Source organism: Patella vulgata, chromosome 3 (genome assembly GCF_932274485.2).
Source record: "Patella vulgata chromosome 3, xgPatVulg1.2, whole genome shotgun sequence".
In the NCBI taxonomy this organism is placed as follows: Eukaryota; Metazoa; Mollusca; class Gastropoda; family Patellidae; genus Patella; species Patella vulgata.
The window spans coordinates 27,136,720-27,280,898 of record NC_065881.2 but is presented as its reverse complement, the minus strand read 5'-3'; the positions used below and the strand labels follow the sequence as shown (position 1 = coordinate 27,280,898).

The window sequence follows — 144,179 nt, the reverse complement described above, 5'->3', positions numbered from 1 at the left end:
TGAAGGTTTTCAGTTGTATTGTTTTCCCATTCATTTCTCATAGACAGATCGTAAAGAATCAATAATAATGTCGGCACTTGGTTACGTGTAAATGAAAGCGGGAATGAAACGGACATAATAGTAGTCACAGACTGCTTAGACGTAAATCCTTTTTATATAACAATGAATTATGTCTAGTATAACCTAGACTCGAGAACACTCGGTTAACTGTACCGAACGAAGACGTATTTTAAATAAGACAGCAAGACATGCTAAGCGAGTCTACTATATAACACTCGATCAATTGTCTTTGAACGAAAACGTATTTTAAATAGGACAGAAAGACATGTTAAGCGAGTCTAAGCCTACTATAGAAAATCACCGTGTCGATCACCGAATTTCTTGAGACCCTTAAATAAAAATAGATTATTTTTACGAGAATTTTATTAAAAGCGTTCGCGTTAATTCATTTAAAAGGTCGGGGATATTTTAAAAAGAGAACCGTGAGTTAGCCTTCGGTACGAGGAGCGTTGTTTATAAAATTCGGGTGCGTCTAAAAATATGTACCTGGGTTTCACTTTAGGTGCGCTCGCGCACCTTTCGTTTCGAGCTCTGCCACATGATGGAAATGCATACCACTACTGCCAGTGTTTCCTATATGCTGTTCAACACCGAAATCAGCAATCTTTTGGTGACCAGACCCGTTCATATAAATATAACAATAGGTCATACCAAGGTTCATATCAAGGTCCACATCAACGATTTCAGCAACAACAGAGAAAATCAAACCTCATTAAGTCACAATTTCCATAATATAGAGGTCACAGTTCATCAACTAAGAAGCCAATCTATCCTCAAGCCTATTCAAGACAAGGAAGTAAGAATTCCTGCAGATATGGTGGTGAACAGGCTCATACAAGAAGACAATGCCCAGCCAACAACAATCGATGTAAAATATGCCATAAATTTGGTCACTTTGCTAAGGTGTGCCTTTCACAGCAAAACTCTGGTATTAATACAGTAGAAACAGAAGATTTTGGTATGGATAAACTATTTATTGGTTCAGTCGACAACAAACCAGATGAAGAAAATCCTAGTCAGAATGTTCAACACAACAATTCACAAGATAAATGCCTGATAAACTTACCTGTCGCAACTAAACGTACATATAAACGTCATGTAGGTGTACAGTTCCAAGTTGACACAGGCGCTGAGGCTGATATTTTACCCAAGAATATATATGAGAAGCTAATTCCACATAATTACCAGCTTAAACCTCGTACATCTACACTCACAGGTTATGGTGGTTCTAAAATAGTCAACCTAGTCTTATGCATATTGTATCTCAGACATAAAAATGTTCAATACGAGGTTGATTTTAACGTTACATCTAGCGATGGTCCAGCTATTCTAGGACTCAAAACCTGTAGATTGATGAACTTAGTCAAAGTTAATTACTCAGTCAATATTTCACCGAACTCGGTGAAGAAACGTCTAACAAAAGAATCCGTTCTTGAAGATTACAAAGATGTATTCAACGGAATAGGACAATTTCCTGGTGATTCTTATAAAATCAAATTGAGAGAAGACAACATTCCAGTTGTTAACCCTCCAAGATATGTTAGTATTCACTTACAGGGCAGATTCCAGGCAGAACTTCAGCGAATGGAAGACATGAATGTCACCTCCAAAGTTTACAAGACTACAGAATGGGTGAATTGCTTTGTGGTTATAGAGAAACACAATTCTACACACGATTTACGCATCTGTATTATACTCGTACAATAGACGATATAATTCCTAAACTGTCAAATTCAAACTATTTCTCAGTTCTAGATGCTCGTTCGGGTTACTGGATGGTGGAATTAGATGAAGCCAGTTCATATTTAACTACCTTCGTAACACCATTTGGCAGGTTCAAGTTCAACAGACTACCCTTTGGATCGGTTGTTAGTCAGGATATTTTTCAGCGAAATATGGACGAAGTCTTTGGTGATCTAAAAGGTGGTATAGCCGACGATATATTTGTATTCGGTGAAAATGAAGTGGATCATGACAGAAATCTACATAATCTTCTGAAGAGAGCCAGAGAAATGAACATAAGGTTTAATCCAGATCTGGACCCCAGATTGGTTAAAGCCTGACCCTGAGAAAATAGATGGTATATTCAACATGAGGGCACTAAGTTCAAAAGAAGACCTACACTCTTTTCTTGGTATGGTTAACTTCTTCAATTGTTTCAGTCCAATATTGGCTACGATCTCAGCACCTCTCGAGATTTACTCAAAAAGAACTCAGTTTTTCAATGGTATCCTGAACATGAGAAAGCTTTCGGTGATATCAAAACAGAAATAGCTAATTTGTCCACACTTACCTACTACGACCCAAAGAAAGAGAATGTCATACAATGTGATGCAAGCACACGAGGACTGGGTTGTACCCTCCTACAAGATTCTAGACCCATAATAATAATTCATTTATTCGTACGTAAATAAGTACACTTACAAAGATTTAAAGAGGAATATATAAATATACAAATAATATGTACAGTGAACAGTAATCATATAATAACTATTCTGTTCACAGGAAGTTTATAATTTCATTAAGTTTATTTTCATCTTGGTTTTTGTGATACTGGCTATCTCGCATTAATATAAAATCTCTGATACAACCAACTTTTATCTTATCATCATCACTACTCAAATTAGCATCTTGTGTATTAACAATATTTAATAATTCTGATAATTTGATTGTATTAAAATGTACATATTTATTCAGATTATACTTATAGTAAATGTAATTAATATTATTACATACTGTAGACTGACTTCCGTGTAGAGCCTGCAAGGCGCATATACGGGTACATTCATTATTACATTTTATAATACTGCAGATAAATTTAGTAAACATTTTATGAAGTTGTGCTTCAATTGAGATGTCATTACAAATATGATGTAATAAACTATTATGTGCTCGTTGTGATACATTTAACAATCTTCTTATGCTTTTTCTCCAAGCACAATAAAACCTTTCAACTGATTTATGGGAAAAATCCCATAGCTGACATCCCTATATTGACATACAAAAAGTTTTGAACATGTTATATTTTATCCATGTGTATACAAATTTAAAACTTTTAAGAGTGATATTAACCTTAGAATAAAAATTACGTATGCATAATATTTCAATTAACTCATTTTTAGCCTTACTAGCAAGTGTATTACCCAAATGAAGTTCTGATTTGACGATGTCTACGCATCTACCATCAATGTATACATTTGTTACATCAACAGTCTGATTTTGTTTTGCAGGAAAAACAAGACGTTTAGTCTTATCAGGATTGAATTTTACATTATACTTTTCTGAGTAGTCTTTTGCAATATTTAGTAGCTTAACTCGGGGTTACAAAAGTTACAACATCGGCATAAGCTATAGCACGGACATACACGTGCCCGATGGAACAACCAATTTTACTTTTACGGCATCTTACTGGCAATTCATCAAGATAAATAGTAAACAATATTGGAGATAGAACACCCCCTGTTTTACACCATTCGACATATTGAATGTTGTTGTGGTATAATTCCCCCATCTTATTCTAATTTTCTGATTGATATACATGTTCAGCAAAAATCTGGCCGTATAGGGACATAATCCTCTCTGATTTAGTAATATAAAGAGAGCTTAATAAAGTTGATGCGATCGAATGCCTTACTGGCATCAATTAGGCAAACAAGGACATCAGAATGGTTCCGATTGTAATACTGAATTGTCTCATCAATAATAAATGAACAGTGTGTAGTTGAATGAGAACTTTTAAAACCATATTGTAGGTCGGAACTAAGAAACACGTCTTTATGACGATCTAATAATATCCAGTCAAAAAACTTACCAATGATACTGCTTGAGGCGATTCCACGATAATTGTCGGAATCGTTTAAAGACTTTTTTCTGTTTTTGGAATGGACAAGATTACTAGGAGTAAAACCATGGACTAATAAAGACGTTAAAATAAGTGCTAGATGTACTAAATAAGACCCTGGTGCATACTTTAAATGGTCAGACGATTGTCCGAACCCACCATCATTCTTGTTATGTTTTAGGTGATTGATAGCAATATGAACCTCTTCGTACCGAATAACATGATTATTGCAACATTTACCATTCTGACATTTATGTATTACATTGGACTGGATGTCATTCTGCAAATTAACCATGGCATCATCATCAAAGGATACACTGTTAAAAAGTTGTTTATATTTTTTTTTAGCAAACACACAACCTATATTCTCTGGGCTAATATGGCCGTCAACATTATTAGGCAGAGAGTTACAAGAACCATTCAGCTTTTTTATAGATTCCCAGAAATTTTTTGATTTGTTACCGATTTAAGGACATAGTGATATTTGGCTCTAGTTCTACGTCGAATGTTAGCCAATTCGCTGGATTTGGGACGGTTAATGTCCTTCCATAAGTTGTGCCAAAATATGGCAGTGTTTCTGACTTCCTCCACATGTTCATTCCAGCCGGGAATTCTAGAATGGCCACCACGTCTGAATGGTATGCATGAATGACTTGCTTCGATACTAATATTGACCAAATCATTAAAGTATTGTTCTAACTCTTCATTATGACTTGAACAAGTAATATCTTTACAATGTTAAGCATCAGTAGGGATACTAATTTTTGATAATAAAACATCGATATTGTTTTGGTACTCATAAATTTGCTTTTGACTAGCTTCATGCCATTTAAGAGAACGATGATTAGGGCCTAAGTTAGGGTAATCATAATACTCAACAGGAATCCTAAGATCTAAGCTTACAGGGACATGATCAGAGAGATTATCTCCATCATGAATCGACTCACATTTAATAATATATTCAAGAAGATTATTGGAGACTAATACATGGTCTATTACAGACTTTTCAAATTTAATCTTACTTTCATAAGTAAACAATACATTACTTTTTTATACTTCTCTGTGCGTTCTAAACTGTTTATAGAGATAAAACGTTCAAGGTGCGCCGTTTGCACAGAACTAGTCCTTTTAAAATCAGTGTTAAAATCACCGCTAATAATCAAATTATCCACCGAATTTTCATCTATTAATGGACATATCTCTTCCAGTGTCTTATTAAATTCACTTATATTGTATCCGTCACATGGCATATAAACATTACACCGTAAAAGAATTAATGTCACATCATTTCAGAATAACAGCACCTATCCTGTTGGAGTTGTGTGGTACCGACTTTACGTCACATAGTAATGAATTGTTCCATAGAATAGCGACTCCTCCGAATGGGCGGCTGCCTAAAACATTTGTACTGTGCATGCCAGATACCCCATGAACACAGATTCCTGGAATTTCCTTTTCAAAGCGATATAACTGTTCATTAAAGAGCCAGTGCTCTTGGGGAAGAACAAAGATTTGCATAGTTTCTGGATATATTCGAAGCGACCCGCTCCCAGGCCATGAGAGTTGTAACTAGCTAGACGAAGCGTCATTTACTTGTTGATTCTGGTTGTTATCCCGACTTGGGGGCACATACTTTTTAATCCGAACTCCACTTGGCCAGAGAGATTCATCAAACAGTCTACTAAATTCTGACATTTGAACAGACAATTTAAAGGATTTGAACTTCGACATGGGATGTGATACTCATCCTACGGCACTTACAGTAAAGTTGTTATCCTTTAAGAAACTGGAAATCTGAGTGTCTGTTGTACAGCTCTCTACACGATACACAAAATGATGTCTAGTTGGTTCTGATGCTCCTCTAAAGCTATTCGTTGACTTTCCAACAATTATTTTTCTTCGCTTTGTTTCGTCCCTCTTGTGTTGCTTCTTGACATGTGGAGGCAGTTCAAATTCACCTTCACCATTTGTCCTATAGCTGACACCACTGAGCCCAGATGCTACACATTCCTGGTCTATATCTGTAGTAGTTTGGCGAACCATGTTTTTAGTTAAGGCATCCCTGTAATGCCTCGATACACAAGTGTTCTTATTTGTGGACGTTTGATCTTTGAATTTTGTCATATTAATCGTAGGATTTATCACCTTATCTGGGGCTTTTATTTGCGCGACAGGATTATTTAGTTTATCAAGTCTATCTTTAATGGATATATTTTCGCAGATTGTTCGATCCAGAGTTTCTTGAAGATTAAACATTTTTTCTTTCTAGACTATTCAGTCTCTCTGCTATCGATATACCATTCATCTCTTCAGGATAAGCTCTAGGCATATTTCCAAGCTCAAAGGCACCCACTGTAAACTGAGGCATGGTATCTGACTTATCTAATTTGTCGATTGCATTAATGATGCAAAAACATGGGCTTCTCCCTCTGACCTTACATTTGAGTCTTTCCTCTTGGCTTTCTCGCCTATCAGTTGACTGTCACATCTACTCCATAATAATGATTTGCTTTTACAAATGTTCTCCAGTGTATAAAAGCCAAGCACTGCATTTTTGATATTGTTAAATGAACTGTTTTGTAAAGAGAACACGATATAACACAATAAGGCATCACAAAAAGTAACCTGATAACTGCTGACATTATTTGTACAAGGTTGGGAGATTTCAACTTCACCGAGTTCAGAAAAAAAACATTATCGTTACACTGATCACTGTTCTTGCTATCACTGGACATTGTAGGTTTAATAGAGTTAACTTTGTTCAGTTGTCTACTTGGTGATGGTCCAAATCTGTGTTCTTCACAACTCTTGCATAAAAACATATCACCTTGTGACATTGCAACCTCTGACCTGCCTTTTCGCTTGAATGGACATGGCCCTCCTGGTATCCCTTCACACTTCATTGAGAGTTTTCTGCATCAACAACATGCATAAACAGCAGATTTCCAACAACATTTGCTTATCCATGGTAATCCAGGGCTTATTATCCAGTAGTTATTACACAATTAGAGCATGCTTGCAGCTTCAAATACTTAAAAAAATGATAACATTGGCAGAGCAGACACACAACACTGTCAGCTATACACCTTGCTAGAAATATGCCACAAATGCTACAAATCAAGTTCACTTACCGAGACAGAACAGCGATACAGCAATATCGAAAGAGAACTATTATATATGGAAAACCAGTACTTCTTCAGACTGACCACAGGTTCTTGAATCAATATTTCGTAAACAAATAAGCAAGTCCAGTCCACGACTACAGCAACTTCTATTAATTACAACTAAGTATGATGTAAAGGTTGAGTACATACCAGGTAAAACAAACGTCATAGCGGATGCTTTGTCAAGAGTTAATCCAGCCTTCTGTCGGAAGAGGGAGGAGGACTTACAGAAATTCTAATCAACACTATAACTAAACACACCACTGCTTCAAGCTCAATCAAAGCACTAACTTGTCAAGACCCAACTTTAAGAATATTAAAGTTAACCATAATCGATGGATGACCCAATGACAGACATGATTGTCCGAAAGAAATTATAGATTATTGGAATTAAAGAGAAGATCTGTGTGTTGAAGATAATTTAATTTTTAAATGTCATCGTCTTATCATACCTACCTCATTACGCGAAGACACTCTTAAACTTCTACATGAAGGACATCTTGGTATAGAGAAATGCCTTCTGCGTGCACGACAATCTTTATTATGGCCTGGTATAACCTTAGATATCAAGAACATGATATCAACATGTCAAGTATATCAAGCACATCAATATAAACAGTCGAGTGAACCTTTATTACCTCATGCAACACCAGAATATCCATGGCAGAAAATAGGCACAGATATTTTTGATATCAAACAGACCCACTATATAATCTTTGTAGACTATTTCTCAAAGTTTCCTGTCGTAAGATGGTTTGGTAAAACAATGACTACAGAGTGTGTTATAGCCCATACAAAATCAGTGATATCTGAATATGGAATTCCAGAAGTAATAATGTCGGACAATGGACCACAATATGCTAGTGAAATGTTCAAACAATTATGTGCAAAATATGATATTAAAGGGACAATAACACTCTTGCTGTAACTGAATAATATGTCCAAATCTTCATTCTGGTCAACAAATTGTACTATTATACAATATCCCAATTCATTAGTGGTATATGCATGATCTTATCAACGGTATTTAAAAAAAATGGAAAAATTCCGATGGGTGGATGGTGTTCTCACCAATTTCACTATGGGAGACTGGTAAAAGCAGTCTACAAAGCGGAAAAAGGGGGAATCCCATTGTAGCGCATGCGCAAAACGTCAAATACGCCTCGTTCTGTAATGCCTTATGTTTATACATCTAGCTGGCAGTTTTAGACGATATGGAACTTGAACTGCTACGAGTCATGCCAAACCATGAATCCATTTTTTCCCGGTAAGTTTATATTCATTACGATTATTTACTTATGCTCTCATGGCAACGAACTGCGAAGTGAATGATCGGAATTTAGATTGAATGATTGTAATTTGGTAATCAGTAATGGTAGGCCTACTTCGACTAAATTATTATCAGTCACTCGACTCACTGCATGGCTTCACTTGGTTTGGTTACCGGTACCTAATGGATGGATCAAACAGACTGATTATCTTTAAAATTTGATGATTGGGTTCATTCTTAGCTTTGATTAGACCTAAGACCGATATGGCTTCATCCACCTGCATTTTTTAAATTGATAATGAGTAATCATAGAAGCTGATTATTTTAAACTTCTTGAAGTTGCAACATGGTTTCACCCTCAAAATTTATAAATAATATCAAATTAGTTCCTTGAATGACATTTAGAATGAATATCAAATTAAAGGAAACATTCATCAGATTTATTTCTGCACTTTTGAACTTGATAATTATTATGATTGACAGTGTCCTATGTGTGTAATAAATTCATTGGTGCCAATGAAGAAGCAGGTATTTGTGATTCCTGTGGTAAATGGACACCCAAGACAAGTAGAACAGGTCCGAAACATTTCTTTTGTGCAATTAGGCTATTAATTAGGTTTATTGGCTCGAATTTTCTATGAGTTAAGAAAATCCTTGTTTTATTCACTTTGCATTTTGGTTTTACAGGTATTTCGAAAGCTGTCTATTTGAGGTCAGTCAAAACTGGACGTGATCTACCATTTTGGTTTTACAGGTATTTGAGGCCAGTCAAAACTGGGCGTGATCTACCATTCTTGTGTCGGGCATGCCAGGTGGAATCATTTAATTCATTACCAGATGTTGACACCCCCTCCGCCCCCCCCCCCACACACACCGTCTCTACTTTACCAATTATGCTAGAAGCAACTCATGCTGCCCAACCTCCAACATCAACAGCATCATCTACTTAAAGGACAATTAGATCTTAACGGAAGCTGCAATTACATGTAACGTCATCCGAAACCACCCCACCGAGACCAAAAAGAGGAAAAAGACAAAAAGGGAAAACTGAGCCAACAAGGGAGAGGGCCGAAAGACTCAAAAAAGAAAAAAAAATGAGGGACTCAAGGTAAGAAAACTCTTTTTTTAATAGTTGTAAAATATATACACAAAAACAGCAAGCAAGAATATTTAACCAATTTTTAAGATATAAAGAAATATTTTGTAAGCTCACAATGGATTATTATTCACGCACTTTCTTGTAATTATATAACAAATATATATATGATCATTTCTGGTCATAATTATATAAAATATTTACACAGTATATGAGCCCAGAGATAATTATTTACAAATTGCAAACATAATTTTCAAATAATTTCAGAAAATGGTAAGTGGATGGATGTAGGATACTTTTGTTGTCTGTGGCTGAAAAAATGCCTGCAATTTATTTGACATTTCTGAAGAACTAAGAAACCAACAGCCAATCCAACCCCTATATCCAACCTCAACTGCACCAGATTGGTGTTCCTATGACAGATGTGGAGATATGCCAACAGATATTGAGAAGTTATGTTGCAGTACCAGACCAGAGAATTGTATTTCATTACCCTCAGGAAGTGATTTTTTTTTCTGTAATAATATCCTTTGATATATTTCATCCACAAATATTAATGTTATTGGTCTGGGTAGTACCGGCAGCAGGAAGTTCTGCAGCCTTCATTTCAATCACTTCAAATTGGCTGGTTTACTGAAAATAGATTTTAAAAATAGTTAAATATACATTATGCAAGAGCTTAATATGCCTATTGTAGGTCTTTCTTTAGGCCTAAAATGTTATACAAACTATTAATTAGACATTAATTAACGTATCCTGACCATAATCAACTCTCGATGTCAACGCTTACCTGCGATATTTGTTGGATTATGATCCGATTTGCTGCATAACTTTCCTTCTCGATTTAACGATTTAATGGATAATCGAGACTGATTTTTGTCGTACCGACTTAGGTAATGATGACCAAGGATATGCGGAACTTTCGATCGCTTATTTCTCGGTTCATAGTGGATCAATTTGGCTGAAATTTTCAGCAAATTGCCTTTACATTATCTAGTTTTTAACTATTATAGTGAGAACTGCCAGCTCGTTATCTAATCTCGCATAATGTATCTTTAATTTAATGTTTTCAGGAGTTTGAACAGTATTGTTTAGAGCCACAAGTTCTGGATCTTGCTAATGTATATAGAAACGGTGTACTAGCAATTGATATGGACGAAGACATTAATCGAAGGAGAAGACTTGCAGCCTACAGACAATTTGTTATGTGGTGGTACAGGGAATAGAGTAGTAGTACCCTCCTGTCGTGTTCTGAAAATAGGATTATCATTTCAAGACGAAAATGGCATTGGTTTTAATCCAAGACGATTATTATGAAAATACTTACATTAAAATCTGGTTTTCTGTTTCTTGGCTGTCTCTGAAGTTGTTTCTGGCTCGGGTTTTGCAATTGTGTCTGCAATCTTTCGAGGACCATCCTGGTCTAGTGGTCATTTTCGCCCCGTTTTGCCTTTATCATCGAGTCTGGCCCTATAAAGATAGTAAATTCAAGACATCAAAATTGTTCCAGGATGGTTTGGCAATTAATACAAATTCTTGTTTCGTGCCAGACATTTTTAATTTTTACAACACTTTATTTGATTATTAAGTTGTAATTTAACTCATCTATCCAATCAAACTTACTATGGTACTTACTTTTCTTGAGTTATATCGTCTTGAAAGGGGCTAATTCCTACAGCGATTGTAGACATTTCAGGAGGCCTGTTCTTTCTCTTGTCTGTATCAGTACTACAAAAACAAAATTAGTTGTAATAATTCGTACTATCATGTATAAAAGTGACGATATCATTACCAGTATGTTAATGATGAAAGTGTCTGGTAGCTTACCAACAACTTAGGTGTGCTATCTTCCCTTTGATCTGGAAACATGCTAACGTCGTAGCGATATTTAAAAAAGGAAATAAGGATATATGTTCCAACTATCGCCCGATATCATTACTCTCGATAATAAGTAAGATCCTTGAACGTTGTATTTATAAGCATGTCTTTAACTTCCTTCTAGATAACAATACACTTACACAATTTCAAAGTGGTTTTATGAAAGGAGACTCGACTATCTACCAACTTCTAGACTTAAATGATTTTTATTGTAATGCAATCGATAAGGGTTATTACACGAGAACGGTGTTCTGTGACATCAGCAAAGCATTCGATAGAGTTTGGCATGCTGGACTCTGTCTTAAGCTTGATGCTGTCGGGGTCCGAGGCACATTGTACAGTTGGTTTAAAAGTTATATAACTGGTCGATCACAGTGTGTTCTGGACAATGTCGCCTCGGAGTCATCATTCGTCACTTCCGGTGTTCCACAGGGCTCCGTTCTCGGTCCGCTTCTATTTTTAATTTATATTAATGACATCATTGAAAATATTCAATCAAATATCAAATTGTTTGCTGATGACACGTCTCTCTACTTACTGATAAAAGATCCGTCGGAAAGCGCGAAAATAATGAATTCGGATATCGAGAAAATCAACGTTTGGTCCAAAAAAATGGCTGGTTTCCTTCAACCCCACAAAAACAGAATCACTAACAATATCTATCAAACCACACAATAACATACCACCACTTTTTATGGATACTGTTAAAATAAATGATGTGCAAAACCACAAGCACTTGGGTCTTTTCTTCCAACACAAACTTAAATGAGATATCCACATAAATAATATTTGTAATAAAGTATCAAAATTAATCAATTGTTTAAGATCCCTAAAGTACAGGCTAAATAGAAAATCTCTTTGCATAATTTACAATTCTTATATACTACCGCATTTCGACTATGCGGACATTATTTGGGACAATTGCACTGATCACCTAGCGAACCAACTAGAACACCTTCAACTTGACGCATTACGCACTATTTGTGGGGCTGTAAAGGGAACTAGCCACCGTTTATTCTATCTGGAAACTGGTATTATTCCTTTGAATGCAAGAAGAAAAAGACATAATTTACAGACAATATATAAAATTATTAATGGAATGGTTCCAAATTATTTATCCAACCACATTAAATTAAAAACATCTCCATATAATCTTAGAAGTAAACCAGAATTAGATGAAATATTCTGCAAAACATCTCTCTATTACAATTCATTCTTTCCATCAGCTATCCGACTCTGGAACAGCCTAGATCCGTCCATAACAAATGTCTTATCACTCTCAAAATTTAAACAAGAACTCTCTAAACGTGATCCGAAAATACCTCTCTTTTATTATATTGGCAAACGTAAAAATCAAATTATACATACTAAACTAAGACTAGGCTGCAGTAATCTAAATTTTCATAAATTTACAAGACATATTTCAAACACCCCCGAATGTTTATGTGGTAATATAATAGAAGATCCTTATCACTATCTCCTTGTATGTTCCTTGTATTCAGATGCTCGCCACAGAACAATCGACACTTTACCTCATACACAACAAAACACTAAAGTGCTACTATATGGATCGGAAACACTATCATACAACGAAAACGTGTCAGTATTTAACGGGGTCCATAATTTTATTGAACAAACCGAAAGATTTAGATTTTAAAAAATATCTGATTTTAATTATTTCAAACTTATGTTTACATGTAAATATTTTTATTGGGTTATGTGTACATATATATATATAATTTCCTTTTATCTATTCTTTTTTCTTCTTTATTTTCAAAATATTGTAATATTATGTAATTTATTGTAACCGGGAGAGGGGTTTATATAGGCTTTGCCTGTTCCCCAATCCCCTCAGTTTTCTGAATAAATCAATATTATTTTTGGAAAAATATTGTGACAAAAAATAAGGTGTAGTAATAATGGATATAATACAAAGTGAATGAAACAATAATGTTACTGAGACAATAATGTCATTGAATAATTCAAAACAGTGATAAAATTGTTATTGTTATTACTATATAAATAAAATATTAAAAATTCATATATAAGTGAGATGAAACACAACCCTATATAAGTGGAATGAAACGACCCATGTAATTTTGGGATGAAACAGTCCAAGGTGATCTACATGTAACATAATTGTCAAAAAACAATTAATTAGTTGCTGTACAAATATTACCTGCCATGAATGGATGATAGTTCTGAAACATGCAGTGCTCCAGCATTTGAAGGCACACAAATTCCGCTATAGCTGGAAAAATAAATACATTCACCAGTCATTCATCAAAAAATTGTCTGTTAATATTAGTTATTATACCTGTTAATATTAGTTATTATACCTGTTAATATTAGTTATTATACAAGATAGTAAAAGAAAACCTTACAATAATTAAATTTAAATTCAGGTTACGAATAAACCATAGCTCATATGAGATATTCAACCATCTAGATTAAAGTACAGTAGCTAAGTCTCTAACCCAATATCATCCAAAGTCGGACACAAATTATTTGTCAATTTAAATCGACATTGATGTTGTGATTTTACCGGGAAAAGATGGGCTTCTGACATCCAATATTTAAGACAAAATGAACATTTTATATGTTTACCATTTGTAACAAGGGATTCGAATAACAGGGCTAGACATATTCCACAAGTCAGGACGGTGAGCCCATATTCTTGGGTGGAGAGCCTGCGTAATAAATAGATTGCCGTCCCATTGATACTTCTGGGGCAATTCGTGGAACATAACTGATTAGAATTTACAGTAAAAACAGAAATGATTGAATGTAAATTGTAAATCAGTTTATATGTACACATATATTACAATATTATAAACGTTGCGACCCATTTGTGTCAATTTCTAGGTCCCAAATATTAGCGATTTAAACAATGTTAAAGAAATAGAAACAATATTTCACATCTTTTATAAAATGAAATGGAGTTTAACGTCCTACTGTTCTGCTCCGAACTGAGCTAATGAAGACGGGCATACGCCATACGGTGTGCTATGAGGGTAATTTTGCCTGGACAGCGGCACTACGGCCTACTTTTATATCGAATTGCAACAGTAAAGGGATCTTTTACGTGCAGGCCAATGTGTACACGGGACCTCAGTTTTTCGTCCCCTCAAACGACTAGACAGCTGTCCTTATCAGGCCCTCTGTCCTGCATAACTGACAAGGGGGAACCACGTCGTAAATTCAGGATAAACTTTCACGGTAAATGCAAGGATCGAATACCCGACCTCCAGGCTAGCGAGCCAGCGTCTTACCCAAATAGCCACCGTGATCCCCACATGTTTTATAAAGACATTATTTATAAACAGTAATATTTTTCAAAACGAAACGTTTCCCAATGGTAATAATAAGCTGAATATAGATTCTCATGATAATATTTTTTTGCAAATTAGGCCTACCTATCCAATAACAGCTTTGCCATTTCTTGATACGTCTCTATTTTCAGTTTCTCCTTCAATTCGTACCACGGTTAATTAGACTTGTCAATCGAAAGAAAAAAATCACACTGTTCGAACTCGAGGACAATAGTCAATAGATAGACAGAGATCTAGCTCGTTGACACCTCTACGTGTATATACAATTCAGGCTAATTAGACCTAAGACAGACTGTCTAGAATGTTATTAATAAGTTTGAATTAATTGTGTGGTAGTCCAAGTGGTTTAACCTCACTTTCCCCACATTTAATGGTTTTGATTAAAAATTAGGAGGTTACTAGACTGTGAGTGTAGCACTATAGTCTGTTCTAATTAATTAGTATCACTGGTGTAAACCCCTCACTCTAATTATTGTTACTGGTGAACAATTCCCACTATCAGTAGATTGGGCAAATTGGTGAAATCAGTTTAGTAATAAATTTACACCCAGGACACCCATTGAATACCTCAACACTGTTATGAATTTTGTTGGACTGTGAATTGTCATGCTTATCAAACTGTTTATAAATATTTATACTATATTTATTTATTTATTTATTCATTTACTCATTTTAATATATGCAGTTACTATGTATTACTTATTATAATATAACATATATATATATATATATTATATATTTGTACTTATTATATATTTATTATATTATATATGTATTAATTTGTATATTATTAAAATTCTGGAAATGGTATACTATAAGAATCCATATTATATGTATTTTTTTTTACATGTAATCTTTTTCATTAATATTATTTAAATCATTTTGTTGAAGTGTCACAGACTTGTTACAGACTATACTTTAAACCCCCTTTGTTGATTAATTAGTCATGGCCTGGTGGACCCAGACTCTAAATAATAGATGTGGGGAAAGTGAGCTGTCCCCATCCAAGTCATATTAATCCTCATTTGCTTTCACATCCCATTCCCGTTGACATTACGTATTTATTTATTTGCGACAATAAACCGCGCAACACTTGAGGATATCCCCCTTATGACATCATGGAAAGCTATTTTTTGAACAGGAAGTCAATAAAATCTGGAGTTTATTACCTCCCTTGATAGAAATGGCTCTTAGATTATTTGAATCGTCTGACGTTAGACGATTCAACTGGATTTGGACTTAAAAATACTTTCGAACCCTTTGGACAAGTAAAATAGAATTTAATGGATAATTAACACATCAGGTAAGACACTAACACATCTAGTACTTAGAATAAGGCTATTTTTCTATTTTCTGGAGCTGTCAAACCAGCCAGGGTGTTATTGTCCCTTTAAACATCATACTAACTCCAGCCCACCATATGCCCAGAGTAATGGACAAGCCGAGAGGGCTATGGAACAGTAAAACGGTTAATTATTAAGTCAATGGAGAGTAACCAAGATTCTAACCTTGCTTTATTAAACTGCAGAACAACTCCGTTATCGAATGATCTTCCGTCAACAGCAGAACTGTTAATGGGTAGATTGTTTCGTACCCTATTATCTGTTAACCGTGAATTTTTAAAAGTGTCACCTCAAGTTAAATCAACAGATAACTATAAGGCCAGTCTCAATAAGAAGAAAACAACCACGAAACATTATTTTGATCGAAAAGCGACCAAAATGCCTATTCGGAATTAATTATAGGACAATCGGTTAGAATGTTCAACGACAATACTAACATTTGGGAGCCTGCAATTATTGTTGGTATTAATCAAAATCCTAGATCATATCTAGTCAGAAATTTAAAAGATGGTGTTTATCGGAGAAACCGAAAATTCATACGCTATTCTTACACCGACTTCAAGGATGAGAGACATGATATTGATGATATTGTAGATAATGAACACAATGATAATCCGCAAGATATTAATCCTAATCCAACTGATTGTCAACAACCAATTGTGCCTGATATAAATCGACCATATGTTACACGTTCTGGAAGAGCAATCCATGCTCAATCTTTATGTTGGACTAACAAAATAATAATTATGCTTTAGTTATAGTAAATTGTGATAAACCTTTAAAATGTGAACTCTCTGTATTGACTATTTAATGAAGGACAATAATAATAAGTTAAAGTCAAATCAAGTAGATTTAAAAAAAAAATGTTTCCAAATGATTATCATTTTCTTCGAAAAAGGGGAGATGTCGCATGTCGTATATCGGTTGCACGCGATATTATGTCACGTGATTAGTTAGTAGAGTTGCCACTAAACATAGTAACTAAAAAAATACATGCTTTACTGTACATCAATAATGACGGTTATAAAGTTTATTAAATAATTAAACTAGATGTCTACAAAAGAATCCCATCAGTATAGTCACCTATAATTTTAACCATATGGAACTTATTGGATGAACACTTATAATATGAATATAATCTACGGGTCCAGCTATGTGGTTTTTACGCCGAGAGCATCGCTTTTCCACATAAAGCCAGCGGGGTCATTCCATGTCAAGTGGGTCAATTTTCAGAAATTCGGGAAATCGCCCCCCCTGGAATAAGTATTTCTGGAATGGGAAAGAGGATGTATGCTGTTTGAATCACAGTTATCTATCTTTAGGAAAGTCTGCGACAGGTTACTATGTATAATCAGAGCTTATCCATGAACATAATCCTGCTTTAAGTGCAAAGACACTGATTTCCAGCTTCAAGTGTGAATATATAAGTTGATTTTGCATGTTTATAAAATATATTGTACCTTCAATTGTTTGACATTGCGTAGAAAACATGTTGAGCTAAATTTTTCATGAAAGTTCATCTCAAGGTCACATGGTCTGCAAGGTCAAATTCAAAGTCAAAAGTTCTTCACACTTTAAAACACGCCTGGATGTCAAATATAAGTGCAGATTTGGAATCCATGTGGAATTCCCATTCCAGAAATTCTTTTTCCAGCAATTTTGACTTATCGATTACTGGGTTATAGTCATTTCAGTAATGGCTGCCACGTCCATTTTGGACGAAATCCCCCAAATTGGGTGGAGCGTATATCAGGAACCGTTGGTTAGATCAAGCTAAAATTTGGAATATCAGCTTTTTCAGTCCCAATAAGCATATAAACCATATTTCAGCAAAATCGAAGGGGGTACGGTTTAACTCATTGGGTGATAATTGACATGGAATGACCCAAAACACAGATTTTGAACAAATCGAAAACATATTGAGATGGCACAGGACAAGAATGGTTTTAACATATGCTAAGAGACGTTAGTACAGCGAATTTATAAGTGTGTTTTAAGGAACTTTTGATATCCGAGGACTTTTTTATTTTGTGTTTTTAACAATTTTCAAGTGTAAATAATTTAATTAAATCAACCTGTCCATAATATCATATTTATTGTATTGGACGTTAAATCTGTAATAAACAACAACATAACATTCATTATCTTCATTAGTTCTTACTGATATATACTATTCAAAAAAAGTAGGGGATATTTGATTTTTAAGTGTTATTAAAGTCACCTAATGAAACTGACGAAGAAACAAATGACAAAATGAAATGAAGTTCACATTCATCGATTTATTCCAAATGATCGTTAGACTAAGTAAGGCACAGACTGACCATTATAAGGGTAAAATGATACCCGGGGTCAAACAGCAAAGTTACCACAGCATCACAACCAAGTCAGTAACGGGTAAATCCTCCTCTGTTTGCCAAACAAGCATTGATCCGACGTGGCATACTCCTAATGAGACGTCTAAGGTCATTTTGGTCCAGATTGTCCCATTCCTGTTGCAACGCAGCAGCAAGTTCTTGGACATTGGCAGGACGTTGTTGACGTTGACGTAACCTCTGTCCAAGCATGTCCCAGACATGCTCGATGGGGGAGAGGTCGGGACTCAGTGCTGGCCAAGGTAATGTGGTGATGTTCTGTTGTTGGAGGTAACCTGTAACGATCCTGGCCCTGTGACATCTTGCGTTGTCATCCTGGAAGATGAAACGGCGGCCATGACGTCGTGCGAACGGCACAACATGGACTGCCAAGATGTTGTCCCGGTAGTACTGGCCTGTAACACGCCCTGCAACAACATGTAAAGCCGTTCTTCCAGCAACAGTGATGCCTCCCCACACCATAACAGAACCACCCCCAAATCGATCATGTCTGATGACGTTAACGTCTTGGAAGCGCTCGTTTCGACGACGCCACACCCTCCTACGTCTGTCCAAAAAATCAACAGTGAACCTTGACTCATCTGAAAACATCACATTGCTCCAGCGTCGATTATCCCAGTGTTGACGATCCCTACACCAACGACGTCTTGCCTGAATGTGATGATCTCTCAAACAAGGGATCACGCGAGGACGTCGGGCGCGAAGGTGACCCCTATGCAGTCGATTCCGAATCGTCTGGCCACTCACTCTCACACCAGTGTCTGTTTGAAGACGAGCGCTGATCTGATTTGCTGTGATGACACGATTTCTCAAGGCCAAGGTACGGATAAATCGATCCTGGGCTTGAGTTGTCGCCTTTGGTCGACCTGAGCGTGGTCTGTCCTGTAGAGATTGTGTATCACGGTATCTGGACCATAGCCTGCTTATGACAGACTGAGAAACATTCATCGTCCGCGCCACAACCGCCTGTGTTGTGCCGATCTGTAGCATGCCAGGGGCACGTAACCTTTCATTTTGGGTAAGCCGACGCATATCAAAATTTGTTTTCTGGTCACTAAAACAATTAAACTGATGTTTCCACCCTGGAATTCAATGCCACAATGACTGTAACATTCAAAGTCAGAGTCGTGCAAATCTTGGGTTGGACCCCCATGATGATCCCAAGCATCACCTGCATTCCATGCGGTAGCTATTGGTGCGTTTGGGCGTCACATGTAACTAGAAATGTTTCTTCTGTTAGGTTCTATAGTGACTTTTTTCGTAGTCATTTGCATATTTTAGTATTATGCCCCCAAAATCAAATATCCCCTACTTTTTTTGAATAGTATATATCATAAACTCAATTTGAAATCTTAATATTTATTGTGTCTAGTGCCTGCGTGGTTTGTTCTAAGGGTGTGCGGCCCCGACAAGAGGTATTGCAATGCGATGGTTGTGACCGCTGGCAACATCGTATTTGCAATACGGCCATGAGTCGGAAACGTATCGCCAGATAGTTCGCGGAGGGTTGGAGAGTGTGCAGTTTTATTGTCAAGATTGTCCATAGAACTGGCCAATGTCACAATAAAAGTAAAATACTTATTGTAGGGAAGGAAATGAAAAGAGCACGATTTAAAGTATCCAAGCCTTTAACTCAATATCATCCACTGTCTTCGACATTGCTAACACGACTTATTGCCCAATTTAAATCCACATTGACGTTGTTACCTTACCGTGAAAAGATGGGCTTCTGGTATCTAATATTTAAGACCAAATTAACATTTTAAAATTGGCACACGAATCGCGTGCCAGAATGCTTTGAGCGTTATTTGTAATGAAGCGACTCGATGAACGAGGCTAAACATATTCCCACACAGGAGAATACTACAGGTGTAGACTGGAATAACCAGACACCAAAGACTGCCATTCTAATTGCATTCTTCGCGTATTTCGCCGAACACAAGTGATTAGAAATTACAGGAAAAAACAGAAACGATTCAACTTTAATCAGTTTATATACATTCATATTACATTATTATATGCGTTGCGATCCATTTGTGTCCATTTCTAGATGCCTAAGAATACAGATTTAGCTCCTTTAACACAAGATTTCATTTTGAGATTAACATGTATGGCTACACGTGAATGCAAGTGTATGGGAAAGTATTTTAGTCAGGCAGCTTTATTGTCTACTCCCGTTTCAAATTCAAATTGCTATGGGATCTTCTACATGCATCATCAATTTGCACACTGAACGGAAGGACCCCAAACGTTATATGAGTCTAGTGCAAAATAACCTAATAGCAAGTGTATCCAGTGTATAGGGCCTATTTGTGTTCTCTACAGTCTTTACATGGTAACATATTTCTGAACCATATGTGACAAGCTATTAACCTATTAAAATTAATACGGATATTATCAAAGTATTACTTACACTTCTTCTATAATATATTGTATTAATGTTTCTGCTCCAGACACTCTGTACCTTCCCATGGTTGGTAGTGTTTTATGGCATTTACCAATTACCGACGTTTCTTGGCCTGAAAGTTCAGATTAAATCCAGTTAAATTCTCGGTGGAATGATCTGAATAAATACAATATACTGGTAATCACGAGAAAAAGTGATTTGAAGTTTGGATTATTAGTTCTCTGGGAAGATTGGGCATTTATAAATAGCTACTCCATATTTTGATTCTTATAAAGAAAATGCATGAACCATTTTCCCAATTCACCTGGATTAATTGTAGGCATAATTCCGAATTCACATTTCCTTTTAAATCATTTAGGCAGCACTATTTGGCTTTGCAATGTTGGATTATCTTTCTAAAATCTATTGCAATCTGAAAAATGGAACACAATTAGTTGTTATCTACTATCTAGGTCATGTGTTTTTCTCAAAACCTAAGATGGCGTCCATAAAAAAAACATTACTGCAATTCAGGGCTGACTGGAATAACTAATCACACTGAAACACAACTATGCACGTGAGGATATGATAGAATATTGAATTAGCTTACCTCAAATACCTCAAAATATACTGCTTGGTCAGCTTGCTCTCCCGCCATATTAGACACAATTAGTTGTTATCTACTATCTAGGTCATGTGTTCTTCTCAAAACCTAAGATGGCGTCCATAAAAAAAAACATTACTGCAATTCAGGACTGACTGGAATAACTAATCACACTGAAACACAACTATGCACATGAGGATATGATAGAATATTAAATTAGCTTACCTCAAAATATACTGCTTGGTCAGCTTGCTCTCCCGCCATATTAGACACACGTCCTTCGGCAAATTAAAAGTAGCGCATACATGTAGTTTGTTTTAACCGAAACGAAAAATTTGCGTTATAAATACATTATCACAGACAACGCAACACATAGTATGTAAGAAAAACTTTATTTTTGGCATATGTGGCGACGACTGTAACCAAATAACTCAATCAATTTCAAATTCAATTGTATTAAATAATTCAATAAACGTTTACCACCCGAGGGGCTTTGGGCAAACCAAATAAATCAACTGAAAATTTACCACCCGAAATTAGGCTTTGGGCAAATCTTAAATAAATCAACTGAAAGTTTACCACCCGAACTTGGGCTTTGGACAAACCTTAAATCAAATCAAACAGTCATATAGTTAAACTTCAAAAATTTGCCACAACTTATAACATAATTTCAAGTAAAACAGGATCTGGATTGAACATTAATTTATTCTAGCAACAGTATTACAATATTAGAAAATAGAGAGACCCTTCTCTGGTGAGCTACTAAGCTCTACTCTCCTACTGATTTATCTCAAACACCTCAGCTAATTTATACCAAACTTAGATATCTTAAGAAGTTAATTAAAGCATGCATGTACATATATTATTGATATTAACTATATTAAATAAAGAACTACACAATGAATCAGCTGTCATTGGTAGATTATTTCCCTATAATCATATTGATGTTGGTGACCCAGCGGTCAGCAATCGGAAAATTATTGTTTAACTTGAACCCCAGCGGTCAGCAATCGGACAGTTATTGTTTAACTTGAACTCTCTCACCCTGTAACAATCCCTCCCATTGCTAACAATTATATAAAAAGACGTAGTTGAAAAGTTCTTCTGATAAATTGTCATAATGTCGATCCACTTTTAACAAATTATTAGTTCACAATATACACTAATCATCTACGGAATATAAAACAATAAAACACATATAACAGCCACCATAGGATCCACAAACAAAAAAAAAATTATCAGCACAAAAAACCGTTTCATATTCTATCAGGAATATTTATATTTCCTATAACTGGAACAACCATTTTCTTCCATAATATATATAATGTTTATCCATTTTCTTCTTCTTAATTCAAAGTTAAACTGGAACAACCATTTCCTTCCATAATATATATAATGTTTATCCATTTTCTTCTTCTTAATTCAAAGTTAAAGAAGGGTAAATTGATCTTTCCTTTGGTGGCGTAGAGGTAACATCTTCTCCTTTCAGCGTAATTTCGCCTTCGGTCTTCGAAAACACCATCTTGGTCAGAGCAGAATACGTTGCTCCGACATCTTTGTTATTTTCGTATATCTTGGCTATTTTTTTATTTCGTTTTTTAATACATTTTACTAGTAAATAAATACCAGTAATTAATGCAAACATTATTCCGAAACCACTTACAACAAAATTTAAATGAGGCCATGGCTTGTCAACATTTATGTTATGTACACTTCTCAGTTGATGTACCAAATTTTTAATAGGAATATTTTCAATATTTTTAAGTTCAGAGGGAATCTTGGGAATTGAGACGTTATGAAATGCTACTGTTAATGGTTTCAACAATTTAATACTTGAAAGATTGAATTGCATATGTATATTTCGAATAGAATGTTTAATGACATAATTACTTTCCTTCGTATAATATGGTGCTAACGATAAATATTTATTAGATGCAGAGCATGACATATTCAGTTTTATAATATCAATAGGAGGATGTGCAACTATTTTTTTTCCAGAATTCGAAAGTTTGATATAAAAACAAAGGAGAGAAAACCTTAGAACTTCTGTAGTCGATACAGCCCAATAGCCATCTGTTAAATATTCAGCTAATGATAGAATTATTCTAGGTTTAATATTAACATTACAAACTTGTTTTACTACTGTGTGAACCATCGTAAATTTTAAACGGATTTCTTCGATTATGAACAAACTACTTAACTTTGGTTATTATAAACTTAACTGTGTGTTTGTAATGAACTCCCGTTCGATAAAATCCATTGCACAACTAATTATCACAACGATGAGAACAAGTTCTCTCTTGAAAAATTTGAAAATTTACTTGTAATTTCGACAGAGTCGATGTCAACAATGTCTTCGTGACGTATTGGTCGAATCCAATATACCTGTTGCGGGGGTTGGTTAACATTGAAAGATAGTTTGACAGCGCGATCATTTTGATCGTATATGGGTTTGGGCGACGAAAAATATCAATTGAAGGCAATTACATAGGAGTTTTATATGGAAACCATTGATCGCCAGTCTATCAAATTTTCTTCACAATTAAAATATCACTGATTGCACGGATACTCGTAAAAATAAAGTCATGTATAAACTATAAATATCCTATCTTCTTTATGTTATAAATAATTTAACAAGGATCGTGAAGCTTACCTCCGAATTCTCTGAGTGTATTTTTAATTTTATACGCATTCTTTCGATCGAATAATAACCGCTTCAGTAACATATATAATGGTATATAATGCTACTAAGCCCGTATGACCCCGTAAGAAGCGGAACATTAATTCTCGATTCGACAGCTTTGACCGAAGTGTGATAAAGCCCGTAAAACGAATGTATAGTTGTGTTTGTGCGGCATGCGTGTTCAAAAGTAAATAATCCCATCCGAGTCGCTAATCAAATAATTAGAACAAAATATTTCAAAAAGTAAAGCTATAAAATTTGCAGAGATTTTACTAGAATGTAAAAGACGGTAACTAAATACAGGAATGCGGGTAGTTATGTGTGCGAACGCTCAAACTCAATGCCAATTGTCGTAGGTATCCAGACCACTCGGACCAAAGACTACTCTGACTAAGACCAGTCGGACCAAAACAAGACCAGTCGGACCAATTAAATTATATTATAAGGCTAGACAATATGCTATTTATTTATTATTAAATCACAATACAAAGAAGTAAATAATTCTTATACGGAATTCTTATATTTAGAGTTGTTTAGTTCAATTTTGTGTACGGAAAATAAATCAACGATTAGTTTTAAAATTAATTAATAATGGTGCCAAAAAAAATATCAATCTAATTTTTCTTATTTACTCTTGCAATGAGACTCGGTATGTCCAGACTTTTGACAGTTTCTACATATACGGGTATACTGTTCTTGTCTGATAGCCTAATTTTACTTTTTCCACATTCGCGGTATCCCCAGTGGTTTCATTCCGTTCTACCCCACTAACCCCAGGGTTACTATATATGGGGGGGGGGGGGAGACACGTTTTCAAGTTATCCGCCCTTGATGCGTTAATATAAACAGCACATAATAATACGAAGACCGGACGTTTATCTGCCCCTTTTTAAACGTGACTACAAGTGTGGTTCTCGATATTTTGCGATTTGGAATACAATTATCAATTTATTCAAACAACACGTTATTATTAGTTCGAGTAGTCATATTAAAACACACACAATTAGCAATTTATTCAAATAACACTTTATTATTGGTTCGAGTAGTCATATTAAAATAAACACAATTATCAATTTATTAAAATAACACTTTATTATTGGTTCGAGTAATCATATTAAAACAAACGCAATTATCAATTTATTAAAACAACACTTTATTATTGGCCCGAGTCGTCTTTCTGTTGGGTCCGAATAGTCTTTTTGTATGGTCCGAGTAGTCTATTTGTTTGGGCTGAGTGGTCTATCAGTTGGTCCGACTGGTCTTGAACCGAGTGGTCTTTGGTCCGAGTGGTCATGGATTCTTGTCGTAATTGTACTTGAATTTCCTATGCTGTCACCCCTAATACGAAATGATATCTTCCGCAGAGTGACGTAACCATCTTCCATATTGGTATTTTTCTCTGGGAAAAGTTTGTGATATTTCAATTTTTCAAGAGAGAACTTGTTTTCATCGTTGTGATAATTAGTTGTGCAATGGATTTTATCGAACGGGAGTTCATTACAAACACACAGGTAAGTTTATAATAACCAAAGTTAAGTAGTTTGTTCATAATCGAAGAAATCCGTTTAAAATTTACCAAGACTCAGACAGTAATTTAGAATTTTGCATAAACAAAGCTATTATACATAGTTTACTTAAATTTATTGGATATAGAGGACTTTTAATAGGACAACATTTTACAACCTATAACATAATTTCAAGTAAAACAGGATCTGGATTGAACATTAATTTATTCTAGCAACAGTATTACCATACTAGAAAATAGAGAGACCCTTCTCTGGTGAGTTACTAAGCTCTACTCTCCTACTGATTTATCTCAAACACCTCAGCTAATTAACACTAAACTAAGATATCTTAAGAAGTTAATTAAAGCATGCATGTACATATATTATTGATATTAACTATATTAAATAAAGAACTACACAATGAATCAGCTGTCATTGGTAGATTATTTCCCTATAATCATATTGATGTTGGTGACCCAGCGGTCAGCAATCGGACAATTATTGTTTAACTTGAACCCCAGCGGTCAGCAATCGGACAATTATTGTTTAACATGAACTCTCTCACCCTGTAACAATTTTCATATTTCATTCCGAAAAAATAATTCAAATTAAAACTTCTCAAAAATTGTCACAATTACAAATTCCATTCATATAAAATAATTCGTATGAAAATTCGTCCAACCTTCAAATTTCATTGAGATAAGATAAAATTAGTTAGTTTATGACGAACCTCGGTAACAGCTGTTCGTTCATGCACTAATGAAAGTTAATGAAGGCAAATTAAATCAAAATCATTGTCACTAACTAAATTACGCCCATAAATACGCGGTAGGGGTGTTGCTCATAATCCGCCATATGGGAAGATCGAAAAAAGGAGATCTTGACACCACCAACACCGCTTTCCAATCAAATTAATTAACAATCGTGACTCTACATAACAAACTACTAATAACTGGATAAATAGCTGTCCAGATATACTTGAATAGCATGTAAAAATAATATATCATAGCTCAAAGGTGTTAAATGGGTACCATCGCTGCGAAAAAGGTAGTGATTAGAATGGCATATTTTAGGGTAACTTATATACCCCCCTACCCCAAATTTTAAAACAAATTAGAATGGCATATTTTAGGGTAACTTGTCTACCCCCCCCCCCCCAAAGTTTAAAACAAATTTAGCCAACTCCTTATTCACCCTAAACGCGCCCTTTCAACTGCCTTATATTTAAGCTCACCCCTCCATATTAGTCTAGGTAAAATTTGCCACCACACAATAAATGTATCTCGAAGAAGCTGGTTAATTTGCCTTATGGTTTCCATCATTTTAAAACGAAGTTGGAGCGAATTACCTTGAGCTATGTCATTTCAACCACAGTGCATCACAAGATATTCAGAGGTGCATCTTCCAGCGTAAGTAAAAATTGAAGGCGTCGGAGGGCGTGTTTCCAGACCATTCCTCTCTTTCCCTGCCACCATACAAAAGCATGGGTACGATTCAGGTCTAGCTGACTGCCTTGGTAAGAGGACCTAGCTCTAACAAAAAGCTTCCTTTATCAACGACGAGTCAACAATCCAAATTTGAAACCTAACATCTGAAACTTTAGAAAACTTGATTATGACAAGGTAAAGTTAAGGACAAACTTCTAATTATACTATTCAAAAAAAGTAGGGGATATTTGATTTTTAAGTGTTATTAAAGTCACCTAATGAAACTGACGAAGAAACAAATGACAAAATGAAATGAAGTTCACATTCATCGATTTATTCCAAATGATCGTTAGACTAAGTAAAGCACAGACTGACCATTATAAGGGTAAAATGATACCCGGGGTCAAACAGCAAAGTTACCACAGCATCACAACCAAGTCAGTAACGGGTAAATCCTCCTCTGTTTGCCAAACAAGCATTGATCCGACGTGGCATGCTCCTAATGAGACGTCTAAGGTCATTTTGGTCCAGATTGTCCCATTCCTGTTGCAACGCAGCAGCAAGTTCTTGGACATTGGCAGGACGTTGTTGACGTTGACGTAACCTCTGTCCAAGCATGTCCCAGACATGCTCGATGGGGGAGAGGTCGGGACTCAGTGCTGGCCACGGTAATGTGGTGATGTTCTGTTGTTGGAGGTAACCTGTAACGATCCTGGCCCTGTGACATCTTGCGTTGTCATCCTGGAAGATGAAACGGCGGCCATGACGTCGTGCGAACGGCACAACATGGACTGCCAAGATGTTGTCCCGGTAGTACTGGCCTGTAACACGCCCTGCAACAACATGTAAAGCCGTTCTTCCAGCAACAGTGATGCCTCCCCACACCATAACAGAACCACCCCCAAATCGATCATGTCTGATGACGTTAACGTCTTGGAAGCGCTCGTTTCGACGACGCCACACCCTCCTACGTCTGTCCAAAAAATCAACAGTGAACCTTGACTCATCGATTATCCCAGTGTTGACGATCCCTACACCAACGACGTCTTGCCTGAATGTGATGATCTCTCAAACAAGGGATCACGTGAGGACGTCGGGCGCGAAGGTGACCCCTATGCAGTCGATTCCGAATCGTCTGGCCACTCACTCTCACACCAGTGTCTGTTTGAAGACGAGCGCTGATCTGACTTGCTGTGATGACACGATTTCTCAAGGCCAAGGTACGGATAACTCGATCCTGGGCTTGAGTTGTCGCCCTTGGTCGACCTGAGCGTGGTCTGTCCTGTACAGATTGTGTATCACGGTATCTGGACCATAGCCTGCTTATGACAGACTGAGAAACATTCATCGTCCGCGCCACAACCGCCTGTGTTGTGCCGATCTGTAGCATGCCAAGGGCACGTAACCTTTCATTTTGGGTAAGCCGACGCATATCAAAATTTGTTTTCTGGTCACTAAAACAATTAAACTGATGTTTCCACCCTGGAATTCAATGCCACAATGACTGTAACATTCAAAGTCAGAGTCGTGCAAATCTTGGGTTGGACCCCCATGATGATCCCAAGCATCACCTGCATTCCATGCGGTAGCTATTGGTGCGTTTGGGCGTCACATGTAACTGGAAATGTTTCTTCTGTTAGGTTCTATAGTGACTTTTTTCGTAGTCATTTGCATATTTTAGTATTATGCCCCCAAAATCAAATATCCCCTACTTTTTTTGAATAGTATATATAACACATACGATACACATTTAAGTAGCAACACGATAATTACTCAATTCTGATGTAGGTCCTGAATGAACGGGATGCCAACGCCCAAGTTCTTTTATTTGATAATCAGAGAAACAGTAGTAACGCTGTGGTAGCCGCCCCGATCCAAAAAGAATGGGATTTGTAAGATATATTTATGGAAGCCTATAACTACCATTCATAATTTCTATTTTTCGCCTCTTCAGAATGCGAAAGTCTAGGCTTCCAGCACTGTCTGTATACAAATTCAAAGTATTGTCAGACGTCAAGGCTAGCTCACGAAAAAAACTTGTTCCATTAAAGGTTTTTTAAAAAATATCAACTAGTGCCGAAGGTCTTCTTTTAACGCTGATGTTATCCTCACATGATATCTGGGGTTCGTTAAGCCGGTCATTGCGTCATAAAATCGTCAATTAAAAGCCCTGGCAGCCGGTATCGCTAGAGAACAAAAAATTAAAATACCCGCGAGAACTGTAATTCCTTCAGGGTTACCTTTGTCTTATTTAAGATCAACGGTAGGTTTGAACGAATTAATTTCGAGACCTATATAAGTAAGCACTGAGGTTGGTCCAACGTTTTTTTTCATTAGCCAACGGAACATCTAAACCATTGCAAATCCGAACAAAAGTGGATGCAAGAAAGCTCGAATCATCACTCTCTTTCGATCTAACAAAAAAAAAATAGTCTAAATAATGCACGACACTATCCAGTTGAGCCATATGTTTTACCACCCATTCAAGGAAACTTGAAAATTGTTCAAACAATGCGCAAGAATACGAGCAGCAAATATGGAAGGGATTTATCCACGAAATGTAGGCATAATAGTTTGAAACCAAGCAAATTTAAGTCTGATGGATGCACTGGTAAAAGCCTGAATGCAGATTTAATATCCATTTTAGTTAGAAGGGCCCCCCTCCCAAGACTACTTATCATTTCCAGAGCGGTGTCGAAAGAAGTACACTGAACGGAACATTTTGAGACATCCAAGTAGTCATTTTCACCTTCCCCAATGGATATGAGAGTTGGTGTATAAGCCTCCACTTACCGTCTTTTTCGGGGACAAGACCAATAGGAGAGATACGAAGATTTGGTAAAGATCTCTACGTAAACGGACCCGCAATTCTGCCTAAGTAAACCTCTTTCTGAACTTTTCATATGTTTCCCGTTCAAATTCTCTAACTGAAGTTAAATTCTTACAATCTGTTTCGATTCTCGGCCCATTGTAACCTAAATAAAACCCTTAGGAAACAACCTATTACCGTCCTAGGTGTTTGGGTAGTTTTGTAATAAAAATTGTAGAACATCCGTTTTGATAGGTGTTTTGGCGAAGGAATTCACGTCGAATTGATTCCTCTGAATTTGGTCGATTAAACTGGGGTTGGCTGTATCCGCCGATTGCCTGTGAATAAAATCTATATCCCCTTTGAACGAGTCTGTCTGGCCTATAATTAAAGTAATTAGTAGAAGGTTTTATGGTACAATTAACGGCAGAATGGAAACCAGAACATCTCAGACATTTTGACTTCTCCCCATGAAGTGGTTGGGTTTGTAGCCCTTTTTAGCCTATACTGTTCGTCATGCAAGACCTGTAACACGCTGCGAGCCAAGACGAATCAAATGCATATATTTTAATAAGCCCTGAGCAGCTTGTGGATGGGTGGTTAGGTATACAATAATGTAAACAATAAAGGTGTCTGTTCACTGGCCTTTGATGATAGCGCAAGAGGGTTTGGGTTACAGTTTCAAATGACGGTCAGAATAAATAAATACCGGCGATCCCGGATCAGTTTGCTGAGGGCGCCTACTGAGGAGCTGACAAAGATCCACATAATTGCCGTTGATAATTTTCTGAGTATGGGATACGTGTAGCCCTAACTCACTAGAAGCGCTTTCTACTGGTTGAATTGACTCCAAAATATTACCAGAAGGCAGAGAACTTATAACAGGTATTAAAGCTGACTGAGTTGGAGAAATGTTGTCACTGGCGTGACCCTTCTGGACCTGCACTTCTGTAGGCCTACAGTATTAGAACTAGAAGGCGTCTCCATAACGGCTGCCGACGTCGCTGATTTCGATTTGATTGGCCCTGTTGTCTTCTTCCCAGAGATTGTTGATCGTGTCTTCAGCATATTTAAATATCTTTTCTACTTCTGGGCTTTAAAAAATATCACGAGCAGCTGAGAAAGCGACCCACCTCGTTTCAGGTGTCAACTGTCATAACATTTACATTGTTGTAGCCCTGTTCGGGCTTGCCGCGGGGGGGGGGGGACTACTGAGACTGGTGTTCCAAACTGAATGTAGATCTTTGTTTTTCGACTGATCAAGTATTAGAGGTATAGTGTATATCGATTTTGTGATGTGATATTTTGAACTTTACGACACATATTTCTTGATATTATTGATATAAAACTGTCAGTGAGGCGTTACTAAGGATGCGCACAGCCAGTGACCCGCATCTTTCCTCTATCGTTATGTCAACATCAAGTGCACTACTTTTCTTGTTTGGTTTATCACCTGTTAATTTCATAGAATAGTGCAAATTAATGAAGTAATCAGCTCTCCTAGAAGATAATTGTACAAATGTTTGAAAAGGTCTGTTTTGTGTCATTCATCAACGTGAAATCGATCGAGTTTGTTTTAATGGCTCAGATCATCAACAGATTTAAAAGAAGATTGTACTCAGACTCAAGTTTTAAAGAACAGAAACGTATAAACGAGGATCTCGAAGTCCTATTACTAGATCCAGATATGAGTGTAGAGGAGCCCGCCCGACCATCCACAGAAGGTGAGAAAAATTGTGTGGGTCTGTTAATCATGTCAGAAGATAAAACTGGCAAATAGTCTTGCCTGCATAATGCTACCTCAAATGCGACAAGAAATAAGAGACAGTGTGCAACATACAATCAAAACTCTAAACAAGAAAATAGACTATCTTAAATCTGAGCTGAAAGATCGTGATATTATCAAAGATGACATTCTAGATAAGTTAAACGAAAGTGAGCAATAGCGCAGAAGAAAAGCGGCCAGATCTAATGGCATAACCGAAATCAAAACTGAATCAACAGATCAAATAGTTGCTGACTGAGGTGTTTACATGGGCATAGACATGTCAATAAATGATATTAATCCCAGTCACAGGGTGGTAAAATCCCAAAGATTACGATAACATCACTAGACCACGACCAATTATTGCAAGATTAAAGGGGTACTCCGTTAAGAGAGATTTTATGAAGAATCGTAAGAAAATGAAAGACTCCAAGTCGGACCCAAATCTCCCTCCGTGTATGAATAATCATCCAATATACATAAATGATGATCTTACTAAAAAAAACGTGCTCTCCTTGACTCAAAATGCCGAAACCTATATAAAGATAAGAAAATTATTGGGAATTGGTCTATGGATGGAATAATATTTGTAGCATGTCTTTAAAATTCATTTACGTACATAGGAAATCCTAAAACCCGCCACTGTAACAGAAACCAGACGGACCTGTCATTTTAAATTATGCCTTTTCAGTCTTTATGTACACACACAAGAAATGATTATATATTATATATATTGACATAGTGTTTCATTTCCACGAAGAGATCTTATATTTGACTGTTTTATTTATGTCCAAGACATAAAATGATATTTTATTTAGAAGCATACTCAAGCTTAGCAATAGCATGTATAAAAATTACTGACTATATTGATTAAACATATATGTATATTGAATGGATACTGAATAAGATTGGTGAACTAGACTGTTTCTTCAGTAAAGCGTAAGCATAGTCCCCGAAACTTAAATAGAAGCTTACACCATATACCGCGAAACTATTTGGTGTCTCTTATTATTATAATAATTATCATCTAGTATGTGCGTGTACATTTGAAGTATATTTAAATTGAAATAACCAGTCAGATGTACCTTACGATTAGCATATCTTTAAATTCATAGGAAATCCCTCAACCTGTTACTGTAACGAAACCAGACTAAACTGGTATTATAAATCCATGCTTTTTAGAATTTTCAACATAGTATTTCACTGATATGAAAAGATCTTGTGTTTGAATGCATGTCAGAACTTTGCAATTAGTATTGTACTTATGACCATGTCGTCTTGTATACGACCATGACTTAATATCCATACCATACAACAGTGTCAACAAAGTCTAGTTTGCAAACTAGGATGTTCCTACAATAAAAAGACCTTGATGAATATTTTACCTCAAATTCAATGTGATTACATGCGCGGACGCCAGAGAGAGAGAGAGACTACCTTGCATTGTAATATTATAAACTAATGTAGTTTATTACACATGATCGATACGCCAAGCGTAAGGCTATTTCCTTATATTTGAAGAGAAGTCTACTACACCCATTTTATTAATTATTTTTTTTAATCAATTGTATATATGTAAAATATAGGCTTACACTGATTTCATCGATATACAAATCAGACTCGTCATCATTAATATAGTCATTATAAAATACGATGATATTTAAAAGTACTGTTAGAATCTTCACAGTAATACCCTTGCATTTTGATGTAAAAGTATCATGCAAAAGTATATTTGTAATAATACATTCTACAAAATAGCATTTCCCTAAGAGTAGACTTTTGAGAAAGCCCCTCTTCGCTTTAAGCGCCTTGCTTAAATATTTGGGCATAGTCTTCACCCTGTGTGGCACAAACATAAATAAATTAGTTTTGTTGGAACGTGGAACGTGGATAAATGACTCTATTAAAACTAACATATTACGGTTGAGTAATGTTCATGGACCAATTCCTGTTAACAGATCTGGTGGACAAGGTGGCGGAGTAGGCATCTACGTTCGCGAAAATCTATACTACAGACATCGTAGGGATCTTGATGTAAATGGCTTTGAGGCAGTTTAGATAGAAATCCAGTCCCTAAACAAAACCTTTTTTGTGAAGCAGGAATAAGCGACCACTGTCCAATCAAGATTATTGTAAATATATCCAAACCACAGAAAGAAACGTTCACCCGTTCAATTTGGAACTACGAAACACAGAGTTTAAAACATCTGGATGAATATTTTGGGAACACTGATTGGAATTACTACAGTGCAATCAAGTGACGCGGAATTCAGTCCTGTCACAGTTCTGTCAGTCACGACGACGGGGGTGGTGTGAGAAGAATTGTGACGTAATTAAACACGACGAACAGGTTTCGGCCTCATGGTTGGATCAGATATTTATATATCCAGTCGACGCATGCGTTGTAGCCCGAAGTACCCATTTTGGGATTGAGAGAATTCAATTCCGGAACGTTCAATCGAGTACGCCCATTATCAATGAACACGTGATAGCAAAGACAAGACTGCGATCAACTGAAGACGGCGAAGAAGATAAATTAACGACAGACTTGACCTATTCAAAATGCCTACGCATGTTAAATGAAATAAAAATTAATGTAATAAAATTTTGAATGTACAGAAAGGTTTATCATTTTTAAGGGGAATAACATTCTGGTGATTCGAAGTTCTATGTTTGAAGCTACATTATAATAATACTTCCGGTTTTCGAAGTTACAATATTTCCGGTTTTGAGAAAACTGGTATTCCGACACTCTGCGTAATCCGACATATTGTAACCATCCCGAACGATGTCGGATGTGACAGAGTGCACTGTATTTGCAGAAACCAATCCAGCCTACCACTATTGCCACTGTCATCTCTGAAATTATTATTGATGGAATAAAAAGCCATATCCCCTCAAAAATGTTACAATTAAAGTCATGATACCCATGGATGAATGACTATATCCACCGTCTAGTAAGAAAACGTAGTCGTATTCACAGGAAGGCTAAAAAAGATAATACCCCATCTTCATGGTTCGAATTCAGATAATTTCGTAACCACGTTGTGAGTGAAATCAGAAAATGTAAGTTAGAATATTTTAATAATATTGACGATAAGATTAGTTCTAATAAATTAAATGATACGAAATGGTGGAATTTAGTACAATTAAACACAGTTAAATCTGGACATACTAAAAAAGAACTCATCCCCTCTTAAAAATAAAATACGTTTTTTGCTAACCAGAGCCAAATAGAAAACCCTCTAGACGACCCCCTCCCCAAATGTAATACCCCATGACGTATTAATCGAAGATCCGAGTTTTTCCATTGAAGAAGTTAGTAACATTTTATTATCCTTAAATATTAACAAGGCTGCAGGTCCCGATCATGAAATCAATCGTATACTCAAGTCATGTTTTAAAACCTAATCTAAACCCCTAGCTATGCTGTTTAATATATTATTCCAATTCGGTACCTTTCCAGATATTTCAAAGCTTGCCGATGTTGTTCCCGTTTATAAGAAAGGTGATATACACGACGTGTGCAATTATAGACCGATTTTTACTTCTTAGTTGTCTAGGCAAAATTTTTGAAAAATGTCTTCATAAATACTTACATAATTTTTTACTGGAAAATGAAAATATTTCCCCTTTTCAGTCGGGCTTTAAACAAATGATTCTACTATATATCAATTAATTGAAATCAATGATTATCTTGCTAAGGCTATGGATGAAGGACATGAAATTAACGCTGTATTTTGAGACGTAAGTCGCGTGTTTGACCGAGTCTGGCACAAAGGTTTACTAAACAAATTATATGCTGTAGGAATTAGGCACAAATATTTACTCTTAATAGAGCATTATCTCTCAAACAGAAAACAAGTTGTAGTTATTAAAAAACGAAACATCTAAAATAAAAACAGTGGAAGCAGGAGTTCCCCAGGGCTCCGCCCTAGGCCCAACATTGTTTCTCATTTACATTAACGACGTCATCAAGAACATAAACTCCCATATCAGACTGTTTGCGGACGATACGTCCTAGTATGTCATTATTGAGGACCCAGTTTTATGCCAATCCAGTCCTAATGATGACCTTTCTAAGATATTTACCTTGTCAATGGATTAGAAAGTCAATTTTAACCCAAATAAAACAGAAAGCATGACTTTTTCACGGAAAAAAACCTCTCTTCGTTGCATGTGAATTTTAACAATACCGATATAATAGATACAGCTGATACAGACACCTTGGGCTAATATTCAATTCCTCAGGACAGTGGACCGTTCATATTAACTCCATAATTACTAAAGTAGGTAAACTCGTGGATGTTCTTAGAAGTTTCAAATATAAATTGTCAAGGAAATCATTAGATATTATATTCAAATCCTTTATTCTTCCTATATTTGATTACGCTGATGTAATTTATGATAATTATAGTAAAACTGACAGTGAAAATTTGAAAATATCCACCTTGATGCCCTTAGAACTATAACGGGTTTGGTTAAAGGTACATCCCAAAAAATTCTATACACTGACTCGGGGCTCGCTTCTCTGAAACAACGAAGATATAGGCATAGGTTAACCATATTTTACAAACTAGTAAACAAACCGGACCCCAAAACTTATGTCTTCTTGTCCCACCTAAAATATCTGACATTAATCCATATTATCTGCGCGACACCAACTCTCTAAGATCTATCCATTGTTACACGGAAACATATAAATCTTCCTTTGTCCCACTTACAGTTCGTGATTGGAATGAACTACCTGCCAATGTTAAAGATTCTTCTTCACTTAAAGGGCCAATACCGTTAATATTTTTGGGAATAAAACTGCTTAATTTTGTGTTAAAAGCCCTAAAATCCTCTACCTCAAGCCGAGCAACTAACTCAATATATGTGATACGTTTTCAAACAACTTAAACCCGTCAGTCTTCATCTGGAAATGGAGACCGGTGTCCCAACCGGTATTATACGGTGTCTGGATAAAACCAGACTTTTATTTTATAAAAATAATGTGTAGGTGAAATTTACCTTTCGTTATCAAGTACATGAACGTGAAACGATTATCAGGTCACCCAACCAAAATATCTTAAAAGGGTTACGTGTCCGAATAACCAGTTTTGACGTTCATGGCCAAACGACTCAATATTTTGGGCTGAAATTTTGAGACAAGCTAAATACACCCTTCCACTATATTTTTGCGCTTAAATTTCATACACACTCGGACTTTTATTTTTGAGGCTCTGTTCAAATCGGTATAGTCCCTTTAAAGCATTAAACACCATCTTAAAAAAAGGTCCCCTCGTATTTCTACTTTGACAATCACCCAGTAAATGTCGGTCATACCCAACTTAGACATGTTAAAAGCACACTAAATTATCATAAATTTCTCCGAAAACCATCATGTAAGGGTGGCTACTACATGGAAAATACAGAACACCTTTTCATCTTCTGCCCATTGTACAAGGAAGAACGAATTCGTACCATCGATAATCTCCCCTACTATTTCCAGAATACTTTAGAAATTCTTGGCGGAAACCCGAACGTAAATGATTGTGAGAACCAGGCATGTTTTGAAATTGTTCATTCGTATATAAGTACTACAAAACGATTTAAACTAATAAAGTACTGATCAAATTGACTTAACTGCCCCCCCCCCCCATCACCCACGCCCCCGCTCTCGCCCGAGGATGAGAGATGTTGACACACGATGTATATTCTAATGGCACGATAATAATAATAATAATAATGATGGACATTTATAGAGCGCCAACATCCAGCTAGATTAGCTGCTCTGGTGCGCTGTTACAACAACAACGAACAAAAAATTAAAGATCGCATGGGGGAATCGCGAAAGCTTCGTTGAAAAAATGAATTTTTAGTTTCTTTTTGAAAATGTATATGGTGTCTACACTTTTCAGTTTAAGTGGAAGTTCGTTCCATAGTGCCGGAGCAGCCACTTTGAAGCTTCGGAGACCAAGATTACTTCTTACTTTTGGTACAAATAATAGGTTCTGGTTCTCTGAGCGAAGGCTTCTAGTTGGTTGGTATTGTTGTACTGTGTGGATATGTATTCAGGGAATTCAGTAGAGTAAAGGGAACCGTATGTGAAACATAAGCGTTTGAATTTAATGCGATACCCTAAGGGCAACCAGTGCAGTTCTTTGAGTACAGGTGTAATACTTGAGAATGGTTTTGATCTGGAAACAATTCTTGCTGCTTTGTGCTGAATAGGTTTTGCCGGAAGATTGATCAGAAGTGAGTTACAGTAATCTAATTTTGAGGTGATCAGTGCATTTACTAAAAGATTCGTTGTTTCGAGGTTTAGGCATTTTCTGATTTTGCCAATTTGGTAGATATGAAAGTTACAGGATTTTGTTACGGCTGATATATGATCTTGCATAGAAAGAGTGCTGTCAAATGTGACTCCAAGGTTTTTAACAGTTTTACTGGCGGGTATAGCACAGTCTCCAATATTAACACCGTCGTCACCGATTTGATTTAAAATATGTTTTGTACCAAGTTTTATAAGTTCAGTCTTATCGTCATTTACTTCTAACAGGTTTGATTTCATCCAGTGACGAATCTCAGCCACACAGTTTTATAATCTGGCTTTTTCAAATGTTTGAGTAAATGGTTTAAGTGCGATATACAGCTGCGTATCATCAGCGTACAGGTGGAAGTCAAGTCCATGATTTGAAATAATGTCGCTTAAAGGAGAAGTATATGTAGGGAACAATAACGGTCCAAGAACGGACTCTTGTGGTACTCCATATTTTAGGATAGTGGCTTTTGATTGAATTCCGTTGACAGATATAGTTTGTGTTCTTGAGGTCAGGTAAGATCTGAACCAGCACAGCGCAGTGCCTGAGATTCCGAAACGGGACCGGAGTTGCTCTAGTAGGATTTCATGATCGACCGTGTCAAATGCTGCGCTCAAGTCAAGTAAGAGAAGATATACACTGTTTTTATTGTCGATATGACATAAGACGTCATTGTATAGTCGAAGCAAAGCTGTTTCTGTACTATGGTATGACTTGTAGGCAGATTGGAATTTGTTGTCGATGCTTTGACACTTGATGTGGGCTTTCAGTCTAAATGAAACTATCTTCTCAATAAGTTTAGATAAAAATGATAAGTTGAAATGGGTCTATAGTGTTTCAGAATGACGGTAATGACACAATATTATACATCTACATATTTTCACGCAATGTATTATAATTTCCAGGCAATTTAGACATGCCATGTTTTATTTTATTTTGTTTTATTATTTTGGAGACGGATTAGTATAAGCTTCTTTGCTTGTTTCCGAATCCAAATAAATTATTATGCATTGTTAATATGTCATTATATGTTTACAAAATACTGTTTAAATCAATTTGTCTAAGCTAGGGAAGGACATCCACATGTCCGTGAAAGAAAGTAATGATACTCGGTGCATAGCCTGCCACAGGGAGCTGACTATTGGGACTCAATTTGTCTAGGCTAGGGGAGGTGCATAGCTTTAACTTTAAGATAGAATGTTCCATACAAATTCATTTTCAGCGCGCTGTCAAATATGTAAAATATACTACAGGCGTGAAAAGTCCGTAATGAGCGGTTCCCGGGCTGATGGGAAGGCCAACGATGGGTACTATTCGGTGAGAAACCAAAACCAGGAATTGAAAAAAAAAAAACAACATATAAATTAAATTTGCAATAAATAAAAGCCCATACAAACTCTAGGTTAAGGGCAAGGTAAAGTGACACCATCTTGTTGCATAGTAGTCTCAACACCAACAAGGCTGAAGATATTATTTCCCAACACAGAATAGTGGTCCTTGGATACAAACGTCCAAAATAAACTATATTACTCACAATACACTATTTCAATGTCAATACCCCTTTAATTCGTACATTCGCGTGTTATCGCGTAAACGAAAATTTCAGTTTCATCACTTTCTTGTCCAATCGCGGTTACACCTACAGATAAAACGATAAAACTTGGGGCGGCTATTATCTTTCTTTTTATACTCTGATCTGTGTAGTACAGTTGCTTTCCTATTTCCTTGTAGTGTGAGATTTCCACGTCTTGCTACCACGATGTTTGGATCCGCCATTTTCTTTTTCAATCTTGAAAATGACCCTTCATATTTTTAGACGAGTGATGCGAATAATCGTTAAACTGGCAACGCTTAGCGGAACATTGTATAAATATGCAAAGGTTTCATTTACATCACCATACATACAATTACGTCGTATTCCCTTTAGTATTAACAAATTTCGCCGTTGTATAAATGTAAACAATGTTTCGTACGTAGCCTTCGTGTTCGAATATCTGGTATGTCCTTGACCTTATGCTAATATCAATGAGCAAAGTGTTAATTTTAAAAACAAATTTTTCATTTTTTAATTTAAACAACTGTGGAATATGATTAATTCATATCAAAATACAAATGAGTTGTCATTTACGGGATTTGATAATATTAAAAAAATAAATCATGCATGAACCCATTGATGCGAGCAACACTTCCCTTGAGCGGTAATTCGACACAGAAAGGTAAATAAAAATGCAGTAAATACTTTTTGACTAATACTATCACAATTATCCTTACATCAGGTGGTAAATCGTAATATTATAGACTATTGCGCTTCATTTGCAAGAACTGTCACATCTTTTAATATCAAAATTATTCATATGGACCGTTCTGTAAATCGATGACAACAGAACTGTCAAAATCTAAGCTATCATGGCTGCCGTTGTCAAGTGTTGGTAAATGTTAGCAAAAAGGCTTGTTTCTAAATTTTGGATAGATTATTATTCATTTATGTTAGAATAATAATCATTTTGAGGGTCTGATGTAGAATTTGTTACCTAGATATAATTTATTTTTGTGGGGCAAATTCATTTCTATGGAGTACCATTTGAAACGCATCATATTTTCTAATCAATCATTCAGCCGGACCTTTCCACATTCAATAGGGGGGTTGGATGGCTGAATGGTTAGCACGCGCGCGCTGTATCATAAAGTCTGTCCTTGAGTCAACTGGCGTGGTTTCTAATCCCCGGTTGTACGTGACAAGGAGTAGGGTCGCCTTTCCAACTTCGTGGGTTTTCTCCGGGTCCCCCGGTTACCTCCCACTGCTAAAGACCCCTACGCGCAAGCGAATTATTGAAATATAATGAAACCATATGTTAGTCCCGAAATGACCTAGTTTGTGTCGAGTGGACGTTAAACCCCATTCCCCCCTCTCTCTCTTTCTCTCCACATTCAATAGTGGACTCTTAGTGTACAATCTAAGATTAGACAAGGTGTTGAGTGTGAATTAATATTGAATAAAATTTATAACAAATTATTTTACTGTAAAACTTAGTAAAAATGTTTAATCTTTAATTGTCAGTACATCTTTATGCTTCCTGGCACAAAGTTTCAAGGGGTGAATTATGAAGTAATACAAATGATAACAATGTGTATTCATTATAAAAAAAAATGCTGAAAACCAAAAGCAGTTTCATGGAAATTGTGATGCAGTATTTACAATATTCCATACAGACCCGAAACATTTAATCCAAATGATGTTTATGACAGTACTCCATACAAAAAGTTTGAAAGTAGTCTCTTGAAAAAAATGGAGGATATTTGAAAAATAAACGTTTAATTATATGGACATAGTGTGCTAAAAGAAAGATAGTTTTCAAAATTTGAAGTCTTGATGGTTGTAGACTTGTAGTGTATATATTCAGGTATCTCTGTGAGACTTTGTGATTTCCCATGTTGAGTAATTGTTTACCCTGTAGCTGCGCAGTGCTGAATGGTATATTTGCTTCATATTTTCCAAAGTTACAAATTCCAAAGTCATTATTCTTGATTTTCATTCATTTTTTTATTGTTCAGTATCATCTCAAGCACGTCTAGGCACCAAAATAAAGGCACTAAAGGTGTTGTGAATGATTTTTTGAGGACCCCCTATTTCAGGTGTTGTGACAATTTTTGTCACTTTACCTTTCCCTTAAATGCTGCTGAGTGACAACGTGGCGTCAAAAGAAAGGGCTATTCAAGAGAGACAACTCTTAAATTAAATTCAGATTACCTCTTCTTACCCAATATGATTACTGTGATAAAATGATTTAACTTTTTAGCGATTAAATCTAATGATATTAAAAAATACAAAAATCACAAACCCGATTTTCTTGCTTTCTGAAAATACTTTTTTCACAACAATATCACCTATTGAGTGTGGATCTAACAATGCCATTGGACTATATAATTAATCGATACTAATCCTGGAAGGAATTACCACACAGCTTAAGAATACAGTTAACTTGTTGTGGTACAATAAAGGTGGATGCTCGCTAAATACTGAAATCAACATTTCTTACTTTTTTAAGAGTGATTCATTTTGATTGGTTATTTACAGGCAAGCACTATGTGTCAAAGTTCGATTAATGAAAAAATTAAATTAAATAAAAACGTTAACACAACTACTTTACGCCCATTCAGACATTTTTTAAAACCTAAATATAACAATATTGTTCTAATTTTCACATCCTACGAGAATTTTCTTTGTCTTTGATTTATCGATTTTATTGGGGGTGATAACAATAAGCCACTTACACTGGGTATAATCAAAATAATCTTTTAGAGCTAATTAAATAAATAATTCATAATTAGATAATAATAGACGAAAAATTCGATCTCTTTATTTCATCATATTGTTATAAAACACGCTGTTTTAGACATTAGGGGTATTGCACTATCAATATATACTCTGAAAAGTAACGCGACCATCTTATAGGGAATGAATTCATCAAAATTCAAATTCAGGGAGATGGGTTTTACATAGGCAAAGCCTATATCCCGAATACAAATATTGTTTTAAAAAAAATCAAAGTATTACAGCTAATAACGTAGTATAATAAATGTTATCTCAGAAATCGACTTAGCACATACTATTTAGCAATTATCGAAACACACATATTAGTTGTGTTAGAAATAAAAAACAAAAACACAAGAATTGATAAGTTTACACAAGTTTTTGTTGATGCAATACAAACAATATAAACTTGTGTTAATGTATTAGAAAACAAAAAAATATAATTATACAAATTAGTTAAAAGATTAATTTAAGTATATATACGGGCCATATAACAGGAAGTTTAAATACATATAATAGATATAGCATGTATTAACAAATATGCAGCTTATGTACATGCTTATAATATGGAGATACACAAAATACATATAATAAGAGATAAGCTTATAGAAGATAAGATATTTGAAGTTGATTTAAAGCAGCTAAGTCTGACTCAATGCCATCCAAAGTTTTCGACATTGAAAACACGAAATATTTGTCAGTTTAAATCAACATTTATGTTGTGGTCTTACCGGGTCTGATATCCAATATTTAAGACAAAATAAACATTTTACCATTCGTGTACCATAATGCGTTTCAGTGCTATTTTTAACAAGGGACTCGTAGAACGAGGCTAGACACATTCCACAAGTCATGTCAAACGGTGACATCACATTCTTATCTGGAGAGCATGCGCAATAAATACTTTCGATGTAGACTGGAATAACCGGACGCTAGAGAGTGCCATTCGATTGAGACTGGCGTATTTCGCCGAACATAGCTGATTTGAAATTAAGAGTAAAAACGGAAACGATTTAATGTAAATCAGTTTATATACATTCATATTACATTATTATATGCGCTGCGACCCATTTGTCTCAATTTCTAGGTACCAAATATTAGCGATTTAGCTCCTTTAAAATAAAGAAGAAAGAAGAATACAGTGACACTGACAACAAATTTCAGAGTTTGGGCCCTTTAAAGCGTATACTGATTTTAACTATATTAATATTTTGCTTGGTAGTAGTAAGTTTATTGTTAAGATAATTATAAGGAGTTTGATAATAAAGTAAGAGGTCAAAATAAGTAATCAGGGCATTGTTTTAACAGAATTTTATAAATAAATATGTACTCTTAAAAATAAAAAAAAGTAGGGGATATTCAGAAACAATACAAAACTGCGGAAATGCACTGCTGGTTTTATTAGAGGTAATCAGTGTATGTTAATAACAGGCCAATTGCCTACACATAAACAGCCCCAGTTCACCCGCAAAAGTGAAAATGGACGTTTTTGATTTTTGTCTTAATAATAAGTAATTGCTCCACCAATCCTCAGACATTCAGCAATTCGTAGTGGCATGCTCCTAATCAACCGTCCAATCACGATTTTGGGCAATCTGACCCATTCCTCTTGCAGTGCCACGACCAATTCTTGCAGTGTTGTCGGTTGACGTTGATACGTAGTGTGTCGTAGGCAGGAAGCGCAGTGTGTCGTAACCCGTCTTAGTGTCTTGTTATTCGAGTCTAAATAGTCAACAAACAAAATGGTGTCAAATTAGGACAAACTTTTTCTCGATAGAAGCTAAACTACGATTCGGCTGATGTGAGGCCATGGCTAGCCCCCCATGAACACCCCCTGAAAATTTCAAGTCTCTACGATCACGGGAAATGGTAGAGGTACGTTACTGGAATAGTACCTCTTCATACCTCAAATACGTCTTCTTGAATGTCGAAAAAATGATGAAGAAAACTTTCGCAAATCTTTGATGCTAAAACTACTCGAGCGAACAGCCAGAGCCCATATGAAATTCGTCCAATGAATCCAAATATGAAAACCCGAAGAAGATCCGTTGAGAAATAACCGAGATATGGGCAATCTGATATTATTTTTTGTCCCATCCGTAAAACATTTCCCGCTTGTCAGAAATGACCCAATTTATATTTGATAAATAGATATTATCACTTCCCGTGATGACATTCGGTTTTATTTTTGCTCTGATAAAAATGTACAATTATTAGAAAGTTAATGTATGCTTTGCCAAAAACGGTACACAACGGGTACGATATAGTCTGCCGGAATTAGCTCGGAATCCCGTGTTAGTGGCAGAAATGTGCAAAGTAAGCTTCCTTGGTCTCAAATGAAAGGTGGGACCTAGTAGTATCTCAGAAAAAAATGACCCATCATTTGGCGTTGGGAAAAAATTTGGCAGCCCTTCAAACTTAGCCGTCCCTGGTCGGTAAGGACGTCGGCCAACATCGGAAGGATCTCGACCAATTATTGATTTGCATGGTATCCAACTTAAAACGAAAGTGAATTTGCCGAATTTCTTCTTTCCTGTGGGTAAATGTAATGCAAATTTAATCGATTTCATGGCTAATGTAGAAGATTTTCAGCCGGAATGCGTGGTTTGCGGAGAAGGGGGAGGCAGTGTGAAGTTGGCGAAGGTATTTGCGACCCGTCTGAAGACTTTGGTGAGGAGTGCAGATGTGAGAGAGGACGATCAGGTAAAAAATCGAATCGAATCATCTGCTGTTCCGCATGTACACAACGAGTGCAGACGCAAATATAACGATAAGAGGCAGTTATCGCGCTTAGAAAAATCCATAGACCCGATTCCGGCAAAACTGAGAAGGTCCTCCGTGCCAGCGTTTGACTGGAAGAAAAACTGTTTTATTTGTAGTGAATCAGCGTTCGTGGATGATCGCCATCCAGATAGAACAGCGGTACATCGCGTCCAGACTCTCGATTTCGGGCCAAAAGTTTTGGAATTGTGCGAAAGCATGCAGTTGGAACCTATTGTGATTAGGATCCGAGAGACGGATCTGGTGGCGGTTGAGGCACGATACCACCAAAAATGTCATCTTGGTTTGATCAATGCAGAGAAAAAAAGACGCGTGCCGGCGGGAACGCGCGAAGAGAAAGAGCACTATTTTCTGCTGCTGTGTTCTTGGCTAGAGAATAACGGTGAGCTAGAATGCTATTCTATTCCTGACCTCTACACAAAAATGGAAGAACTTTCTACCAACGGCGAAATATACGTGGAAAAATACCTGAAACAAATATTGGAAGAACATTACGGTGACCACGTTTTCTTCGCGCACGGAAAGGGGACTCGGAAAGACGTACTTTGTTTGCGAAATATGGCGGAGTTCTTCATAAGTGAGAAATGGTATAAGGAGAGGAGAGAAAATGCCGATGATGAAGCTCGTCGTATCATTGGCCTAGCGGCTAAACTCATAAGAGAGGAGATTCGGGCGATGCCTTAGCCCCCATTTTGTCATTTCGTGCATCAACCATTTTTAATTACTTCCGCATTGTCTTCTGGGATGAGTTTTTCATTTCTTTGGCCATTATAAATGGCACTAGAAACCATTATGCCAATATAGTACATGAATTTGTGTACTGATTTAAAAATGTTCATTTTGCAGTTTTAGTCGAAGCGCCTGCTCCGAGATATAGCAGAGCGTCGAGTACACACAGTCTTCGTCATTGGGGTTTAGGTCGATGATCGGAAGTAGAATGGTTTCATCTTTTTCGTTGTCTTTCTTTCTGTAAAGTCCATTGAATACGTCGACGTCATAGATATGTTTATCATTTCCGAACGGGCCAAGTACTGGCACAGGAACATCAGCGCATGCTATAAACTCCTGAACTTGTGCGCCGCAACCGGGCATAGTAACTACGCGAAGTGTACCAGACTCTACTTACACCGTATGATACGTCTTTTATCACGGCGTCATAAGTCCACCATCCTGATTATGGCGACACCCCGTTGTTCTTGACGAGTTTCGAATGATTTTTCTAGAAAATTACAGATGCCAAGTTAAAAATATTTAATTTAAAAGTCATTAACTTAATATCATCCACAGTGGACTAGATCCCTCTGACTGGGGATGGTGTCTGAAAAGCGGATTATCTACTCCTGTAAAAACGGACACTGAAATTGCCCCGGCAATCGTGCTAAAATCGGTACGCTGTAAGTGTAAAAGCAAAACGCAAGAGAGACAGTGTGCAACTAACGTTTGCAGCTGCCGGAAGTTCGGCTTGAAATGTGTTCCAGCATGCGGGGGTTGTCGCGGCGAGTCATGTAAGAACACAGAAACACCGATTGTTGAGGAGCTCTAAAATAGCAGTGAGTGTTGATGAGATTATTTTGTTATATTTTACTGTCGTGAGCGGCGTTTGTATCAGTCTTCGGTTACAAACAACCGAAGTCAATTAGAATGTGATCATGTATACTTTGATGACGTCATAGCTCCCCCTAAATGGCTAAATTCAGTTTTTTTGAAGCAAAGGATGTCAAATTCGAACGTGGCATCCCCTAAAACATGTAGTTTGATACCCAACATACGTATAAAGTGCCAAAATTTGTGTGATCAGTGGAATTTGCAATCATAGGTTGGATACCAGTCAAAAGTTCCCGCCAAATTTTTTCCCCAAGGCCAAATGATGGGTATTTTTTTTCTGAGATACTACTAGGTCTCACCTTTCATGTGAGACCAAGAAAGCTTACTTTGCATATTTCTGCCACAAGAAATCTAATTCCGGCAGACTAATAAGTGTTGAGCATTTCATGTTCGAAGTTTTAGACGAAAGAAGGAGATTTTTAGTGAGATCTTACGTTATTCTTCAAGGCGGCAATTCGTGACAGCATATGACACCATTACGCGCGAAATCCGCCATTGTTGTTTTGACTCGGAAATTTTTCGAGAGTGTAGGAACTAATAGCGGTATATCTCAAGAAGCAAAGGGGATTAGAAGAGGAAAGAGGGGTACGACTTCAAAGAAATCCCTAAAACAAGATGGGGTCCAAAGTATCGCAAGCAGCAGCGAGGAAATTTGTAGTTTGTAGTAAAGTTGTCTGTGACTTTGGTGAAGCTATTGGACGCCAATGGTGTGCTGGTTGGGAACACACGGTCTGCTCCAAACTTGAGGATGACCAATACAAACTTATATATAGAGCAAACCCGATCAAACATGTTCTTCTGTAGCATGTCAACCCCAAGTAGGGATAACACGATATAAGATTAAAAAGTCGCGATGATAGAATAACAAACTGTGAAGTAAAAATATGTGATGAAGAGAAAGTAAGACAGATTATTTAAACAGAAATTGGTCATTAGACACCCAATACTGACCCCTTAGATGCAACAAGAGATATCACAGGAAAGTGTTAACCAAGCAGTAAGCGAAGTAAGCGAAAGGAAGGGGCGAGAAAATAATGCAATTCTCTTTAGAGTTCCAGAATGTGGGTCACATGTTCAAGATGAAACACTACTACACGATAAGACATGCGTGAAAGATATTGCCAAAATATGTCACGTGGAATTCACTGATTATAAAAATAGTTCGATTGGAAAAATCAAAAGAACCCCAGAGGATCGCCCACTATTCGTGCAAACAGACACGAAGATTATGCTATTTAAAAATCTAGGAAAACTCAAAAGTGTGACAGGCCAAGAAGCGGGAAGAAGCAAGACGGATATCTCAGGAGGCAAGAAACAATATACAACAAGCCAACAGTGAGGCTGATGTCCCCCGCCGAAATTGCAAAATAAATAGATGACACATATTAATTAATCGCACATTTATTTTTTTCACTAAGTTTCATCACTCTCTATCAGATAGAATCAAGATTATCTTGTCCCAAACCATCGACAAATGAAATCGATTAGCTCTGCTTAGCTTCAGCTCGAAATGTTAATTATTGAACTCAGTCAAGACATTCACCTAATGAACATCTACATATACATCAAGTTTAAACATTCACCTAATAGACACCTATGCCAAGTTTGAACATTCTACCTCAATTAGAAGGAGAGTTATTGTGTTCCAAAGTTTCTACCAATCAAATTGCTTATCACTCTGCTTACCCTCAGCAAAAAATGTTCATTATCGAACTTAGTTAAGGTATTCATATAATAAATCTATACACCAAGTTTCATCAATCTCACTTAATTAGAACTAAAGTTATCGTGTCCCAAAGCATCAACCAATCAAAGTGCTTATCTCTGCTTACCCTAAGCGGAAAATGCTCATCTTCGAACTCCATCAAGGCATTGACCTAATCAACACATACACCAAGTTTGAACATTCTAGCTCAATTAGGAAGAGAGTTATCGTGCCCCAAAGTATCAACCAATCAAATTGCTTATCTCTGCTTACCCTAAGCGGAAAATGCTCATCTTCGAACTCCATCAAGGCATTGACCTAATAAACACATACACCAAGTTTGAACATTCTAGCTCAATTAAAAGTTATCGTGTCCCAAAGCATCAACCAATCAAATTGCTTATCTCTGCTTACCCTAAGCGGAAAATGCTCATCTTCGAACTCCATTAAGGCATTGACCTAATCAACACATACACCAAGTTTGAACATTCTAGCCCAATTAGGAAGAGAGTTATCGTGTCCCAAAGCATCAACCAATCAAATTGCTTATCTCTGCTTACCCTAAGCGGAAAATGCTCATCTTCGAACTCCATCAAGGCATTGACCTAATAAACACATACACCAAGTTTGAACATTCTAGCTCAATTAGGAAGAGAGTTATTGTGTCCCAAAAAGTGTGACGGACGGACGAACCCATTTTAATAGTCCTCTGCTTTCTTCGAAAGGCGGGGGACAAAAACACAGTCTCAGGGAAAATTAATCTATCGAATAAGAGGTCCTTCATGGGCAATTGGTGACAGTAAAATTTAACAATCAGGATAAATTACTGGTTGGTCTATTCTATAGATCATCATCGTTGACAATCTGAGAAAATTGGTTCACGAGACACTATCTATTCATGGGTGACTTAACTATCCAGATATTGACTGGAATTTTCAAAGCTGCCAAGGAAGTATTCAGCATAGTAGTTATTTATTTCAGCATGAAATTAAACCCACAAAATGGAGAGGAGATGATACACTAAATGTGAAGGGTTTAGGAGAACATGGTATTGTGATATATACACAGCAAAAAAAAGTTAAACAAACTGGAAGTGAGATCGGCTAACCTTTCCAGGTCATAAACCTCCATGTACGCCATATTTATTTCACAAATTGGAAACAAGTATGGCGGCTTGGGGGCGTTAACTTTTTTTTATTTAATTATTTCCGTATTTTTGTAACCGGAGTTCAGCTTTAATAGTTGCACGATTTTCATGAAATTTAGTATGTAAGTAGATCTTACTGATGCGACTTAAGGATCAAAGTTTTCAAAAAAAATATAAGTCAGATTGCCTTGAATTATTTTTTTGTATTAGTTAAGTAATTACGAATGAGTACACAATATATGGAGTTTGTCGATCGAACCGGAAGTGCCACCATCTTGAAACGTGAAAAATCCCTAAGGCTTTTGCGATATTTTACTTACAGCTATGGTAGTTATATTTTCTGAATCCTTGAAGGAATGTCTAAAAAATTTTCCAATCAGAATTTTGATTTAGGTCAACTGGTGGTCACCATTTTGAATTGAATATGAAAAACGGTGAAAAGTCTACATTAACGGGCTTGTAAATAAACACAATAGGCCGTAGTTTGTTCAATTCGTCTAGTATTTCTTAAATTAATAAATTTCTGAATAGCCTGCCTCATGGTCGAATTTTTGGTATTTGAATATTTCAAAATTTCGAATTTCGCCTTTGACTTTTTCAGTGCCGACAAAGTTGTTTACGAGTGAAAAATTCCCATTAACGGCTTGGAACTGGAAATACTAAGAATAGGCCGTCGTTTCGTGAATGCGTCTCCTATTTCCGAAATTAATACTTTTCTAGATAGCCTCCTTCCGCGAATAGGTGGTGGCTTTGGAATGAATATATTTTAAAAATGTTTTACGAATCCGAAATCACGGAATTTTACGGACAAAAACCGTTTATCTATAATAGATAGTCTACATTAGACCATAGGCCGTATAGACCATAGGCCGAAGTTGAAAATTGTTACAAAGTGCCTCATGAAGTTGGTGAAGCGTATATCTCTATTTGATAATTAAATTTGATAAAGTATGACCTTAAAAATCAAATGTTCTGCCGATAGAAATGGTTTGCTAATTAGTAATTAGCATTTAAAATTGCATTATTTTGTTTAAGGTGACCATAGCAACGGCCATTTTTTTAGCCAATCAGATTTTACTGGCTAGCTGTGTTGATATTGATGAGGATGAGCCAATAATATCATATTCCAATACATATTTTCCGAAAATATGCGAACGCGTGAATGTATCAGCAACTCTAGATGTGCAATAGAAATAGATTGCTGTTAAATTTGATCTCGTGGTGTTTATAATAGTAAGTAGGCCTACCACCGACGATGTTATCAAAGTTTACCGACATGAAAAACATAGACACAGGGTTAAAGACACCCCACAAAATACTAGTTCGGGTAATTATTCTATTATTATTTTAATACGCCCACATGTTCATGTGGACGTATACTGTCGTCACTCGTTCGCAAATAGTGTAAAAAAAAAAGTATATCTTCATGTCCCAAAGATTTTGGTTCCTTTCGCTATTTACGCATATAAGATCATAACTTCCTGAATTATGGCCCCTAATTGTGTTTTTAGCTTTTGGATCTTCTAGAGGTCACAATTTTTATCCGATTTTAAAAAAAAGTTTATGGTTGAGTTCGAATTTTGTAAAAATCAAATCGAAACTGCCCGACTAAATGGCCGATCCTTGTATACAAATAGTGTAGAGTATGTACATGTAATACCAAGGTTGTGGACCCTCTAGAGGTCATAATTTTTATCCGAAATAGATGAAACTTGAAATGTGTGTATATAACCAAAAGATCTTTGTTGGGGTGAAATCTGATTAAAACACAGATCATATTTCGTTTCGTTTTTCATAGTTTAACATTTAGTTTTACTTGTCTTTACTAAACTAGGATCTGGAAGAGTTGTTAACATTGACGTGTCTTGGATGGTGTGAGGGATTAGCCAATGAAACGGTCTGTTGCGGCGAACTTTAGGCGTGTTTTGCACGGAACTGTGGGTAATCCACTAGAAACATCAATGCTGATTGGTTAATCAAATGTCTGACGTCATAGGGTTAAAAGCCGCTCGTATGATCTCTGACGCGATCTATCGCTACAACCGGTAAGATCTTCATACAGTGTAGGCCATCGAAAGTATACAAAAACGAAAAGAAATATAGATCTGTATTTTAATCAGATTGATCGGGATGTAACTTCCTTGATTATAGCCCCTGATTTTACGAAAAATTGCTTTTTATACGTTAACATTTTCACGTAGACGTACATATATATTGTCGTCGCCCCTGTCTGTCAAATAATAGGTTTCTCTTCCTGAGATCTTGGTTCCTTTCGATATGGTCATGTATCGGACCGCAACTTCATGGATTATGACCCTAGATTGTAAAAAAAATCATGTTTTTAACTTGTGGACACTGTAGATGTCACAATTTGTATCCGAATTTGTTGAAACTTGAAATCTAAGTTTATAACCCACAGACCTCAGTTCCTTTAGATATTCGCGGATATCGGACGCTCACTTCTTGAATTATGGCCGCTGATTGTAAGAGAAATCGCGTTTTTAGCCTATAGAGGTCACAATTTTTATCCGATTTAAAAATCTGTTCGAATATATCACTGTTACACCCTAAGAATGACTTGAGTTCAAATTTCGTAAACTCGGACCGAAATTGACGAACTAAATGGCTGCCCCTCGTACGCAAACAGTGTAACAATATGGTTTATCAAGGTTGTGGGCCCATGTTTATAACCCAAAGATCTTGATTCCTTTCGATATTCATACATATCGGATCGTAACTTCCTGAATTATGGCCCCTGATTTTACGAAAAATCGTGCTTTTAGCTTGTGGGCCCTATATTTTAAAACCCGTTTTAATATATCACTGGTACATTTTAATGAATGTTGAGTTTTGAATTTGTACCAAAAAAAATCGCTTTTTTAGCTTGTTCTCTGTCCATCTCTTGCAAAATGTGGGCGTATCTTGTATGGTAATCGCTTGTTTGAATTTGAAGCTACAACCAGTCCATAGGTCTACTATTTTTTGTGGACACACTACAGGTCACAATTGAAATATAGGTTTCTCTCACTAAGATCTTGGTTCCTTTCTATACTGCATGTATCGGACCGTAACTTCATGGATTATGATGTTAACGAGAAAACATGATTCCATTATTCAATCATTTGACGTTGTTGATCATCAAATATCTGATCAGTACAGTTTATTCTGCGGTCTTTCGTTTCCTAAACCTGAACCAATAAAGAGGACCATAAGATTTAGAAAAACAAAAAGCATTCCTATTGGTAAATTTAGAAGCGATATTAATAACTCATAACTACTGAGTACCACTGCCACCAAACCGTATACCAATCAACAAGTAGATGTTTACAATGACATTCTTTGCGAGATACTGGAAAAACATGCTTCATTGTATACGGACGAAATACGTGATCATAAGTTTAACCGCAGGAAAGCCGAGAAACCATGGAGAAAACCAATCTGAAAATTCACAGACAAGTGCACAAGAAGGCTCAAACTCCCACATAATAAGTAAACCAACAAACATATTCATTGAGAAATAGGTTGAAGGTTGTACACTTGAGAACTTTTGTCTAGTAACAAGAAGAGATAAGACAAACAATTCAGAAATCAGCCTCCATGTCATGTTCTCTCGGTTTTCTACCAGCATGGCTACAGAAGAAGTCCGGAGAGTGTTAATTCAAGTGACCACCCAAATCGTGAACACGTCTTTAGCAGACGCAGAAGTATGTGAAACGCTCAAAACAGCCCATGTGACACCCCTCATTAAAAAATCAACCCATGGTTTGAGTCGTATCTGAGTGGAAGACAGCAGAGTATCGTTATTGACGCATCTCAATCAATGCCCAAAGTTCTTGCTTTTGGTTTTGTCAAGGGATCTTTATTGGGACCGGTTTTGTTCACTGCATATACTGTACCAATTGGAGATATCAACCGTGAGATGGGTCTAAATTACCACCTCTATGCGGATGATACCTAGTTATATGTTGAACTTGATCCTTCACCAGATACCACTACATTAGACATTAGAACTGGAAGCATGAATTGAACAAATAAGAATCTGGATGCTGCACCACTTTTTCAAATTGAACGATGAAAAAAAGAAAGAAAATATAATAATCGGGAATAAAAGAACATTGACATCAACCATGTGACTACTGGAAGCACTGCCATAAACCCATCCAAAACTGTGTCAGAAACCTTGGTGTGTTCTTTGACCCTTCCTTTGATATAAAAACCGATGTATCCAGGCTCTGCAAAAAGGCGAACTTTCATCTGTATAACATTGGCAAAATACGACCACATATTGATCTTGATGCCACTAAAATGTCATTAAATGCTTTTGTTATGTCATCTTTAGATTATTGTAATTATTTATTGTATTCTCTTCCTAAAATTCTTGTAAGTCAGCTACAGAAAATCCAGAATAAAGCAGCTCGAATTGTATCTCTCACCAAACCATCTGACCATATTACATTGGCTACTGATTAATCAACGCATCATTTTCAAAATTGACACAATCGATTTCAAATGTTTAAACGAACCTTTAGCACCATCCTATTTATCCGATTTAATTTAACAATATGTACCTTCTTGTTCCTTACGTTCACCTCATAAAAACCAATTTGTATGTCCAGTACAGAAGTCCAAATTTGGTGAGAGAGCTTTTGCATAGGCAGCACCAAAAGAATGGAAAAAATTGCAACTGGAAGTCCAAAATAGCCCAAATCTGGCTCTATTTGAACGACGTCTAAAAATCCTGTTTTTTACCCAGACTTTGGAACTATTATCTAAATGCTTCGATTTCCATTTGTATATTGTAACCTGACTATTCCTTTGTATTCTTTTGTTTTTTATAATCATATTTACATTGTAAAGCTCCTCCCGAGCAGTCAGACTGACTGAATTTTCAGCGCTATAGAAAACGATTATTATTATTATTAACCTCAGTGATAAATCCCGATGAACTTTCTCGGCGAACACCATGATCGAACCCGTGACCTCCTGGTTAGCAAGCCAACGTCTCTTTACAAGAAACATGTCTCATCAGTAAACAATCATCTCCTCACGTCTATGCCATAAAACAATCCATTTTGTTTATCAATCTTCAATAACGAATAACGAGACAGGACGTGTTTCGTTATTCAGGATTCAAATTTTGAATAACGAATAACGTGATAGAACGTGGGTTAAACCCATTCAAGGGCAGCGTCCCTTTTTTGTATTAGTAGAATACATAAAGAGCCTAATTGACATTGACTAAAAAAGTCACGTGGAGTTACCTCCCCTTCCAAGATGGCGTCCGTAATGACACATTGATATTTTTATTCAACCCCCAGAATAAATTAAGTAGGAGAATATGTCTGGATAAACCAGAAGAATTTTCCGTCACCTGTAATTTTTTAACGCCGGTTAAATCGATTTTATAAAAAAGACAGCAAAATGGGACTTTAGCCTACATGGGATTTTACATTATTTAACGCTTGATATTTTATACAAATATAATTAGAAATGAAATAAATTACCTGATCTAAATAAAAACTAGTTGTTTCTTTGTTAAACCGTCATTATAATTTCCACTGCTATTGTTTATATTTTTATTAAAACATGTACCCTCTTATGGGCAGCGTCCCATATTTGGGACAGCCTTTGAAATGACCAAAATTAACCGATTTTTAAAATTTAACCGATTTTAAACTACCAAAATTTCAATTTCGTGACATTTTAGACATTATATTAAAAAATCAAACCAAGATTGGGTTTTAAATAAAATTAATATTTTTTCCTAAACATTATGTATTATCATTGACCATTTGTCAAATAAACTTCTTGTGTTTAATTGACTTATAAGATGGATGCCTCGGCAATAAAAAAAACCCCTCTTTTCACATATATGTCATATAACAATCCATTTTGCTTTTCGACGACGAATAACGAGACAGGACGTGTTTCGTTATTTGGGACTCAAATTTTGAATAACGAAAAACGAGACAGAACGCGTTTCTTTATTCGGGATTCAAATAAATTATTATTTTTTCTTAAAAATTTCGTCTCATTATTGTCTATTAGTCAATTATACATTTTTAAATGAGGGGGTTGTGTAGCAATATTATAGCCTCGATCTAATATTGCTTTGAATTCATAAACAAAATTTACATCACATAGTACAACGGAAATAGGTGATATTTTATAATATATTAAATAACCCATAGGTTAACTAACTACAAAGACCGGTTATTAACCTTTTAGATTATTATAAACGAACCAGTGGAAATTTGTCAGAGATGCTGTCAGAGTTACATATGTATATTTGGCTAATTCTTATTGGGCGTAATAACCACATAGTTTATAAGTAGATGTCATCGGATATAAAAGACCAGGAATTGTTTGGAAATCTTTTTGGGCCATTTCAATTCATAGACGAAAAAAGATGTAACATTTTTCAGCAGTGGTTGCTCTGGCTAAGAGCAAGTTGAGTGATGGGTGAGAGAATGAATAAAATTTAATCTTTGAGTTTTATGTAGACTTATGCTTGTAGATTTGGCTGCCAAGTATGTGGAGACGACTCATATTTAGTATGTGCCTTCGTCTAGTACTCTAAGACAATAAGTCAAATAAGGCCTAAGATTTGAGAGCTGTGACATTATATTGGAAGTCATAGCTAAACGATCAAGGCCAAAATAAAGTATGTGTAGCTGGTCGGATGGTGCCACACGCCGGATTTGGCTCGCTTCCTTGTTCGACCGACTATGCTACACCAATACCGGATATACCTATAGGTTTAGCGGGTTGAAGTCTGGGTACTCAAGATCTAGGAGGCCCCCCGGCTAATGTGTATAATCTTTATGACACTAAAATAAGCCTTTCTTACACGCACTGTAGCCTTAAACACCTGTCATCATCCTCGGCTTGGGGTTGCCATGCCCCAGTGACAAGATGACACCCGAGGAGGGTTTCCGGTGGGTGGGGTGGGGTGGCGGGATTCCCCCCCCCCCGAGATATTTCGACATGAAATGGTGGTCTGTGGAGTATATCCCGGGCTGGAAGTCATGTATAAGCAGTTAGTGTCGATCTAGATTAGTAATCTGAATGAAGTTGTTGCACATCATATTTCCAAACAATCTCGATCTCAGAGATAAGTTTACCCTTTGTTTATCTGTGGTAAAACTCGCCGGCCATTAATCAGCGTGAAGTCGATTCCTTAGCTCTGCACGCAGTGGCTACTGATTCGCAGGATTTGTTAGAATGAAATGCTACCGATTTCAAAATGGCCGGCGAGTTTTACCAGAGATAAACTTATCTGTGAGATCGAGATTGATTTCCAAATAGTACAGAATAATTTGTTTCTTTAGGAATATACTCGGAGAATTGATTCAAGATGATTTTTTATAACGGTTATGCCACTTTCATGTTACCCAAATCGGACTATATGACTTTGCAAAAAGAATTAATAAATAACATCAATGAGACAGTGAGTCAGTAGCATTGGCACATTAGCACATAGCCTAATCCGGTAACAAGAATCGCGAGCTGGTCGAGGGGTCCGACGGAAATATTGGAAATTAACAAGATCGCTACCCGTCAACCACAAATAATATTTCGGGTTTCGGGTTATGGAAACATTTCTGGGATCAGCTTCTTGCTGTCAACCCACCCAACGTGGAATCGTTGATATCAATTTTTTTTCTGACCGATTCCCCTTGGGGTCCCCGTACCTAATAATGTCAAAACTCATCAAAAAAAGGCAACTTTGTTTCACGATTTTGGAGAAATGGTTCTTCATTATAGGCATTTGCCTCTGTTGCCCTCACCATGATCCGTCACTGCTTTTATTGTACTCTAGTTGCGGGGGCGCGGATCATAAATGGAATCGCCTAGGGCTTCTCCTCATTCTTCATCTAAATCCGTCACTGAAGGGGGTCCAATGTTAAATTTGTCTCTTCAATTGAAATCAAAAAATTCAGTCTTAAAATTCGAAATTAAAAACACGAATTCAAATTCGAAATTAAAAACACGAATTCAAATTCGAAAATAAAAACACGAATTAAAATTCAATATTGGTTCATTTCAATCAATACTGATGTAGTTATCTTGCCGTGAAAATAAATATGGGATTCTAATATCCAATATTTAAGACATATTGGACATTTTAAAATCAGTAACACGAATTAAAATTCGAAATTAAAGACACGAATTAAAATTCAATATCGGTTTATTTCAATCAATATTGATGTAGATAAATATGGGATCATAATATCCAATACATTTTAAAATCAGTACACGAGTCGTATATTACTACAGTTTTGTGGTGCCATTTGTAATAAACAAAGACAAACATATCTTACAAGACAAGGCTGATTCACAAACAACGAAATAATAATTAAAAAAACGTGTTATGATAGCTGTTAAGATTGGTAAAGGATCTAATATCAATAGTAAAAAGCTAGATGGAAGTGGAACCAAATTACATGAGGTTGATTTTGAGGAAACATAAGAATGTGTCTTATCGGTTGTCGCCTGTTTCTGGTGTTAACGCGGCTTATGCAAATTTTATCCTTGGAAAAAAAACACACAGAAATTGTTGGCAACATCAGATTCCTCACCACGAGGTCGTACATCAAATTGTCATTTCCCCAAAAGTATCATAGTGTTGAAAAGAGAACGTTTGGATTATGTACATTGTCATTTATGACCGTATTGATATGATCAGATTTATCTTTCTCGAATAGTGAATTGACATCCTTGCGTGCTGATTTGTTTTGTTTTTTTGTCTATCGAACACAATATTTTGGTTAATGAAGCATTAGTTAAATATACTAAACAGCAAAAAAAAACAAAAAAAAAAACCACGTCAGTATGATTTCAAAATCAGAGAAGCACTTTAATCAAAATCATTCTTACAAAATATATCAAAGCAATTTTTTGTGAACAGTATGATGACACATTAGTGATTAATTCGTCACAATTCCGTTCTGCTGTAGAAAGTCCCGAGTAACTCTGGCAGTGTGGGCCCGGGCGTTCTCAAGCTGGAAGACGTTGTTTCGATGACGTGCGAGATGTATGACGTGGGGTCTGAGACTTTGATCGATGTAGTGCACTGCTGTGATGCCGCTTCCTCTCCCTGGACCAAGATTTTGGAACACCACAGGAACCCATTATGCTTGGACCTCCCCATGAGTCTTGTTCCATGACACATTGGTCAGAATAACGCTGGCCACGTCGACGCCATATTCTGGTCTTGCCATCTACAGTTGATATGCAATACCTATTCTCATCTGTGAACAGAACAGTTCTTCATTGCCTGTGGCGTTGTTGGGCAAACTGTAGACATTCACGTCGATGGCGAGGGGTGAGGATCGGTCCACGGTAAGTTCTACGGCAATGGATGTTTTCTCTGGTGAGACGTCGGTGCACTGTATCTGTACTGATGTGTCTTCCGTGTGTTCCCACTGTCTGACGTGCTGTCTCAGATGCCTGCGTGAATGGATTCTGCACGTGCTGTCTTGTCGCCTTGTGGTAACCCTTGGTCTACCAGTTCGGGGGAGATCATCCGTGGTGTTGGTGGCCTGAAAGCGTTGCTGAAGCCTTTAGATGGTCCGAAAATTGACCTGGGAGTGGATGGCAACTGCAGTGTGGCTAGCGTCGAGTCTTCCAAGCCCCTGGTTCCCATGAGCTTTCGTGAGTCGTGGCATGCTGCTGATGTTGTAGTGTGAATGATTCAACCAAATATGGGGGTGCATTTTATAGGGGTGGTCCCGGTGAACAGCACGTGCAGCATGATTGAGTTACATGAAAATCATGGAGAACAAATTACCATCTTAGAAGTAAGGTTGAGTTTTTGAGAACATTTCGTGGACTCAATTCTGTGTTTTTGAAGGAACCTCATTGCTCAGGTAAAGTTGAAGATGTGGTCACAAATATACAATAAAAACATTTGGCAAGTTTTATGTAATGCGTCTATTCAGAGTACCATACCAACCTGACGTTTCTTTTGCTGCTTAGTATAGTTATAACAAATGTTAAAATCCTCAAGAATGATGGTACTTTCTTTATAAATAACCGAAACTTAGCAACGTCGTTCATACCGATATTCAACTGTTTTCAGACAAACTTTCATCTTTGCCATCTAAAGATGATTCTTACCACATTTCATAGAAAGCCATTTAGCCATTCTGAAGTAGAATAATTTGTAATATAACCCCAATTTGGCCATTAAATGCATTGGGATTTGAGTGTGAGTAAACTTTTAGGTAGAGGACTATGGGTGCACCCATTCTGAAGCGGTCACTATTACCAGAAATACTATTCAGTCTCTTGGAAGCACACACTTTGTGGTTTGTATACAACGACAAAACCAATGGCTACAGGGTGTCTGATCTCTGTGTTGACCGAGAAAGTTCATCGGGGTTTTCCGGCGTGGTTCCCCTTGTCGTTGGTGCACGACGGATGTCCTGGCAATGTTCGGGTGGGACAAAAAAAACGAGGTCGAGTGTACACATTGCCGTGCACCTAAAAGAACCTTTGACAGTTGGGATTGGATATAAGAGTAGGCCGTGGTGCCACTGTCCGGGAAAATTTCCCCATTAGCAAACTGTGTGGAAACCCATTTCATTTAAAATCTATACGAAACACGTAAGGTGCACCGAGAAAATACTTCTCATTATTAGCATAGGCGTACGGGGAAATTTTTGACTGGGGGGGGGGGAGGGGCGGTGGTGGTTGGTGCCCAAAAAATGTAGTTAGGTTCTTAGTATGTTACATAATAATAATAAATTCGCTGTTAAATTGGACACATTCAAGAACCCAATATTTTTTTATACAACTTTTACAAAGTACAATTGTGTGCCCAAATTTTCCCAGCATTTGGTGCCCAAAATGGGGGGGGGGGCGGTCGCCCCCCCCCCCCCCCACAGCTCGTACGCCTTTGATTATTAGTGCGATAGTCCGACAGATTACTGGAATAGAATACCCTTTCACATTAATTCTATCAGTTTGGAAATGACACCTTCGTGTTCCGCGACCGGCAAAATCCCGAAAACGACAAATCACACGTTTATGTTGTTATAGGCAATGAAAGGTTTATTTTCGCGCCAATGTCTGTCGCCTTTTTGGAACCCCACCTCCCTCCCCTCCCCCATATTGATTGAACGGTTTGGCAGAATAGTCTCGTAATGTCAAAAATGACCGTGGTGATCACCAAAATCTATGACATATTATACGGGTCATTTAGTCACTAATGTTCGTCAAACTCAATTCTTGACCATTATTGGACGTCATTTTGTATTTTCTGCCCTCCTGTTTTTCAATGGTAGCAAAGTACAAATATCTGCACTATGGTCGTCCCTTCTATCAAAAACCGTCGTCATATCTTATTCTGCTCAGACGTTTCGGTCTAAAATCTTTTCATTTTATTGTTATAATATACAATTAAAATAATAATGCATTTAAAACAATGTTATCAAATAAGCAATTTCGTTTATATATAGAACCTGTTCCTGCCTCTAGGCGGAGGAAATAAACATGATACGAATAATAACGAAGAGATAATACAAAACGGGACGTACAAAGAGATCCCATATAACAACCAAAAATTTAATTTATAGTACACACAGTGTGGGTGGGGTGGGTAGGATTTAGGCAACAAATGATTAGTTCGAATATATATGATCATAGGCGTCATCTGGTGGCGGGGATGCTATACAGATAAAATTGCCTGCAAAGGTTTCAAATACAAATAGTCTAGTAGGCGTTGTGTCATATTTCGTATAGTGGTGGAACAGCAAAGTCTTACCGAGATTGCGAGGGGAATTTTGGCAAAAAGACGGTGTGGCATACCAGGCGTATTTGCATGAATATTGAAAATTTTAAAAGTTCGATCCCAAATCAATCTACTAATCAAAAGTACTCATACCGAATCTTTAGTAATCTGTTCCACAGAGGCAATGCGAAGCCTCCTTTTAACTCGGTGCAAGTATGGCTGACTTTTAAGTTCGCGTGCCGTCTACGTTTGAAGTCACATCATACGGTTTCGATAGCATTGTTTACATTTTAGGCCTTCGCGTACTATTTTATGTACTCATTAACATAGGAAATATTTTTTATACAGATATACTTCCAACACCTTTATTTTTTTCTTAATAATTTAAAAACTTATTTTAGAATTTAATTTGCAAAAAAGAGGTAATATTGAGAGATAATTAACTCACACTTTATTATTATCACATGGATACAATGTGACACTTCTGAGCATCGAATGTTCCACGTTTGGCGCATGCGCCAGTGGTTGGTCATTCCAGAATTATATTGGGTCAGAGTACTCCATTTGAACAGATCTGAACAAGAATAATACAAGTACATACTTCCCCGCCCTCATGAGACTACTAGATACAATTATTTAAAGAACATGCCTACCAAATTTGGTTGGAATACATTCAAGTGGATTAGAAGAAAATATCGAAATGGGATCTTTAAAAATACTAACCCCATCCCATTCACTTATACCAACTGCTAGGGCTCATTTGAACAAATCTGAATAAGCAACATACCTGCTACATTTGGTTAAATCCATCGACGTTTTATGGTGAAAATATAGTACCAAATTGGCCTATGCTCAAAATAGATGTTTTAAAGTGGTTTGATTTGCTATTCATTTAATGGTAAGGTAATCGATAATCTGCCAGGCCCATTGACGCTCAACGATGTCTTAGTTGCATTTCATCTTAAAAACCCTTTTCCGTTTTGAGTCACAATTTTAAGTACAGTCAAGCAAGACAAATTTCGCCCAATCACTCAGTAATCTTAAATCCCAATTTAAAAAATACACAGCCTCTTGGTCAGATAAATTTCGTATATAATTGGAAAATTTAAAATCAAAAGAGTCAATTATACAACAAACCCCAAGAAGACCACAACTCGGAAGTCCTCAAAAATACAACTGCGGGCGAATGAATCCCTTTCGTATAACGATAAGGCTAGTAGTCTGGAGGCTCAGTACGTGGTTCATCAAAGCACAAAACAAGACCCAACTTTTGTATAGTAAAATATTGCTTAGAATATGTTGCCGAATGGTGATCAGCCCACCGGGGTCAAATGAGGTCATTTACACCGAAAGTGAATGCTTGTATTATAAAAACATGCTGAAAATGATCTAAAGTATTCACCCTTTCAATAAAAATGTAAACTTGCTAAATTCACCTTTGTTCCTTAGTAGCCCCGGAGGTCAAAAGGTCAAATTTTCCGTTTTTGCACTAGGAAGATTTAAAGAGAGAGAGAGATGGGGTTTAACGTCCACTCGACACAAACTAAGTCATTTCGGGATTAACATATGGTTCAATTTTATTTTAATAAGTCGCATGTGCGTAGGGGTCTTTAGCAGTGGGAGGAAACCGGAGAGCCCGGAGGAAACCGATGAGGTTGTACAAGCGACCCTACTCCTTTGTCACGTACAATCGGGGAATCGAACCCACGCCAGTTGACTCAATGGCAGACCTTGTGATATAGCGCGCACGTGCTAATTATTCGGCCATCCAATCCCCCTTTAAAGCAATAAATGTCAGCGTAATATATAAAAACTAAAGCGAAACTTGTTCTGATAAAAATAGGAACATTTAAAATTTATCTGTAGTTTGTCCTAGCACCGTATATTTATTTATTTATTTTTTTGGGGGGGAACGTCGTAAAAGATCTTGCATAACAGAAACCAAAACACTTCGAAACCTATTTTAAAAAATACGTAAAAAGTGTCAAATCAAAATCTCTCGATTTAGTTTCACAACGATTGCTATACATAATGAAACTAGTTGTCCGAAAAACAATTGAATTGCATCATGGTTGGACTACAGACTCCAGGCCGCGTCACGAAACCTGATAAACATTTCTCCTGTAACATTTACCAATACGGTATTTATATCCCTTGACCTATTATGTACAATGCATCCGTCGGTTTTATCTATGAAAACTCATAACAAATTTTGCAAACTTTTAATCACGTCGTCAGACTGATTACTGCTCGCCAAAATTTGGGTCTGGTTTTGTGCCCATTTGATGGCCCCCCCCCCCCCCAAACCCCCCCACCCCTCGAGCAGAGCTTCCTGTCTATAGTGATAACATTGCCTATCGTACATGTATATGTACACAAAATGACACTTATCAATCCATAACGGATTTAACGACATTTGACAAAATCAATATACTTTTAATATGAACAACAACATTGAAGATAATGTAAATATAGATGCACTTCCATATCAAAGTTTCATAAAACCTGGTACAATCCGATATACCTTACTCTCGAGATATTGTCACACTAAATCACTAGCTTGAACGATAACTAAGAAATTTAAATTATGACAAACCCAACTTGCCAATTGGTGTAGAATCCTTGATAATTATCTAGTATTTATTGGATTGTTTTTAATATAGACAAAAATAAACCCATCGTAGACACTTTATAAAGGATTAATAACAAAATTAATGGAAAATCAATGGAAACGTTTGAGTTTTCTACTTTTGAAACTATGCTTCATGATTCCAATCAGCAAGATAACTTCGATCGGTTTGTTGATAAACATGCAATAGCGCATTTGGAAAAGGCAGAAAATTGATGGCCATTTAGTAGCAAGCGGCTAAATAGATTATAAAACTTCGGACAATCGTACTTTCCAATGCATTGCCAATGAGAAATAATCCTGCGCCATTTATGTTCATGTATGTAAATCTCAATGCTGCTTTCAGAAAGGAAAACACAATTTTAGAGTGGTCAAAAGCTTACTGTCTGGTCCAGGAGATACTCCGACTCTAAAATTCCTCACCAATTCTGCAGATTTTAATTTAAATCGCCAAAAATTGGTGACATACCTGGAATTGTCACCCCGTTGCTCTCTTCGTCGAGCCCTAACGCCTAGAAGTTCAATAACATAAATCCATTTTTCTCTTGTAAAATTCACATATTTCGACATTATTTCATTCTTAGAACATAAACATTACGTGTGCGTCTGCGTAAAATGGGAAACTTGCATTTCGCGTAAAGGGTTAACAGGGATCTCCAAATTGGGTACATTCGATTAGTAATATTTAGTAAAGGGAAATTCGCCCTTTTGTTTTACGACAGTAATACCTATTGGGGTTTTCACACTGTGAAGCTTGTGTTAAACATTACTGTTTTTTTGGTCGGATTAATAGTATGTTCTGTTTCCACTTGCTTATTTCGCAGAAACAGCTCATTAAGTCATCCGGTTTTTGAGAGCAAGGTCTGAAAATGTGACATTTTCATAAACACTTTATTAGTTTTCTAAAGTACATAGGTTCTGATCAGCTGTGAATAAATATTAAAAATATATTTATCTAAAATATCTCCTTTTGGTGATATATAGTTTTTAGCGTGTAAACTAAATAATAGGCAATTTTGTGTGAGTCACTTTTCCAAAAGGATAAAATATTGTTCTATTTTCATGACATTTGCCCCATTTGATGCCTACTGCGACTGTTCATTATTGTAACATTTTTGTCGCTAGAAATGACGTCATTTTGGCAAAACTTGTACTTTTAATATTTATGAAACTTTTATTTCAAATGTACCTGTTTCTTTACTTATTCAAATTTTAAATCTTCAATTCCACTAATCGAAAATCACAAATCAATGTGAATATATAGATATTAAAAGACATTTTATAGCTTGATGCAAGTGTCCAAAAGTAACGTTTTACGTTGTTTTGCCCAACACATTAATCTATATTGATTTTGAAAAAAAAATAATGTATTTCCAACCCTTAAAGCGAATTTTTTTTTTTGGTTTTTTTTGTTTGTTTAAAAAGCATTTTAGTGAAAGTGATATTAATAACAGACCAGACAGCTTTTTGGATAACATTCACTAAGCTTATTAAAAGAGCTAAATCGCTAACATTTGGGACCTAGAAATTGACACAAATCGGCCGCAACACATATATTAATCGAATATGAATGTATATAAACTGCTTTACATTCAATCGTTTCCGTTCTTACTGTAATTTCAAATGAGTTATGTTCGGCAAAATACGCCAGACGTCTCAATCGAATGGCAATCTCTAACGTCTGGTTATTCCAGTCTACGCCGATAGTATTTATTGCGCATGCTCTCCAGTTAAGAATATGTCTAGCCCCGTTCTTCGAGTCTCTTGGTATAAATGGCGCTTAAACGCATTATGGTACACGATTCGAAGACTTTGGATGATATTGAGTAAGAGACTTAGCTACTTTAACTGCAATGTTTCAATGAGGACACTCTCACCGTTATCAAGCAATGATAACGGTAAGAGTGCACTCATTGAAACGTTGCAGTTAATAAACCTACTGAATGTTATCCATAAAGCTTTCTTGTTATTTCTTTTCTAAAGAGTGTTATTCGCTACCCTTTAATAATACTGTTTACTAATTTCCTTTAAGTAATAGTATGTAGATATACGATAAAGCACATATCACAAAATAATTTCTTACTTTAACCATTGCCAAGAAATGGTCGATCTCGCATTGGTCACTTCGTAAGGTTTCACACGTCAACATGCTTTCATAAATGGCCATTTCGCGTCCATTTTGAACACGTGTATCATGCTCATATGGGAATATGTTAAGTGACGTCAGCTGTTAAAGGATAATGGGCACTAGTGAAACACGTCATGACTGCATTGCAGTTATAGTTTTCGATAATTTTCTGAGTTGTTTCTAAACATTTTTTGGCAAAATAAATGCTTGTATTTTAATATCCCTCACAGTTCATTGGATCATATATATTCATAGTATTGCCCAAAGAACACGTATTGGAGAAAAGTTTCGCATAGCGGTAATGAATATTTTATTTTTGTGATTTAGGCTCACAAGATTTGTTTCAGATATTGTGTTAGAAAAAAAAAGCGAATCTTAGAAAATATAACCCCTTGAATAATTCATTATTGTTATCTAAAATATTACCCTTTGAATAATTGATTATTGTTATCTACAATTTACAATTTCAAGATGAAAATTACGCGAGATGGCAAGGAATGTATCACACTATTATCTAGTTATTTCGAAAAATAGATATATTTACAAAATACAAGTTCAGAAAAGGGGATTGTCTACCCATTAAATACATCCGTAAAATCCGTTTTAACGGAGGGCCAATCTACAAAACCGGAAAGGGACAAAATTATATAATAAGAAAGACCCACAGACACATATGCCGTGCTTTGCATTACATAACCTTCTTTGAAGAAATGAAATGATGTTTAATGGCACGCCAGCATCAACCGGGAGATAATGGGCCAGATATAATTATTATGGTCCTTGGTCTAAGACGTGCCTATCTTATAATATTATTTATAACCCTATAATGATAAATCTCTTTGATATTTGAGGTATATTCTATACCAGGAATAACTTGCGGTCTGAAAGTCGCATCGCGGCTTTGGTTATATTCAGGGGAATTTGGGGTTATTCTTCTGAAAGTTTTTCTTTAAACCGGTAACGGGTTTATTCTTCCAAGGTAGGTTTTTTCCATACGAAAACATGATATAAGGCTTTTATTACTGGAATTCTAGGATATTCATTTTACGTACATGTAAACATAGACGGTTTATAAGCAAGATAAAGTCCTCGACTTCAGTTATGCTGGGGAAGAAAGACTTAAGAAAACCAGCGGCTGCCAGGCAGAATACATCCACATTTTGCAATAGATGGATAGAGAACAAGCTAGAAACAAAAACGATTTTTTGTACAATCAGGGGCCATAATCCAGAAAGATATGGTCTGAAATGCGCAAATATTAAAAGGGACTCAGATTTTGGGAATATAAAGATATGTGTTAAATTTCATCAAAATCGGATAAAAATTGTGACCTCAAGAGGGTCCATAACCTTTGTATTACATACTTATACACCATTTGCGTACAAAGAGTGCCCATTTTGTCGTGGACTTCCATTTCGATTTTCCCGAAATTCCAATTCAACCTTCATTATGGTGGAATAGTGATATATCTAAACCGTTTTTAAAATCGGAAAACAAATTGTGACCTCTAGAGAATCCACAAGCTAAAAATGCGATTTTTCGACCAATCAGGGGCCATTATCCACGAAGTTACATTCGGATATGTGTAATTATCAAAAGGAACTAAGCTCTTTATGATAAAAAACATATATTTAAAGTTTCATCCAAATCGGATAAAACCTGTGGTCTCTAGAGGATCCACAACCTTGATATACCATATTTTTACACTATTTACGCACAAGGAGCGGCCATTATGTCCGTCAGTTTTTGTCCGATTTACACGAAATTCGAACTCAACCATCATTAGTGCATAACTGTAATATATTCACACGTTTTATTTATAATTGGGTAAAAATTGTGACATCTATAGGGACCACAAACTCAAAACTCGATTTTTCTTACAATCAAGGGCCATTATGTCCGTCAGTTTTTGTCCGATTTTCACGAAATCCGAACTCAACCATCATTAGTGCATAACCGTGATATATTCACACGTTTTTTTTTTAAATCGGATAAAAATTGTGACATCTATAGGGACCACAAGCTCAAAACGCGATTTTTCGTACAATCAAGGGCCATAATTCAGGAAGTTGCGATCCGATATGCGCGAATATCGAAAGGAACCAAGATCGTTAAGGTTATAAACATGCATTTCAAGGGTCATCAAAATCGGATCAAAATTGTGACCTCTAGGAGGTCAACAACCTTGATATACCAGATGTTTACACTACATGTATTTGCGTACAAGGAGTGGCCATTTTGTTTGACAGGTTTGGTCCGATTTTCACTCAGCCATCATTAGGATGTAACGATGATATACTAAAACGTTTTTTTTTTAAATCGGATAAAAATAGTGACCTAGGGACCACAAGCTAAAAACGCGATTTTTCGTAAAATCAGGGGCCATAATTCACGAAGTTACGATCCGATATGCGCAAATATCGACAGGAAACAAGATATTTGGGTTATAAACATGCATGTCAAGTTTCATCAAATTCGGATCAAAACTATGACCTCTAGAGTGTCCACAAGCTAAACACGTGAATTTTCGTACAATCAGGGCCATAATCCATGAAGTTATGGTCCGATACATGCCAATATCGAAAGGAACCAAAATCTTTGGGAGATATACCTATATTTCAAGTTTCGTCAAAATCGGATCAAAATTGTGACCTGTAGAGTGTCTACAAACAAATTGTGAATGGACGGACGGACAGGGGCGACGACAATATACGTCCACGTGAAAATGTGGGCGTATAAAGACCCTCAGGTTATTTTCTTCGGTCTTTCTTTCCTCAGCATAACCTCAGCCTCATGCTTTATCCTACACATAAATCATTCTACTTTTGTTGAAGGCTTCATGAGAAATTAGGTTACATATACAATTAGTTTAATTATCATTCCAACCTAAACTCAAGGCAAAGTCCTAAAGGACAATATTGGTGTCAGTCATTATCACATATGTGATGGAACTGGTTCAACACGTTCCAAGTATAATTTTAACACAGAGATCTTTGCCACGATAGATGCATAATGACGATTTAAAAAAACGGAGGGAAAACACGAAGTGACGAATGATAACATACCTTGGCAAATTTTTGCTCCCTAATAATTCCTTCGAAGACTAAAAGTTGTTGTGTGAGACTGTGAGAGGATATCTGAAATTGTTTCCCTCATGTAAGAAAGTAATGGGATGGCAATTCTAGGTATGTCACTAAGATTTTTAAATAAAAATCCAAGAAATGGCAAGCAATTGTCGTGTCGTAGTGTCACCTGATACAATGATGACAAGACATCTATTAGAAGACAGCCACGCAAAGCGTGGAAATACGCACACATAACAGCTATGTCTCGAAACAAGATAGTGTATCCAAACGGAAAACTTGGATGCAAACCAATTTGAGAAGGGCTCGTTTTCAAAATAGCTGACCTCTATTGTATTCATATGTTTTTACGGAAAAATAACATATCTCTGGAATGAGGTTTATCTTCTCCTATCAAATTGGAAAATCATCTCAAAATCCTAACGCTTCCTACCAAAATTGAAAACGAGAGCCTCGCAAAGCGTGGCAGTACGCCCACACACCAGCATTGTCTAATAAATGGTAATAGACAACAACTTATTACGAAAGGAAATAAGATCTGTATCGTGTTGACGAGTTTTCCGGACACATAATATATCTCTGAAACAGAAAGTCATAGAATGCTGAAAATCAAACTGGCCCATCCTTTCCGATTCCAATGCTGCATATCAGGTGGAGTGGGGGTTAACTGGAAATCGCGAAAGTCTGAATATTTGAAAAATATCCGTTAAAAACTGTAGCCTCAATCGGGTTAACAACGTTTTTGGAAAAAGTGTGTATGTGGTGGGTAATTCGGAACTACAAGGTCACGGGACGCTGAATATCGAAAGAGGTTGTCATCCCATGACCCCAATGCTTCACGCTAACATTTTTTTAAGAAAAAAAACCAACATAACACATAACACAACACAGTTCTATAGAACACAATCACAAAGCTTTTGAAAAATGCGTCAACTCGCGGAACCCTTAAATATCGATAAGGTTCGTTCGCTCGTTACTAGAGGATTGGATGGTCGGTTGGTTTTACGTGCGCGCTTTAGATCACAAGGTCTGTCATTGAGTCAAGAGGCGCGGATTTCATTCCCCACTTGTACATGAAAAGGAGTAGGGTCACCTGTCCAACTTCGTGGGTTTTCTCCGGGTCCTTCGGTGTCCTCCCACTGCGAAATATCCCTACGAGCAAGCGCATTATTTAAATAAAGTTGTACCACGTGTTAGTCCAGAAATGACCTAGTTTGTATATAGTGGTCGTTGAAGCCAATTTCCCTCTATCGTGACCCCGGTGCTTCACACCTAATTTGAACAAATCAGTTAAAACTCCGTAGCCTCTATCACGCCCCCAATCCCATTTTATTGAATTTCATTTACGTCCACAATGTTTTTGACATAGAGACACGCGGTTGGTGTGCAGGGTGAGAGGGGGATGGGGTGTATCCTGTAATGATTTCACAATGTTTTCGGCAAAAGGGGCATAATTCTGGTTCATAACCACAACCTTTCATGCCGTAATTGAAAAAAATCTGTCACCATATTAAAAAGATCCCGTTAGAAACTGTAGCCTGTAATGATTTCACAACGTTTTCGGCAAAAGGGGCATAACGCAATGGGGATCTTCGATTCATAACCACACTCTTTCATGCCGTATTTGAAAATATCCGTCACAAACTGTAGTCTCTGTCTTATTCACAAGCCATTTATTGATTGACGGACTAACATATATAATACGCCCACACTGAAAAAGTTATTGCAATATAAACAGTTGGTTACAAAACTGGTTGAACACATTGAAGTCAGTTTTATAATAAAAGTTTGATTTTAAAATAACGCAAAATAACAAACTTGGACGTTTATTACAAATCAAATGGATTCTGGTATTAACCAGTTTGTAATAAACACTATGCAATAGTTTTTATAAAATCTGATTGTAAATTAAAGGTTGCGAAATGTTTTATAAATGGTTCATATATATACCGAAATAATTTTGCAGGTAGAGAAATGACAACATGAGGTACACTGCTGTAACGAGTTGTGATATCCATAAGTGTAAGTATCAATTACCGATATCGAAAGAAACAAAATCAATCATCCTATCTGTACAATCGGGCTGCAAATTCAAAAACAGGCACCTTCTTCTGGAATATTCGTTCCAATTTTTTTATCGCCTACTTCCCCGTCTCCTACGCCTTTATATATGAAATTAAAAATATTTAATTTCTTCGTGGAAGGAATATTGCCTGTTTAAATGTCGCTTAAACACAATAAACGCATGATATATACAGATTAATTTAACAGAACATAATTCTATATAACTGATAGATTTTTATGTGCCTTCTATGTTTTCCTCGCCTCCTTCAGCAATATTTAGATGGACCTTTTCCGAATTAGCGTCGTAATATGCTTTGGTGTCTTTAGCACAATTTTCGTTTCCGTTCTTCAGCGGGGAACGGTTGATAACGATTGACGGCTGTGTCTCAACATTAGTATATTGAGTATAAGTGTTGCTTCCATTTCCCTCCCTACTTGAAGGAAATAGACACGGTAACAAATGTTTGAATTCCTTTTTAAAGTTATCGTTCATCCATGCATACAAAAATGGGTTGTAAATGGTCGAACTCATGGCTATGACATGAGCAATGAAAAATACAAGGGCAAAATGAGACCAATGGACAACCCCTCCTTCATATTCTCTAACTAAATGAAAAATGTTTAAGGGCATCCAACAACACACAAATATTGTTACCATGGCTATTAACATTTTATTTGTTCGCTTTTTTCGCCGAATTTCTTGTTCGTCTCTTTCCCGTGTGCGCGATCCACATCCTATTCTGACTAATGTCCGTCTTTTCAAAGCCAAGGACACCATCGTATAACAAAAGCTTATGATGCTACAAGGCACAATATATTGAAGAACTAAGCTGGTCACGGTGAAAAATTGTCGAGCTTGAGTTCTCGGCCACTCCTCTGAACATGCGTAGATTTCATTGTCGCGGTCGTATTCTACTTGTTGATATATACCAAGTGGTAATGATATCGATACAGATATAATCCAAATAGCTATGATCATCAGAACACACATATATACTTTCATTCGTGGTTTAAATGGATAAACTATTACAAAATATCTGTCTACAGCTATAGCAGTCGAGGTCAACGTTGAAACATACACGCTTATACATAAGATCATTGGAACAAGATGACAAAGAGCATCTCCAAAAACCCAAGAGTTTAAAAAGAATGAAATTGGTGTAAAAGGAACTGCTAATAAGCACATCAATATATCTGAAATAGCTAGATTGGTGATAAATATGTTAGTAATAGTCTGCATTGCTTTGTTTCTTAAAACAACATAAACTACAAGTGAATTTCCACTGACACCGAGGAGGAAAATAACGGCATATAATGTAATAAAAATAGCCATAAGCCATGGCAACCTCATTACTTGACGTGCACTATTCACTATATCAGAGTTGTTTATATGTAATGGGATAGGCGTTGTATAATTTGCCATATCGCTCACCCCAAATATCAAAGCGATGTGTGTGGATGCCATCTTTATCAATCTGAGCTGTCACTCTACAAGAAGAGATAGGAATTCTGAAAAGAGAAAAACAAAATATATTGATTTTGCCAGGCAAAACAGACAAACCCACCACACGCTTTGTTCGCAACAGTTAACAGGATTAACTATTTCGGACAGACATTTTGTGTTGATTTCTCCATTTCGATTAATGATTTGTTAAGATCTGAGGATTTAAGAAAAAATATTGCTACTCAAAGAGTTCTGCAGTAATGTGTTCGTTCGGATGTTATGAAAAAAAGTTGTGGTGTTTACACATTGTAAAAGGGCGTGAACATTCTTTAACGGTTAAAAAGAGAAAAAAAAGTAACGTTGGTAATGGTACTGTCCTGGGAAAATTATCCAACGAATTCTAAGGTGTCATTACACAAATTTGAGGATGTCGTTGGTATGTTGTCTGTCGGTCCATGCGATACATTTATCAAATTTATATTCAATTTTCGCCTGTGCATTACGGTCATGTGAGGTTATTCGTTTCAGTGTTAGGCAACCCCCTTGTTAACGCAATGTGTGACCTTTCGTTTGTGGGTTACCCCCACTTTTCCGTAAATATTGTGAATGCGATAGAGGCTACGTTTTTTTAACGGATTGTTCATTGTGTCAAATGCATTGTGGAGAATTGGGGCCATGATGACAAATCCTATAGATTTTAAGTACCATTTTCCGAAAACGTCGCGAATGCGATAGAGGCAAAAAAAGGTTTTTTTTTCGTATTTGATGTAAAAAAAATTAGGGTCACTCGATTTTAGGCGTTTGGTGTGCAGAATGTTGGTCATGGGATGACGAACACCATTTTTACGCCCACAGTTTTTTTCAGCATATTGTATTCAGATTTTGTGTGGATTATAAGTTGATGAACTGGTATTCCCCCTTTTCCGAACACATTGTGAACGGGATAGATTTTAATGTATCTCAAATTGGGTCTGAAACATTAAGACTGTGAAAGGATAACCCTAGTGTGAATCAGCTGGAGGGGAATCCTATTGGTTTTCAAACTTTGTGTGGAGAATTAGGTAGGTGAGAATAGACCCTGTCGATCTGTTTTGGAAAAATACACACAGAAACACACCTATATCACTATAGTGCTAGTATTTGATCAGATATGTTAGCAATTTTACGTTCTGGAAGGTTTCAATATTCATGAACTGCCTCCAGGGAACACTGAACCATCAAAGAAAGACATGAACTGAAGTTTTTTAAGTTGAGGATTTAAATATGATTCTGTCGAGTTCAAAAATCGAGGGTGAAACCATGTCCAAACAAGTATTGCTGGTACAGGTCAATAGGAAGTTCTACAGTTCAGATCATTTCATTTCATGTTCAAGTTGTCCATACAGCTATCAAAACAGCGAAAAAAAAGTCTATAACTGGTGTAGCCACTGCCAGCCTACAAGATTCTGCACCCGGACGCAAAAATCATCAACGACACGCGCAAGGTGCGGTCTATAGTTTTTGCACGGAAAGCTTGGCTTGTGAGAAAAGGGCGATTGTCAAAGGATCATTGTCAAAGTTGGGCATCGCAAGTCTGTCCGGGATTTCTATTTGGTACCGTTGGCCATTGGGATTACCTGTGTCCCCCAATGAAAGCTTGCAGGATCTTCATCTGTGCATACGTCATTTTCCAACGAGGGGTGGTGGCCCAACTGTCTTGTAATGTCTCATTGACACTCCAGCATTCCTCATGCAATAACTTGCCATCTTTTCGCTGCAGTGAATTTTCGAGGTCCCATTGTGGAATGCAGACGGTGAACACGCTGATTTTAAAACTTTCCTCAATGCAATCGCTGATATTCCAATCATGATTTTCATGTTGTGATTCCTTTTCTGTTGTATATTACGCGAGAAGACACGTTTGCAAACACGATAGAGATCAGATTTATTGAAGACGTAAGAGATCCATATCGAATTTAGTCAACATTCATGTTTCCATTCAGATAAGCTGTTGTCTGTGGCTATCATTTTATCGGCACACAGCTGCTGTATGAGGCGTAGCAATCTGCTGGTATATTTTGTGCAGAATGGGGATGGACATCATCGGATACGTCTAATTCGTAAATTATTGCCAAAGGGTGTGAGAGCACCATGCAGGGGGTGATAACCCTTGGGTCAGGGATTTGAATCAAATTTTTTCTGTGGGATGGTTTAGTACCCAGATACACCACACAAAATATTACATTGATTCAGTTGTTACGACCTGGAAAATTGGAGAAAATTTTTTTTAATAGAAAACTAGCAAAAAATGGGCAATTTTGGGACCAAATTTTTAGGCATTAGTAGGACTACTCAGGTTCCTCCGACACACCAAGTTCGATGTTTCTTCTGCAAATTCTACCTTGGTATTGGCCGGATACCCAACTCTCTCTGAAAACTGAATTTCACGAAAACCAAAGTTTGAGATGCTATAGCTCGTTCTTTGCAGGGACAAGGACCAGGGACTAACAAGATAAAAAATAAAAATGACCGGAACAGGCATAATAAAATCAGGAGAAATAAATTAAAAACAACAAAAATTGGGATAAAATGTTCCGTTTATCAATACCCCAGATGAAATATGTGTATGAACATCTATACAAATTTAATATATTACATTAAGTCGTTAGCAAGGATGATTTAGACAAGACAGAAATGTGGGTTAAGGTCCACTCGACATAAACTAGGTCATTTTGGGACTAACATATGGTACAATTTTACTTCAATAATACGCTTGTGCGAAAAGAGAAAATCCACGGGGTCGGGCAAACAACACTACACCATGTAACCTGCAAACTGTCACGCTACTATGTGATCTAAAGCCCATGTGTTATACCAGGAACAAGTTTCATGAATGTCCAATGCAATCTCAAAGCCATTAAAACGCAATGCCAAATTCAAAGTTTATTTACTGCAACAACTTTAAACAAATGTACATAACAATTGACACAATCGAGATAACAAGCATCTGTGGATAATTTCATGAAAGAATTCACAACAAATGCACAAAACCGAAACGTCAGAGAACCATGAAACAAAGCAGGGGTCAGCTGAAGCCAATATCGGGTATGTCCACCATGAGCTCTTACACATGCCTGAAGTCGACTAGGCATGGACTGGCAAAGATGTCTCACAACACGCTGTGGGATTGTTTGCCAAAGATTTTGGAGTGCCTGTGCTAACTCTGCAACAGTTCGTGGTGGCACGACTTGAGTTTGAAACCGTCGTCCAAGTTCATCCCAAAGGTGTTTGATCGGGTTCATGTAGGGAGACATAGCGGGCCAGTCCATAACACGGACATGATGATTGTTCAGAATGTCTCTTGTCAACCTGGCAGTGTGGGGTCGCGCGTTGTCATGCTGGAAAACCATCTGCCGACGGACGCCATGTTGAGCCAGCAATGGAAGCAACACCGGAAGAAGGATGGTGCCAACATAATTTTGAGCGTTGAGATTGCATTGGACCACCTGGGACCGGAAGTTGACGCCACCTCTCCCGAAACGACCCCTTTCCAGCACGCAGTTACGAGCAAAGCGTTCATGTCAACGTCGGTAGATACGGTGACGTCCATCAGGAAAACTGAGATTGAATCGGGATTCATCCGAGAAGATGACATTTCGCTCTGGTGTGTTGTGCAGATACCCCTGATTTACGGCCCATTGCTGTCTGGCAAGTCGATAACGATGCAAAAGGATTTGACCTTGGTAAGGTCGATGGCAGCGTAACCCAAGAGCAGCCAGGCGCCTTCAGACTGTTTGAGGGCTGATCTGACGTTTCCGTGTTCCAACAGTTCCCCTGGCAGTATAAGCTGACTGGGAACCTGTTGCGCAGATGTTGTAGTCGGATGTGGCTATCTTGAGCTACAGGTGGCGCTTCAGGTCGGGGTCGTTCGGCAACTCTTCCAGTGGCGTGGAAGCGTTGTCTGAGGCGAGCAATGGTCGATGGGTGGACATTAAATTGTCTGGCGACGGCTACCTGTTGAGCCAGCATGCCAATAGCTCTGTTCCTGTTTTCTTGTGTAAGGCGTGGCATTATTCCGAAGTGATGAATGTTGAAATTTTGATAAGTATTTATAGGACCAGAGTACAGGGAATCCACGTGCAAAACGTCTGACATGAGACTGCTTAAAATCGTGAAAAACGTCTGACACGAACAAAGTTCATTACCGAGAACTGATATTGGGTTCAAACCCAGAACTCCACAGGTTTCACGTATGGTAATGAAAGGTAAAATATGATACACGACTCAGAGTAAGCATATTTCAGCTTTCCGGTAAAAGATCACTATGCTGTCAAAGCTGCGGAAGGTACGCAGCAGCCTCTTCAGTACATTCTCAGGGCTGGAAATGTTGCGTTAAGAACCTGACAACCAAACCGCGATAGTTCTTCAGTGGTAGAGAACTATATGAGCGATCACAAACTGTTAGTCGCCCGTGGCGTGAAGACTTGAAGTGTTTCTGAGGGATGTTCATGTTCACTCTTGTAACAGGTTTTAAGGATGAGGGGATTGTAGATGATCCAGTGACATTAAGTCGTAGTCACACGATCAGCAAGATGACTACACAACAAGCATAAGATTAGTGGGTTTGCGTGCCCAGTCGCCCGATGAGTATCCCCTTTTCTACCATCGTTCCTTGTGCCAAATATGTTATTTTGGTCAAAAATATTTTAGGAATCAAACAAGCTTATTCCCATCTGTATTTAGGAGCCGATCATTGTATAAAAGAGGCATTGGAAATCAGGAGGCTACCATGCATTCCATATTGATATCCCCGAAGGCGAAAAGAACATAGGCCAAAAATAGTACTACAAAACAAAACACTGACGCAAGGTCAGAGAGCATTTAAACTCGAAAAAAGGAATCTAAGTATGTGAGCACTTCTGCTGGAACGTAGGTATATGTAGGAGGTTTGCACATGCGGTCAACATTATCCTGGAGTGCCATAAATCCTGTTGTGATCTATGCCATATTCGCCTGCAGAGATTCCATTACCAGACATTAAATGTTTCTTCTTATGGTTCTCCTTTGCATGAGCAGGTGGACAATATATATATATATATATATATATATATATATATATATATATACCATGTTTATGATAGTCAGCTGCTAAATACAGATCTTAATAAACGTGGTGTGATCTCTGCTAAATTAAACACGACTTATGACCCTTCCCTATGGCTTTTAGACGAGCGTGGTGAAAATCAGATTTTGTCACAAAAATGTGATTTTAAACAAAATGACCTATTTGATACGAGGCACATTCAAATAACGAAACATATAGAAATAATGGTGATGATCAGTTATCATTTGAAGATAATCATTTGTCATTGCTGAAAAGGCGTTTACTTTTGTTAAATTGTGCTAATATAAAATCTTGCCATGCCAGCCCATATATTTATGCACTTCCGTGCTACTAACTACTGAATACAGATGAGAAAAATCGTTGCCTGATCCTTGCAAAATTATACACCAGTTACGCCCCTTTCCTACGATGACCGCGAACGTCCGATTTTGTCGCAAAAACTTCATGATTTTTAACCAAGATAGCATATTTGGCACGAGGAACTTCCAAGTAACACAATATGGTACTAATGTTGATAATCAACGGTCATTGGAACTCTGGAAGATAGTAGTCGGTTATCAGTAAAAAGGCGAATTTCGTGGAAAATACCGTTTTTACACATTTTCAGAATATTGCAGCACTCTAGTGGGTTGCGTTCCGGTCAGTACTCTATGTCAGAGCTGCAAAGAAGTAGCTAGATACGTTTTAGGATGGCGTATTTTTAACATATGTAAAATGACCACTTTAACATCACTCATAGAAAATTCCACACGATTCATTCATTCGCAAACGACTGCAGGATTTAAAGTCGACTACTAGGCGTATTTAGAAACTTAACATTTCGGGTAGGAGCGTTTTGAAATTAAGGTAAAAAGATTGGTCGAAATATGTCAAATTTTGCCCCAAGACATCAATTTTCAGTTATACCGTAAGTTGTACATTCAATTTTTTTTCACTTCATGCCTAGGGATCCCGATAGACCAAGTATGGTTGAAATTTGTTGACCTCCAGGGTTATTGTTTTTTGGTCTTTTTTTTTAATTTCTGCATGGTCCTCTACTTTCGCATTAACTTATATCGTTTTAAAATTTGACCAAGATGAACTGATATCTGATTCCATTATTGTTCCAGTAAATTTGTGGTAATTTGTGGTATAATATTGCCAGTTTTTTTTAATGTTTGAGTTAAACCCCAATCTGCTTTCCCTACTAATGTTTTTGGCCATGCCATAAGTAATTCTTTGGTGAATTGATCTGTCAGGATAAATAACACGCACTTTAATGAAAGGTCATATGGACCAGGAACTGAACAAATCACAAAGCGATAAACATGCGTTTGCCATACATGATACGCCCACATTTTGCAAGAGAGGGTCGCAGAACAGGGAAAACGCTAGAATTCATCGGCACATTGTTTCAATACTTTGCATCAAATGTAGAAAGTCGGTTAAAAACCTTGGACACTATCGCGCTCACGCGATCCGCATGGTAATTTCGGAACATAAGGCCACGGAACGCTGAATACAGATAGGGTTTATCCTCTCATGATCACAGGGGTGGGGGTGTGAATGGTTTAACGCGCGCTAGATCATAACGGCTGTCACCGAGTCCAGTGACTTGGTTTTTGTTTTCTTTTTTTAAAAACTGGTTTATTGGCCGTAATTCGTAATATTGACCGTAATTCAAGGGGGAGGGGTCAGTGTCTCAAAAGGAATTTCCACTTTTCTAATTTGTCCTTATCTACTTGTGAGTCCATCTTTGCCTTTGAATGTGGAAAAACGATGTCCCCTTCTTTAGTTGGTTGATTAGATGCTGGTTTTGTCTTATAAATATTTACTGAGCGCCATGGAAAACGCATCACTTTTTTTTCCCAAATATTTTATTACTAGGTGGTTTTGTATGTATAATATTATGCAATACTATGAACTATTGTTTCGCACAATGCTCCCAAACGCAAAAAATATTGGCCCGTGTGCAAAAAAAAAATTGCACGAGATGCACATGAAAAACCCAATATTCACGTGCAGCATTGTGTGTGAGCCCTTTAAAAGCATGTTTTCAAATTAATGTGCAGTACATGAACTGTGAAACGTCCATCTGTCGTAATTTGTTGTTGGACGTGTGAAGGAATCGAGCTAGAGATGCCGAGACTTGCTGAAAATCAACGGAATGAAGCCATGGGAATGTCCAGGGCTGGCATGTCTACACGTGCTATTGCAAGACACTTCAATTGTCATCAGTCCACTATTGTAAGGTTGGTGGAACGTGTTCGAGTTACTGGATCCACACGTGACCGTCAACGTCCTGATCCACAAACCAGGTTCAAGACCGCTACGTCCGGGTCACTCATCTGCGTAACAGATTCCGCCCAGCGACTCGAACAGGTGCAGCAGTCGTCGGAAGACAAGGACCAGTAAGTGCCAGTAAGACGTCGTCTAAGAGAAGTAGGACTCCGTGCACGACGACCTTAATGTCGAAGCTATCCTCGGGGATCATCACCGTCAGCGGCGTTTGATATGGGCTCAAGGACACCAGGCATGAAGAAGAGTAGACTGGCAAAGTGTGCTCTTCAGTGATGAGAGTCGCTTTCATCTTTATCACGCTGATGGCCGTCAACGTGTGTGGAGACGTCTTGGGTAACGTCTTGCAGACTGCTGCGTCTTCGAAACGAATCGATGGGGTGGGGGAAGTGTAATGGTGTGGAGAGGCTTCACATTTCATCACCGGACCGCCCTACACATTTCCAGGGGTCGCGTTAATGCTGTAGCCTCCCGTGATGATGTCTTGCAACCAATTGTTGTTCCGATGTTTCGAGCGCACCCACAACTTCAGCACTTTCAACAGGATAATGCACGTCCGCATACCGCCCGTTTTAGTATGGACTACCTGACTGCTAACAACATCAATGTCTTGGACTGGCCAGCCATGTCTCCGGACATGGCACCGATAGAACATGTTTAGGACGAGATTGGACGCCGTCTGTATCGGAGACCACAGATGCACACCATTGCTGCTTTAGAAGCTGCTCTTGTCCAAGAATGGAACAATTTGCCCCAGGCCTTCTTTCAAACATTAGTAAATTCCATGCGACGTCGCTGCACAGCGTGCGTAAGAGCCCGTGGAGGACACACGGGCTACTGACATCTGTGTCGTACTTTTGGTTTTGACCCCTCTGGCTTTGTACCGTTGATTACAGATTAAACATCCATAAGTGTACAAATGTGTTGTTATTGATGTGTTCCCATTTGAATATTGTTCACAATAAGAAGCAAAATAAATAAGATATGTTTACAGGATCATTTTGTTATACGAAAAACTACTGTCTGTTCGAGGTGACACTACGACACGAAAATTGCTTGCCATTTCTTCAATTTTTAATTTAGACGACTAAAACTTAGTGCCATATCTGGAATTGCCATCCCATTACTTTCTTACACGAGGGAACCAAATTCAGATCAAGCTATATAACCTCTCTCTCATGAAAAATCATAGTATGTTTACATCCCGCTGTTGAACATCAGCCATGTTTGACCTAGTTATCCGGAAGAGTCGAAGAGGGAGGGGGCGTTGGTTTGGCTCGAGTCGTTTTGGTCTACTTGGATGTCAAGGAAGTTGTTTCGGCCCAGTAAAATATAACTTTTATTTTTACGGAATCCAAGACCAGCGCAGTTTGTCCAACTGAGTTGAATATTTAATTGGCCCCGAGCGCTGTAGCGGTTTGATATTCATATAAACTGCGTACAAATTTTATCCTGAACTGCATGTGATGGAAATTTTGAAGGGGGCTATAGGCGTACACAATAACTTGGTCCATAATATGCAAAAGTAATCGCGGATTACATAGTTAATATAAGTTATTCCCTTGCTTACGACTTTGTCTTTAGACAATTTAACGTTGTATTTAGGCTGGAGCAATGATTAGACTAAATGTATATGTAACCTAATTTCTCGTGAAGCCTACAACAAAAGTAAAACGATTTTTATATAATAATTATGTCTGGCGTATTATCGCCCGGTTCAATCTGATTAAAATACAGATCTATATTTCGTTTCGGTTTTTTTAACTATAAAAACGAAACGAAATAGTATCTGTGTTTTATTATTAACCAGATTGCGCCCGGTTGATGCTGGCGTGCCATTAAACATCAATTACATTTCATATCTTCAATCAAGGTTATGCAACGCAGAACACATATTCCTGAAACTATTGTCTCGAGAAATCCCTTTCTGGCCATTGCTGGATTGACTTCTGATACTAGAGCTTTTGCTGGAGTGTATCTATTCTTCCCGTTCAATCAAATCTATCCTAAGTACAGCAACACCACAGCGCTTCGTTTAATCTGGGGTCTTCGCTGAAACTTTGGACAGTGATTTAAGTTATTAAAAACGGTGAAAGTATTATTCGTCCCCTAACAGTATTGTTTATATTGTATCCGTTTTGACAGCCTCGTTTGTCACGCAATAAGTTTTTCTGCAATTTTGGCTATGTACTGGTTAATTGGGCGTAAATTTCTTGAGTCATAACGTAACGTTATGTAAAGATATTTGGTCCAATTCGGAGCTCTGTTTAAAGCCTAATGAAATTGTTACGCAGTTAGCTATTGGTTGTTAATCGGACTATTGACCAGTCATAATTTGGAACAAAAATTTGCTTCCATTACAGCAGTGTTAAGTGGGATTAGATCTATTCAAATGAAACACTGCGAGGAGTAGATAATTCTGTTTCTCGAAATAACTACATAATAGTTTGGTTCATTCCTTGACATCTCGCGTAATTTTCATCTTCAAATAATAAATTGTAGATAACAATAATCAATTATTCAAGGGGTTATATTTTCGAAGATTCGCTTTTTTTGTCTTTTCTAGCTGAATATCTGAACTGTTGTCAAATAACATTACTATGAATATCTAAGATCCAGCAGTGAACTGTGGGGAATATTAAAATAACGATATTTATGTTGCAAAAAGGGGGTTTAGAAAGAGCTCAGAAAATTATGGAAAACTTTAACTGCGATGCAGTCATGACGGGTTTCACCGGTGCTCGTAATCCTTTAACGGACGTCACTTAACATATTCCCATGAGCATGTTAACTATTTAGGCGAAATTGCCATTTATGATAGCATGTTAACGTGAGGAACCCTTACAAAATGACCAATGCTTGGTCGTATATCTGCACAATATTACTTAAACGAAATTAGTAAACATCATTATTAAATGGCACTGATCAACACTCTTTAGAAAAAAACATGTTTGCTTTAAGGGTTGAAAATATGCTGGGGTTTTTTTTCAAAATCACTGTAGATGTGTTTGGGTAAACAACGTAAAAAGGAACTTTGGACAATTGCATAAAGTTACAAACTATCTTTTGATATATTTATATGTTCGCAGTGGTTTGTGCTTTTCGATATGTGGAATTAAAGTTTTAAAATTTAATTATGAACAAACAGGTATATTTGAAATTAAAGTTTGTTTTCGATATGTGGAATTAAAGTTTTAAAATTTAATTATGAACAAACAGGTATATTTGAAATTAAAGTTTGTTTAATAAGGGCTAAAAGTACCAATTTTGCCAAAATGATGCCATTTCTAATGACAAGAATGTTACAATAATGAACAGTTGCAGTATCAAATCGAGCAAATGTCATTAAAATAGAACAATATTTTATTCTTTTGAAAAATGACTCCCACAACACTGCCTATTTCTCAGAAATAGCAAAAATTGAAAATGATTCATGGATATTTGGTTGATGTTATATATCAACCCTACGTGTAGATAAATGTTTAGAATACAAATATTATAAAATAAAAAAGTTAAATAACATTTATGAGGACTATCCAGATATATATGTGTCAATCGGATAATTATTATTTAGTTTATAGGCTAAAAACTGCAAGGCCAAAGGGAAATAATCTGGACAAATATATTTTGAATATTTATATACAGCTGATCAGAACCTTGGAAAACTAATAAAGTGTTTATAAAAATGTCATATCTCTAGACCTTACTCCCAAACACCGAGTGGCTTAATGCGCAGTTTCTGCAAAATAAGCGGGTTAAAACAGAACATAATATTAATCCGACCAAAAAACATGTTTAACACAAGCTTCACAGTGTGAAAACCCCAATAGGTATTACTGCCGCAAAAGAAACGGGCGAATTTTCCTTCACTATATATTTCTAACCGAATGTACCCGATAAGGAGATACCTGTCTACCCTATACGCGAAATGCAAGTCTCCCATTACGCAGACGCACTCGTAATGTTGATGTTTTGAAAAAGAAACGATGTCGAAATATGTGAAATTTCCAAGAGGAGAGTGGCTCTTATCGAACTTTTATGCGTTAGGGCTCGGCGAAGCGAGCAACGGGATGACAATTTCAGGTATGTCACCAATTTTTGGCCGTTTAAATTAAAAACTGAAGAAATGGCAAGGAATTTGAAAGTCAGAGTATCTCTTGGAACAGACAGTAAGTGATGCGTTTTCTATGGCGCTCAGTATTTAATATTTTGGTTAATATTATTGCATGGTCCACAAAGAAAAACTTAGACTGGTTTGTGAAATTGTGTCTTCGTGCACATTATAGTATCCAAAATGGATGACAGGAGAAGTCAGGTTACAATAGATATTGTTTTTTTGCAATATTCCATTCAGTGAAGCCCGTAGATTCTGGGAGTATTGACAGGGTATAAACAAATGGTCGATCGTTTCAATATTTGATGACAAAAGTCACATAAGGTTGTGATGACCTTTCCTATTTTAAAAAGTTTAAAGTTGATGTAGATTATTTTGTGAATATATTTGGATTGAAATATTCTAGTTTTTATGTCTGTACATGTGTTATTGATTAAATTAAATATTGACTTCATTTCCGATTCGTTGATTCTTTTACCAAGTTCCTCTTCCCATTTAGTAATGGCGGTTGGAATAATTTTATCGAAGTGAATTCTTGCTTTTTTTAATGTTTTTTTTTTAGTTTTAAGTTTTGTATTTCTAAGCCATAATATGACATTAAATTTGTCATATCATTTAGTACATGTATAGTTTTGTGGTCGTTTATTCGGTTATAGTCATCATACAATTTTATCACATTGTCTTTTAATAAATTTAAAGATTGGTCTTGGCACAATCTTAATTTCTTATAAGAATGAAATAAAAATAGTTCATTGGATGTATAAGGTTTGGGTAAAGCTTTAAATGTATCAGAAACAAAGTATATGTTTTTATGAAATAATTCCATCGTTTTATATTTTGTAATATTCAAATTTTTGTTCATATATAATATCTGTTCGGTTATTTTTAATTTGTCTAAATTCGCGTTATAAATTTTATGCCAACTTGCAAATAATTGTTTGTAGAAGCATGATGAGATTTTAATCTGCTTTGGATCGTAATTTGCAGACATCAAGATTAATGGATTGTAAGGATGTGCACTTAGGGTCATTAAATTTAGAAATATCTTTATCCAAAATAAAGATTTACACATGATATGTTCATGAATATTAACCATGTTTAGACCACCTGAGCTGTAACCCTTCCACAGTATCACCTTTTCCTCCCAGAGGTAGTCATAGAAAATTTTATTTAATTTAGCAATTATAGACTCTGGGGGTATATAAACATTGCAGTTGATATGATATTTTTGACAGGCCAAATGTTTTAATTATTAAGATTTTCCCACTTAATGTAAGATTTCTTAGTCTCCATTTCCCTAATGTTGTATTTATTTTGTCTAATATTTCGTCAAAATTAAGACTATTGTGATAATCTTTGTCTGAAGAAAAAAAATACCTAAAATGTTGGTAGCTGTAGTGTTTAGTGTTACATTAATTGATTTAAGAACGGACTTCAGGTTCTTTATGTTAGAATTCAAACTATAAGTTAACAGCCGGCTTCATTAGCCCAGTATAGGAGCAGAACAGTAGGACGTTAAACCCCATTTCATTTCATAAGTTAACAGATAAACCCGAGATTAATTTAAATTGTTTCTAGACTTCTATGAGGTGTCGAGCAGACTTAAAGTCTTTTAATAGGCATGTGACGTCATCTGCGAAGGCAGTTAGTTTGAGACTAGACTGGTCTAGTTCAATTCCAGAGATATTTTTATCATCTCTGATATTTGTACATAAAGTCTCGATGACGAAATTGAATAAGTTGGTTGACATATATGTAGGATGTCCTTGTCTGACACCACTTTCAATGCTGAAGTACTTTGTCGTATAACCATTGTTAACGACAGCGCATTCAATACTTTATATAGAGTTTTAATCCATCGGATGATTTTTTTTAAACCAAAGTGTTTAAGGACTTGGAAATTATATGAATGAGAAACTGAGTCAAAGGCTTTTGTGAAATCTAGTGCTAAAAGGAATCCCGTTATACGTATTTGTTGAGCTAAAGTAAAACAGTCATCAATAATCCTCACATTTTCAAATATATGTCTTCCCGAGATAGATGTTGTTTGATTGGGATGGATAAGTTTGTCACGAAAGGGTTTCAAACGGTTGCAGAGAACTTTACTTACAATCTTAACGTCAACATTAATTAAGGATATTGGTCTCTAATTACTCAAGTCAAACTTATTTTTGCTCGCTTTTGATATAAGTTTTATAATTGATTTGGTCCGGTGGCTGAAGAGGGGGAATCGCCACCCGAGCTGTGAATTTATGAGACCAAGTTTTTCTAGACCAGTTTTTTGCGTAGATTCCGAATCTGTGTGGTGACCAGGCGTTTGAGGGGGCGTTTTCGAGATATAGGGGGTCAAATGTCTACAATAGTGGGGGGGGGGGGGTGTCATTATGTTGACATAATATATTAATAAAACATAAATTTCTAAGACTGCCCATCTATAAATAAGTGTTTATGTTTATGTACCTTGTACGGCGAAAACCGACTTACATCAGTAGATGACACTAGAAGAAAGATCTTCTGGAGAAATTTTAATTGTGATAAAAATAACAAAACTTTCTTTCTTTATTACCATCTTGCCCGAGCAATCTTTTGCTGTATATTAAACGCAATAATTATGTTGCAGCAATATGGAGACAGGTTGCAAAATTAATGATCGAACAACATGACTTTGCGATACAAGTAGTCTGGAGGCTTAGCGCGGGGGGGGGGGGGGGGTGTCCATCAAATTGGCACAAAACCAGACCCAACTTTTCTAGAGTAAAATTTTGCGTAGAATACGATGCCGAGTGGTAATCAGTCCGCCGTTTGAGGCGTTTTCGAGATATTCGGGGTCAAAGGTCAAATGGGTTCATTTGCACTGAAAGTGAATGTGCGGTCATTCTTATGTATCATGCAAATAAGCTGAAAATGATCGAAAGTAATCACACTTTTAATAAAAATGTAAACTTTCTAAATTCACCTTTGTTCTTTGTGACCCCAGAGGTCAAAAGGTCACATATTCCGTTTTAGCACTAAGAAGATTTAAAGTAATAAATGTCGGCGTAAAATATAACAAGCGGCTGCCAGGCAGGATACGCCCACATTTTCGAGAGATGGATAGAGAACAAGCTAAAAAGAAAGTGATTTTTCATACAATCAGGGGCCATAATTCAGGAAGTTACGAAAAGAACCAAGATCTTTGGGTTATAAACTTACATTTCAAGTTTCAACAAAATCGGATGAAAAATTGTGACCTCTTTAGGGTCCACAACCTTGAAAAACCATATTTTTACACTATTTGAGAACGAAGGGTGGCCATTTTGACTGTCAGTTTTGGGCTGATTTTCACGAAATTCGAACTCAGTCGTCCTTAGGGTGTAACGGTGATATAATAATACGTTTTTTTAAATCGGATAAAAATTATGACCTCTATAGGGTCCACAAGCTAAAAAAGTGATTTTTCGTACAATCAGGGGCCATAATTCAGGAAGTTACGTTCCGATATGCGCGAATATCGAAAGGAACCGAGATCTTTGGGTTATAAACTTACATTTCAAGTTTCATCAAAATAGGATTAAAATTGTGACGTCTATAGGGTCCACAACCTTGATATACCATATTTTTACGCTATTTGAGAACGAAGGTCGGCAATTTTGTTTGTCAGTTTTGGGCTGATTTTCATGAAATTCGAACTCAGCCGCCCCTAGGGTGTAACGGTGATATAATAATACGTTTTTTTAAATCGGATAAAAATTATGACCTTTTTTTTGTACAATCAGGGGCCATAATCCAGGAAGTTACGGTTGATATGCGCCAATATCGAAAGAAACCGAGATCTTTGGGTTATAAACTTACATTTTAAGTTTCAACAAAATCGGATAAAAATTGTGACCTCTATAGGGTCCACAACCTTGATATACCATATTTTTACGCTATTTGAGAACGAACGGCGGCCATTTTGTCTGTCAGTTTTGGGCCGATTTTCATGAAAATCGAACTCAGCCGTCCTTAGGGTTTAACGGTGATATAATAATACGGTTTTTTAAATCGGATAAAAATTATGACCTCTATAGGGTCCACAAGCTAAAAACGCGATTTTTCGTACAATCAGGGGCCATAATTCAGGAAGTTACGTTCCGATATGCGCGAATATCGAAAGTAACCGAGATCTTTGGGTTATAATCATACATTTCAAGTTTAAACTGAATCGGATAAAAATTGTGACCTCTACAGTGTTCACAAGATAAAACGTGATTTTTCGTACAATCAGGGGCCATAATCCATGAAGTTACAGTCCGATACATGCCAATATCGAAATGAACCGAGATTTTAGGGTGATAAACCTATATTTCAAGTTTCATTGAAATCGGATAAAAATTGTGACCTGTAGACTGTTCACAAACAATTGTGGGCGGACGTCCGGACGGACGGACGGACAGGGGCGACGACAATATACGTCCACATGAAAATGACTGCGCATTCACTTTCAGTGCAAATGAACTCATTTGACCTTTGACCTCGAATATCTCAAAAACGCCCCAACGGCGGACTGATTACCACTCGGCATCGTATTCTACGCAAACTTTTACTCTAGAAAAGTTGGGTCTGGTTTTGTGCCCATTTGATGCCCCCCCCCCCCCCCCGCGCTGAGCCTCCGGTCTAAAGGCTGGAATGAAGATTTACAATGTGAATGGGTATCTGAAGCATATCCAAAGGATATACGCAGGCTGTTGATCAGCCATCAAGAAAATATCTATCCCGCACATATTATAAGAATAAACTAATATCTAAACATGTGTTTTTTATGTACATTTCAAGATCTCTCAAAAAGTGCCATTATAATTTAATATTTAATATTTTGAATGACGATATTGGCACTGAACGAAAACTCGAGAAAACACTTTTCCGGTCAATTTTTAACCAAGTGGTTTCTGTCCCCCAAAATACACTTACCCTCCCATATACAATGGTAATCGTATACACATATTTAGAGATGTGCAGTGGAATTAAAAAGTAATGTTTTTACCAAGCTCTAAGAAAATCATCAACGTGAACGCCAATTGTACCCCCCCCCCCCTTTCCATAAACGCACACCTGCTACCCCCACCCCACCTCCCCACAAATCAAAACAGCTGTACAGGGGCATCATAAACACTTATTTAAAGATGGGCAGTCCTAGAGATTTATGTTTTATTAATATATTACGACAACATAATAACATAATGCCCCCCCCCCCTCCCCGCAAATCAAAACAGTTGTCTGGGGGCATCATAAACACTTATTTATAGATGGGCAGTCTATTAATATATTATGTCAACATAATGACATCCCCCCCTCCCCACTATTGTAGACATTTGACCCTCTATATCTCGAAAACGCCCCCTCAAACGCCTGATCACCATCCAGATTCGGAATCTACGCAAAAAACTGGTCTAGAAAAACTTGGTCTCATAAATTCACAGCTCGGGTGGCGATTCCCCCCCCCCCCCCTTCAGCCACCGGACTAATTGACGTTGAAAACTGTAGCCTGCAAAGGTGGGGTAGGGGTAACCCCGTAATGAAAAAAGGTTATGGAACGCTACATATCACAATCTTAGTTACACCTTTAGCGTAAATGACAGGAATCATACACCAAGCAGTTGTGAACTAATGAGCACCAAAATTGATCTAGTTTTATCTAGAGGCCCCACAAGTTCGGAAAGAAGAGGGTGTAGGCCGCATTCCATAGGCACACTTCTCATTGCAAAACTATTTTCGTTCTACAAATCCGGTCTAGAAGAAATTTTATCTGTGTATAGTTAACTTAGTGATAATCGTTCGCTGTGTTGTTCTACAAAACTTTTAATAGTTCTGTACCAAAACCCAGAAGGCTCATTCCAAATTCCAAATGCGAAATCCCAAATTCATGTCTTACCAATGAAATAGCAAATTGGCAGCCCCTCCCCCTCAATTAAACAAATTAGAATTTAAATAAATTGTAATTTTAAACAAGGTTACTGGACAGAGTTCAAAGTTGTTCACCGTGTCACGTGGTCGTTTTTTCAACAATCAACCAATCATGTCATTGTCTTCATTCGCTTAACTTGATTGTTGATAAACACAAAATGGCGAGCTACATTAACACATTGCAGCAATAGGATGTATACTACACGAAATGGCGACAAAGGCTCAGTTATCTTGTATTTGTTCACTTCGACAGTATTAAGAAGGAAGGCGCAGAACCCTTTACAGCGTTAAGGTGGGACACATGTCGTGAGGTAGCTAAAGAATGGTTAGAATTAGATGGAATTGACTAATCCATTGCAGCATTTTTTAATACCAATGGATTGATTACGAAGGATATAGAAGATAAGTCGATGGTGGTTATGGATTTCACCCAGCGTGTTATAGACATTTTACGGACAAAACAAGGCTCTTAAAAGCAGTTAAAAGATGCGAGAAAAGCAAAAATAGAGAGCGAGAAGACAGTATCTACAGTCAGTTTAACTCCAACTATTACTTCTAGGCCTGGTACTAGTAGTAGTAGAACTTCATCATCACCACCTACTCCGTCACATCATGGTGCAATACTTGTTACTACTTCATCATTAGAGCTAAAGAAGTCAGTTTTACTAGATATCTGTATAATTTCCAAGAAAAAGTCCAAGTATGTTCGAGTTGGGGCAACACAAAAGAGGAAGAGTTTAGTTCAGTGCGAAACAAAAGCAGCAAGCTAGACATTATGTATGATTTTATTTAAAGCGCCAATAACACTTTTGCTGTTTTGTTAAGTCCGGTGAAAAAATAGCCTTATTCTAACTAATAAATGTGTTAGTGTCTTACATTTAGATAAATCCACAATTAAATTATATTTTATTTATCCTGGGTGGTAAAAAAATATTTTTCAAATCAGTCATAGTTGGAAAAGCCTAACTTTTGACCCATGCAATCTGCTGGAGCCAGTATTTGTTCAGGGAGGTTATAAGTGTCGGATTTGATTAACTAAATGTGCATATTTATAGTACCTATTCTAATTGTTTCAAGAAATCAGAATATTTATATTACTGCAATTTATTAATCCGAAAGAAGATTGTAATATTTATAGTGTTCGATGGTTGAATGACTTTCGTATCTGTTCCTCAATCCTTTTCTGAGAATAAAAAATTGTTTATAAAAAAAAATCTGACATTTTTTTTAAAATGTTCCTCTTCCTCCTTTGCAAAACAAATGGGTGTACGTCTTATAGGCTGTTTAGTTTTGCGTCATTTGTTTCTATGACATATCCCATTGCAGTAAAATTCACCAGATCAAACTGATGCTTTACAAAAACTTCCTGATATACAATTAACAAATATTCAAGTCTGAATTGATCCTCTTCCGATAATAATTTCTTTAAACGTTCAAACAAATCGACTAAATGCTCGGGTATTTTGTCAGAATTTAAAGAACCCAATTGATTAATATTCGGTGGTAACGGATCAACAATATCATTTTTCTCAAACTCAACGGCCTTAGCTATGGATTCGTTTGGGGTTTTTTTGTTTTTTGTAGTACTACACTGTCGTCGGGCGGATTGATCAAACAAATACGTGGAAATTCTGTTTCAATATGCCAGTGTACTGAACGTGCAATTAATAACTTCGGGTGTTTTAACGGCTCCACCATATATCTCGATAAACTGTTACATGTAATTATATTACACCGAACCTTGGCTACGGACATGGGTGGAACTACTATTTTTTTAGCCACCGACAGCATTTTGGAATTACTCGTGTCACCAATTCTCATTCTGTCATTTAGCATGTCAATATGCACTTTATTTGCCGGCATAAAATCAAGATCTAATAGCATGTAGTCCTCGATAGGAGCTACATATAAAAATGATCTAACTCGACTCGAAAAGAACCTCCCACTGCTAAAGACTCCTACGCGCAAGCGAATCATTGAAATAAAATTGAACCATATGTTAGTCCCGAAATGACCTGGTTTGTGTCGAGTGGACGTGTGTCGAAACTATGGAGTAATACGTGCTGGCTTTGCCTCCCAGGCAGACAAAAGCATAATTGATCTCGACACTTCTGGTCAGACAAAAGCTTGCCAGTTGGAATTACCATCGTAGGACAGCGATTTAGGCACGAACGAGAGACGACGCTGTCTTAGGTCTTGTTGCACATTACCGACAAATCTTTAACCTCTGGAATTTCCATTAATGCATCCTTGTAAAATTTCAACAACTCTTAATTAGTGAATAAATACGTCCATCTAATCCTAAGTTATACACTAGCTACTATAATACAAACCCTCTAAAATAAATGTAAAAAAAAGGTAAGGTGATTTTTTAAAAACTGTTTTAAAGGATGACATTTAATTGAAAACGTTTCTTGGAGAACTGTTTAAACAACCAATCAATATGACTCACATATGCTGTTTGATGAAGCCTGAGATCATACGACGACTAAATGGTCTCATAAGCAAAATCGAAGATGATATCGACGAACTTCAACAATACTCGAGGCGAACTTGTCTAAAGATCAGTGGTCTAAAGGAGAACAAGAATGAAGATACTGACGAACTCGCCATTAACCTATTTAACAACCACATTATCGAGGTCACAAAACTAAACAAAGATGATGTAAGTAGAACTCATCGTATTGGTAAGATAAACCAGCGGCTGTCAGGCAGGATACGCCCACATTTTGCAAGAGATGGATAGAGAAAAAAACTAAAAACAAACGGGATTTTTTGTGCAATCAGGGACAATAATCCAGAAAGTTATGGTCTGAAATGCGCAAATATCAAAAGGGACTGAGATCTTTGGGATATAAAGATGTGTTTAAGTTTCATCAGAATCGGATAAAAATTGTGACCTCTAGAGGGTCGACAACCTTCGTATTATTACACAATTTGCGTACAAAGAGCGGCCATTTTGTTGGCAGTTTCATTTCGATTTTCCCCAAATTCGAATTCAACCTTTATTATGGTGGAATGGTGAAATATTTAAACGGTTTTTAAAATCGGGAAAAACAATTGTGACCTCTAGAAAATCTGCAAGCTAAAAATGCCATTTTTCGAACAATCAGGAGCCATAATCCAGGAAGTTAAGTTCGGGTATCCGCGATTATCAAAAGGATTCAAGATCTTAGTGTGTAATGGTGATATATTCACACATTTATTTTAAATCAGATAAAAATTGTGGCCTCTACAGGAACCACAAGCTAAAAACGTGATTGGTTTTTTTTTCAATCAAGGGCCATAATTTAGGAAGTTACGATCCGATATGCGCAAATATCGAAAGGCACCAAGATCCTTGGGTTATAAACTTATATTTCAAGTTTCATCTAAATCAGAAGAAAATTGTGACCTCTAGAGAGTCCACAACCTTGATATACCATATTTTTACGCTATTTGAGAACGAGGGGCGGCCATTTTGTCTGTCAGTTTTGGGCCGATTTTCACGAAATGCGAACTCAACCATCCTTAGGGTGTAACGGTGATATACTAAAACGGGTTTTTAAATCGGATAAAAATTGTGACCGCTATAGCGTTCACAAGCTAAAAACTCGATTTTTTCGTACAATCAGGGGCCATAATTCAGGAAGTTGCGGTCAGATATGCGACAGGAACCGAGATCTTTGGATTATAAACTTACATTTCAACAAAATCGGATAAAAATTGTGACCTCTATAGGGTCCACGAGCTAAAAACGCGATTTTTCATACAATCAGGGGCCATAATCCATGAAGTTATGGTCCGTTACATGCCAATATCGAAAGGAAACGAGATCTTAGGGAGATCAACCTATATTTCAAGTTTCGTTGAAATCGGATAACAATTGTGGACGTACGGACGGACAGGGGCGACGACAATATACGTCCACATCAAAATGTGGGCGTATAATAAAAAGACGATGTAAGTAGAACTCATCCTGTTGGAAGGATAAATGAAAATAGCGACAGACCAAGAGATATTATTGTTAGATTCGTCCGAAGAGGCTAAAATAGTATAACATCGCCAATAATTCTAAAGTTTACATTAACGAAGCCCTTACTGACAAACGTGCGGGTCTTTATAAACAAACCAGCTCCTTGTACAGCAATAATATAAACAAATTGTTGGACATTTGATGGCAGAATATAATAATATATTACATCTCTGTCAGATGATCAAAATTTTGTAATTACTAAAGAGAATAAACGTTTTTGGGGTATGGTACAGCAACAATAGAGGATACTTCTGTCCATGAAAGTTGAAGCCTTAATAACTAACATTTTCTGTGTGACTCCACTGCTCAGGCATCATCATTTATGCTATCTTTAGTTAATTTTAGAAAAGTAAATTAATCAAATGTGCTTTGCAGACATTCTGTAGATATACATCCATTAAATCTGATTTTTCGAGATTTAAGTTTGAATATCGCCAAACGAGTAGCTCGTTTTTCGACAATTGCCAATATAAAAAAAAAACAAGGAGAAAGTGCAGTTTGTATGTGAATCTACCACTCGGGCATCCTCATTTATTATATCTTTAGTTCGTTTTAGAAAACTGATTTAATCAAATGTGTTTTGGAGACATTGTGTATACATCCATCAAATCTGCTTTTGTGAGATTCAAGTTTGAATATCGAAAAACGAGCGAAATTCGCAAATATCAGCAGAGAAGGCCTTTTTTATGTGAATCCACTGCTCAGGCATCCTTATTTATGGTTTCTTTAGTTCATTTTAGAAAACTGATTTAATTCAATGTGTTTTGGAGACATTCTGTAGATATACATCCATCAAATCTGCTTTTTTGAGATTCAAGTTTGAATATCAAAGTAGCTCGTTTTTCGACATTCGCCAATATCGTAAAACAAGCTAGTTGTTTTTCGTTATTCGCCAATATCGAAATAGTCACCAATATCGAAATTCGAGGTAACTTCGAACTGCTTGATTTTTATATTAATATTCTGAACCAGTCCTCTAATTCAACTCAACTTTTATCCCTCCTGCAAAAATTAAACCTTGAAAACATTATTAATGAACCAGCCAATTTTATTGTTACACGGAACTTGTATTGACCTTTTTATTGTTAACCATAATACTTTTGTTGTTCGCTTTGACGTTCAAGGCCCTATTTGTAGAACTTATTTCCCAATTATTTTAACTCATAAACTAAACACTTTCAAACATTTGAGTAATAAACGTACTATTGGAGACTTTAACCGCACAGCTCAATTTTAAAATTTCTAATTTTAACTGGACCGAAAATGTTTTCAAGTGCCGTGATATTAAGGATGTATATTTCGACTTTATCAACTCTTTAAACGTTATCATCAATCATAGTATTCCAACAAAACTTATTACAGTTAGACCAACTGGTAAACCATTAAAATTTATGAATAATCAAATTCGACAAAAGCAACGCCAGAGAAAAAGAATTCTTAAACAGGTCAAAAAAGGTAACAGTCCAGTTCCTTGGCAGAAGTGCAGACAACTGAGAAATGAGAAATGAAATGAAATGGGTTTTAACGTCCTATTCTGAGAAATGAGACAATCTCACTGATTAGGCTTGCTAATTATGTCCATAATCTCTCAAGTCAGCTATGTGGCCGTTCACTTCAACTGGACAAATGGTTGAAAATTGCCAAATCAGTCATGAGTTTTAATAATGTAAATCCTACACCAACCCTCTGGGTAAAGCCACTATTCTGAACTCATATTTTATATCTATAGGTAAAACTCTTAATATATCTGAAAACATAACAAAAATACTGGATAATCAAAATTTGATAATGAATGATTTTATTATATCTGAACAAGATGTCCGTAATCAAATAAGTATCTTAAACTCCTTTAAACCTCCTGGCCCGGATGGAACTAGTCCACGTATCTTGAAACAAATTGTTAATTCCATTGCCCCTATATTACTAAGCTTTTTAATCTATCCTTAAATACCTCAACTCTCCCGAACAATTGGGAAACCGCTTATGTTACAGCAGCTTATAAAGGCAAAGGGGGGGGGCATAATAGACCAGATTACTTGTAACTTTTGTAAAAGCTTTTAACTTGGGTGTCAGTGAACGGTTATGTGACTAAATTAAGAGCTATCTAAGTAACAGAAAGCGTCCACAACAAGTTTTAAAATACAACAATTCGGGTGTAAAAGTAAATGATCCTTCAGTCGCTCTCAAAATCATTTTATACTTTCAAAAATGGTAGTCTTCGACCATCAAAAAATGAGATTCAGCAATGTTCCAGTTGCTATAGATGGTAGATCTGGATAATCGCGTCTTAGAGGAATTCCTTCTGTGTTTATATATAGATAGACGTCAATGATCCAGTGTGAAACAGCTGCTAAAGACCGCCATGATTGTTTACTGTGGATGACATGACCGGTATATACGGCTTCATAATTTATCCAAGAACGGATCCTGGTAAGGGAAACCTTCTCGTTTACTATAAATAAGGTTGGGTTTTTTTCCACTTCTATCTCTATTATGACATAACAAACGATCGGACTGTTTACACATGGAACAAGTGTGCAAAATCCTTATAAGATTGGTGCTGAAAAGTTAGTGCGCCGACATATCTATAAGATATTTTAATTGATTTTTTTCATTTCTCGAGTTAAACCTCCGTTCTTCAAATCCCAACCTTCAAATTCCTTCATGTAAAACAATGTCTTATTTTAACAGTTTCTTCCCGGGTACTATACGACTGAGGAACAATCTACCTACTTACGTCAGAAATTCAAATAATCTTAATCAGTTTAAAACTAATATCTTTTAGTTATATCCTTTTCAAAAAAATCAAACCCTGTCATAAAGTTGGAAACAGAAAAGAGAATATTTTACACTGCCAAATAAGTAACAATAGTAGTAACCCAAAATCAACATCAAAGAACAATTCTTGTCTGACTCTGCTGTTTGTTCCAATTGACCGAAAGAAGAAGAAGATTCATATCTCTATTTTTTTTTATATCTGTTCATATTATAATCAAATTAGATCTCATTTGTTCGACATTTTTAGCAAAATTATAAATGATCAAAGTATTACTTTAGGCATTATTTTACAGGGCGATGAAAGCTTATCATTGGAAATGAAATGAAATGAAATGGCTTTTAACGTCCTACTGTTCTGCTCTGAACTGGGCTAATGAAGACGGACATACGCCATACAGTGTGCTATGAGGGAAATTTTGCCCGGACAGCGGCACTACGGCCTACCCTTATATCGAATTCCAACTGTCAAGGGATCTTTTACGTGTACGTGAATGTGTACACGTGACCTCGGTTTTTCGTCCCAACCGAAGGGATAGACAGCTGTCCTTGTCAGGCACTCCGTCCTGCATCACTGACAAAGGGGAACCACGTCGGAAAATCTGGATGCAGGGACCGAACACCAGACCTCCAGACTAGCGAGCCAGCGTCTTACCCGCTTAGCCATGTTGACCCCCCCCCCCCCCCCGCCCCCTTATCATTGGAATCAAATATAAAATTAACCCAAGTTGTTCACATTTTTATCAAACACAGTTACAGATTTTAATTTCAAAATCAGTGCAAAATACTCTTCCTCCTTATTATCTTTGTATCTATAGAAGGAGCTGATGCTGGTTTCAAGCCTGTTGCTCAATCCCAATCGTTTATGAATAAAATATTGCTTAAATCTAACAATTCATTTTCATGTTTATCTATACCACCGTTACTGGTACATCTGTCACTTTCTGCCAATAATTCAATTTTCTATGTCACAACAAATATATCTTAGTGAAAAATAATGAAACTCAAAAGAACGCATCTTTAACCCTCATATTTACTCGAAGAGTTAAGGTATTTTATATTTCTGGGCTATTACTATTGCTAACTACGCGTCTGGCAGCACTAAAAAGGGTCCACTCTCCAATACCATTTGCCTAGATCCACCATTTTTTACAAAAACAATATATAAGAATACACAATACCCGATAGACTGCAACTTGCTAAATAAAAATGTATCGCAGGCCATTTCACTTTCAAACAAGCGGTTGCCATGCAAGACATGCTCACATATTCCAACAGATTGATGGACAACAGGGAAATAGATAGGGCCCATCCTCCCATTGTGCTTCACATCGAATTTGAAGAGAAAATAAGTTAAACGCTGTAGCCGCTTTCGCGTTCACGAGGTTTTCGGGAGATGAGGGTAACTCCCGAATTAAGTGCCTCGGAGCACTGAACATCGATAGGGTTCGTCTTTTTGTATTATCCCAATGCGTCACACAGAATTTGGAATGGACCTGTTAAATAATGTAGCCTATATCGTGGTTACAGGGGGACAACTCCAGAACGGAATGTTGCGGAATGCTGAATCCTGTTAAATATCAAATTGATTATAAGTTTTTATTACTTGTTTTTAAATGCTTAAATAATTTAGCCCCTGTTTACATCTCAGATCTTTTAGAACTCTATACAACTACTTATGAAGCTCAAAACTCTTCAACTAGTCTCTTATGATCAGCGCTCTTTTAGTTATCGAGCACCCGTTTTATGGGATAATCTACCATCTAGTTTAAGATGTTGTACATCTCTATATTCTTTAAAAAAAACAAACTTAAAACACTTTTATTAAACAGGCTTTTAACTAACTCTGTATACAATCCTTAACATGTCCATAATCTTGTTGTTTATTTATGATTACATTGTCACTTTGTAAAGTGCCCCTGAACATGTTATATGGAAGGGCGCGCTATAATGCTGTAATAATAATAATAAGAAGAAAACACTGTGAAAATAGTGTTGAAACATACACATCTTTTTTATTGAACGCTTAATGCACAACAGCAGTAAAATCTTGAATTACATAGGTTGTGTCTCGTATAAGAAATTTAAACATACATTATGCAAGAGCTAAATCTGGTTATTGCAAGTCTTTATTTAGGCTTCAGATGTCATAGAAATTATAAATTAGATCTTTATTTACACAACAAGCACAAAATCAACTCTGTAGACCCACGGATGGCTTGGATTCAGCTTGGATTTCGTTGACTGATTTAATTTTAAATGGCGTCGTGAGCGGAGATTAACCGTTACGTTGACGTCATACTCCCAGATCGAGGCTAAATGATAGAGTGTACGAAGCGAGGCCGCTGTTGAGCGATGCCTTAACAAATGACATCTAAACTACAAATGAAATGAAATGAAATGGGGTTTAACGTCTTACTGTTCTGCTCCTGTACTGGGCTAATGAAGACGGGCATACGCCATACAGTGTGCTATGAGGGAAATTTTGCCCGGGCAGCGGCACTATCGCCTACTCTTATATCGAATTCCAACTGCCAGGGGATCTTTTACGTGCATTCCAATATATACACAGGACCTCGGTTTTTCGTCTCATCCGAAGGTGGATACAAATGACATCTAAACTAATTAAAGTGCAATAAACTAAACACAGATAATGACAAATTATACAATTCCTGGAGACCGTGTGATGACTAATACAGACGGACAGGTCTTCTGTCTTAATAATATCAATAAAAATATTTTTATTTCCCCACGTCATACAGCTTTAATATAAGAGAAATACAGGCCAATAATGCACGTTTGCAGTCGCCTGGCAACAACGTTTCAACCATAGACGCACACGCCTGTGGTAGCGGGGTTTATCAGAAAATAATGCCCAGTGATTATAACAGTGCATGTTGATTTCTAGGTTCAGTGAATAGTGTTTACTGTAATGATAATCGTGAGCCAGTTGGTGATGTTGAGTTGGAAATTAAAGGGGCAATCTGTACATTTAAAATTGACTCCGGTGCAGACATTTCAGTTATGTGTGAAACAAGATTTAATAAACTTTTAGAGAGACCAGTGTTACAACGAACTAATATTCTAATAAGCAGTCTTGGTGAAAATTTAATCTGTAACGGATGCTTTTCAGCTAAAATAGTTTACAAAGGCCAGAAATATAATTTTCAAATTTATGTAGTTAGAAAAATTATGAATCACAATCTATTGAGTCGTTCAACAGCTGTCTAGATTAATGCATAGACTAGATAGTTTAAATGGTGATATATTTTCACTAATTGGAACTTTAAATTGTGCGCTAGTTCATATCACCCTTAAAGATGATACCGTGCATTATGCAATGTATACCGCAAGAAGCCGGACCGAAGAAGAAATCATGAGGTTAGTCAACGATGACAGATTAGTGCGCGCCCATTATTCCAGTAATAAAACCTAGTGGTAAGTTTCGCCTAGATATTCTTCATAAACTTCACAGTGCCAAATATTTTACAAGATTGTATGCTTCGAGTTTATTTCATCAAGTTTCATTTGACATTGAAAGTAGGAAACTTACAACTTTTATAACACTAAATGGTCGGATTAACTAGCGCTCCTGAAATTTTTACCCGTATTTTGAACGATATATTAGTTAATTTAGGTGGTGTTACTGTTTACATGGATGACATTTTCGTATTTGACGCCGCCCTCGAAGAACATGATAGACACTTAGACGCTTCTTTAGAAAGAATAAAACAAGTAGGGCTGATAATTAACAAAGAAAAATGTTTATTTCGTCAGACTGGGTCATAGATTGAATCAAGATGGTATTAATCCACACACTAGTAAGATTTCAGCGATTAGAGACCTTAGACCACCTACTTCCGCTCCAGAACTTCGGGATGATTAATTATTTAGGATTGTATGTACCTAATCTGTCTGATTTTATGTCACCTTTAAATGAATTGCTTAGAAAGGGCGTTTCTTGGATATGGGAGTCGCCTCAGGATATTGCGTTCAAGAAAACAAAAGATGTTATAACTTCCGAGTCCTGCTTTGGCTGCATATGATATTTTGTAGCCTACAATGATCAGTGCTGACGGAAGTCATTATGGTAATGGCAGTGCTACTTTACAGTTACAAGATAATAATTGGAAACAAGATACGCTCAAATCGTGAAAAGAATATCTGTCTTTGATGTGGGCCTGTGAAAAATTTGATGAATATGTATGTGGACTCGATTCATATCGCTTAGTGATTGATCATAAACCCGTGATTCCTATAATCAATCATAAAGATATAGATAAGTACCAGTTCGTAGTCAGAGAATGCTTATACGCTTAATGCGATATAACCCAATGGCTGAATATACTCCAGGTTAAAATTATGGTAATCGCTGATAAACTATCGCAAAGCCCAGTTAACTCTGAAAATGAACGCTATGATTTAAAATATGAAATTGAAGGTCATGTGAGCCCTGTAATTAGTTCTTGGCAAGCATCTGATAAACAGTTATCTAATATTCGTCATGAAATATTGGTAGATCCTACTATACAACGTATTTTACATCATGGGTGACATGATGTTTGTCCAATGGTATCTGAACATTTTTCTGTACGCGATCGTTGAAGTGAAATTAAAGGCTTACTAATATAGGAAGTCGTATTGCTAATTCAAAATCTATGGAATAAGAAATGATAAACAGAGTTCATGAAGGAGACTTAGGGTAATGAAATGTCGAGAACATGTTATTCAGACTATCTGGTGGCCTAAGATAGTTCAAGACATTACAAAAAAATTTTCTTCTTGTTCATTTTGTCAAGGTAGTAAACTCTCGCAGAAAAAATAACCTCTGATTTTTACATCTTTGCCTGATCGTCCTTGGCAACACTTAGGCGCCGGCTTATTTACTTTTAGAAATAAACAGTATTTAGTGATCGTGAACTATTTTTCGTGATATACTGAAATTGTATAACTCCATAGTACCACCAGTCAAAGTACCATCAATAAATTTCAAGATTGGTTTACTCTTTTCGGTATACCAGAATTGTTAACCACAGATAACGGACCACAGTTTGTTTCCGCAGACTTTGTTCAATTTTCATGGTAGTATGGTATCTCTCATATTACAACAAGTCCTTATTATCCTCAACCAAACGGGGAGGCAGAAAGAGCGGTTCAAACTGCCAAGAAGATTTTAACTCGAGATGATCTATCCTTAATCTTACTTATTTATAGAGCTACTCCCTTGCAAACAACATGTACCAGTCCTGTCCAGTTACTTATGGGACGACAACTCAGAACAACATTACCCACACTTGCACAGAATCTTTGACCGAAATGGCCAAATCTTTAACAACTAACGGAGAGAGATAAGCAGATAAAAAAAACTCTACAAAATCTAATTTTGATTAACACAATTCTGCTCAAGATTTGACAGAATTATTGCCCGGTGTTCAAATCTATGTTAAATTGGGCAGGGAGAAATGCGGAAACCTACAAATTGTACTTAGTAAATGTTTCCAGCCGATATGTTATATGATTAAGATAAGATTTGGTATTTGCCGACGATATCTTCGTCGTGCCAATAATGCTGAATTTAATGTAGATTCCGATGATAAACCACTTCATTGGATAGCTTTATCTAACACTACAGCAGGGTCAGCAACACGAACGCCGTGTCGATCAACCACCACAACCACCTCAAGTATGTGTTAATATAAACCAAGATGTACCTCTTCGTCCTTCCAGTCGCACAATCGTTAAACCAGTACGACATCGTGATTAAGTGAACTGTTTAAATGTGTTTAATGTTATTAAGTAAATGACATGTGAATTTAGTTTAACATAGTTTCTATGAATAAGGAAACAGGGTGTGAATGAACATTTCAGTTTGAAATAATTGTATTAAAATTATTTGCTTTTCAAAAGGAGGGAGATGTTGAGAAAGTAAAGGATGGACACTTAACATAAATAGACTTTAAAGATATTAAGTTTAGTGAGATTGATATAATGTACATAAATATGATAAAAACTATAATATTGGCGGGAAATTGTAAAATTTTGCTGAATTGTTATTCTGTGAATAGTTGTTCATGATGCACGTTGAAAATAAAATAATTAAGAGCCTCTGGGTCGACTAGAATCTGTCCACGGGACAGCCTATACATTTTATTTTAGAGATGCATATTGCTAAAAATTAATGTTTTACAAATCTATAAATTCCGAATATGGTTTTTGTCCCCCAAATACATTTTGGACCCCCTACAGCCCCCACCCAAAACTATCCTGGACAAATTTGACATAATTTGACATGTCTACAAAAGTTCCTAAAGTAAAGGATGGACACTTTAATATAAATAGACTTTAAAGATATTAAGTTTAGTGAGAATGATATAATGTACATAAATATGATGTAGACGGGAAATTGTAAACGGTTGTTGAATAATGTTAGTCTGTTAATAGTTGGAAATAAAATAATTAAGAGCCACTGAGTCGACTAGAATCTGTCCATGGGACAGCCTATATACTTTATTTTAGAGATGCATATTGCTAAAAAGTTCCTAACTTTTGTTATTTCTGAAATTAAATTGCCATACTATCTATCATTTGGGGTATGCTTTCCATGTATACTTTTCTCACAATTTATTAAAGAATAACACTTATTTTATGTTAATAAAATTGAACTTATATTGTTTAGAACTAACTTACAAAAACATGCTATCATTTGGACCTTTACTATAAGGTCCATATAAGACCTTAGTCTATTTCACTGTATGCTTAAAGGCTCAATACCACTCTTGTTGTAACTGAATAATATGTCCCAATCTTTATTCTGGTCAACAAATTGTACTATTTTACAATATACCAATTAATTGATGATACAAATTTCATCTTAACACACCTTATTTAAAAAATGGGAAAAATTCAACTAAATGATTTGAAAAGTCTGACGTAAAGCTTTTCAAATGTTACTTGGATTTAATTATATATTTATTTGTAAATAATATTTTAGTGGAATTTGACCCTTAACCGCGCATTACGTCATTGTTTCTTGCTACCGCCAAGCCTCGCTCTCAACTCAACGCCACCACGCTTTCTCGTATAGCTTGCAGCTCGCCATGTGCTAGGCCTGCTTAGAACTTTTCTTCTGATTAGACATGTCAAAAAATGACAGCAGACCCAGACGAACGAAGGCCGGTAATCGTCTGACCGAAGCCCTAAATGTATTGAAAGAAAGAAGTGACGGCAGCGAATCGGAGGATGAAAACAACGATGCCACGTCTTTTACAAAACCTCAACCTGATACAGTGACAGTCGTTCGGTCATTAAATGAAGAGGCCACTGGCACTGAACAAGCACAAGGCGATCCCTCTTCTGACCAACACCTTAGAGACGCTACATTTGCAGAGGTTAGTAACGATGACTTGGATAATCTTCGACAGGAACTTGGTCGCATACGATCCCTGCGAGAAAAGGCCCGTATTCAACGAGAGATTGACGAAGAAAAAAAGACTACTGGCATTAGAATTAAATAGGCATTCAAATCAGCCGAGCACCAGTACTACTACTAGGCCTCTTTTGCCTGACAACACTAGGCCTAGTGCGATTCAGCATACTATTACTAACAACGCTTTACAATTTGACACACGTTCAAACCAACAACCTGCAGAAGCGGAAAAGGCCATGAGTAGGCCCACCCAGGTACACGCCCAAGCAGGTGAGCAGTTTCTACTTGGGGACTTATTTTCTTCTGAAACCAGTAAAGCTCTTGATATCTTACAGTTTCTATGGCCAGATACTTCTCCTCAATACAATACTTATGTTTTTGGATCTGATGTCGAGTTCAGAGATGGGAAAAAGAAAACATTGGATAAGGTGACTTTAGAAGAGTGGGGCTACGCAAATAACCGAATCATGCTGCATTTGGTCAAAACTGGTGTGCTTCAGGATTTTACTGGTTATATGAATTACACGGCAGATATTTTTAGACTAACTTCCAAGTATGTCTGGTATTCAGTACTTTTGTATGACAAGGAATACAGAGAGAAACAAGCCGAACTGAAATTTGAATGGGGAGTTTATCGGCAGGACATTCGGGATTTTCAACTGATTCTTAAACGTGATAACGCCACGACTCGAGCCTTTCGCGATACAGGTCTCTCTAATCCACAGAATTTCTTTTCTACCGCGCCCAACACACAGAAAACCTTTAATAATTGGAAACCCAGTGAGCGTAGAATTAAAGGACCTTTTCTTCCGGACGGTCGTGAAATCTGCAGAAACTTCAATTCCAACTTATGTTCCAGGGTTGACTGTAAACTCATAAACAATTGTAATATTTGCTTCTCAAATAACCATTCAGGTGTAGATGGACACCGCCAGAACACTTCAAAAAACCTGAACCGGCCTTAAGTGTTAAATCGGAGCAGTTTTTTGCGACACCTGCTTTGTTTACTAATTCCCAACATCTTGAGGCCTGGGGTCGCTTATTACCTTATGATATAGAAAATCGGGATTTTTTGTTAGATGGTGTTGAAAATGGTTTTCGTTTAACCACTGTTTTTGGCCCCTATGTGCACGTTCACCGTGATAATTATTCCTCAGCGCAACAGTTTCACGAACTCGTTGAACGTCAGATACGTAAAGAGATCGAGAATGGAAATTACTGTATTGCCGACATCAGGCCTACTATTGTGAGTTCCTTAGGGGCTATTCCGAAAGATAACGTCGATATGCGCATTATTCACGATGCTAGTCAACCAGACGGTTTATCCCTCAATTCATATACCTCCAATACAAGTTGTGAATACATGGATCTCCGACATGCCTTAAAAATCATCAAACCGGATAACTATCTTGCAAAGGTGGACTTAAAGAGTGCTTACAGATCTGTCAAATGTCACAGGTCTGATTTTCCGTTGACAGGCTTTCAGGACTTTCTCTGGAGACAATGAACCAACTTATCTTTTTGATCGAAAGTTACCTTACGGGCATGCGCGGAGCCCCATGATTTTTCAGGCTATGAGCTCAGCTGTCTGTACTATTATGAAACGCCGCCATCAGGTTACTTGTATTGCGTATCTCGATGATTTCTTGGTCATCGCGGACTCGTTTCCAGAATGCAATCGTGGTCTTACTTTGCTAGTGATAACTTTGAGGGAGTTGGGCTTTAATATTAATTGGCAAAAAGTGGAAGGGCCTTCACATTATTTAATTTTTTTAGGTGTAATCATAAATACTCAAGATTTAACCCTATAATGTGTTGTCATTGTGCGGTAAACTCAATTGGGCGTGTCAGATGATTAAGGGGGGTCGAACATTTTTGCGCCGCCTTATAGACATCATCTCTCCCATCAAAAAGCGAAACTCAAAAATTGTATTATCTCAAGCCTTCTTCTTAGACATTAAATGGTGGCTTGACTTCATGAATGTATTCAATGGTACTGTTAAATTCTTAGACTTAAAGCCAGTCACCGGTTTACAGACAGATGCCTCAAAACATGGCGGGGCAGGAATTTTTTAAAGGGGATTACTTTTATATCAACTGGAATATTGACCTCCCATTTATTGCCAAGGAACATATAAACATCAAAGAATGTCTAGCTGTCGTGTTATCCGCGATGCGGTGGGGGCACATGTGGTCCAATCAGACTGTTCTTGTCGCAACAGACAATATGACTACAAAATCCGTATTAAACAAAGGTACTTCAAGCAACCATGTACTGATGACATACTTGCGAACGCTATTTTGGTTATCAGCCATTCACAACTTCGACATTAAAGCTAGGTATATATGTACACGGGACAACAAAGCCGCGGATGCTGCATCAAGGCTTCACGAGCCAGGCCAACTCGCCAGACTTTATGACATTTTGTCCAGTTATCAGCTATATGGTTTTTACACACAAGAACTTCTGTGTCATATGTCTCTTGAATTTTTTACTTCCAGATGGGGTGACCATTCAAAGATTACAACAAGCGGCCGTCCGCATCAAAAGACAGGGGTGGGCTAAATCCACATTACGAACTTATCGTACACATCTGAAGTGTTTTGTTGATTTTTGTGTCAAATTGCATTTAAAAACTTTACCCGTGAATGGGGAATATATTGAACTATACATAGCATATCTTGTCGATATTAAGGGCTTAACCTTTCATTCTGTAAAGACTTATTTGAATATTGTATCTATTTTGCATAAACTACATAACTTTGCAGACCCAATTGCAAACTCATGGAATATTTGTCATATTATGAAAGGTGTTAAACGCGAACTAGGCGCTAGTCAGTCATGCAAATCCCCCATAACGCCTAATATTTTGCTTTCTGTTTTATATGTATTAGATTTCCAAAATTACGACAATGCTGTCTTTTGGTTATGGGCAAATTTGATCGTAATGTACATCTACAACGCAAGGATGTGTTTCTTTACAGTGATCATGTCACTTTGACCCTGCAAATTATTAAGACATTGCAATTTCGTGCTACTCCTATTCACATTATCTTGCCAAAATTGGACTTGCGTTGCAACGCATTTTGTCCAGGCACGGGCACGCTCATCATCCCCTTTTTGTTTTGAATGATGGTTCATGTTCATCTTATACTGCTTTCCTCCAGGCTTTTTATCGTATTTTGCGACTTTTGGGTTATGATCCAACTACTTATGGGGGTCATTCTTTTAGACGTGGCGCAGCCACCTGGGCTAGTAGTGTCGGTCTTACGGAGTCACAAATCAAGTTGTTGGGATATTGGTCTAGCGATTGCTATTTACGTTACTTAGATACCGACTATAAACAACGGTTATCTGCAGTTGCTTCCTTTAGCTCGAGCTTGCCATACACCAAACCCCACTAATAAAATAAAAACTCTTTGGGTTTGGGACCTACTAAGGTTTATCACTACTATGTACATTCTAAGTTCATACTTTATTTTGTAAGGGGTTTTTGTTATTATGTTTCATATGGGTTCATTTATTGCTTGGGAGTCCGGGCTATTAAAATGTTGTGCCAATTCATAATATTCGCCTTTGTTGTATTTCGTTGTGTTGCTAACTTGCATTGAGAAATGTTGGTAAAAAATATTTTTGAACCCTCTGGACAAGTAAAATAGGATTTAATGGATAATTTACAAAACAGGTAGGACATTAACACATCTAGTACTTAGAATAAGGCTATTTTTTTATTTTCTGGAGCTGTCAAACCAGCAAGAGTGTTATTGTCCCTTTAAGAACGCGTCCGCGAGAGGACCATGGAAAATTTAAAAAAAACATTAACCTTGGGGGTCAGTAATTTACAATCATGCTTGTTCTAGGGGGACCCCTAGGCGACAGAAAATAACTAGTATATAACTAGAAATTGTTGTTTTTGGTCAAAATTTGTCATATTGCGACCATTTTGTTGCCCAAATTTCAAAACGCTCCTTCTCGAAATGTTGTGGCCTACAATTTTGATATTCGTCATGCATGATTGGCCAAGTGGTCGACTTAAAATCCTGCAGTCGTTTGGGAATGAATAGATCGCGTAGAATTTTCTGTGAGTTATCTTAAAGTGGTCATTTTACGTTTGTTGAAAACTATGTCATCCTAAAACGTATGTAGCTGCTTCTTGGTGGGTCTGACCTAGAACTGCTGGGTGTGGTTATGAAGGGCATTCGTTCAAGTATATGTCAGAAGAAACAAATTCACTGGCACAAAACCCACTAGTGTGCTAACTACAATATTCTGAAAATGTGTAAAAATCAGTGTTTTCCATGCGATTCTTCTTTTACTGATGACTGACGACTATATGAAAGAATTCAAATGGCCATAGATTATCAACATTAGTGCCATATTTTGTTATTTAAATGGTCCTCGTGCCAAATATGTTATTTTGATTAAATATTTATTTTGTGACAAAATCGGACGTTCACGATCATCGCAGGGAAGGGGCGTAACTTGTGTATAATTTTGCAGAATCAGACAACGATTATTCTATTATTCTCATTTGTATTCTGTAGTTAGTAGCAGGGAAGTGTATAAATATATGAGCTGGAATGACAAGCTTTTATATCAGCATAATCTAACCAAAGATTATTTTCAAATGACCACTGATCATCACCATTACTTCTATATGTTTCGTTATTTGAACATGCCTGTCGAATAGGGTATTTTGGTAAAAAAAAATCATATCATTTTCGTGACCAAATCAGTTTTTCACGCTCGATGGATAGCTGAAGGTCATAAGGGAAGGTCATAAGTCATGCATAACTTTGCAGTGATCAGATCACGGTTATTAAGATCTGTATTCAGGAGCAGATAATCGTATAGATTTGGACTAAGACGAATGTAGTGCGAGTTATAAATAGACAATTTTTCCCTTAATTTTTTTCTCCCCTCTTCCTGCATTTTTGGGTTGACTTTTTGGTCTAGAATTGGAGAAAAGGGATCAAATTTGCAATTTCATAGCAGTTTTGGGTAATACTGATGATATTACAGCGGAGGGATAGGGGGTGTAAAGTGTCTTTCTGCAGAGCAGTCATTGTGTCGGAAGTGAGATTTTCACCCCAGTCAACTTCAAATCCGTGTAGCAAAAAATCTAAATGGTCAACCCCCTACAAAATTATGATGAGGAGATTGCCAAATGTTGTCCCCATTGTGCCTATAAAGATTGGAACCAACGGAATGTTGAGAAAAAAGCTACAGCCTGTGATGTTACAGCCATTTAACATTGATGTCAATGGGCAAATAATTGCTAGTCTGAGTCCATTTATGGGCTGCCATGACTATCATAAACTTGATACATCCACATTCTCATGTAAGAAGAACAACAAGAAAAATATTTTTAAGTCTTCATGGAGAGGCATTTAATATCTGGCGGTGTCATTGTTTAGGAGACCGTCATGCTTTCCATATTGAAATCCCCGAAGAGGAAGATGGCATAGATCAAAACAGGTTTCATGGCACTCCAGACAATCCAGGATAATTCTGACTACACATGCCAACCTTCGGCATATACCTATGTTCGAGAAGAAGTGTTCACTTACTTAAATTCTAACCTGCCTTCCTATGTTGTGAGTTTTGACCTATGTTTTTGGCCTATGTTTTTGGCCTATATATGTCATCTTCTCCTTCAGTAGATTTCAATATGTAATGTATGTTGTCTCCTGATTTTCAATAACTCCCCATTAAAACTTCCAAATGTTTCTATACACTGATCGGCTTCTAAATACAGATGGGAATAAGCGCGGTCTAATTCCTAAAATATGTTTGACCAACATACCAGCCATGGAAGAAAAGGTGGAAATCAGAGGGCTTTATAAGATAGTCGACAGTGCATTCCGCCCTCGTCGAACAATACCATACTTAACATCTCTATATATGTGTACATATGCAATTCTAACATTCCATCCATTGTTAATTTGAAAGATATAACGGTAATCAATTTTAGCATGTGTAGTCATGATGATTATGTGTGTATGGCTCAGTGCCACTGGATCATCTACAATCCTCCCGTCCTTACACGCGCGAACATGTACATCCCTCAGAAACACTTCATTTTCTTCAAGCCACGTTCGACGTAAAAGCTTGTGATCGGTTGTCCTGTTCTCCACCGAACATTTCCAGCCACGAGAACGTACTGGCGATGCTGCTGCGAAACCCCCGCGGCTATTGGCAATGTGGTGATCTTTTACCCGAGAGCTGAAATATGTTTCATTTCATTACTATATCATATTCATATGAGAGTTATTCTGTGTCAATTTCTTTGGACATTCGTGAAACTTATCCCTTGGTTAAGTCAAAAGTGGTATAACACATGCGCTTTAGATCATAAGGTATGTCATAGAGTTAAGTGGCGTGGTGTCCATTAAAGCCTGTAGGTAACATAGTCTAGTGTCCAATCTCACGGATTCTCTCTTTTCGCAAACGCGCATTATTGAAGTAAAACTGTATCATGTTAGTCCCAAAGTTACCTAGTTTGTCTCGAGTGGGCCTTAAACCTCATTTCGCTCTCATGTCAAATCATCCTTGATCACGACTGAATGGAAAATATAAACTATGACCAAACATATGCATCACCATATGTTCGTCCCAAAACCAAAATGACCTAGTTTGTGTCCAGTGGACGTTAAACCCGATTTCTTTTCTCCCTCTCAAGTCTAAATTATCCTTGCTAATGATTAAATTGAATATATTAAATTTGTTAAGATGTCCATAGATAGTCTTTATCTGGGTATTGATAAACGGGACATTTTATCCCAATTTTTATACGCCCACATTTTCATGTGGACGTATTATGCCGTCGCCCCTGTCCGTCCGGACGTCCGTCCACAGTGTGTTTGTGGACACTCTAGAGGTCACAATTCTTATCTGATTTTGACGAAACTTGAAATATAGGTTTATCTCCAAAAGATCTCGGCTGCTTTCGATATTGGCATGTATCGGATCGAAACTTCATGGATTATGGCCCCTGTTTGTACGAAAAATCACGTTTTTAGCTTGTGGACCCTATAGAGGTCACAATTTTTATCCGATTGTGTTGAAACTTGAAATGTAGGTTTATAACCTAAAGATCTCGGTTCCTTTCGATATTCACGCATATCAGACAGTAACTTCCTGAATTATGGCCTTTGATTGTACGAAAAATCGCGTTTGTAGCTTGTGGACGCTATAAAGGTCATATTTTTTTATCCGATTTAAAAAAAAACATATTATTATATCACCGTTACACCCTAAGGTAACTGAGTTCGAATTTCGTAAAAATCGGATCAAAATTGACAGATAAAATGGCCGCTGTTCGTTCTCAAATAGCGTAAAAAATATGGTATATCAAGGTTGTAGACCCTATAGAGGTCACAATTTTTATCCGATTTTGTTGAAACTTGAAATGTTAGTTTATAACCCAAAGATCTCGGTTCCTTTCGATATTCGCGCATATCGTACCGTAACTTCCTGAATTATGGCCCCTGAGTGTACGAAAAATCGCATTTTTAGCTTGTGGACCCTATAGAGGTCATAATTTTTATCCGATTTAAAAAAAAACGTATTATTATATCACCGTTACACCCTAAGGACAGCTGAGGTCGAATTTCGTGACAAGCGGCTTAAAATTGGCAGACAAAATGACCGCCGTTCGTTCTCAAATAGCGTAAAAATATGGTATATCAAGGTTGTGGACCCTATAGAGGTCACAATTTTTATCCGATTTTGTTGAAACTTGAAATGTAAGTTTATAACACAAAGATCTCAGTTCCTTTCGATATTCGCACATATCGAATTGTAATTTCCTGAATTACGGCCCTTGATAGTAGGAAAAATCATTTTCTTGTTAGCTTGTTCTCTATCCATCTCTCGAAAATGTGGGCGTATCCTGCCTGGCAGCCGCTGGTTGGTGTTTTTTAATTTATTTCTGCTTTCTTTATTATGTCTGTGCCGGTTATTTTTTATTTTGTCAGTAGGAAGGTTGCTGGTTGTGGGTAACATTCAACTGTGTCCCTATTCCCTGCCAAGAACGAACTATAGCCTCTCATACTTTGGTTTTCATTCAATTCAATTTTCAGAGCGAGTTGAGTATCTGACAGGTACCAAGATATCATTGACAGTAGAAACTTAAACTCTGTGTGTAGCAGGAACCTGGGTGGCCCTACTAATGCCCAAAGTTTCGTCTGTCCAAATCAATTATTGACCGAATAACAGATCATAAAAATTTAATTCCAAATTAGCCCATTTTTGAGGATTTTTCTATTAAATTTTTTTTTATTTGGTCCAAATCCCCAACCCAAGGGTTATCACCCTCTGCATGGTGCTCTCGCGGACACGCTCTAAATACCGAGGATCTCCTTGATGCATTATGGTGTGAAATTGGCTTGCGCGATGTTGTTTTTAACTGGTTTAAGTCATATCTATCCAATCGCACACAAGCTGTCAGGATTAGAGATTCAACATCCGACGATAATACCATGCTTTGTGGGGTACCGCAAGGTTCTGTACTCGGACCTGTACTTTTTATTATGAATGATATAGGCTAAATATTCATTTGTTTGCAGACGATACCTAACTTTATTTTGCATTTGACGCAGACTCTCAACATTCCACGATACAAAATATAGAACATTGTCTCGCAAAAATTCTTGCGTGGATGACAGAACATTTCTTAAAATTAAATCCAGACCTGTTAGTAAACCAAGTAACAACTCCGTAAAACTGATGAAACCCTAGTTAATTTTGATAGAGAAATAATTTCAGGAACCTATATAGCTCGAATCTTTTGTTTAAAGATCACATACAAAATATTTGCTCCACTGCCTCGAATACGATCGTAGGAAAGATCACACGCTTTCTCAATTATGAAAATAAAGAAAAGTTCATTCATGCATTCATCTCAACTAAACTATATTCCCACAATGGTTTATCGGACTCTCAGATTAATAAACTACAACATGTTTAAAATTCAGCAGCTTAACTCCTTACTAAAACTAGAAAACATCAACACATTTCCCCTGTATTGCAATCCCTAAACTGGCTCCCAATTCAGCTAAGAAATAGGGGTGGTTTTGTAAACAATATTTTATTTCAAATTTATGAAAAGGGATTAAGGAACAGGCATAGCCTATATCACCCCTCACACAAGGAATATAAAACATATAGTATACAGATCTACTATGTACATATTATAAAATAATGGTAAAAATCATATAAAGTAAATAAGTTATATACACACTATTTATAACAAATGAAAGAAGAGGACGTGCTGTTTTATAACATGATTAAAATTGTTCTATAAATAAAATCAGATACTGAAGCGTCTGGTGACATCGAAGTATTCATGTACTATTTTAAAGATGCTATTAGATGTAGCCTGATTTTCTATGCCAAAATGAAGTGGTTTAATTGATTGCTGGTGTGATGGTAAAAGATTTATTGTATTTTTTTGTGCATCTGAATACATTGGGCACCACCGGGGAATATGTTCAGAATCTTCAAAGTGATGACTGCAGCTGCATGATGATGGATCCTCGGAGATATGTCGTAAAAATTTATGCCCGTTTAGGTCGCTACAAGAAAGCCGCAATCTACTATGTATGATCTGGTTCTTTCTTTTGCTCTGTAAAATGAATTTGGAATAATAAGATCGTTTAGTTTTAGATTTTGTATGAAAGTAGTGATAGACGGAGAAATTCTTATATTGATATCAAGTTTGTTCCATTCTTTTGTTGATGAGGGTCCGAAAGAGTTGGAAATTTTTTTTGTTCTACATTGGTATTCTGAAAGATTGTCATTGTTTCGAAAATGATAATTATTGGGTCGGTATAATATTAAGTCCTTTAAGTTACTCCCAGTTATCTTCAAAGCGGTAAACAGTCAAGCTCCATCTTATCTAAATGGTCTTGTAGAACCCTATACAACTTGGAAAACGCACATTTTCCTATGCGGGGCCCATCCTAAGTCAATGAAACAATTAACGTATGTGGGTCATATTAAATCTGAACTCAAAACATTCTTTCCCAAAACCTGATCTGTTAAAAATCAGTATATATAACAACCAACAGTGCCTTAGACACTGTTCTTCAGTATTAACGCGCTTTGTAAATGACGATATTATTAATTTTCTCAATGTATTACAGAATAACATTTTATTTTATGTTGAAGATGCATTATGTAAGATTTAGATAAAGAGCTGATAGTGCTCGCTATAATAGTTTTAAAAATATAGATAATGAAAAGGGAATATGTTGAAAATTTCAGTCTGTTATGGCCGTTGGAGAACAGTGTAGTCTCGATTGTCAGTTCTAACGTTGTTACGATAATAGACGAAGTCTCGATAATTAAATCATTAACTGCTAATCGTGGGCCTGTGATTTGGTTAGTATTTTGGTCAACAAAATGAATGATTTGCATATCAAATATGACTTTAGGCTACACATTACATTATATGTTGCCAATTGCAATGACGATGTACATGTGACTGATTAAAAGTAAAATGTCAAAATGACTCACCGCTTTTATCAAGTCGTTCTTGCGATCAGCAGTTCTCTTTTTTCAACTCCTCTCGCAATTCGCAAATCTCGAATCTTTTTAATCGACAAAGTACTTTTCAGAGTCTTATGTACGATTCATCTTATATCATTATTTACATTGGTCGTCAGGTCACTTCGAGTTTGATCCCTGCATTTGCCGAGAAAGTTCATTGAGATTTTCCGACGTGATTTCCCCTTGTCAGTAGTGCAGGAGGAAAGCTGCCTAGTCGTTCGGATGGGACGAAAAACCGAGGTCCCGTGTACAAATTGGCGTGCACGTAAAAGATCTCTTGACAGTTGGGATTCGATACAAGAGTAGGCCGTAGTGCCGCAGTCCGGGCAAAATTTCCGTCATTGCACACTGAATGGCGTTTGCCCGTCTTCATTAGCCCAGGTCGGAGCAGAACAGTAGGACGTTAAACCACTGACAAGGACAGCTGTCCAGTCGTTCGGATGGGACGAAAAGCGAGGTCCCTTGTATACATTGGCGTGCATGTAAAAGGTCCCTTGGTAGTTGAAATTCGATATAAGAGTAGGCCGTAGTGCCGCTGTCCGGGCAAAATTTCCCCCATAGCACACTGTATGGCGTATGCCCGTCTTCATTAGTCCAGGTCGGAGCAGAACAGTAGGACGTTAAACCACTGACAAGGACAGCTGTCCAGTCGTTCGGATGGGACGAAAAGCGAGGTCCCTTGTATACATTGGCGTGCATGTAAAAGGTCCCTTGGTAGTTGAAATTCGATATAAGAGTAGGCCGTAGTGCCGCTGCCCGGGCAAAATTTCCCTCATAGCACACTGTATGGCGTATGCCCGTCTTCATTAGTCCAGTCGGGGCAAAACAGTAGGACGTTAAAACCCATTTCATTTCATTGTCAGATCACTTGGATACATTCGACAGTTATGCTCTCTGTATAATTACTTCCCCTTATCACTAGCCAGGACGCACATTCATCACACTAGAGAGCGGCCTAGAAACATTTACGTAATTTGAAGTTCCATCCAAGTTCGAGACAAATTATAATATTATAATGTAGATGTGCATGTTGTCACCTACCGGTGTCTAAATATGACACTATAATATAATGACAATATGACAATATAATACCATGGTACTGACATGAAAAGTAAGAAGGTTATATTTCATTTTCATCCAAAATTACGTCTTCATCAAGTTTTGGTTGGTTGTGGCAGGAGTTAATTTGACACAGACCGGGAACCTCACTGTCGGATAGTCCATACCTCTACCACCTCCTGGTAATGTTACGGGTAAATTTCAGCCAGCTCCATCAATAACCTTCTATTTTACAGATCGTCAACTTTATATATACAGTAAAGATTTCCCATGACTCTCGCCATCATGCATATTTACTACTTAAGATTCGAATATTAAGACACTAAGACGACCTCTTACACATTGAGCTACCTCGCTAACACTTCATTCAATAGAAAATAACAATTTTCGTCTGGGTCGGTACTTTAGACTGTCCACCCCAATCAGTAGAACTGACAGCGCTTTCGTTAGATGGTCCTTGATTTAGATAGTATTTAACCCTACAGGAAGCGTCATCTCATCCATTACATAATTTAGACAATGTTTGACTATTCCTATCGCAGAACGATGGAGTTCTTTTTTTTCTCTTGTAAAGGTATTTATTCACATGATACATGCTATATATACAGCACAGTCACCATCAGTGTTGATAAACATATAAATTATTTTTTTAATAAAATAGGCGATTTAAAAACATTTTTATAATGCTTTTTAGGGTTTAGGTATTTTTTGTTTTGTTTTCATAGATTTAAGGTAAACATTAAAATAAATTATGTACACTATTAAAATAGTTGCCTTTTCATATACAATACATATATTTATTAATCGCTCTTAAATTAAGTGTATTGTGAATTCTATTAGATTCTATTTTTATAAAGATGGAAGTTAATATGAATTATTTTTTATTGCCTTTTCATACACAATACACATTTAAAAATCAGTTATAAATTAAGTGTATTATGAACTCCATTCGATTCTATTTTTATGGACATGGAAGTTAATATGAATTATTTTTTATTTATAGTTTTATAATACGATGGAGTGGTAGTATGCATCACTCTAATAAAATAAAACTAAGCAAATAGCAGACCTACGGTGACAATAGTAGATAAAGTTACTCAAGTTACTAAGTTTCGACCATATTAAAACAATGTCTAAAATGACCCCAGACGAATAAAGCCCACAAACAATTCGGCCCCGTCCATCGGTGGTAATAATCCCTCTTTTAATATTGAGTTAGAAACGTATGAAGATAACATCAACAAGTCGAAAGACGTGAGTGTTCAATTGTTATAGTATTTCAGTTTTAGCTAGGCTTCGATTTTGCACCGAAACAGATAAACCTCATATAGGGCGCCCCGTGCAGCGAAAATTTTCTTTACTGAAAGTTGAACTCGACACGGAGAATGTGCACGCTTCAGTGGCTTGTTTCGAAGTGATTTCTGGCTAGTCCCGCGGTACAGAGAGAGACAGACAGACAGGACCCGGAGAAAACCCACGAGGATGGACAGGCGACCCCACTCCTTGTCACGTTCAACCGGGGATTCGAAACCACGCCAGTTGATTCAATGACAGGCCTTATGATACAGCGCACTGCTAACCATTCGGCCATCCAACCCCCCTCCCGCGGTACAATAACAAGAGTCTATGAGTCTATAAATAGCCATTCCACGTGATATTCTTTACACATCTATCAACTATTACAGCCGTAAAAAATCTATTATTGACGATTCTGAATAGCAGTACTATTTAACTTTTTGGTTATTACGGCAGCTTAATAGAAATTACGTTCGTTTTATTTTTTAAATTGCTTTATCATTAACTATACCGTAAGGAGCGGCATCGTCTGGTTTAGTACAAATAATATCTCTGAAACACTCGGGTTAGGCAAGAACATGATACTCGCGGTAGTTTCATTTTACTTTTACAAGGTTTTTAACACAATTGTTGAGTTGCCTAACATGCGTGTTTCTAAATTCAATTTCTTGTTCCAGCTTTCAGTTATGTCTCATAAAAAAAGTAGTCTTGATTATCCCGGCCTGTCAATCAGACAGAGGATGGTCGGTAGACTGGTTAAGCGAGCCTAATTTAAAAATAAGAGCACGTAACATATTTTTTATTCAAAAGTGCCCGGATGTTATGGCCGACACTTGTAACCAGTTTTCAGTCTATTATTTATGGATGGTTAAATGGTCATAGCTTATGAAGTATAACACGACCGTTTATTTAGCGACTATAAATGTGTGAAACTGATTGAAGGCTTGGTATATATATACAAATATTGTGGTGTGATTGTCAAGATATTTGGAGATATGTATTTATGGTGGGGCAACCCACCTCATAAATACTGTCAAAACTCATGGATGCGTAATAACTATTATAGATCTTTAAAATCTGCATTAAATCAGCATTTTCTACCATGAAATCCTCCGGAGAAGATGTTAAATTCATGATACCCACAGATTTCTGGGCTTTTGTTCACTATTCCAACGTTAAATGGTCTGCTAGGGATGGGTTATGATAATGTATTAATTGTTGTAATATTTATACAAAAGTATCCAGGGCCGGATTTACAGGCTATAGGCACCAACCCCACGACTAGAGGAAGGTGAAAGTGTGTGTTAAGCACAATTGCGCAAAGCCGGGGATGTTTAAGACTTTGCAGACTGGTCCTCGATTCGTCCGTGAGAGACCGCTCCGAAAGGAAATGAATTGGGGTTTAACGTCCGAATGTTCTGCTACAAAGGGGCTAACGAAGGCAGCCTTCCGAAAGGATTTATTGACTACAGTGCGTGTGAAAAAGCCTTATGGAAGTGTGGAAAATATTAAGCACATTGGCAGGAGGGCCCCTAGATCTTGAGGCCCCATGCTTCAGCCGGCCAACTCTACATGCATAGGTAAATCCGAAACTAAGAGTACCTAAGTTATCTGTTGAATGATTTACAAACCTTAAAAAAATGTTGATATCCACCTCCAATATCTTTGGTGGTCTCTAAACTTTTATTGATCTAAACTAAAAGTAGCAGATTTCTAATGATCAAAGTGCATACCTAAATTACTTAAAAAAAACACTATAAATTAAATTATTTAATTTATTTAGTTAATTATTACATTTCTTCAACTACTGACATGTAATCTTGTAATGGTAGCGCCCCTCTGTTCATCGTCTGGAAAATGGCACTTACGTTAAAATATAAAGATTGTCCAAAAAGCTCCAAAAGAAGTAACATTAAATTTCCATGGTAGTTTTAAGATGTTTTCTAATCGATGGTTATGGACCTCCACTATCAAGCAAATGTATCCGATGGTGTGATAAATATATGAAATACTTTCAGTTACAAACACAACTCTTGAGGCCGGACAGTTTTCTTTGGTGACGACAATTTTATCGTTTCTTCGTTTAAGTTCTGGTGATATTTTCTGTTCGAAGAACTTCATACGCTTAGAAGCAAAAGTAAGGGAACGCATAGTAATGGAGACGTGTTCCGTTATTTTTGCAAACTAAGAATATAATGCCATTGTTTGTCTTTCCCCCATCTCATCTCCATTTTAATTCCACATTCCTTAAGCTGCTTTCATCACTTCCAAGGATCTCTTAGTGTTGGAAAATCTATTTGCTCAAAATGAAAGAGCAACCACTTCGCGATAATCTATCCAATTCTGTCAGAACTGTTGTGTTATTTCCGACGGATCCCTGTTTCGAAAACAACATTTTATGTCGTGATCCTGTCCTAGACGCATTGCAAACATTACAGTACATGTAATTTGTTTACTGTTTTTTCTATTTGATTTATATCACTTTGACCCATAAATTCACTCGTTATCCTACTGTTAAGAATTGGTTTTACTTTATTTGACAGTATGTGCTTACCCGTAAAAACTGTGGTATGAGTAGTATATAAACGGCCCTAGTTATCTTTGTCTCGTCTTGGTGTTCTTCTTTGACGTCAGTTCAGATATCACACCGATTAATATCTCGACTGGGTGGAAAGCCTTCCAGGATTGTCAACGGGTCTGGTGGACTGTTTGTGCCACTAGTGAAACGAAGAGACAGAGAGAGAGAATAGTCTGCCGGATAAACACAAATTTATGTGTTTTCTTGGAAAAAAGTCCCATCAAAGCAAACTTGGTCTCAAATGGAAGGTGGGGTTCGTAGGTACCACAGAAAAAAATGACCCATCATGATCGCTTGGGGAACTTTTTTGGGCGGGGTCAAGGTCGACCAATCAGAAAAAAACCCAGTCAATATCTCAAAAAATATAAATGTATTATCAACATCGCGTACAAAATTTCTACTATGCTAGATGAGTGGACAGCGGTGTCCTATTCTCTGAGCCTTGATTCTTAACTTGCGGGTCCCCTTCCCATGGGGGCGGGGGGGTCTGACAAAATGTCGAAATTTCGAGTTTAATTCGACTTTTGCGTACGACAATCAGCTTTCGTGCAAAAGTTGACCAACTTCAAATGTCGCCAAAAACACTGCTTAAGAAGACCCCGAGCCTTCCTTCCTCCCTTAAGAATCACCCTTGAGAGAGAAGTTAATTCGACTTCCGCGTTTCGTTATTGGTCTGCCAGAAAATAACACTAACTTAAGAACGCAAAATCCCCTTCTATCCCGGATAAGAACGACAAAACGGGGGACTCATGGGTGAAATGACCAAAATGAGGAGTTAATTCGACTTATGCATACAACGGTCAACTTTCGTGCATATGTCGACCAACCTCAGGTGCCATCAAAAAACACTGCTTAAGATGATCCACGACCCTTCCTTCTTCCCTTAAGAACACCCCCTTTACCACCACCCCTCCCCCTCTTAGAGATGAGTTAATTCGAATTCCGCGTACAACATTAATTGGTTCACTAGAACATAACACTAACTTAAGAACGCGAAATCCCCTCTCGGATAAGGACGAGAAAACTGGGGGCGGTGTTCAGGGTGAAATGGCCAAAACTGACGATTTAAGTCAACTTCAGCCTACAATTAATATCATCCTTCCTGCCTATGTAAACTTACCGCAGATAACATCAAAAACTTTGCTTAAGTAGATCCACGACCCATTCTTCACCCGTTAAGAACACCCCCTTTAGCCCTATCAACTTCCACGTTCAACATTAATTTTTTCGTTACATGTTTCACTATTAGTCCACAGGTTAGTACGGGTTTTTTATAGAACGGGTCTCGGAGAAGAGAGCTGATTTAGTTGATGACCCTAAACGCTCCTGACGTCCATTCCTTTTCACCTAAATATAATGTGTAGGATTTAACATACTCACGATATTTCTAGATCTTCCAGACATAGTGTTATTTTTATTAAGGAGTCCTATGAGTTCCTGAAACCCGTATTCGACAACTTTCTACACCACTGAATACATCACTGCAAGTTGATAACATTATTCCTTTGATCAAGCAATGCCTGGAATCTCCATATTTCACATGGGGAAAAACTATTATGAACAGATCAATGGTTTACCGATGGAAAATCCTTTATCCCCGCTGATTTCCCGAAATGTACATGATGTCACCAGAAGAAGGCACTCTAACCGTTACTTTTCAACCTATTTACTGGTTCAGAAAGATGGATAACACCTTCGTCATGTTACATACAGAAGATGATACTGTCGTCCCCCTGAATTACTTGAACAACCAACATCCAAGAATGGTTCTTGGAAAAAAGGGGTTTCGGAAAAAGCAGTAAAGAATAACCTCCTTGAACATCTATATCAACAAAACCTGTTCTATGAATTTCAATCTGCGTACAGATCTAAACTTTATACGGAAACTGCCCTAAATTGTGTAATAAATAACCTGGTCACATGTGTCCATAGAGGGGAAATATCCCCCCTGGTTCTTTTGGATTTGTCGGCCGCATTTGACACCATCGACCACTCTCGACTCCTGGAACGACTGGAAATCGAATTTGGTATAACGGGAATTTGCTTAAATTGGTTCGCTTCATACTTGTCATAAAGAACTCAAAGAGTCATCATCAAATCCGTGCCCTCGTGTGAGACTGTATTGCAGTGCGGCGTTCCCCAAGGGTCTGTTCTCGGTCCCTTGCTGTTTACCATGTACATGAAGCAGCTTGGGCATCTTCTCAAATCTCTATCAATACAACATCACTTCTACGCTGACGACTCACAACTTTTTGACTCATTTTTTCCGGAAATAAATTAGACAGAAACAGAGACTTGTGTATTATGCGCCATGGCCACGTTTTGGGGATATAGCGCTTTATAAATGGACATATTATTATTATTATTTAAGAATGAATTTCACAATGGCGAATGAAACCAACAGCAGCCCCCCCCCCCTTTCTTAATGTAATGGTAAGAAGAGAGAACTCCAATGTCACCACCTCAGTGTACAGAAAACCAACACGCATGGACCAATTTATTTACTACAAATGTAATCACCCAAATGCATAAAAAGCATATAGAGTTCCTATATCTTGATAATACATTTATATAGGGTCTAACATTTGTAGTTTTTGAGATATTGACTGCTGTTTTCTGATTGGTTGACCTTGACATTTGATCCCGCCCCAAAAATTTCTCTAAGTGATCATGATGGGTCATTTTTTTCTGGAGTACCTACGGACCCCATCTTTTATTTGAGACCAAGTTTGCTTTGATGGGACTTTTTTCTAGGAAATAATCTAAATCCGGCAGACTAGAAATGGGGTTTAACGTCCACTCGACACAAACTAGGTCATTCCAGGACTAACATATGGTTCAATTTTATTTCCATAATTCGCTTGCGCGTAGGAGTCTTTAGAAGTGGGAGAAACCGGAGGACCCGGAGAAAACCCACGCTTTTGGACAGACGACCCTACTCCTTGTCACGTACAACCGGGGAATCGAAACCACGCCAGTTGGCTCAATGACAGACTTTATGATACAGCGCGCAAGTATTAACCATTCAGTCATCCAACCCCCCGTGGATAATATAGCCATCATAAAATGAGCCATAGATTCAGATGGTTGGATTGTAAAAAGAATGGAAATGAATTGTCCATTAGGAATGAAATCTGGTTTAACGTCCTACTGGTCCGCTCCGACTCGGCTAATGAAGACGGGCATACGACGAATTGTCCATTAGACGTTATATCTAAAAAGGCACGATGGCGCCTTTAATTAATCCAAGGATGGAGACGACGAATTTTTCTGTACCAACACTACGGCGCTTTCGTACACCTATAACTTCCCGTGGTCGTACGTCTTGAAATTTGCTGGGGGTGATAAGGGGGACTAGTGATGATTTCACACCAAATTTCAGCCCGATCGATGAATAACTGACCTTTTATTGTCTTTTCATAGCGGCCGCCATTTTCCTTGTTGACTGTTTAGACTCGAATACCAAGACACTAATATGACTTGCTGAACACCAAGCAACCTTTCTACCAACACTGACCATTGCATTAAGTAGCTCTTGTTACGAATATAACGAGCCACGGTAGCTCAATAACAAAGCCCTGGCTCGATAATCAGGCAGTTCGATCCCGATTTTTGCTGAAAATGGGCCTACGGTATAATACGATCAATGGCCTCTTCGTCAGTTTTAATGAATGGTCTCTTTAACAGTTTAAATGCATGAGACAATAATATAGCATCTTGATGGCCTCTTTAACAGGTTTAATTACATAAGACCATTTTATTATCTTGGTGATCTCTTGAACTGTTGTAATGCACGCGACCATGTCGTATAATACACAAGACCAGGTCAGTTTTAATGCATGAGGCAATGGTCCTACCTTGATGGTCTCTTTATTATGGAAGGATACCGTTGCCAATATTATTTCAATGTTCACTGTACAAATTGCATATGTATTTTAGTTTTACAATTTGCAATTGTGTTAATTGTTAAAATATATAATACACTTTTCAATAATACAAAATACAGTATCATAGTTATTTTGCACATTACACTTCTCCATTCTATATTTTGCATAATAGAAAAATGCGTAATAGAACTTAGCATATTAGAACATATACCTTATTTGGCATCTACAACGAAGCTTATTTGCATCGGGAAAAAATACGGACTAGGACGGAAATTAATAATTTACCTGATAAATCTACAAGGTCAACGTCAGTAGAAGGGGCAGCGATCAAGCTTGCATTCAATAAATCACCATACAATAAGTCGGCTTACCAAGCAATAAGGGCGAATCAAGCTAGCATGCAATAAGGAATTCGCTGAATGTCCATGCCTTCGATAAGCCCCACATTTTTACTTCACAACCCCACCCCCTCCTTCTCTTCAACTTGTGTCTTTTTATCTTTTTTTTTCAAAGTCGGGTGGCTACCTGGGTAAGATGTTGGCTCGCTAGCCTGGAGGTCGCGTGTTCGGTCCCTGCATTGGCCGAGAAAGTTCATCAGGATTTTCCGACGTGGATTCGCGTTGTCAGTGGTGCAGGAAGGAGGCCCTGACCAGACTGTTGTCTAGACGAAAAACTGAGGTGCCGTATATACATTGGCGTACACGTAAAAGATCCCTTGGCCTACGTTTACTTAAAATACCCCACCCACGTCATTTAATAGAGTTTTAAGCCACCCGATTACGATCGTTTTTCTTTCCCCTTGTCAGTGATGCAGGAGTGCCTGACAAGGACAACTGTCTAATCGTTCGGATGGGACGAAAAAAAAACGAAGTTCCGCGTACACATTAGCATGCACGTAAAAGATCTCTTGGCTGTTGGATTTCGATACAAGAGTAGGGCGTATACAGCGCCGCTGTCCGGACACATTTTTGCTCATAGCATGGCAGAACAGTAAGAAGTTGAACCCCATTTAATTTCATCCCTTTGATCATTTTCCGAAGGTCTTTAAATATGAGTACCACCCCCTTCAAATTCGATCGCGTAAATCAATAATTTCCGTCCTAGTCCGGACTTTTTCCCGTATGCAACTGAGCTTCGTCGTAGATCATATTATAAGGTATACGTTCTATTATGCATTTGTCTATTACGCAATATGCAGAATGGAGTGCAAAATAACTATTATACTGTATTTTGTGTTATTGAAAAGTGTACTCTGTATTTTAACACTGTGTCAATGGTATTGTCGATCAATGGAAATGGCAAATTGTAAAACTAAAATACGTATTGTGAACTGTTGACATAATGCATTTGTGAACATTGAAATAATATTGGCAACGTTATACTTCATTACTTTATTACTTTTAATGCATGAGACCATATATTATCTTGTTGGTCTCTTTAATAGTTTTAATTGCATCAGACTATATCGTACCTTGACGTTCTCTTTAACAGTTTTATTTCATGATCTTAGTGGTTTCTTTAACAGTTTTAATTGCATTACACCATATAGTATGTTGATGACCTCTTTACTTGTTTTAATGCACCCAACCAATACTCCACGATACTTGACTGTCGTACCGACGACTGTAAAAGCTTATATGCCATTAAATCTGTTAAAGAGATCATCAAGATACCAGTCTAAAGGGTAATCCGCCTTTGATCCAAATAAAAACAAAGTTTGATTATTTCCGTATGATCAACAATCACAGTGAAACTGAAATAAGTTCTGAAATAGCTCAGTATGGTATTCCAAAATCAATGATTTTATTAATATGCCTGAAATACCGAATGCAATAAAGACCCAAAACACGAAGAAGTCCGATAGTGAAGACGACTTAATTAATGAATATATAAAAAATGGTACTAATTTCATGCTACCAGTCTACCTTATCTTCGACACCGAATTCCCGAATTATGTATTGATCTATAAAAACAAAGGCGATGTTATGGACAATAGTAATTGTAGACCTATAATCTTATTAATGTGTGTTGGGAAACTATTGACATTGGTATTAATAAACGCCTAAACCAGTATTCTGAATATAATGAAATACCTTTAGAAAATCAGGTTGACTTCCGTAAAAATTACTCAACTATTAAATACATATTATTATACTGTTTATTATAGTAATCAATTGCACAAAATATTGAGACTTGGCCTGTGGAATAAGATACTATAGCTTTAATAATGGAACATGTTTCAATGTCATCATGAATATATATATATATATATAGGTATTTAGGTAACTTGGTGTGTTTTTCTGAATATTGTAAGTTGTGAAAATTTAAAGCAGATGTCGATAAAACGAAAGTAATCAAATGGTTTTCTTATAGAATTAGTTGATATTTTTAAGTATATCGGTGTACAATTTAGTAATAATGGATATTTTAATTATGATTGTAAATTAAATATAATGAAAAAGCTATGTAGTATACTGTTGCTAATTGTCAAAATAATTGTTGAGCTATTTGATAACATTGTAAACCCTATTTTGTTGTATGATTGTTATATATGGGGTGCTAATAATAAACGCATTATAATGTCACTTAAAACTGGATATGTATTGGGAAAAGCTATAATTAATTTTACTTAAGCTGCGTTCACACTGCATGCGCATTCAATGCGAATCCCAGAGACCGGCCATCGAAATTCGGATTGGTTTGTCTCGGATTAAAAGGTGCGTCCCATTATTTCAGCTTATTCTAATTGAATTCAAATAACTAGCAGAAGTAAAGGTCATTCATATCCAAGACGGATGCATCCGTCATTCGTATACGTGATCTTCTGTTTCTAATGTTTAATTTATTGAGGCAAGCAATGCTACATCTTCGCCATCCTGCCATTGAGCTTAGGGAACGATTTCGTCTGCACCAGAATCAAAGGCGTTTGCTATGCATGAACAAGACATGTAAACGCACTTCACTCTTGACTCTGTACTAGCGAAGATATAATTAAAATCCTTTCAGCACTAAGAATGTTGTCATTTTCATTCAGCTACATACAATACATGCTAGAGACTCGACTCTACTAGACCCAAGACCTCAGAAGCTGGCCTGCCCTGCCCCTAATGTCTATGCCTTAAATGATCAGCCGTGATCTCAACACACCATATCTTTGTCTTTGAATTTTTAACTGGTTATGTTATCGCAGTATGTGTTTCAGTAAGGCAGGGCTACCGCTATGTAGGCTATACCCGAACTGATTTTTGTTTGCAATATTAATTTTTATTTATGTCCGAAAAATACACACATTTCCCTCAAAGCGATAAGTGCCACACTCAAATTTTGACTGCGAATAATCCGATTCGGAATAGTTTTTCCACATTGAATTCGGAAAAATGTATGGACTCCTAAATCCGGAATCAGACTATATTCTGAATTCAATTTAGATTAAACCCCCAGTGTGAACGCACATTTAGTTACCCTTAAGTCTCGATGCGTCATGTTAACTAGTAGGAATCCCTCGCAAACTACAATATTGTGAAAACTGTTTCTCTCAAATGGTTCAAAGTAATATTGAACTGAAATTTCATCCATCTATGCTGTTCGCTATGTAATAAGCAAACAGAAATGATAGACCTTTTTAAACCGGATTAAATCCAAGTCGAGAAGTTATCTAGCGTTTGTAGTTTGATTATGTTTTCTTACCTAATTGTTAAATGATCAATTTGAGTACATATTAAGCCGTGAGAATTTGTTATGACGCATCATAACTTTAATAATATATTGGATGAATGTGGATTGTCGTCTGGGCGTCTCAACGTTGCAATAATATTAAAGTAGCCAAGTCTCTAACTCAATATCATCCAAAGTCTTCGATAATAAAAACACGAATTATTTGTCAGTTTAAATCAACATTGATGTTTTGATCTTACCGGGAAATATGGGCTTCTGATATCCAGTATTTAAGACAAAAAAAAATATTGCCATTGGTAGGGTGGCCCACGCACCTACAGAAACACAGTCCACCGCTGATAGTTCGAGACTACCACTGAAGCGTGCACATTCGCCGTGTCGAGGCCAACTTTCTGACAGTATGATACTATAAATAGCCATGGCACGTGCAATTCTCTACAAATCTATCAACTATAACAGCCGTAAAAAAATTATTGTTGACGATTTTGAATAGCAGTGAAATTAAGCTTCTTGGTTATTACAGCAGATTTAGAAATTACGTTCGTTTCATTTTTTAAATCGCTTTATCATTAACTGTACCGTTAAGAGCGGCATCTTTTGGTTTAGTACAAATAATATCTCAGAAACACTCGGGTTAGACAGGAACATGATACTAGCAGTAGTTTCATTTTACTTTTACAAGCTTCTTAAAACAATTGTTGAGCTAGCTAACGTGCTCATTTCTAAATTCAATTTCTTGTTCTAGCTTTCTGTTATGTTTCGTAAAAAAGTAGTCTTGAGTATCCCGACCTGTCAATCAGCCCTAGAATGGTCGATAGACTGGTTAAGCGAGACTATTTTCAAAACAAGGGCACGTAACCTATCTTTTACTCAAAAGTGTCTGGATGTTATGGACGACACATGGAACCAGTTTTCAGTCTATTATTTATAGATGATTAATGGTCATAGCTTATTAAGTACAACATGATCGTTTATTTAGTGACTATAATTGTGTGAAACTGATTTGAGGCTTGGCATATATATAAATATTGTGGCGAAATTGTCGAGATATATGGAGATATTTATTTATGGTGGGTCACCCTACCATTGGTACACCAAGGGACTTGAAGAACGAGTCTATACATATTCCACAAGTCATGTCAAACGGTGGAGAGCATGCGCAATATTACTATCGGTGTAGAATGGAATAACCAGACGCTAGAGATTGCCATTCGATTGAGACTTCTGGCGTATTTCGCCAAACATAACTGATACATTCATATTATATTATTATATGAGTTGCCACTCATTTGTTTCAATTTTTAGGTCCCAAATATACTATTCAAAAAAAGTAGGGGATATTTGATTTTGGGGGCATAATACTAAAATATGCAAATGACTACGAAAAAAGTCACTATAGAACCTAACAGAAGAAACATTTCCAGTTACATGTGACGCCCAAACGCACCAATAGCTACCGCATGGAATGCAGGTCATGCTTGGGATCATCATGGGGGTCCAACCCAAGATTTGCACGACTCTGACTTTGAATGTTACAGTCATTGTGGCATTGAATTCCAGGGTGGAAACATCAGTTTAATTGTTTTAGTGACCAGAAAACAAATTTTGATATGCGTCGGCTTACCCAAAATGAAAGGTTACGTGCCCTTGGCATGCTACAGATCGGCACAACACAGGCGGTTGTGGCGCGGACGATGAATGTTTCTCAGTCTGTCATAAGCAGGCTATGGTCCAGATACCGTGATACACAATCTGTACAGGACAAACCACGCTCAGGTCGACCAAGGGCGACAACTCAAGCCCAGGATCGATTTATCCGTACCTTGGCCTTGAGAAATCGTGTCATCACAGCAAATCAGATCAGCGCTCGTCTTCAAACAGACACTGGTGTGAGAGTGAGTGGCCAGACGATTCGGAATCGACTGCATAGGGGTCACCTTCGCGCCCGACGTCCTCGCGTGATCCCTTGTTTGAGAGATCATCACATTCAGGCAAGACGTCGTTGGTGTAGGGATCGTCAACACTGGGATAATCGACGCTGGAGCAATGTGATGTTTTTAGATGAGTCAAGGTTCACTGTTGATTTTTTGGACAGACGTAGGAGGGTGTGGCGTCGTCGAAACGAGCGCTTCCAAGACGTTAACGTCATCAGACATGATCGATTTGGGGGTGGTTCTGTTATGGTGTGGGGAGGCATCACTGTTGCTGGAAGAACGGCTTTACATGTTGTTGCAGGGCGTGTTACAGGCCAGTACTACCGGGACAACATCTTGGCAGTCCATGTTGTGCCGTTCGCACGACGTCATGGCCGCCGTTTCATCTTCCAGGATGACAACGCAAGATGTCACAGGGCCAGGATCGTTACAGGTTACCTCCAACAACAGAACATCACCACATTACCTTGGCCAGCACTGAGTCCCGACCTCTCCCCCATCGAGCATGTCTGGGACATGCTTGGACAGAGGTTACGTCAACGTCAACAACGTCCTGCCAATGGCCAAGAACTTGCTGCTGCGTTGCAACAGGAATGGGACAATCTGGACCAAAATGACCTTAGACGTCTCATTAGGAGTATGCCACGTCGGATCAATGCTTGTTTGGCAAACAGAGGAGGATTTACCCGTTACTGACTTGGTTGTGATGCTGTGGTAACTTTGCTGTTTGACCCCGGGTATCATTTTACCCTTATAATGGTCAGTCTGTGCCTTACTTAGTCTAACGATCATTTGGAATAAATCGATGAATGTGAACTTCATTTCATTTTGTCATTTGTTTCTTCGTCAGTTTCATTAGGTGACTTTAATAACACTTAAAAATCAAATATCCCCTACTTTTTTTGAATAGTATATTAGCGATTTAGCTCCTTTAAATGCATGCACATTGTCTATATTTCCCTACAATACCAACATCGCCAAGAATGTACAAAATTATTAATTAGCTAACCCTCCATACCTCTACAATTTAATTTAGTTTTTCCCAAACTCCTTATAATCCTGGTAACAGCAATAATTTAACTGATTACTTTTGTCGAACAACTTTCTCTCTAAATCATTTATACCTTCTACGATATTAGAGTGGATTAACCTTGATCTAAATATTAAAAATTCGACCCCTATAATAAATTTAAAACTAAAAAAAACGATAAGGATATAGTCATAACCCCTTATTTTTAATATCACATAGTGGTCTTCGTCTCTCATTGCTTCTTACATTCTGATGCACGCAATATATATATATAGGTCTTCTACCACCCAATTTAATCAATACACATAATCTGTTTTACGGTGTTAGCAACAACCATACTTAGTTTTAAAAGGTTCACTTGTCTTTCAATCTGATTAAGATACAGATCCCATTTCGTTTCTTTTTTTATAGTTCAAAATTTCGTTTTACTTGTCTTCACAACACTAGGATCTGGAAGAATTGTTATATATAACAGGCGTTCTAGTTGATGTGAGGAATTAGCCAATGAAATGGTCTCTTACGGCGAGTTCTTGATGCGCTCTGCACGGAACTGGGGGGAAACCCTAGAAATGTCAACGCTGATTGATTAATCAATGTCTTACGTCATAGTGTAAAAAAGCCGCTCGTATGATCCCTGACGCGACCTCCCAGTACAACTGGTCAGATCTTCATGTAGTGAAGGCCATCGAAAGTATAAAAACGAAACGAAATAGAACTGTACACTGTAAATAATATTTGTTTATTTTTACAGTAAATTGACTGGCAGAAAGTTGTCAGTAAAATTACTGTATTTTAACACTGACTTGTAAATTTACATCTAAAGTGGTAGATTAAGATTTACAAACATAATGTAAATTTACCGAGAGTGTAAAATAACTTCGATGTAAATTTACATTGTGCTTGTAAATAGAAAGTGGGGTAAATTTTACATTCACTCTAAATTTACACTGTGGTTTTAAATTCACCTCAAAGTTATCTTACGTGGTGTTTGTAAATCTAAATCTACAATGTAGGGGTACATTTACAAGTCAGTGTTAAAACAGTGATTTTACTGGCAACTTTCTGCCAGTCATTTTACGGTAAAAATACAATTTGAAGCGTATATTTACTTGAAATTTACTTTGAAAAGGTGAAATTTTTAAAGGGAATGTGTTTGTCCCAACCCGGCTAAGAAGTCCTAGGTTCAATCCTGGCGAACACATAAAGTTTTGCGGACCTTTCAGCCGAGCATGCAAAACCTCATTCGATAATGGAAAGAAATTAAATAAAATGGGGTTTAACGTCCTACTGCTCTGCTTGTTACACTGGAAAGAGTGGGAGGCATGACACGAAGCGAAATGTTCCACACAACCCAATGTATGGCATAGCACTGTCTCCATACGCCTGTTAGGTGCATTCAGATTTTGAATAACCTATTTCTCTAAAAAAAAAAAAGACTAATCTGACTGACATAACAGTAAATATTTTGCACAAAATTCGATATGTGGTCGAAGGGGAATAACCGATTTGGACACTATTTGACAGTAAATTTACAATTTGTTGTAAAAATACTACTGCATTTCTGTTAGTATACAGCTCCCATAATGTAAAATGACATATGGTTGTATTTCTACTTTACGTTTGATGTAATCTTACATGTGGCCAACAAACCATGTGATATTCCAAATCACACACTGTATTTTAAGTATACTTATAACTATAAAAATATATATATATTTACTTTTAACCGTTTAATAGGGATCTTTTACGTGCACGGCAATGTGTACACGGAACCTCGGTGTTACGTTTCATCCGAACGACTAGACAGCTATCCTTGTCCGGCCTGCATCACTGGCAAGGGGGAACCACACCGGAAAATCTGGATGAACTTTCTCGGCCAAAGCAGGTATCGAACACTCGACTTCCCGGCTAGCGAGCCAGCGTCTTACCCACTTAGCCACCGAGACCCCCCCACACACGCACACACACACACATAAGTGGACTATAGACGAAAAGTAATGAAGCCTCAAAAGGTTTATAAATGTTAAAATTCTAAAGAGATGTACAATTACACGTTTCCTGTGAATTGTACACAAATCCCGTATTTAAACATGTTTGAACAGTAGAATTACCCATAAGTTAAAATTTTAATACAATATACATGTACGTTAACAAACATAGCTGTATCAATACAGATTACATGTAGCAAAATACAGTTCTAACTTGTAAAACTACACTTCATGGTTAACTTACCAATTTGTTTACAGTAATCCCATGTTACCGCACTAATACAGTAAATTTATAGTATAAAAACATGCAGTGGTATTTTTACAGCGTTATGTTAAAGAAATTACATATTTTTCACTGTAATTTTACATTTATTTTTACAATGTATTTTAATCAAACGGCTTGTCTTTTACATCAGCAGAAGGTTTTAAGATCAGTGTAACATCATTATCATTCATAATCAAAATGCGAATAAGAACAACTGCGTAGCTAATGTGTATAGGTATGCAAAATATTGTTGATCAATTGTTCATTGTATTGTTTTGTTTATTCACCTATTTCTTTTATATATTCATATTCATTCTTGTATTTAGGAGAGAGGTCATATAGGCTATGCCTGTTCCTCAATCCCTTTCAGTATTTGTATAAAAAGAATGGTATAATGAAATATATAACACTCAATTTAATCAGAGAAACTATTTGGATGTGTTGCCTTTGTATAAAGCCAAGATTATTTATAAATTCGACTGAATTTATATAAGGGTTTTCAGAATTAAGTTATAATTGATTACTGGTCTAACGCGTGCTCTTGAGATCATTGATTCGAGTGGTGTGGTTTCGACCGCCAAGACAGGGTTCGTCGTCCTCTCGTGACACAAATTAATGCTTCATACCGGAATTGAAAATCGTGTTAACAAGCCAATTGTTGACCGACGGGTGGACATAATGCGCCCACACAGGACAAGCAATTTTATGTATTACCACCACAGTGACGCTTGAGATATTGAGGCAATTAAAATCGCTCCAAAATGTGCTGTAGAAAATCGCCGGTGTGCACTATGTTTATAGTCCAGTCAATTTATGATTTTACCCCCAAAAAATTGCAAGAAAACATTTTTATACATTTTTGCGTTTATTTAGGTGTACTTTATCAAATCCCAAAAGTTTACCAAATTTTGCGCAAGGGAAAGTGGTAAAATCCAAGATGGCCGACATTTGCCTAATCAATGTTCAAGAAAACCCTAAACTGTTGGTTTAAGACCCTATAAATGTATTATGGACACATAAATTAATGCTTTTGAGGTCATTTTTTCATTTGAAGATATAGCCAGTAGTGCTAACTGGTCCCTTAAAGCGGTAAAAATCAGTAAAATCCAAGATGGCCGACATTCGTCAAATCAATGTAGAAGAAAATCCAATAATTGTAATATGAACATGTAAATTAATCTTTTGGGGGTCATTCTTGCATTTTAAGATATATCATGTGGTGTTCACTGGTCCCTTAAACCGGTAAAATCTAGTTAAATCCAAGATGGCTGACAAAAAATCTACATGGTTGTTTTTTAAGACAATGTATTAATGTATAATGAACATATAGATATATTAATGCTCTTGGTGTCATTCTTTCATTTGAAGATATAGCAAGTAGCCTAGTGTTATCTGGTCCCTTAAAGTGGTAAAATAAATGAAAAAATCCAAGATAGCCGACATTTGTCAAATCAATGTACAAGAAAATCCTAAACGTTTGATTTAAGACCCTCTAAGTGTAAATTCATATATTTGGGATCATTCTTGCATTTGAAGTTATATCCTGTGGTCTTCACTGTTCCCTTAAAGCGGTAAAATCTAGCAAAATCCGAAATGGCTGACATTTGCCTAACCAATGTAAACGAAACATCTTAACCGGGATGGGGGGGTGGGACCAAGTAACCGCCCCAGTGAGACAAAGTCTCGTCAAGCCCAGTCCAAAATAATCAAAAACTAAGTTATTGTACGTCCATATCACCTAGGGTGCTCGATTCCATTGTCATCTTTCTTCTACTCCTCTATGGTCTTATACTATCTTATCGCTATCTGAAGATTTTTACGCCTACGGCGCTCGATTCCATAATGTCATTCTTCCACTCCTTTATGGTCTTATACTATCTTGTCACTATCATATTTACGGTTATAGTGAATCTCCCAGATAGTAGTACCATTAGTCAGTGGGTCGTGGGGGAACAGACTGTAGAAATGGTCTGTCAACTCTCACAAAATAGGTAGAATTGATAGTCTGGCCCCGAAATTCTGTCCCATTTCTTATCCTCTGGATCATAAGAATTTGCTCTCATCAATGAACTCAAATTCCAGGTAATTGACTAAACTTTTCAGGCCCCGTCCCAAATAATTAAAATCTCAGTTATATATTTTATGTTGCTATCTGTTATTACTCCACTCCTCTGTGGTCTTATACTATCCCAGCACTATCATATATTTACGGTTATAGTGAACGGCCCTGTTAGCAGTACCGGTAGGGCGTGGGGCGACAGACTGTGCTACTGTTCTGTCAACTCTCACAAAACAGGTGGAATTGACAGGCAGATCTCGAGATTCTGTCCGATTGACTGCCATTTCTAATCCTCTCGTTCACAAGAATTTGACCACAGCAATGATCTCAAAAGCCATGATATTGACTCAAATTTTCCAAATTTTCTCCCCTTCGGATTACTCAAGTGTTATAGCCACTACCCCTATGGTTCACAAAAAATATTACCAATCATAATAAGACATGAACTTTATGTCAACTTGTATAAAACTACTTTCCGTCAAGATAACGAACCACAAACAACTATATATAGGCAATACGATCTATGCTCATTGTGGGGTTGGATTATGGATGGCATCCTAGGTTTGGAACCGCTACCACCCTATTCACCGCTTCTAGATCCGCTACTGGCGTTACCTTAAGATCCTATGAATGTATAACAGTAAATGTGATGCAAACTTTAACGTTGTATAGCCCAGCAAACTGAGATTGGCGCTTATTTTAGCAAAAGTTGCCCAGTTAAAGAAAAGCACTCTCATGTGTCTTAGAAATCATAGAGACGGCATAACCCTTCATTCTATGAAGAACAAATTGGTAAATAATTTCTTGCGCATCTTTATTCGTGTCTTGCTTGACTCGTCTTTCAGGTCATTAGGTTATTCGGGGTATGGACCCCAGAACATGTACATACCAAATATGCCAGTAAGTGATGAAGAAGTGCAGAGTTACGAACACCTATGAAAACCATGCCTAATAAAAGTTTGAGCACGACAACCTAATGCATGGCGTCAGTTTCATGTGTTTCTCTTAATAATTGACTACTTTTTGTTTGTCTGAAGTTGTACCTTTTAAAGGAAAATGGTTCAAATCCCGAACTTTACCCTCAAAATTTGGGACTTTCCCGTACTCCAATTTTGGTAAACTTTTAGGATGTCATTCAGTACACCCAACGCTACCAAAAACCATCAAAAAAACCTTTTCTTGCAATTTTTTGGGGGTTGGCCCTCTTTTTTTCATAAATTGACTGGACTATTATCTGTGATAAGTTATAATATATTAATTTGCATAGGCGAAAGTACCAATTTATTCATATTATTATTAATTATACTGAGCACCATGGAAAACGCATCACTTTTTTCCCCAAATATTTTATTACTAGGTCGTTTTGTATGTATAATATTATGTAATACTATGAACTATTGTTTCACACAATGCTCCCAAACGCAAAAAATATCGGCCCGTGTGCAAAAATAAAAATTGCACGAGATGCACATGAAAAACCCAATATTCACGTGCAGCATTGTGTGTGAGCCCTTTAAAAGCATGTTTTCAACTTCATGTGCAGTACATGAACTGTGAAACGTCAATCTGTCGTAATTTGTTGTTGGACGTGTGAAGGAATCGAGCTAGAGATGCCGAGACTTACTGAAAATCAACGGAATGAAGCCATGGGAATGTACATTGTCCAGGGCTAGCATGTCTACGCGTGCTATTGCCAGACACTTCAATTGTCATCAGTCCACTATTGTAAGGTTGGTGGAACGTGTGTGAGTTGCTGGATCAACACGTGACCGTCAACGTCCTGGTCCACAACGCGTTACAGCCCAGGCTCAAGACAGCTACATCCGGGTCACTCGATCTGCGTGACAGATTCCGCCCAACGACTCGAACAGGTGCAGCAGTCGTCCGAAGACAAGGACCAGTAAGTGCCAACACCGTAAGACGTCGTCTAAGAGACCTTATGTTGGAGCTATCCTCAGGGATCATCACCGTCAGCGGCGTTTGATATGGGCTCAAGGACACCAGACATGGAGAAGAGTATACTGGCAAAGTGTGCTCTTCAGTGATGAGAGTCGCTTTCATCTTTATCACGCTGATGGCCGTCAACGTGTGTGGAGACGTCTTGGGAAACATCTTGCAGACTGCTGCGTCTTCGAAACGAATCGATGTGGTGGGGGAAGTGTAATGGTGTGGGGAGGCTTCACATTTCATCACCGGACCGCCCTACACATTTGCAGGGGTCGCGTTAATGCTGTAGCCTACCGTGATGATGTCTTGCACCCACAACTTCAGCACTTCCAACAGGATAATGCACGTCCGCATACCGCCCGTTTTAGTATGGACTACCTGGCTGCTAACAACATCAATGTCTTGGACTGGCCAGCCATGTCTCCGGACATGGCACCGATAGAACATGTCTGGGATGAGATTGGACGCCGTCTGTATCGTAGACCACAGATGCACACCATTGCTGCTTTAGAAGCTGCTCTTGTCCAAGAGGCCATCTTTTAAACATTGGTAAATTCCATGCGACGTCGCTGCACAGCGTGCGTAAGAGTCCGTGGAGGACACACGCGCTACTGACATCTGTGTCGTACTTTTGGTTTTGACCCCTCTGACTTTGTGCCGTTGATTACAGATTGATTACAGATTAAACATCCATAAGTGTACAAATGTGTTGTTATTGATGTGTTCCCATTTGAATATTGTTCACAATAAGAAGCAAAATAAATAAGATATGTTTACAGGATTATTTTGTTATACGAAAAACTAAGTAATGCGTTTTCCATGGCGCTCAGTATATATTATTATTAATCATTATTTTTATGTTTTCCTTATGTCCATACTTTACATCACAAGAAATTATACTAATCCATGAGGACACAATCATTTTTTTTAAAATTATAAGCAAGGGTTGATTATTATTTTTGTTACTTCCCATTTGTTTCTTCTTAAATCGACCTCGATTATCCCAAATTTTCGGCCCGATTCACGTCAACTATCCAAAGATCTAGGTCAAATATCAAATTTAAAAACAGAAAGGTTCGAAATGTAAACATTCCTAACTGCTAGCCATATCTGTCAATATACATGTAGCTTATCCGAAGTTCAGATTTTGATGTGCATCAGAAATTTCAGCAATATCCGGTCTGCGCGGGAATTTCAAAATACGACTGTGTTCTAAACACCACACAGTTCCACAGCAAAAAAAAAATAAAATTTAAGATCTACAACTCTTATTACTTTTAATAAGATATAGGCGGGGATAAAAAAAAAAGATTAACTAGAATCAAGAGAACTCCTAAAGGATTAAAAAATTCGCTTCCGATGATGTCTCTCCAGGCTTAAATTACAGTAAGACAGTTTTCACAATCAAGGGAGAGAGAGAGAAATGGGGTTTAACGTCCATTCGACAAAAACTAGGCCATTTTAGGACTAACATATGGTCCGATTTTATTTCAATAATTTGCTTGCGCGTAGGGGTCTTTAGCAGTGGGAGGAAACCGGAGGACCCGGAGAAAACTCACGAGGTTGGACAGGCGGTCCTACTCCTTCTCACGTCACAATCAAGAAACACAGGAATGGCCTGGAAATTGGGATGAAATTGCACATAGATTGGGTGTGCAAATTTCCATACGTTGTTTATAATAATACAAAGTTTGAACTGTGTATATACTACAACTTGTTCACTTCCATATTACAGTCCAGACAAATTAAACTCGTGCACGAGATTAATCACTGCGCTTATCTTCAATGTAACTAATTATGTTTTTCTTTCAAATAACCTAAACTAAGTATTCTGGGTTCGGTGTCCAATTGAAGTGTGGACAGAATATGTTTCATTATTCATAGTGGACCTTTAATATAGCAAGGGCATCTAATCCGACTTAAAGACATACTCAAACTTTCCACAAAGCTGTCGGAAATCGTGTGTGCTTGTTTAATAACTTCTTTGTGGTCCGAACCAAGTAGGGGTATTAATTCTTGCTACTTCAGGCATTATAGTATTTTCTTGCTAATAATGGTGGTTCTCTGCAATTGTTAATTTGTATTAAGGTCAATCTAATTGATACGAGCATAATTTGTTTTAACACATTAAAGGGACATAACAACAATATTTAGTCATGCAATCAATAGTGAAATAGCCCCAGGTCACCAAATTCTGCAATACACTTTCAAAATACATTTTAGAAGATTCAAAATTGTAAAGCCAAGTCTCACTTTCGAGACACCTCAATGTGTGTATTAGATACACTCGAGCGCAAAAAGCTGATAGGAGTCGCGATTTTAGTTAGTGTACCAAGGCCATCAAGCCCAATATAGTAAAATAAGTCAGCGATTTTGCACATTGTACCAACACAAACATAATTGTATAGCCAGTTTTATCTATAATTATAATGAAAACATTGTTCAAAAATATCTTTTAAAATGTTTATCAATAATATTCTAAATGTTTGTCATGCGTTTTCAGAAATAATGAGTTGTCTGCTTCTTAACCATAATAGACTTGTATATTACTTCTATGTCTGAAAATATCTAGTTATTTGAAATTATGAATTCTTTACCAAGTATATTGGGGTTTTTTGGTATGTGTTAATGTCGAGTTTCACCGCTGATACATGATAGAAATGAAATGAAATGAAATGAAATGGGGTTTAACTCCTACTGTTCTGCTAATGAAGACGGGCTACGCGGGAAATTTTGCCCGGATAGCGGCACTACGGCCTACTCTTATATCGAATTCCAACTGTCAAGGGATCTTTTACGTGCACGCCAAAGTATACACGGGACCTCGGGTTTTCGTCCCATCCGAACGACTAGACAGCTGTCCTTGTCGGGCCCTCCATCCAGCATCACTGACAAGGGGGAACCACGCCGGAAAATCTGGATGAACTTTCTCGGCCAATGCAGGGATCGAACACCTCCAGGCTAGGGAGCCAGCGTCTTACCCACTTAGCCACGTGATCCCCGATACATGATAGAATAAGATTTGTAAAATAAATATCGTTCAAAGACAAATATTTATAAAAGCAACAAGGTACGTTCATGGTCTGGAATTAACCAAGCCGTCATACATTCAAGCGACAGATTCAGAAGGGGAAAATAAATTTGCACATGGAAAATTCTTAACTCCCACAAAACGATTACCAGATTTTTTGTAAAATGATTTTTTGATATTTATATGAAAGACGCATTATGTAAGAGCTAAATCTGCATATTGCAGGTCTTTATTTTGGCTTCAAACGTTATTATAACAAGTACTGTTGTTACCATAATAACCAATCTATGCTACATCTTGTCAAAACTTCAAAAGATGATAACTTCGCTCTGAATAATTTGAATGAAATTTTCAATATATTCATTTTGCATTTTCTATTTTTGAATTATTATAGCAAGAACGACCAGCGCTTACATAATACATCTTTAAATCAAATGACAAACAATAAAGTGCACCTAATCTCAAACCGGCAATCCATAGAACAACATATATTTAGAAAGATATTTATCAAATGAAAGGGGTGACAAACATGGCTACATGGGAATCAGAGGGTTTTTTAAACTTTAGTATCACCAAAATCTGTCTTTTGATCTTTGTCTCCCGCCTTTCGAAAAAAACATGGGACCATTAAAATGGGTTCGCCAGTCTGTCCGTCCGTCACTCTTAAGCCAGAATTTTCAAACTTACAGTAGCTGTTTTTTGGTTGAACACCTTGACTGAGCTGGATGGTTTGAATTGTCGGCTTATTTCATTGGTCGATGCTTAGGGACAGGAAGGCTTTGATTCTAATTAAGTGAGATTGGTGAAACTTGGTGTGTGGTTACATCAATACCTTGACTAAGTTCGATAATGACCATTTCCTGTTCAGGTTAATACGACTGATAAGCAATTAGTGCACGATAACTTTTATTGTAATTGAATGAGCGTTGTGTAGTTTCAAAACATCAGTATCAATTCGATAATGCTAAGTAAAGACTTCCATTTGTTTGGTCGAGATGTTGGAATGTTCAAACTTGGCGTAGGTGTTAACTGGAATGGGTGATGGGTATTTTCCACTGAGGCTAAGCAGAGATAAACGATTTGATTGGTTGATGCCTGGTAACACGAAAAAATTGATTGTAACTGGGCGAGTGTGATGAAACTTGAGGTATAGTTTCCTGACATCAATATCTTGATCAATGATTAACCTTTTTGGCTAAGGCAAAGTAGAGATAAACATTTCATTGGTCGATGCTTTGGGACACGACAGCTTTGAATATACAGGTCACAATTCTATGGAATACAATTATTGCTTATTACTGAGCGACGTTCGACTAAACTTCTCTAGTTATTATAAAACAATGATGTTGACCAGAGAAGCCTAGTCGAAACGTCGTTCAGTAATAAGCAGTAATTGTATTCCATAGAATTGTGACCTGTATATTCCAGTTCAATCACTGGAACAATTCGACAGCTTTGAAACCAATACAGTGAGAGTGATGAAACTTGGTGTATAGTTTTACTACATCAAAACCTTGACTAAGCTCGATTCTCTGCTGTTTATAAATAAGATTGATCGAGGCTTTACAAATAGATAAATGTGCAATTAATTAATACATGCCATCTATTTTGGGATTGATGCGGGGGACACCAGCCTCACCGATTGCCTGTCTTGTCCTAAGTTTCAAATGCTGAACTGTTTGGCTTGGTTTAAATTCCAGACTATTGATCAACCTATGCGTCAGGCCAGTTACGGGGACTGGCTGAAAGGTTCTACGCCTATCTGTGAAAAAAAAGGACAAAGTCGATGGTTTCCATTTATTTTTCTACATAGTCCCCTTCGAGTTGTACACACTTTTGCCAACGATGTTGCTAGGCCTGGATGCAGGTCAGGAAGAAATTTTCTTCAGCCACCTAAACAAAGCCGTTCAGAGTTGACAAGACGTCATCATTACTAGTGTGCTGTAAAGGGAATTTACCCGAACTCCAACTGTTAAGGTTATTTAACATGTCCTCCAATGTGTTAACGGGACCTTGGTTTTGCGTACCATCCACACGACTAGACACTGTCCTTGCCCCAGGCCCCCTGTCCTGTACCAATGACAATAAAAGGGGAAACCGCGATGGAAACTCCCGAGAGAGAGAGAGAGAGAGAGAGAGAGGGAAACTCCCGAAAGAGAGAAAGAGAGAGAGAGAGAGAGCAGGGGTTTAACGTTCACTCGACACTAACCAGGAAATTTCGGGACTAACATATGGTTCAGTTATATCTCAATAATTCGCTTCCGCGGAGGATCCGGAGAACAGGCGACATCACCCCTTGTCACGTGCAAGCGGGGAATCAAAACGTCACCAACTGACTCAATGACAGCCCTTCTGATCCAACGCGGACACTTTAACCCATTCGCCCCCCCCCCCCGGAAAATCCCGAAGGAACATGACCAGCAAATCTTACGTGTGTACAAAGATAACTTATCAAGCTTCGCTTATTTTGTTAATTGCCAGAGGAATTATAGCAATAATAATAATATTTAAAATATACAGATATAACAGAAATATGTTTAATATCTCTGGAACAAAATTGCAAATCACAAAACACACATCTGTCTCGAAATTTAATATTACAGTATCAACGCAATGGGGAAATGGATTAGAAGTGTGGTTTAAATCCCTGCACCAATCGGGATAAAGGAGACGGGCAAGTTAGTGGAACTAAGCTAAATGGAACTAATAATTTCTAACAAGCATTCTACATTTTGCAATAATATAAAGAACATTCAAATAAATTATTCTAGTCATAAAAGAAATCCGATCAACATAGTTGTTTCTTCTCAAAAACTCTTACTAAATTTGTTAAAATACTAATTATGAAATATTTGCAGAGGTAATAATATATAAGAATAAATAATATTAATGCGCGAATTGTCTTCAGTAATAGGTCACCGCATGTAATGCTTCATAACATCATTGATAAAAGGAAGCCTTTAAAAACTCAATTATAATTTGTTATACCCATTTCAGTTGTTTGTACTTGAAATACTACGACAGTCTTATCGATAAATCGTATATTTGTTGTGATTATAATAGTCGAAATTGTTTAGTCTTACATGTCTATTCATAATACAGATATCTGGTGAGAACATTTTCGTAACAAATAACCTTGGCGGTAAGCATATATTTCAATATTTGAAAATCTTTCTGCAATTACATTAGTTTACCACATTTCTAAGTGACAAAAAAAAAACATCCGACAAGATATACAATGCCATCTGTTATTTAACGATCTTGCATAAATTATGTCTTATTATTTCTGGAAAACGATACAAGGAATAAAACAGGGGTAATATTGATTTTTAGGAAACAAAAATTTCTGCAAAATGGCTTACCTGAATAAGAACTATTCCTTTTAGAGCAAACATTCATATATAACATGTTTATCTTATAACATCAGTTATAGCGCAAAAAAAAAGAAGTAATAGCCAAGACGATTTGGGCTCTATTACTCGAACGTTCAACACTGCAGACTGCTCGTCGCGCGCCCGGTTCTTACGGCGCCCCCTACATTATACCACTGACGTCTATTGATCGTTTCTCTTCAATGCAAAACAACGAAGACTGGACCGTATTATTGCCAGCTACACAACAACATAATTAGTCTTCCAATAACACCTACTCCGATAATTAATAGACAATTTCAATGTAAAGAAATATGATATCTCCACATCTTTCCAGGATCAATATAATTCTAATGGTGTAGTGTAGATGTAAGACGTTCTGCTTTGTCAAAATCAATTACTGGAAAGGCAAAATGGACTGTTACCACGCTTAGTTGGTAGCCTCAATGCCATCTGTAGGGTGATATTGGATATCTGATTATGGAGATCGCGGTCGAGTAAAAACTATTCCAACTCCGAATAAATTATCATGAATTATGCGAGTGTTCTAAACAATTATATTTTCGACATACTCAAATCAATAACTGTAAGGACTTTTCTGTGATCAGAAAACAAAATGACCATGCGGAGTGCCTTCGGAGTGAACCAGGTTGATTGGGTGGCCGAATGGTTTAAGGTGCGCGCTTTAGATCATAAGGTATATTCCTGAGTCAAATGGCGTGAGTTCAATTCCCCGCGGATATATGACAAGGGGTAGGGGTTTCTCCGGGTCCTCCCACTGCTAAAGACCCCCTACACGCAAGCGAATTATTGAAATAAAATGGAATGGAACCATATCCTAGTCCCGAAATGACCTAGTTTGTGTAGAGTGGTAATTAAATTTCTCGGCCGCAGTTTCAAAAGTTAGTTTTCGAAATTTCGTCGCTGTCTATTTTGACCCAATTGATTACTAAAATTATTAGGCTTTCAGACTTTTGCTTTCGTAAGTAATTCTTTTCTTGTACAGACATTCTGCCAACGTAGATATGGTTGGCCTCCGTGCGTCTATTTATTAAATGTAAATTGTAGCCCAAAATGGAAATTTCTTGGATTCTGATTGGTCGAAAAGTGGCGTCGAATGAGTATAACAGTCCTCTAAATTTCCCGGCGACTCACTGCGAATAAATATTTTCTGGGTGCTAGACTCTGTTTGCATTGGCCAAAAATTCTACACCTCAAAACTTTAGGCCTATTCTAGGAAATCTTCGTGAATTTTTCTTGTATGTCATCAACAATGAAATTCAACCATTGGCTTATTGAAACACACACCTGAAATACACAAAAACAAAGTTAGTGGGTGTATTTGAAAGATAATAAGTAAATTTCATTTAAAGGCTGGTCTGACAATAATGGTTGC

The 144,179-nt window shown here is 37.1% G+C and overlaps 1 protein-coding gene and 1 long non-coding RNA gene across 2 annotated transcripts; both read right to left on the bottom strand.

Moving 5' to 3' along the window:
• Positions 1-9,656: 9,656 nt before the first annotated feature.
• On the bottom strand, positions 9,657-13,616 carry LOC126816927 (uncharacterized). Its single transcript, XR_007678670.1, has 4 exons — positions 13,489-13,616; positions 11,067-11,159; positions 10,759-10,901; positions 9,657-10,064 (listed from the first exon to the last, which is right to left on the bottom strand). It is a non-coding gene; the product is annotated as an uncharacterized LOC126816927 (long non-coding RNA).
• A 57,192-nt stretch (positions 13,617-70,808) lies between these two features.
• LOC126816904 (prolactin-releasing peptide receptor) lies at positions 70,809-143,437 on the bottom strand. The gene is made up of 2 exons (XM_050543715.2): positions 142,775-143,437; positions 70,809-72,540 (listed from the first exon to the last, which is right to left on the bottom strand). Exon 2 carries the CDS (start codon positions 72,494-72,496, stop codon positions 71,267-71,269), a length of 1,230 nt encoding a protein of 409 aa, XP_050399672.1. The 5' UTR covers positions 72,497-72,540; positions 142,775-143,437; the 3' UTR covers positions 70,809-71,266.
• Between the last annotated feature and the right edge of the window lie 742 nt (positions 143,438-144,179).

Coding starts and splice junctions, on each gene's coding strand:
- LOC126816904 (XM_050543715.2), bottom strand. CDS start 72,496: ATGGCATCCACACACATCGCTTTGATATTTGGGGTGAGCGATATGGCA.